This window comes from Thunnus maccoyii, chromosome 18, assembly GCF_910596095.1.
Source record: "Thunnus maccoyii chromosome 18, fThuMac1.1, whole genome shotgun sequence".
NCBI lineage: Eukaryota > Metazoa > Chordata > Actinopteri > Scombriformes > Scombridae > Thunnus > Thunnus maccoyii.
The window spans coordinates 3,312,025-3,456,203 of record NC_056550.1 but is presented as its reverse complement, the minus strand read 5'-3'; the positions used below and the strand labels follow the sequence as shown (position 1 = coordinate 3,456,203).

General features: G+C 38.5%; 5 protein-coding genes and 5 non-coding genes across 20 annotated transcripts; 6 read left to right on the top strand and 4 right to left on the bottom strand.

Annotated features, from left to right (window-relative positions):
• Positions 1-27,877: 27,877 nt before the first annotated feature.
• trnak-cuu lies at positions 27,878-27,950 on the bottom strand. Its single transcript has one exon. It is a non-coding gene; the product is annotated as a tRNA-Lys (tRNA).
• Positions 27,951-28,499: 549 nt separating this feature from the next.
• trnak-cuu lies at positions 28,500-28,572 on the bottom strand. Its single transcript has one exon. It is a non-coding gene; the product is annotated as a tRNA-Lys (tRNA).
• Positions 28,573-29,929: 1,357 nt separating this feature from the next.
• copz2 (COPI coat complex subunit zeta 2) lies at positions 29,930-50,608 on the bottom strand. Of its 4 annotated transcripts, XR_006092254.1 has the most exons (11): positions 50,530-50,608; positions 43,683-43,751; positions 42,142-42,226; positions 41,277-41,368; positions 40,016-40,071; positions 38,405-38,482; positions 38,067-38,118; positions 37,723-37,831; positions 35,390-35,428; positions 33,434-33,466; positions 31,266-31,284 (listed from the first exon to the last, which is right to left on the bottom strand). XR_006092254.1 is itself a non-coding variant. In XM_042392048.1 (10 exons), exons 1-10 carry the CDS (start codon positions 50,545-50,547, stop codon positions 31,237-31,239), a joined length of 570 nt encoding a protein of 189 aa, XP_042247982.1. In that variant the 5' UTR covers positions 50,548-50,608; the 3' UTR covers positions 29,930-31,236. The 4 variants fall into 4 exon arrangements, 2 of the variants coding, with proteins under 2 accessions (XP_042247982.1, XP_042247983.1); XM_042392048.1 differs by lacking the exon at positions 37,723-37,831 and having other exon boundaries at positions 29,930-31,284; XR_006092253.1 differs by lacking the exon at positions 33,434-33,466 and having other exon boundaries at positions 31,232-31,284.
• A 3,266-nt stretch (positions 50,609-53,874) lies between these two features.
• Positions 53,875-60,963, top strand: praf2 (PRA1 domain family, member 2). Its single transcript, XM_042392050.1, has 4 exons — positions 53,875-54,103; positions 55,415-55,632; positions 57,116-57,274; positions 60,261-60,963. Exons 1-3 carry the CDS (start codon positions 53,925-53,927, stop codon positions 57,253-57,255), a joined length of 537 nt encoding a protein of 178 aa, XP_042247984.1. The 5' UTR covers positions 53,875-53,924; the 3' UTR covers positions 57,256-57,274; positions 60,261-60,963.
• Positions 60,964-65,000: 4,037 nt separating this feature from the next.
• Positions 65,001-83,644, top strand: nfe2l1a (nuclear factor, erythroid 2-like 1a). Of its 2 annotated transcripts, none has more exons than XM_042392038.1 (10): positions 65,001-65,083; positions 66,846-66,897; positions 67,475-67,714; positions 67,818-67,982; positions 77,047-77,241; positions 79,443-79,511; positions 79,606-79,752; positions 79,907-80,078; positions 80,481-81,179; positions 81,331-83,644. In XM_042392038.1, the coding sequence occupies exons 3-10, from the start codon at positions 67,475-67,477 to the stop codon at positions 82,338-82,340; spliced, it is 2,697 nt and encodes an 898-aa protein (XP_042247972.1). In that variant the 5' UTR covers positions 65,001-65,083; positions 66,846-66,897; the 3' UTR covers positions 82,341-83,644. The 2 variants fall into 2 exon arrangements, with proteins under 2 accessions (XP_042247972.1, XP_042247971.1); XM_042392037.1 differs by having other exon boundaries at positions 67,322-67,714.
• Positions 74,321-74,393, top strand: trnav-uac. Its single transcript has one exon. It is a non-coding gene; the product is annotated as a tRNA-Val (tRNA).
• Positions 74,996-75,068, top strand: trnav-uac. Its single transcript has one exon. It is a non-coding gene; the product is annotated as a tRNA-Val (tRNA).
• On the top strand, positions 75,590-75,662 carry trnav-uac. Its single transcript has one exon. It is a non-coding gene; the product is annotated as a tRNA-Val (tRNA).
• Positions 83,645-87,662: 4,018 nt separating the features above from the next.
• Positions 87,663-124,364, bottom strand: cbx1a (chromobox homolog 1a (HP1 beta homolog Drosophila)). Of its 6 annotated transcripts, XM_042392044.1 has the most exons (8): positions 124,134-124,364; positions 122,636-122,804; positions 117,425-117,492; positions 116,705-117,122; positions 92,147-92,396; positions 91,681-91,852; positions 91,329-91,423; positions 87,663-89,382 (listed from the first exon to the last, which is right to left on the bottom strand). In XM_042392044.1, exons 4-8 carry the CDS (start codon positions 117,099-117,101, stop codon positions 89,232-89,234), a joined length of 1,065 nt encoding a protein of 354 aa, XP_042247978.1. In that variant the 5' UTR covers positions 117,102-117,122; positions 117,425-117,492; positions 122,636-122,804; positions 124,134-124,364; the 3' UTR covers positions 87,663-89,231. The 6 variants fall into 6 exon arrangements, with proteins under 6 accessions (XP_042247978.1, XP_042247976.1, XP_042247979.1 ...); XM_042392042.1 differs by lacking the exon at positions 122,636-122,804; XM_042392045.1 differs by lacking the exons at positions 122,636-122,804; positions 124,134-124,364 and adding an exon at positions 123,532-123,628.
• On the top strand, positions 110,736-115,709 carry LOC121883646 (ribonuclease inhibitor-like). Of its 2 annotated transcripts, XM_042392041.1 has the most exons (5): positions 110,736-111,376; positions 111,542-111,715; positions 111,827-112,000; positions 113,091-113,137; positions 114,910-115,709. In XM_042392041.1, the coding sequence occupies exons 1-5, from the start codon at positions 111,165-111,167 to the stop codon at positions 115,437-115,439; spliced, it is 1,137 nt and encodes a 378-aa protein (XP_042247975.1). In that variant the 5' UTR covers positions 110,736-111,164; the 3' UTR covers positions 115,440-115,709. The 2 variants fall into 2 exon arrangements, with proteins under 2 accessions (XP_042247975.1, XP_042247973.1); XM_042392039.1 differs by having other exon boundaries at positions 111,542-112,000.
• Positions 124,365-144,179: the final 19,815 nt, after the last annotated feature.

The window sequence follows — 144,179 nt, the reverse complement described above, 5'->3', positions numbered from 1 at the left end:
CAATATCAGGTAATAAAGCATCTCCCCATCCAAGTGTGTAGAATAATCTACGGTGGCTGCGAAACTTCCAAAAAACGTGAAAGACCCTCCTTAGAAGCAGTGTTTGGTTTGTTAATTCTGGGATACTATAAAAACATGGCAGTGCAACATGCGGCACAACCCACTCTCTATGTAGATATAAAGGGCTCATTCTAAGGTAACAAAAAGACAACAATTCTTATTTTCAGATGATAATACACTAATTAAAACATACTTATTAATACTGTATTCCATTTCTGCCAAGTCCATTCAGCTAGATGCCACTAAATTCTACACACTGCACCTTTAAGACACTTATCATGTCAGTGTATTAATGGTGTGTATTGTCACTCGTTCAAATATTTGTTTATGAGAGTTATTTAGTAGATTTATTGTGTTTTTTGATTTATTAAAAATATTTTTGAATAGTATGTGGCTTTTTAGTCTTAAATATACAGTTGCATTTTTCTCTCCTTAGAATAAAATTTTGACAAATAAAATTTTGCATATTTATATTTTGTCTTTACAGAATTTTGTCTATCTGGTTTATTTAATTTAGTATAGTCTTGCCTTGTTATGTGGTATCTCTTTCTCAATAATGTGTATTTTACAATAAACAATTTAACAAGATATTATTGAATAGATTTTGTGGGAAATGTGACAGGCACTGATTGATCTTGATTATGTATCAAGTCCTTCCATGAATTGTACATATAATGGCCTCAGCATGATGTAATAATTTGGTGGTGCATATATACCTTGCATTTTGTCATGTTGTCCATTTGCTTCATGAAAGCCTGTTAGGGTTATGGTCAAATAATTTTTTGGGAGCTAAAATCTAGTGTCCTTCACTGAATCTGTTGTCCTGAATATAGGATGCACACACACCTACCTCTTTGTTAGTGATGTATATTCCCATTTCTCCAAACAAAATTACAAAGTCCACTGATACTATTCTCACTTCTACTACCAGCCTACAGTTATGATTACTGCTGCTACAGCTACAGCTACTACTTTTATTACTATTGATACAACCGCTACTGCCACTACTACTGTCACCAGTGTCACTCATACATAAAATAATGAAAATGATTAAACCAAATAACAATAAAAATAACTGAAATAGAGTTGTAATTATATTAATTCAGCTTTCAGTGAAGAGAACATGGCATGGTTGCAGTTTTGGCTTCAGTCTCTCAGTCTGGTTTCCATCTAGCCTTCACTGCCTACAATATACAGTATGTGAGGTAATGTGATATTTCTCATTAAACCAGGCAAAATAAGTCAAACAGACAGCACTGAAACACAATGTAGGCTCTGTGTGAGTGTGTGTGTGTGTGAGAGTTGTATTTGTGCTGTGCTGGATGAGTGGGTGTGTTCCAACAAGACAGGATATTCATTAATTTAGGAATAATTGATTATCGGCTCGTAACTGTTATTACTTGGCCTAAGGAGGTGTGTGTGTGTGTGTGTGTGTGTGTGTGTGTGTGTGTGTGTGTGTGCGTGCGTGCGCACATCTGAGAGATTTACAAAAGTGAAAAAGTTTCTTGCTTTTACTCATTCCACCTATAAAACCCATGATATGTATTCCATTTTCTTTCATGTTTTTGTGTCCTATGACCTCTCATGATTGTTTACTTGTAATATTGGCGAATGACCTTTTTCCTGTGTTGACCTCAGTGGCAGTCTCTGTGGATGAGTGAGAAATTATGAAAATGTGAAGTGTGATTTTCCACCCAGAGGCCCTGCAGTGTGTGAAGGAAAAGAAAACACAGCAATGCAATAAAGAATGTGAGAAAGAGATCCTTTAGCACTCTGTCTGACGCCCCTAAAGAGTGAAATAACAGCTCTCCTAGTTTTTAAATATTTTTCATGACTCATTTAGAGGATGGATGCTGTTTTCAAAAGGTCAAACAGTCTCATAACAGTTTCCCAGTAAAACTGGGCACTGCCACACACATACTGGCTGTGCTTCAGGACACAAAAAACAGGTCACAAAGAGGCTTTTACTCGACTGTTCTGTACCTGACATGAAAACCAGCATCTTCTCCCATTTACACTTGTCATTTTATCAAGTATCACATATGCACATAAAGCCCAGATGTTATTTAATACTCCAGAGGGTGGTGGTAATGCACCTGAGGCTCTTCTATGACTGCCAAAAACACCAGAAGAAGAATAACTTCTTCACCACAGCTGATTAGTAACAACCGTTAACAGTTAGCAATAACATCGTGCTAGCTAACGACTATCCATGCACCAACACAAACACATGGATGCTTGGATCACATTTATCAACTACAAGCTAAACATTAATGTCTCAATAGTTCATTTCACAGCTTCTAATGCAGAAGCAAGGCTGGATTACCAACTGGGCAAAGTAGGCAACTGCCCAGGAGCCCCAGGTTGCCTCCATGTCAGTTGAGTCTACATAATCTGATTAATTGCAAATTTGTTAGAAATGTCTACCATCAAGTCTGACAGGTCCTCCATCCTCCATCTTGTAGTCCTGGTCTTGAAGAGGGGCTAGTTTTAAAACAGTCACTGTTTTAGTTTATATTGATCTCACTTTCTGTGAAGTTGTGTTTTATCAAGCTACACACAGTAAACTGTGGGCAATATAGGATTATTGGATCATAGGAGTACTGTAAGGCTGCAAAAACGATATACTACAATAACTATTTTAAGTCTGACAATGCTTTACTTTATTAGTCGATTAATTGCTCAGTGATGAAACTACTGAAAAATGCTGAAAATTATTCCCTAGAGCCCAAGTTAACATTAAAACTAGTTGTTTTGTCTGACTAATAGTCAAAAATACAAAGATGTTGAATTTACTATCATTGAAAACTGAGGAAACTAGAAAATATTCACATTTCAGAAGCTGCTACCGGAGAATTTTTGGAATGTCTTCTTCAAAAATGACAAAAGATTTTAAAAATGAAGTTAAGTAAAAAACAAAATCAGTCATAAAATAGATAAATACTCATCACCAAAACAAAAGCAACTGAAAAGATCTATTCCAACATGCCATTTTCCTCAAAAAATGTAATTCAAGTTTAATTTGAACATTTATATAAAAGTCTTATAATTTAGCCCGCCACTACCTGAGCTCCTAGCCACACAAAACACATGATTTCACTCACACACTTTATGGAGGCCAAAATAAACCATACAAAAGGCCAAAGACAGTCACTTTAATATTAATATTATTTAGTTTTTTATGTTGGGATTATGTATATAAAGAACATTATTAATTTTACAAAGAAAAAGAAATCTTTACTGAAGTTCCTCTTACTAGCTTTTTGCAGAACTGGTCCTCATTCTTCATCAAAAGATTTTAAAAATGATCAAAATTGTTGCCAATTACATTTCTGACAAATTGAATAATCAATAAATCATATAATCATTTCAGCTCTAGAATACTTTCTTGTATAGTGGGGGTCAATGGGGGGCCCAACAACCAATTTTTGCCCCAGAAATGGGACAAAGTCACAAGTAAGTCTCAAGTCTTGACTATGAAGTCCTGAATGAAATCAAGTCCAACTCATAAACTTTGAGTAAAGAATCCCAAACAAGTCCTTATTTGCCCTTTAGAGCACTAAAAAGCAAAAACACAACTTTCTTGTACAATTTCCTTGTACATTCATTTCTTGCCTTGTCACTGCCAAAACACAACACTGATGGGACAACTGGTTGCATTATTAAAATAAAGTATGGAACTGGCGCACACACTATGTTTTTGATGCTGTTTCTTTGTCTGCTTATGATTAGTGGAGTTTGCATCCAACTTCACGGTACAATACATCAACCTATCTGATACTACTAGTGTATTGTTTTCATGCAAATTTTATTGATGGAAGCACTGCAGAGCTTTTGGATCACTGGGAAAGTTTGCATACAGTTTGCTTGACGGTCGGTTGGAAACAGCTGCTGATGCTGTATAGATCAACGATCATCTCTCCTCCCACAACATGTGCACGTTTCTCCCTGAACGCCATCTCCTGGTGACTCCTAACACCTCTGAAGCTCTCCTAAATATCTGCAGAGATTAGAGTTATTTCCTCAGTTAAGCAAGTTGATAAAATGCTTTGAAAGGTAGGACCCAAAATGCCAGTTAAGATTGATTTCCTACTCTGAGATACTTGATAAATACAGCCCCAGGTTGTTTCTCTTCTACAAAAGCTGTTTGTTGAATGAACCAGGGCACTCAGACACCCCCCTCACCCTCCCCCCAGCTTAACCCCTGCTCTCCACACAGACCTGGTACTCCAAATCACATTTACTCACCAACGGCAACTCAATTTGCTCCAATGATTGGCCGGTGTGTAGCTGTATGTCTGCCCCTGTGTGTTTGTATGAATTTGTCTGTTTGTTGATGAGAATGTGTATGCTTGTGTGTTTTCATACATCTGCTTGAGAGTGTGTGTGTGTGTGTGTGTGTGTGTGTGTGTGTGTGTGTGTGTGTGTGTGTGTGAGAGAGAGAGAGAGAGAGAGAGAGAGAGAGAGAAAGAGAGGGAAGGGGTGGGGAGACAGGCAGCATGGCGCCACCGCTGCAACATCTCCCCAATCAACGAGGCCCCTTTGCATGTGTTCCTGCTCTCTAACTCAATAAGAACAGCACACTGGGAAGTGTGTGTGTTTGTGTGTGTGTGTGTGTGTGTGTGTGTGTGTGTGTGTATCTGACCTGTCACAGGTTATGATATGGGGGCATTGGTGAATTGGATCTGCTCTAAAACAAGTTAAGTGAAAAACAAAAAGCAGTCATGAAATAGATAAATACTTATCACCAAAACAAAAGCAACTGAAACGATCTATTCCAACATGCCAGACATAATTTTCCTCAAGAAATTTAATTCAAGTTTAACTTTAACATTTATATAAAAGTTTTATAATTTAGCCAAGCTCCTAGCCACACAAAACACATGATTTCACTCACACACTTTATGGAGGCCAAAATAAACCATACATAAAAGCAGTATGGAATTGTTTAAATGCACAATTTAAAAGGCCAAAGACAGTCACTTTAATATTAATATTATTTAGTTTTTTATGTGGGGATTATGTATATAAAGGACATCATTAATTTTACAAAGAAAAAGATATCTTTACTCAAGGTCCACTTACTAGCTTTTTGCAGAACTCGCAATTGGTCCTCATTCTTCATCAAAAGAAGCACCAGTAAAACCTGGGAAATTGATTTGAAGTAGTTAAAACCTGAACTTTCATGTTCATACAGTATACATATAATTAAATATAATCAAAACAGTTATAGAAAGTAAACAGTCATAAATGCTTTTAATTCAGCTAGTTATCATAGATCATAAAATGTTTTATGAGTTAATGTCAGTTGATTAGTATTACCTTAATAAGTAATAATTATACCTTAATGCAATATTAATATGTTACAACAAATTTTATTTGTTAAAACAAATTAAACAATACTTCAAAACATATCCACTGTAGTTATTTATAAATTACTTTTTTGTAATTTGATCCCAACTCCAATAATTAACTCCTTGCTATATCACTACTTGCTTCCATACAGTTAAATATATGCAATTAAGTGTTTATGAATAATGAATAGTATTAATATTGGTGTTCCCTTTAATTATTAATTATTAATTATTAATTTTACTTAGGATATCACAATTATTTCACAAGTAATTTTCTGTGAAAACACCAGACTTTTGAATTTTGATTAACTGGATTTCACTTGAAATCTATAAGTAATTAACTTATTTGTAAGCAATTCATTTTTAGGGTCCAGAGCATCGGGTGTTTCAGTTACGGGACGACTTTATAACTACAACAATTGGACACACTGCAACACAACTGAAGAGGAAACGGAAAGTGTGTGTATGTGTGTGTGTGTGTGTGTGTGTGTGTGTGTGTGTGCTGAGTTGAGACATATAATACAGACTCACTATTCAAATACCCACTCACTCTCTCTTTACTCCGTTATGACCACACACATACACACACATACAAACACGCACACTATCACACAATCAAAACACAGTGAGAAAGATTTACTGATGTTAGATTGACATATGCGACTAAAAAAAAAAACGACATGCTCAATAACAAAAGACTCTCTCACTCTCTCCCTCCATCTCTTTGTGCATTGGGGGGCAATCAAACTCCACCCAATCCTTTGCTCAACCATCCTCTCTTCCCCGCCATTGGTGAATCAACACCCTCTCTGCACCCTGATTGGTTCGCTGGATCTCTCTCTCTTTTTCCCCACCCCTTTCTCTCTCTTTCTCTCTCTCTGTCCACCCCTTTCCCTTGCTTGCTCGCTCTCTCTCTCTCTATAATTCTGTCCAATCATTGTCTTGGCTATCAATCAGCTCTGACAGGATGTGGGGCCCACATGAAAAGAAGAGAGAGAGAGAGAGAGGGAGAGAGAGAGAGAAGAGAAAGAGAGAGAGAGCAGTTATCCTCCTCTCTCCCTCTCTCGCTCTCTCTCTCTCTTTGTGTTTTGTTTTTTTCTGTTCAGAGTGAAGGTGGAGTGATGGCGGGGTGGGCATTAATCAAACTAACCCCCTGGAACGGCCACACACACGAACACACACACATAGAAGAACACAAGTACGCTCCTACACATAAAGGTGATCACACGCACGCACGCACACACACACACACACACACACACACATACACACATACAAACATAACGGACAGTGAGTTTGCCTGTTCATGGACAGATGCTCCCTCTCTCTCTCTGAGCTCAGCTGGTGGTAGAAGTGTATTCAATTCCCTGTAGAAGAAGGAGGGCAGCTGGCAGAGCTCTCTCTGTGTGTGTGTGTGTGTGTGTGTGTGTGTGTGTGTGTGTGTGTGTGTGTGTGTGTGTCAGGGGACATGGACCCATTGGGGTCTGGTCTGGCTAGGTACCACCTGACACACACTCATAGACACACACAGATAGATTGATAAATGTGACACTAAAATGACGCGTGGGGCCGTGAAAGTGATGCTCCGCGGGTGTTGCACTGCCCTGCTATGCTCAGCATTGTGGGAAGTTGGTGACATGAAGGGGGGGAGGTGTTAAAAACAGAAGAAGAGAGACGACATCCAAAACGACAAGAAAGGAGGCAGACGAAAAGAAAGATGGAGAGAGAAAATGACGAAAAGTGAAATAAAACAGCCTGATGGAAGGGACATAGTGAAGGATATAAAAATGTCTTCTGACTGTAGCTGGCTTTTACGTGACATTACACCATCTGGCGGACATTTTGGAAGTCTTCTGCTTTTGAGAAACAAAGGCTGCAAACAGTTGATTGTTCCTCAAATGGAACTAATTAGTGTGTCTTCTTTGACATGCAAATGTATAAAAACAGATATGGATTCACCACCACTGCATGTTTTGGAGTCTGTTTTTATGTGGCCAATGTACCAACCGCACACACATTAGCTGTAGCTAGCTAGCAACATAAACATCAACCTTGTGTGTGTGTCTCTATAGCTGTGTCTCAATTCAGGGGCCTAATTTGGAAGATCCAACAGATCGGATCCAACCCAAATAGGAAATCCTCCATAGACTAGACCGGCTCATTTTTAACGCTCATCTGGCTTTTGCAGTCTACGAAGGACACGCCTTTGGTTAGGAAAAAGACCATAGTTATGGGAAACATACTATGGTTAAGGTAGAATTAGGCAACTAAAAAGCTAGGGAAAGATCATGGTTACAATTAATAAAAAACGGGACATGAACTTCAGTCTCCTCCATGAAAGTCAGATGCACTACATAACCTTTCACCACTACAACCGATACATTTTGCACCTAACACAATGTCCTGCTTTGGCACTAAATATTGTCATTGGATGTAAATCATGAAGTGTGGAATAATCTAATATGGACGTAATTCCAAGAGATACTGGGTGCAACTACCATACCTTTTGTAAGAGCTAGCATTAACATAAGAACAATTAAAGTTTTTTTAAGTGTTTTTAGTATGTTAGTGTGCTGGCTAATGAGCAAGCCTAATTTTCTCTTTTTTTTTACTCCAAGTCAATGTGCACATTGACTAAAACCTTTAACTATGAATATGAAAATAAGAACCTGTATTATATATATATATATATATTGGTATTCCTGATATTATTCCACCGATTGTTTGGTAAATTGCTGTGTTCAGTAGCCTACCACTGCTCAACTACGTAACAACAGCTGCCATCCAGTCAGCGTGTGAATTTGGATGGAACAGGGACAAAGTGGATTGGACAGATGGTCACTTTTGATGATCTTGTGCACTGATGATGTGTCACTTCTGGGTTGCATTTCGGTGTAGGATATTTTGTTTTTATTTTTCTGATCACCAAATCATTGTTATGAATTCCATCTTTCTTCCCTCTCAGACAGTGCAACCACAAGCTGCTGGTGGGCACTGAAGAAAAACACTGTCCAAAGACAGAAAGAAAAGAAAACAGATATACTGGAACCATATCAGGCTGCAGGATGCGAGAAGATAATTATTGCCATATCTGGAGGTCACACACACACACCAACACACACACAGGCATGCACATACACAAACACAAACTTATCAGCCCTGGTAGTGACATGTTAATGGATTAGCTTCATGTAACGGTGACAATGATAGGGTGGCGTGGGTGTGTGTTTGACGGACTGACTTTGCGCGTGTGTATGTGTGATAAGCAGATTCAAAGGGCATATTGATTCTGTACCACTAACTGCCACAACATCCATTCGAGCTTTGTGTTTTTATGTGTGTGTGTGTGTGTGTGTGTGTGTGTGTGTGTGCGTGTTTTCTTGAAATGGCTCTATTTTCTAAAGAAACATGTTTGTCTTTTTAATTGAACAACTTCTTTAAGCCTTTAAATAAGAGATTTCACTTATTGTAGTAGTTTGAGTAAGTGGTAACAGCAATGAAATTATAAGGCAAAGAGTTGAGTTGAGTTTAACCTCATTCCAAACAGACTCTGCACCAAATGTTGCTCTATGTGAAAGTGTCAACACTGAGGAGGCGTGTGGTGCTGGGTTTGGGGTAAATATGTAAATTTCTCAATGAGAACCTTTAAAATCCACTCTTTTTTTGTGAATGTAATATTGTTTTAAGAGACATTACAAAATGAAAGAAAAACCTGGTAAGCCACATCTGGGCAGCCTGCACCATGGCCAAGGAAAAAAATGTAACAATTACTGAAGGAAGCCATTTCCAGTTGTTTTCTGTGGCTCAGCAGCAAGTTTCTGCAAATTTCCACTTTGGCAGTTCATCTGACAGGTCCCACGTTAATAACCAAACAGAGGAGAAAACCAACAGCAAACATAACTCAGCTTAAATGTAAAACATTTCACACAAACACAAACACACACATACACACATATAAATATATATATATAAGTTGTATATAACAGTTACACTCATACATCATGCTGTGGTTGGCTCAGGTATTTTGTTTTACAGTGTATAACAAATCATTAATTATTGACAGTCTTTGGGCATACACAGAAACAAAGTCCCTGTAGTCAATGACTAGAGCAGATCCTGGCTATGTGCACTGCAGCAGAGTGTGTTAAACTACCTGTTAAAGCTCTGTTCAGCAATAGTCTCAGTTTCCTGGTTGTCCTGAGTTGGAGTGCCTCTTGTTCTGAGTTGCATCTGGTGATTAGACCTTGGTATACCTGCTTGCAGATCTAGTTTGGCTTGGGATTTTTAAGAGAGAGAGCATTCCCAAAATCATCACATAAAATGGTGATTTATTTCTAAAAAGTGACTTAACTGGTAGTCTCGACCATACCTCAAAACTTCATTTGTAAAGTGTTCAAGTCTCAGTCTTTTTCTCAGAGCCCTCAGCTCTACAGGTTCTACTGTCCTAATCTGGCTGCAATCTCAGTCCCAAGAGTGGTTTTTATTCCTCTTAATAATTTTTCGCATTCCCTCCTTTTCCATTTTTATATTTCCAGCTGCTAGTTTGCATGTCATACTGCATTTTCCTGGCATTGAATGAGATAAACTCCATGCTCTTAGAAAACTGTGAAGCAGAAATATCTTTTTTAGTTATCCTGTCAATTATCATGTGACCCTTCAGATATATCATATATCTTGTGAGCTCTTTGGGGGGTCCCAACCCAAGGGTATAGAACCACTGGTTTATGCTATAGTTGGCCTGATAAATACTCACACACACAGACAAACTGACAGCATATGGTCTAAAACACACACAAACAAAGTGAGGGAGTACAGTCATTTATGTATGCACATACAAATACAAAATGATTGTATACACACACAGTACACACAGACAGAAGGCCGCCAGTTTAATTAGCTGTTGATTCCCAGAATGACGCCTGGACTGGAAGCGCCCTCTCAGGAAATCAGGCTGTGTCTGTGCTCCCTCATTGTGTGTTTGCTGTCTGATTTAATGAGACTGAGGCGGACTGTGACATCATCCTGTGGAATACTCTTCTGGTTTCAGGCTTTCCACCAGATGTTTGAACCTGGCTGCAGGGATTTGTTCCCATTCAGCCACGAGAGCATTAGTGATGTTCAACGCTGATGTTGGTTGGGCAAAGAGGCCTGGCTTGCAGTCTGTGTTCCAGTACATCCCAAAGGTGTTGGATGGGGTTGAGGTCAGGGCTCTGTGCAGGCCAGACACGTTCTTCCACACCAAACTGGGAAAAGCATTTCTTTATGGAGCTGGCTTGGTGCGCAGGGGCATTGTCATGTGGAAACAGACAACACACGAATACCAACTGTTGACACAAAGATGGAAGAACACTGTTGTCTCAAATGTCATCAGTGGTGGAAGGAGTGTTCAGATACTTTAAGTACCAATATTACAAGTGACCCAGATAACAAAATTGCTTTGGCCCAGATCCGGCCCACACCCGACACTTTCGGCACTTTCATCCAGCCCACATACTATGTGGAATTATGGCACTTGGGCGGTCTGCTCCTGTTTCCAAGATCTGGGCCATAAGCAAGCCGTATTCAAGACCAAAGCAGATAAACTAGAACTGGCCCACATCCAGAATACACATAGCTGAGAGCACCGCATCTTTACCAAAAAAGGCCCACATTTGATTTGGGATATATGGGCCATATTTGCTTTTTTACATGTGGGCCATTTCAGGCTCACATCCATTTTGTCTGGGCCAGAAGAAGGCCAGCAGTGCCAAATCATTATCTGAAGTGGCCTTTCTTATTCAATTTTTTTGTTCAATTTTATTTATAAAGCGCCAAATCACAACAAAAGTTATCTCAGGGCACATAGAGCAGGTCTTGACCATACTCTTTAATTTACAGAGAGAGAGACCCAACAATTCCCCCATAAGCAAGCACTTGACGACAGCGGGCTTTGTAGGTGAGGAGAAGGATTTTAAATTCTATTCTAGATTTTGCAGGAAGCCAATGCAAAGCTAAGATAGGAGAAATATGATCTCTTTTTCTAGTTTTTGTCAGTACACGTGTAGCTGCACTCTGGACCAGCTGGAGAATCTTGTTAGGGCAGCCTGATAATAATGAGTTGCAATAATACAGCCTAGAAGTAACAAATGTGTGGACTATTTTTTCTGCATCTTTTTAAGAAAGGACGTGCCTGATTCTTGCAATATTACGCAGGTGAAAAAAGGCAGTCCTTAAAATTAGTTTTATGTAGGAGTTGAAGGACATATCCTGATCAAAAATAACTCCTAGATTCCTTATGATGGTGCTGGAGGCAGGGGCAATGCCACCCAGAGTAGCTATATCATTAGATAATGTGTTTCTAAGCCAAGCACAATAACTTCAGTTTTGTCTGGGTTTAGTAGCAGAAAATTGCAGGTCACCCAGGTCTTTTTGTTCTTAAGGCTTCCGTATGCTGTCCGGCACTCAAATTCCTTCTTAAAGGATATGGCTTTGTGTCAAAAGTTGGAGGAAAGCTATTGTTGTATAACAATATATATTAAGATATTGTTAATACCAATGAATCAGTGCATAAGTATTATTTATATTAAGTATTACTATTTACTGTATAGCTATTTGGTGGAGCTCACTTTAACTACTTTATACTATGAACAGTTAGGCAGTTTAGTCCAGTGTTTCTCAACCTTAGCGATCAGGCCTTCAGAGTATGACAAGAAAACTACACAAGTTTGTATTGTGTTTTTTGGACTTTTCTCTAATCTTTGCCTTTTGTAAGACATTGGATAATTTTCCCTCTTTGGGCCTGGAACAGTTATTTCAATGAACCTTCCAAGAAGTTTAGAGAAATCATTTTTTGGTGAAACATCTAAATCAGATGCCCTGACTGTTTTTTATAGGGGTTCACATGCCAGAAAGATTGAAAATGACTGGTTCAAGCTTGAAACAATGCATTTATGAGCATACAATTAAGTACAATTTTGAGGTACTTGTACTATGTAGACATGATAAGTTTATCATATCTATGTAGTACAAGTACCTCAAGATTGTACTTAATTGTACAGTACTTGAGTAAACATACTTTGTTATTTTCCACCACTGAATATCATTGTATGCTAAAGCTGGTGGATAGAGCATACAGTATAGATCTCCCTTAATTGGAACTAAGGGTCCTAGCCTGAACCATGAAAAACAGTCCGAACCCAAAAGTACACAAAAGTATGGACATCCTTTTGTACATAGATGCTACACCAGGAAGACGCAAATAGGCAAAATAATTCAGAAAGTGAGAAAACACAATTTTGTGAGGAAACTACTGTAATAAGGTTAACATTATATAATTGGCATCAGCATGAACTTGACTGGATCCAGTCTGACAGGGCTGCTGTGTTGTCAGGATCTGGAAAGTAAGTGAAAACCAAGTCCATGTTTTATGCAACAGCTTTCAACACCCACTCATGATACATGACCGTTTGCACAACCTAACCACAGAAAATCAGTTCACAGATATGAAAGTATATTTTTACACTCATGAAAAAATGTCCCCTGATGCAAATGAAATTTACAAATCTATTTTCTATCAACAAAATAACTGTGTTCAATTGTATTTTACGCACATATGGAAACACTTGCTTGTGGGGATTTTAGGAAGTTTCTTACAGGAAAATGGGATAATCTATCAACAAATATGTGTTTTACCACTGAGTTTACTCTAGCCAACCACATTTTATGACTTCATTTTGCATATTTTACTCTGATTAATTATAGCAGATACTGTGTGTGCTTATTCAATACAAACAATTAACTAGTCAGAACTAATGGCAGAGAAAATGTTGGAAAAGTCTAGAAGTGTGACATTTTCTCACATCGCAGAGTTTTGTAGAGACAGAAAAGCATATGACTGAAAAACACAAAGTGGATTACTTGTCTGTGACTTTTGACCTACATTGTTTTCTGTTATTTTCAACAAATCCTCCACTTTAAACCACAAAATACATTGTTCGCTCATGCCATCTAGAACAATACATACAGTACAAATGTTTTCTTATCTGACACCCAGTGGTGGAAAGTAACTAAGTGCATTTACTCTAGTACTGTACTTAAGTATAATTTTGAGGTATTTGTACTTTATTTGAGTATATTTTTATTTGATGCTGCTTTATACTTCCACTTCACTACATTTATTTGACAGCTTTAGTTATTTATTTGACACAATGGATAATTTAACAAGCTTTTCAATACAACACATTGTTAAAGATGAAACCAGTGGTTTCCAACCTTTTTGGCTTTTGACATCTTACAAAAGGCAGTGTGTAGTTGGGGTCACATTTCAGATGTCTATGAGTTGTTCACAGGTCCACCAAATAGTGATTGTTCCCTCTAAACTTCTCACATGCTTTCATTTCAATAAATGTTCAAATCATCCAATATTTCACCAAAAATCACAGATTAGAGAAAAAGTCTGAAAACAGATTTGTGTATCAGAACTTTGTTTTTCCTTCTTTCCTCTGCCATTAATCATCTCACGACCTCTCAGATTTATCTGGTGACCATTTGGAGGGGCCCGACCTCTCGGTTGGGAACCACTGGACTAAACTAGCTAACTGTATATAAAGTAGTGTAAACTAGCTCCACCTCCAGCAGCTACAACAGTAACATGCTGCTCTAACACTGATGCTTCAGTATCAATAATCTAATGATGTCATATATAATAATACATCAGTCAGAGGGACCAAACCACTACTTTTACTGCAATACTTAAACTACATCAAGCTTATAATACTTATGTACTTTTACTGCAATACTTAAACTACATCAAGCTTATAATACTTATGTACTTTTACTTAAGTAGGATTTTTCATGCAGGACTTTCACTTATAATGAAGTATTTTTACATTTCTGTACTGGTACTTTACTTAAGTAAGGGATCTGAATACTTCTTTTACCACTGCTTACGCCACTATCGACAGTATGACGTTGTTTGCTGTGTCTTCCAAAACTGTAGGGGAACAACTGTGATCATGGTTAAAAGAAACCAAAATTGACTGTCGGTAGGGAATGGGAAATAACATCACACTACATCCTCCTTTGCCTATAATTCCTACAGCTGCTAGCAGGCACTTGAGCGTAAATATGTTGTTTTGGGGCCGCGTTGCCAGATGTACAATAATTATCATATTAATACGATAATTTTGCCCTCTGTACAATGTACGATCAGTAATGCCAAAAGTTCCATAATGTACGATAATTTGATCATTTTTTGACACTTAGTATTAGTAGTTGTAATCAGTCTAGGCTATCTCATTTTAATTCATTTCTCTCATAATACGTCTATGTTCCCCACACGTTCAGGATAGTAAAATATGGATTCTACATCTGTGTTTACGCATCTCTTCTCACATGACGTCTTTCCAGCCAATCATGCTTGTTGTGGTGATGAATGTGACTCACGAACACAACTGTTGCTCTCCTGTGAGAGTTTCACAAGACAGAGTTTACTGCTGCATCCATATGAAAAACAGTAAAGAAAATGATGAGTGTACAGGAGGGTGAGGACAGGGGAGAGGCGAAGAGGAGGGCAGAGTCAAAATGTTGGGACATTTTTATTTGAGTGAGACCCAAAAGACTACCCCCTTCCATGCATTATATAACTACGTCAGCAATTTTTTATTTATTTTTTTTAAACAGTTTGACTAGATTTGTAGGCAGTGTCAAAAAGTGTTTTCTGAAATTACACATTTACACCTAATTGTTCTCTTGGTTATGACTCACTCATAATATGATCATTTTAAGCCTCTGGTGCAATACGTTAACATTTCTCATCTGGCAACAGTGTTTTGGGGTATTTGGAATGACTGATGCTGTTGTTTTACTTGGGAGGGCAGTACTCAAGGTTTTACAGGCAGAACTAGTTCTGCTAAACTGGCTCAAGCATTTAGAGAGACCTGGCTCCACCAGGAAGAGCGTGTGCATCTGACATGCCAGTGCAGGTCATCCTGGTAATCAATTATTACAGCCTAATAACAGCAGTTTATAACTTAAAGTACTGACTAACAGTTTAAAGTACTGACTGTACCCTTCCTGCATTAAACAAGCCAAATAATCAAAAAATACAGACATCTACACACACACACACACACACACACACACACAGTGACTTTTAATAATGGTGTCAACAGAAGCTGTGGTGACAGTGATGGATGGGGGTGGGACCTACTGAGGCCAACAGAATGACCTCTCCACCAATGAGAAGCCAGCCGTGTGACCTTTGGACCAATCACAGCACTTCCAGGTCAAATGTGACCGCAGGGTGAATACCGAGACAATCTGTCCATCTGGGAATGAATGGATGGAGGAAAAAATGGAGAGAGAGAGAAAGAGAGAGCTCCTTCTCATTTACTTCCTAATTAATGATGCTGTAAAAAATAAAAAGGTTTGTAAAGTGTGTTCATCTTTATCATTACTTTTTTTCTTATAAAACATTCATATTATATGAAAAGTCAGTCTTACAATGCAAATATACCCTATTATAATAAAATGAATTGCCCATACCACTGCTGCCATTACTGAGGCTTTAAACCAAGTTTACCAAGTTTTGGCTTTAAAACACCAACCTCATTCCAACTGTCCTGGTACATAAGCAATTAATATGTAGATACTAAACTCTGGCTTTAAAAACAGGCTTCCTGTCTGTTCTTAGACTTTGAAAATTATGATTAAATTTAGCTATTTCAGTTCCATAAACTGACCTGTTCCAATAGACTTTAAAAAGACCAATTTTGCCCTACTATCGCAATTATTGCACTTTAAAAAAACAATTTGAGTTCATTTTGCTAATATTGAAGCTTTGATTCTGGCTAAAGGCTAATTTTAGATGTCTTTACAAACAAACTTTAACAAACCATCCCAGTACTGTGGTTTTAAAGATAAACATCCTCCTTTCTTGAAATGAATGCCTTAAAACACAAACATTAGTTACTACTCAAGCTTTAAACAGGCTAATTGTTCCAGGAACTAAGGAGCCTCAGGAACTAACCCCAGGAGCTAAAATGTCCCCTTTACACATTCTTCTCCTTGTCTTCTTGTGTTTCCACCACATCTGTGGAACCATGGAGATCAGAGAAAATTAGACCAATAAGCAGACACAACAGGGACAGCTTTGTCTGAGAAAAAGACAGAGTATTTTGCATTTGACACTTCAACCTGCTCGCGTGACTATCGTGTTTGAACATGTTTTGGAAAGGTGACGTGCAGTGGTTGCACTGTCTAGTAGAAGAAAACTACTGTTTATTACAACTTGGGTTGTATAGACTGTCCTCACAAGAAAAACAACACAATAGGTTTGTGATGTCAGTCAACCAAAAATTACCTATAGTTACGTTTGATTGACAGATTCCATCTAGTAATTAGATTCCATAGTAATTATGACCCAGAGACGTGATGCAGTTCAGATGACATACATGCTGTAAGTTAAAATTTCCTTATTTGGAGGTGGTGGCTTGAGTGGATGGCTAAACCCAACAGTGGATCCTGCAACAGGAGACTGCTGCTCGCCCCCCGCCCCCAACCTCAAGTGCCAGATCCCCAACCGCGAGCCTGGACAGCCCCTCAAGAACCAACACCATGATTGTCCCCCAATCTTAACCCTGTGGTTATCATTGTAACCATGACAATGAAGGTCACCTAACTTCAAGGACTCAGTAACCCTAACCCACACCACATGTTTCTCTAACCTTAACAAAGTGATCATTTTAACCCAAACCATGATCTTTCCCTAAACCTATCCACAACCTAATCATTATTTTTTAACAGTGATGTGTAATGATTTTGGAAAGCACAGACAAATTATGTTGTCCTGCCGATTACTGCTGATAGGAGCAACAGATTAGAAAACATAGGCCTATGTGTCATTCTGGAGTCACACGGTCAAACGACATATTTGGTTGTTTAATTTGGAGGACTTGCTGGTTTCCTTCAAGGCTTGTTAGCTGCAAACTAAAGCTTCTAAAATGTGTACCCCAGCAGATGGGACTTTTACAGAGGGCAGAATCAATAGGCCAGGAGTTAAAACACAGGCTAGGTTCCTGCAGTCAAAATGCAATTAAAGTCCCTTATTATGAAAGAGGTTGTAATTTTGTATGTATGTGCATGAGAGGGATTTGTGCACTGGAAAGTCACATGTTGAAATCCTCAGACTAGTTGTGACTGTCACTGGGTCAACTGTCAGCATTTGATGCCCCTGAGCAAGGCACTTCAATCCAAACTACTCAACAGTGACCAGTTGTAGACGATTCGTTGTGTGTGTGTTGGTGGGAAAGTGAGCTCCACTGTGACAGCCATGTGTTAAACATTACAACCAATCAGAGAGGGTAATATACACATGCACACAGACACACATACACATACATACAGATTGAGTAGGCAAATCACGGCACGTGGATTGCGGCACGGTCAAAGTGATGGATAGATGCCGAGACTACTTTCCTGCTTCCCATTCCATGCTAGCCATATGGAAATCACACACATACACACATGCACACACATACACACATACAGGTCTGTTTATTTACAGCTAGTGTCAAGTGCCTGAGATTGATTATAAATGAACACTGGCTCATGATTAGCTTGAACATGATGGTGTGTGTGCGTGTGTGGGTGTGTGTGTGTGATATATGCGTCTCAAAGAGTTGTAGGTTAATGATTACGTTCATGCCGGCAATAATGACTTACTGTGGTGCGTGTGTGTGTATGTGTGTGTGTGTGTGTAATATGACATAAGAAGAGATGCAGACCTCAGCCTTTAACAAGTGGTTGCAATTAGCTGTATTCTGCTCATGAATTACACACACACACACACACGCACACGGTTCATATAAGTTAAAGTGCACACATGTCAGAATAAATCAATTTGTTCCACACACATATGCGCAGATTTGTCAATCACACTATTGAGAGCCACCATCATCACTACCATCATCATCATCATCATTTGAACCAGCTCAGGTTACTATTTGTATTTCTATGAAGATAGTTTATAATAATTTATTAATTTGCACTTTGTAACTTTGTTTGGAAAAGTACTATTTAAATAAAGTTATTAATATCTTCATTGCACATCATCATCATCCTTTCAGATTACATTTTACATGGTGAATACAGATAGATAAAGTGAAGTTAAAGTAAATAAAAGTCAGAATTCATAGAATGTAGCTGGGAGGATTTACAGAATGATTTTTGGCCATGCATAATAAAGATGAAAGCAGTTGAAGCTTTGTACAGGCATCATCGCAGTGCTCTTTAGGAGTAGCAGTTTTAGAAGTAGGTTGGAGGTTTTTATCTGTTGTCACAACAAGCTCATAATGTTTCGGCCTTCCCTGAAACATAACTAAAGCTAACTAAACGTATTAGCTATGATGTGTCCTTTCCCGTTTCCCACTGGACAATTGGGCAGAGTCAAAGAGAGAGAATTTTCTTCTTCAGTTACATTTGAAAATAATACAACCTGAACCTGACCCAAACCCGAAGCTTTAGGCAAACTGCAGTTGAAATTTCAGTTGAAGTGGAGGCACTGACTACAACTCAAGTCTGCACCGTAAGCAGTTAAAGAAAAAAGTTGATTAGTTGAAGAAGAACAATCATTTAAAGTTTCGATTTTCATCAATTTGACACAGTTGGAAGTTTAAAATAAAATAAAATAAAATCAGTCTGCAGTTGTGAGATTGTCTAGTACATTTCTAACTGTGATGGAAAGTCTTAATATTGTCTTCAATCATAAACCTGATTTGTCAGATACATTCAGACAGTCTGTTTTGGAGAGTAATCACAACTTCTGACTTTGTTTCTTTGTTACCCCGTGTAGTCTGCGCTGCTCAGCAACATCAGCACAACACACACACACACACACACATTCACAAACACACACCAGACTCTGCTGTGAGGCAGCACGGCTCCCACACACTCCACCCAGCTGCCATCACATGTCAGTCAAAGTCTGCCATGACCAATCAGAGAGGCCTGTCACTCCCCCCTTTGTTCCGGACACCCTTTGGTCACGTCAGACAAGCAGAACTGACAGCCATTCAGATGACTTTGTGTGTGTGTGTGTGTGTGTGTGTGTGCGCGCGTGAGCCTGTAACAGTCAATGAGAAGCATTTGAAAGCCTGTGTGTGTGTGTGCGTGTGAAAATGAAAATGTGTGTGAAAGCCACTGTGACAATCACTGAGAATTGCTTGACAACACATTTGTGTGTCTGTGTGTGTGTTTGTGTGTGTGTGTGTGTGTGTGTGATAGAGTGGTCAACATGATCAAAGCCAACCAAGGCGCCAGGGTTGTCGCAACAACACATAGCAACGTCATGGTAACGACATTGCAATGATGAATTTGACCAATATTTCATAAACCACTCCCTCTCCTTTAACACACACACACACACACACACACACACACACACACTGTCCAAAGACAATATATCATATTGGCTTTTACATCCAATTTCACTCCTTTATTTACATCCATAGAGTTGAATCCAAGCTGGTCATGACATCACTGACAGTGGTTATGAACTGCATGCCATCATGTTGGAAGAATGAACAAACTTGAAGAAACTGAAAGTATCTCCTTGTGCCACTTTTAGTTTTTTGGTTTTGCAAAGAGAAGGTCTTTGCTTTTGAGGAAGAGATTAAAACTATCAAGTGGAAATGTGCACAAGCAGTTACCACTCCTCCAATATGGCAGCATGAGCTTACATGACTGTAACTGTGATGAGTTAATTTACACTGCTGTTGCTTTTGCATCCATGTTGTGTTGGTTTGATCATTTACTGCTGTTTAGTATATAGTCACACAATATAAAGTGGTACTCAAGTGATTTAGTGTCACACATCCATTAAGTGGGGTGACTCACAAGAGATATATAAAACAGAATGGTAAGAATAAAAGCATCAGAGGCAAAAGAGATGTTCTGAATTTCAGTACTAAGCATCAGGGGATCAAATTCCAAATTCACTGTATCCCACACTTCCCACATCGCAACCAATAACCCTGATGACATCATCAGGATTATCATTTCATATAGAGCCACAGAGGACACTATACAACTGTTCTGTAGTGAGTAGTACACTTCATGACTGGTAAACTGACCTGTATTTATTCTCTAAGTTTAATTGTCAAGCACAATGCATACTGATCACCAGAAAAATACTGCAAATGAGCCAGAGTTGACCTAGAGGGATCATTTTCATCTGTTAACCCTGGTCAAAGGTTTCCTAAAATAGAGTAAAACAGCATATTCTATGAGATTAATACAAGATAGCATAGTACACATTCCTCAATAAATAATGCCACAGTATAACACATGGCAGTTACATATAATCCAAATTTAACCATAAGGCAAGGTAAGATAGTGTTATTTATAAAGCACTTTTCAAATACAAAGGCAGTTGTTATATGTGTGTGTGTGTGTGTGTGTGTGTGTTGTGTTTGTGTGCGTGTGGTAAACAGTTAAGAATACAGAGAGAATAGTGATTGTTAGCCTAAATGACTTGTCTGTAAACAAGCTTTTTGCACCACCTTGTGGCCATAATAAGAAATTGCACAAATGACAAAAAAGTTAGTTGCTTCACTATTAATAATTCCCCTGTAAAATCATTCAATACAATGTAGCATTGTAGATCCACTGGAATAAAAATCAATTGTATTAATGAATCTGTGCATCAGGCTACATGCAGTAGAGATTACATTACTGGTGATGAAGTGATGAGGAACTGAAAATATGACTTTCAATAGTGAAATGTGACTTTAATTTGCAAGAAAACCAAAATATAAATTTCATTTGTGTTGTCTTTTGGTTACAGAGGAGGAACTAACAAAACAAAAGAATTTTCAGATAAACTCAAGTGGAGCTATAGGTTGTAGATTTTTTATGGCATTACTGAGAGACTTAAAAAGTCATAGTTTTTTGTATAGTTAATGTAAAGCACAACCCTGCTTTCTGGCTTTATCACCCACCCTCCCCACCGTCCCTCTCCTCTATTTTCACTAACTTGTCTCTATATGTTTACCTTCACACTGGGATAAATGGTTTTTCTGTTGCTAATTGCGGCTGCGTGTTTTTCTGTTGGCTGGTTTTGTGTTTCTCCAATCAGAGCTCTGAGATCCTTCATGGAACCCGTTTGTTTTTTCAAGCACAGGGGCATCATTTATAATGTGTGTGTGTATGTATCCTATACTAAATCTGCATTTTTGCTGTCTCATGGGTCTAAAATGTTCCACCAAGTATAGCAGATCCTAAAGAATCACGTGTATTTTCTAGACCTCATGCCTACGTTTTGAGGTTAGAATTACAATGAAATCTAGGCTTAAGGTAGAGGTTCAGGTTTAAGGGATAAAATAAAGTTTCAATTCTCAAACCCTAATTTTACCCCAAACTTTCTCAACTACTTTAAAGTGCAAACAGAAAAGAAAAAACAAAAAAACTAAATAATCCACTCTGTTTGACAATGACACCCACTCTTGATCATGCAACATAATTTTGGATTTTGTTAAATGTTATTTAATCTCAATATTATGGCACAAATTTAAGACTTAAAAAGAATTCTCCTGCTCTCACTGTGTTGGATTTACCTCTGAAGGGAGATTGGTAAAACTGACTAATGACAATACCAAACTGTTGTTTTGTTGGACTGGGAAATAAGTTTACAGTGTTATGTACAGCATGGTGAGTAGCTTTATGAAGTCAAGGAGTTATATGTGTGTGCACATGGGAGGGTAGGATGGCTTTTTAATATTGAGTGATTCATCTTGTGGAACACAGATGATCTTTGGCCAGATGGTGGCATAAGAGGCCCCTCGGTTTGCTCCAGCCAAGACTTAGGTTATATTTATTTAGTTTCTATTTATTTGAAAAGGAGGTGTGCAGCCCAGCACTATAAAGGCCATGTGTTGTGTTTCTCTCTTCGCTGCTGAATGAAGAATGATGGGAGTTCGGAGATGAGGCCCAATTTTGGCCCTCTTGGGCACAGGACAGGGCTGGGTCGTCTGTACAGATCATGTATTTAACTCTCTGTGGTGCTGATCAGACCTCAGCATGGCTGTTAGGATGAACAAACCAGGTAGAATCTGGTTCAAGTTCTTTAGACGGACCACACAAATCTGATCTGATACAGAAAGTGAGTGTCAAACCATTTCATCTATGGACGTCTGTGAAAGTGTCACGCAGTAGGATCCAGAGATTTCTAGAAATCTATGGACATGTTCGGAGTTTTCTGATTCTGTCATCTGGACAGGTTTCTGTAGATTGTCAGAGGTTTCTGAAGGTCTCTGGGTCTGTCAAAATCAAAGTTTTGTTGGCGTCTGTATATGAACCTCCAAAAAAGTCTTTGAGAAGCAGTTTTGGAAATATCCAGAGGTTCACAACTTTCTGAAGGTTTTCCGAGTTTTACAGATGTTTGAAAAAGTTTCTGGAAGTTTGTTTGAGGTTGTATTAAAGGAACAGTGTGATGTTTTGGTAAATATGCTTATTCACTTCACTTGCCAAGATAGATGAGAAGATTAAATCTACTCTCATGTGTACAGTATGTAGCTGGATCCAGTAGCTGGTTAGTTTATCTTAGCATAAAGATGGGTAAAAACCAAATTCAGACAAGTTGCCAGGCAACGAACGCAGACTCCAGGAAGTGACTGGTCCTGGCTAAGAAATAGTCCGGCCCATTTACCCCCATAAACAGCACACTGTCATTTTTAAAGGCTAGTCTTTGTACGGATTAAACATCGAGCTACAACGTGTTGATTAGTAGTATTTTGTTTCCTTTGGACAGATCCAGGCTATCTATTTCCCCCTGTTTTCAGTCTTTATGCTAAGCTAAGCTAACCGTCTGCTGCATTTACAATACAGACATGAGAGTGGTATTGATCCTCTAACTCTCAGGAAGAAAACGGGTGAGCATAATTGACAAAATGGCTAACTATTCCTTTAAAGTATTTTTTAGTGGGTCTTTCTGGGGGTCTCTGGAGGCCTCGGCTGCGGCTGTTGTTGGCAGTGACTCTTCTGCTGTCGCTTGTCTGCTTATGATGTTGGCGGTTTGACGTTTTGAAGGTGCTAATTAATTTTTACAGCCAGGCTTCCAGCTGGAGCCTGCTGTAGAAAAATAACATAATTGCATTTCCACATCACATTAAAGGTGACGGTTTGCAGACAGAACGTTTGGCCTAATGGAAAGCTGAAATGTCACCTAGGTTCTGTAATATTACACCGTTGCTTTAAGAATAAAGCTTAAGTCATGCTACAAGACATTACAATATCACAGCAACAGAGACAGAACAATCACTCACAACATTTCCTAAAGCATTTAATCAGCCTTGACATCCTACAGGCATGGTAGAATAATGTTGTCTAATGTTACACTGACTCATAGGCCCTTTAGCCAGAACATTTAGTCAGACAGAGAGGCCAAATGGAAAATGGAGTTATCTCAGTGTAGGGACAAACTATAGCTTAAAATACTTTAAACATTTATCTTCTTTATATCCCTTCTCTAACCTCCTATACAGGGCTTAAAGTCACATAAACCAGGCTAAGATAGATAGATAGACAAATTGATTGATTGATAGACAGATATGTCTTTAAGCATCACAATATCAGTGAGAGATTGATGGTTAAGTCTTGTCTCTAGAAAGACAAGTACTTTGTACTTTCTACTTTGTGTCCATCTATCTATCTATCAAAAGCTAACCCTATACTCTACTGTATGTATCCAGTAATACTGAAATATGGGGTAACATTACTACGGACATAAATGCAAAGATAAGGTTACAATAACACCTGGATATTATAATAATAAAGGCACCAGGGAGAAGTGGTAGTACATTTTTATTTTTAATTTTTACACAACAAGAGAAACTCAACAATGTAGAATAAAATAGCTGAAATGTTGTATGGCTTACAGGGAATCAAATAGATGCTGGATGAATGTTTTATTTAAAAATAGACTGATAGTTTGCAGATTTGAGCCTGTGGGGATATTTTCACTGCTTTTTTTCTTTGGCATTTTTGATCATTTTTCACTTAAAATCAAACCAACAGCAGCCTGCCAGTAAACACCACTGTTAATTCAATCACTTTATTTATGCTCCAGAGAAACAATGACGCTTTTTGTTGAAGAGCTAGATGATTGGCAATACTACCTCACACACACACACACACACACACACACACACACACACACACACACACACACACACACACACACGTCTCTTTCTCTCTCTCTCTCTCTCTCTCTCTCTCTCTCTCTCTCTCTCTCTCTCTCTCTCCCATGTTAGTGCTGGGTCTCTTTCTCATTTTCATCCCTCCTACTCTCTCTCACACACACAGACACTATGCCTCCCTACCTTTCATGTTCTCTCTCTCTCTCTCTCTCTCTCTCTCTCTCTCTCTCTCTCTCTCTCTATCTCTCTACCCTTCTCTCACCCAACCCACATTTGGTGACATCAGAGCTTAATTACCCAATCACCAGGAGGCCAATCTGTCACTGTCAAAACTCTGGCCAATCAGCTGCCGCATGCTAATTTCCTTCAGCCAATGGCAGTAAGTGTGGCTTTGTTAGTGCCATATATAAAGCAGGCAGGCAGTGAACAAGGCACATTCACACATTAGAACAGGAGAGAAAAAATGCCAGATAGCTTTATGTTATGGACCAACAGAGGGTCCAGTGACATGTTACAGTCCTGCCCATGCTGTTTGATTGACAAGTGGTGTCTTGGAAAAGCAGCCCAAGTGGGGGAATGATAGGAGAGAAAGCAAAAGTATACTTTTTATCTAATTATTTCCCACTCTTTGCCATGGTAATGACTCCTCACCGAAAGAACATAATCATGACCCCCACCAACATGCACACACACACACTCACACACACACACACACACACACACACACACACACACACACCTCAGCAACAAGTGCCAAATCAAACGGTCTGAATTCCCCCTCTGCCTCTTTTTTCATTCTTTCTTTCTGTGTATGTGTGTGTGTGCATGTGTGTTTACATACACCTGCTCTGATTAAAGCCAGACCATCTGAGACAGATGATGATGATGATGATGATGATGATGATGATGATGATGATGATGATGATGATGATGATCTATTTCTTTCTGTTGTGTCAGCACCAAGTCAAAGCCAGTCATTACACTGCAGTCTGTCCACCCCTAACCATTTTCTCTCTGTGCGTATGTTTTCCATCTTTCTGAATTTCTGCAGGACTCTGTCTCTCATCTCAGTGTTGGCTGTTACAAAACCTGCTCTATAGAGCAAGAAACATTTATATTTTCAGACAACTATACTTGCTACAGTCAAGGGTCTTTTATATTTTTCTCTGGGAATTTGGATTTTTCCATGTGTTGTCTTTAACACTAATCAATCCTTTATGTCAAAGTGAGAACAAATCTCTACAAAGTGATCTAAATTAATTACAAATATAAAAAACTAAATGCATGTTTGCATAAGTATTCATCCCCTTTAATAAGACACACCTCAATCATCACTGGTGCAGCTACTTGATTTTAGAAGTCATATAATTAGTGAAATGGAGATCACCTGCATGCTGTCAAGGGTTTTAATTGATTGCAGTATAAATACACCTTTATCTGTGAGTCAGTATTATGGCAAAAACTCCACCATGAGGACAAAGGAACACTTCAAGCAACACAGTGAAAAGGTGATTGAAGAGCACAAGTCAGGGGATGGATGTAAGAACATTTTCAAGTCAGTGAACATCCCTTGAAGTCCAGTTTAATCAGTCAGTAAGAAATGGAAAGAATATGATACAGCTGTAAACCTGCCGTCCTCAAAAACTGAGTGAGTGTGCCAGAGGGAGGCTATTGTGAGGGAGGACACCAAGAGACTTGTGACAACTCTGAAAGAGTTTCAAGCTTCAGAGACTCAGATTGGAGAGATGGGTCAGGTGTGACACCAGTCACAGCTTTATGTGAGAGAGGTGGGAGAGCGAGACTCACGTGACATCTTAATTACAGTTTTTCAGAAGCATATTTCTGGAGACTTTGGAGCTGGAAGAAGCGTCTATGGTCTGATTAGACCAAAGTTAGGAGAAAATGTGTTTTTTGCAAGCGTAAAGCAAAACGGGTTAAAAACAACAATGTTCATGTGTTGGAGCGTCTGAATCAGAGTCTACATCTCAATAGAGCTTTTTCAGAGCACACATTATGACTTGTCATGGAAGGAAAACACAGATGGAACTGAAAACATTAACAATGGCTCTGTTTCACTAAATAAAATATATTGTCATATAATTTAGTGATAATGATATATTGCTCAGAATATGATCATTTAAAGGCTGAACCTTTTAGTCGCTCATTTTGATAGTTCTTCTGGCTGATAATAATGTGTTTTTGTGGCAGATTAAATTTGGTGAGCATGGGGCAGAGGACGAAGTTTGTTTGACTCCACCGCAACCATTTTTGTTGTTGTTGTTGTAACAGTTTTTGTTGTTTTGTTTTGTTTTGGTTTTTTTTCTGGTTTGTCCATGTGGCCTGGTCTCATACATGCATGACACAATAAACAACCTAACATAACATATAGCTGAAGAAATAAAATAGAATGTATAAATAACACAGATCATGATGTTGATGGCTGCTCTCCTCATGTTATCTTATTAGTTGTTGCCATAACAGCTGTCGACCTCCAGAGGGCGACATCTATCTTTCTGTCTGAATGAAAATCTAACATCACTGGTTGAAAATCAAATCATGTTACAGGAAACACAGAGAAGCTCGTATTTTCTTTTTGCTCCCATCAAAACACCGTATTTCAAATAAGATGTCAACACATTAAAATGGTTCTATTTAATGTTTTGTATATGTATGGCCTTGATTTCACTGTTGGATGCAATAGTAATGTAACTACATTCTTTTCTGTATGTAGTGTCATTGAAAACTTTTAAATGCATTTTATTAGAAGACAATAAACAATATAATACTTTGACAGTATCCTCCTCTTATCTCTGAAATAGTTATGGATCATACATGAAATTAAAAATATTGTCAACAGACCAAAATTATAACCGATCTCCAGTACATTTACTCAATTACTGTATTGAAGTTCAATTGTGAGGTACTTTACTATGGAGTATTTGCATTTTCTGTTACTTTATACTTTTCTCACTTTACACTTTTCTTACTTTTATACTTTTATACATTTCAGAGGGAAATATTGTACTTTGTACCCCATTACATTTATTCGACAATTTTAGTTACTTCACAGGTCCATATTTTAGATACAAAACAGATGATCAATAAATTAAATATGATGCAGTGTTATAGATTAAACTCCCCAACAGCATACAAAGCAGTTAAAATGTTCTCCACGTCGACCAGTTATAATGACTGCCACATCATTAGCTCCAGCAACAGCAGATTTTCTTACGTCATTGGCATCTTTGTCACTGAAGACATGATTTAATCTGCCTGTTAATCAAAACTTTCCGCCCAACGTGGGGCTCGAACCCACGACCCTGAGATTAAGAGTCTCATGCTCTACCGACTGAGCTAGCCGGGCACTTACAATGCCATCTGGTGGTGGTCATCACTTACTGTCAAAAGATCTATTAAACCGGTCCAGTATATGCAGAGCTGTAATCCTGACCTGTGTGTAACCACACAGTTCATTCAGCACCTGTCTGCTCGCTGTATTTTCTGCTTCTTTTTAATACAGAAAGGGTCTGTGGACTTTTCCAACCTTAGCTTAAGCTTTTCCACAGGCATTAAATAGTCAACCCCTATTCTTTCTGATTGGTTGTGTCTTGAAAACTGGGTCATTCAATCATAGAAATCCACGATAATTAGCAGTATAACAATGGTAATCAACGTGTTTGTGCTGCAAGTTTGACATTTGCACTTGATTGCAGTAGCAGTCACATGTGCTTTAATTTAGGAAGATGCATTTAATGACGCTGTTGTATGGTTTAAGAGACATACACGTGCGGTGAGAACACTATTACTTGCACTTGATCCTGATATATATATATATATATATATATATATGGAGGTCTCTAAGACTTGGTCTTTTAATGATCCTAATCAAGCTTATATTGTACCCAAAAGCTAGCGCCCAACGTGGGGCTCGAACCCACGACCCTGAGATTAAGAGTCTCATGCTCTACCGACTGAGCTAGCCGGGCCACACTGTAGTGGGCATTATAAACAGACGTGACCACTGGGGGCGCTGTGGTCTCAGCTAATTTCATGACAGTTTTGCTATGAGACAGAGAACTGGACGGCAGACTAAAAGATATCCGCATAGGAAACAAACAGCGTCACTTATGAGATTCATATTTCACTTCCATTTTTTTCTTTACTTTTCACCTTATCATTCAGTTTGGTCTTTACACCTATACTGAAACCTGCAGGTTACATATTTAGATAAATGATCGTTTTTAGTTTTACTCATCAAACCATTCAGTGACCCTTTGTGCCCTGTGAATTGGGGCATTGACATCCTGGAAGAGACCACTCCCATCAGGATAGAAATGATTCATCATAGGATAAAGGTGATGACTCAGAACAACTTTGTATTGATTTGCAGTGACTCTTCCCTCTAAGGGGACAAGTGGACCCAAACCATGCCAGCAAAATGCCCCCCAAAGCATAACAGAGCCACCAGATCCCCTCACTGTAGAGGTAAAGCATTCAGGCCTGTACCAGTTTTTCCTTTAATTTGTCACTCGTCTGGTAAAAACCTTGAGGAAGATAGAAAATCTGTGGTATTATTATTGTCATTATTATTTTACTCTTAAAACATAATGAAAACATAATGGAAACGCCAAAAATCCTTTTTAAAACAATGAAAAGTAAAATCACGAGAGCCCAATTCGTTAGAAAATGATTATTTAGGCCTATTTCTAATTTTTTAACACAGTGACTAAATCATATTTACGTTTCCTCATAATTTGTCAAAATAATTGATAGCAATTATGTTTTAATGTAAATAATATAAAATATGTTATTAAAATGTAATAACAATTGTAGTAGTAATGCATATAAGAATGATTTGAAGGTTTTGATGATGAATAAATGAATCCTCTGTTCTTTCCTTTGCTGACATAAGTCTAGTTGCACCTTCAACTCAAACTTTCAAATAATCTTCATTTTTAATGTGATTTTATGTATTTCGGGTTGTTTGGGGATCAGTTGTAGGAGGATGAGGCAACTAACCAATCACATTACTGGGAAATAAAACCAGAACGAACCATTGGCTGAGGGAGTACACACATGTGTCTCCTGACGTCGCCTGGTTCCAACCAATAACATCCCTGATCACGCCCATTGGATGGGTTCGTCTTTATGGAGCTCATTCATATTCATTGAGGTCGTAGATGTTGAATTCTGATTGGACAAAAGACGCACGTGGGCAAATGAATTATACATCTGACACAATTACTGTTTTTCATCTTTTTAAAAGGACAAAACAAGGATTTCCGGTAGGAATAAATTGCAAATTAAACACAAAGGTATTAAGGAACAAGAAGACTGTTTGAACCAGGACAGTTTTATTATCAGTCTCACAAATGGCGCACAGACAAAATGCCCCAAATCAGACAAAAATGTTAGCTTCAACATCCAAATGTTAACAAAATAATCAAGTTTGTCTTTGGCTTATTTCTGTTTTTCAACTATGAAAATATTTATTTAATATCTATTAACATCTTTTACTCTCATTATACCAATAAAATAGACATTATTTTATAACCCTGGCCACAAAATCCCGTTTCCCTTTCATTGTAAAGATGTACAGATATCAATTTACCTTCATGAGGGAATTCCATACAGTGCAAAAGTAACATATTGCCTCTTCTGTGACACACATACTGCTAACATTTGTTTAGTGTCATAAAGCATCACTATTCCTTTACAGTCTTTAAATAAGCTTTACAAGCAGTGTTGTTTAAGGAGCCAACTGGCACAACCCAAAATGTATTCAACTGAGCATTTCAGTGCACAAGTGATGTCAGAGCGTGTGTGTTTTTAAATGACATTGTTCCAATCATAACTTCATTTTCTCATTTTGTAACATTTGTACAGCCAATTTGTTTCAACTTTCAGCTTGGATTTGCAGATATTTGCTGCAGTAGTGTTGTGTCAACTCTTACTTTTCAGAATGTCCACACAATGTGACATGATAAGTTCTGTGCATGCTGACACAGTCCACTGAAGATAACACACTTCTACACTGACTAACGAATAGGAACATTTTACAGCATGCAGCATTGTTGAGTTCTCAATTTTTGCAACAAGATTGTTCCAAAACTATTAGCAGATGAAATATTTTGGGGGAAAACAATTCTCTGTGTATAAAATTGTGTAAAATGCATTTACCTAATATGCAACACATATAGCCACTTCAGGTCTGAGTGAATGAGGGTGGAAGATCCAGCTCCACCAAAATAAAAGTAACAGAAACTGATCGCTACTCACTCTTCCAATATTCTTATTGATTAGTTTCAAAGTGGATAACTGTTATGCTGAAGCACAGCTGGACCATAAAACTATCTGAGCCTCCACTTTTCATTAGTGTCTGGTGTCAGCTGGCCTGTTAAATGACATTGCTACATGAGTGTGTCCTAACATCACTCTCAAACCACATAAATTAATTACATGTCACACACAATGTAACAAAATACCATCGCACAGAGAAACAAAATCCTATGACTGACTTGTTAATTGCAGCCTACAGGCCAGCAGCCGCGTAACGATCTTCCCTTTAGTCTGTTACTATAAAAAATAGCTTTGGGACTAGAAATGTTCTCTAGAACATTCTTAAGAATCCTAAATTTGTCTGGTCCGAGTCATTTCAATATGGACCATTTGATCTGCTCCTTGGCCGACTGCAGAACCTGGAAAACACAAAGAAAGAACAAAAATATATATGTGAGATAATGTAGCCTGATTAAATAAAATATATATAAAGTATATTCTAGTGAAGCAATTCCTAATGAAAATGCATGTGATTGACACATTGATTGCGGGTTACCTTATAATCATATGAAAACTGATTGACCTTAATGTGTTGGCTGAGTTGTAGATATAATGGGAGTGACACTTCAGCACAGGCTTTAATCCATTATGTTATGTAACTCATAAACTGCATTATATACAATAGGACTAAATGGGCCTCTATAGGATATAAAGCAATATACAGTATGAGTCATAAAGTGTACATGTCATCTATGAGATTATTTATAGTTAACTATTAAAGACCTGGTCCTTGGTTTTAAGCAATTTCATAATGAGCTCAAGTGAGAGACAAAAGAAATGTTTTTGTTTGCTTGTTTTTTTTATGTTGTCCATGGTGATGACAAAAATATATGTTTGGAGTCTTTTCTGTATGACTTGATTAGTGTTGGAGTATCACAGTTTAACCACTAGATGTCAGACTGAGCATATTTTCAGGCAACTGAGCGACCATGTGGGGTTTCATGCCGTCATATTGGAGCACAACAGGGATAAGAACTGAAATATTTACCACCTGTTGTTTCATTACGGACAAAGAAAACATATACTACTTGATCTGTAATTTATTACTATCAAAATACAGCCAATTTCCAACAACAGAATGCTTTAATCACTAATGCAATTGTCTAATTCATTAAATTAACTAGAGGAGAGAGTATGTAGGGTGAATTCAGTGTTAGCTGGACAACTTGGCAAATACTTTCTACAAGTTTTATAACATGTTAAAACATTTTTCAACATATTTCTGTGAAATATTGACAGGAAATAACATTATAAGTAAAAGCTTGCAATCAGTGTGGTTCATGTTTAATATAGCTGTAATTATCAGCAGCATTCAATCTCACAGCTGTTTGAATTATAAATATATTTTAATTATATTTCACACAATTTAATGATTATGAGAGTGTCTTTTAAACTTTAACGGTTGAATTTAAAAAGTGTAATGTAATGTAATTTTTCTTGTGTGTGTGTGTGTGTGTGTGTGTGTAAAAAAGTCAGTTATGGAAAAGTTAGTTGAATTAGTTTAGTTAGTTAGTTTCCCTGTATGTATGTGGGCTAGTAAATGGCTGATAAAAATAGTTTACACAGGGGACATGAGGGGGGAATACGCTATCAAAGAGGCCGAGGTGATCATCTCTCCTTTCAGTCTTTTCATGATCGACACAAGTTAAATCAAGACTTCAACAGTAAGGTTGTTGTTTTGCATTTTGACAGCAGGGGGCACATGGAGCTCAGGTAATATTCACTGCAGGGTTGCAGTCATGATCAAACAGAGCAATGCTCTCATCTGTACCTCAAAGTCTTTTCTCCATTATGAGTACTTTTACTTTTGATACTTTAAGTATATTTTTCTAGTAATACATACTTTTAATATGGTGACATTTTCACCGAAGGACTTATGGAGTAGGCTGTTTTTATATTGCAGTGTTACAGCATTTACTTTAGTGAGGGATCTGAATACTTCCTCCACCAATGATCAACACACCTCCCTGCAGTGCCATGGCCTCAGGTGCACAATACAAACCAAACAGGGAGCCACTTGTAAAAGCATTGCTCCATAGCACAACTAGGGGTCAAAAATGTCAAATGGCAGCAATATATATTTGTTACCTACATATGTTTTACTGTCACAGCTGTCTGTTTGTTATCACAGTCATACAAACAGTTTGTCACTGTGGGATTCCTGTTATGAGTGCACTGTGTGCCATGTTTGTGTGTTGCCACAGCAACCTACACCACAGATTTTATTTGCATCAATCATAACGCTTATACTATCCTGTTGTCTGGACTTTAGTGAGAAAAGTCAGAATAAACTCGTTATTTTTAGCTGTTATTTAATGTTTTCAGTACATCACATGTACACCTACATGTAGGTATGGAAGAAACAATTCAAAATCAGTTTCCCTGATCTCTAAATACTTCAAAATCTTTTGACAGTCAGTGTTGACTATATAATGTGGTGTGTAATATGACAGTAGTATAAGCTTTGTACGGCAGTGTAGGGCTGTTGTGAAGTTAGTAAAGACTTACGTTAGTGGTCAGAGCCAGTTTCTCTGTTATGTGCTGTCAGGGTTAAAGCAGCAGATAAAGAGAAGCTTAGAGCATGTGCATAAACACACAGAAACACAAAGACACACACACACACACACACATACACATACACACACACTCCTCTATAAGCAACACAGAAACATGTCCATGCACATATTCACTCCTGCACGCAAGCCGTAAGACATCACACAAGCTACAGAAGAAGAATATCAGTAAAGCTTTCAATATGCAATAATTCAAGCATGCAATGTACAGGAGCAGTTCGATTGTGGTGATGGAATGATATTACAGTAAAATAATACACTGACTTTATGGCAGAGGAGGTCTCTGATCAGCAAAGCAATTTTACATCTCAAGAATTTTCCAATTCTTCAGTTCATTTGTTCACAGTCGAGCCTGTTAGTGCTGTATGGTGCTTTGGAGATGAAGCCAAGCTAGCTGCTACCTTCCACTTAACATGCATGGTGAGCTAAAGTGTTAGCATACAGCCTGCTAAATATATGTAGCTGACAGACGTCAAACTGCTACTAATCACTCTGTCAGAAAACAGTGAGCTTGTCTGCCATGAAGTCTGTGTGCTTCTGTGACTTATCAGGGTGTGTGGGAGTTTATACTATAGGCTAATGGTAGCAGAGAGAAGCAGCTGTAAGGTTTACATATGAATAACAGTATAGAAATGAGGTACACATGTGTGTGCCTGCTGCAGGATTTATGTGTGGATCTACCAGTTTGTCTGTATGAATGTGTATGTACATACAGTAACAACATCTAAGTGTGTATGTGAGTTTATGTGTGTGTGTTTGCATGAAAAGTCTGTCATATCTGTTGACCTTATGGGGCCATTTTGTTCGTTTCATTTCTGTGTTTGTCTCTTAACTTCCAGTCCACAACGACGGCAACAGCAATTTAGTATAAAGACACAAGGTAATGATCTCAGGTTTGATCGGTTCATATAGCTTCCTCTAGATACAATTCCACGTCTACCGTTGATGCGTGATTAAAAGACAGTCCGATAAAATGGCCGTTACCTTAGACATTATTTTCAACTAGCTTACTTTGCGTTATAGCTGTAGCTAGTTGTTTCTACTGTGAAGCACTGATGCTTAACATATCAGACTGCGTATAAATGCATGCATGTTATTAACATATCGACATTATTTGCTTTGTTAATGCTCCCTCTGAAACTACATGTTAAATGCTGTGGTTTATCTGGCTGATTACAGCACAGATGGCTATTCGACCTTTATACTGACAGAGGAAATTTAAAATAAATCAGCTCCACAGTCAGCTAATTGTTGATTCACACAGCTAATTCTTTTTATATATATATAATTTGTGGGGGCATTTTATGCCTTTATTTGACTGCGCCAGCAGAGCCAGGAAACAAAGAAGAGAAAGATGCAACAAAGGTCCCCAGCTGGATTTGAACTGGGGACGTTTTGGCTCATGTTGGCCTCCAAACCCCCAAACCACAGGGGTGCCCCAAACACAGCTCATTCTTGATTTCTGAATCATGACTTTAACAGTATAACAAATGATTACCTGATCTGGCATTGCACAGAAGAACGGAACTAATTAGTAGCTGATGTTTGTCAGATTGCCACTGAGGAAAGTCTCATTCTCTTTTTTTTTAGAAATCCTAAACACTGGGTAAATATTAATATATATATATTAATATATAATAAATGTCCACCTGAAGTGGTCACAAGCAGCAGAATTCAATTAACACAACATGACATGTTCCCATTTCTGGCATAGACAGGAAGTTAAAGGACAAAATATTGTGCTTCCTTGGTGCATAAAGTATAACTATCCACAATACCATATGTGTGTCTCTGTATGTGTGTATAAGTGCAATTACTATATGTGTGTATGTGTTGGTGTCTATTTGTATGCATGTGTGTGCATCTCTGTGCGTGTGTGTGTGTGTGTTACCTGGGCCACGCTTTGTTCAGTTAGTGGGTTTTCATCCGCCTGTAAAAGAAAAAAAAACATTATTGTGTGAGAGAAAGATGCAAAAGTCATGCAAAACAATTGATGCACACACACACACACACACATAACATGGAAGCAGAGCACTGCAGCAAACTCCATTAGCATTACATACTGTAGATCAGTGACATTTAAAGCATGTTGGTTAGCAGCTTGGCCAATCCCAACTCATATTAGAATTTTTCCACAACAGAGAGTTTCATTCCAAAACATCACATACATACTCAGTATATTTAAAGGATTAATGCCTCAGTGATTACTCGGCCAGTTGGTGATATTTCTGTCTGTCAGTCCTTCTGGCACAGTTTTGGAACAAAATCACATTATCACCAGCTCAGTAATGGAGCATGGTGTTAATAAGAGAATGTTTGCCCTTGCAGCACTGTCAGATAGAAACGATGAGTATACTGCATGCCAAAGCAGTACATTCACCTGTTCACTGTATGTTTTTTTTTAATTTCTGCAGTAAAATTGTCTTTTGTCATTTGTGTCATTTGCAGACTGACTTTAAGCCATGTCAGATACTTTGCTGCTCCAGCTACGGTGGTCACCTAAATCTAGCAGTGGTGGAAGAAGTATTCAGATCCTTTACTCAAGTAAAAGTAGCAGCACAACAGTGTAAAAAATACTCCATTATAGGCAAATGTCCTGCTTTCATACTCTTACTGAAGTCAAAGTACTAGTACAAGTATTAGCAGTAAAATGTACATAAAGTATCAAGAGTAAAGGTGCTCATTGACCCCTGTGAGTGTTGCATTATCGTATAAATCATGTTATTGGATTATTACTGATGCATTCATGTATAGGGAGTATTCTACTATTAAGTGGAGCTGTTTTGAACTACTTTATATACTCCACATTTTGTAATCTCATCATATATTTTGCATGTAAAATCTTAATTAGCAGAGATGCTGGTAACTACGGTTGTGAAATAGATGTTGCGGAGTAAAGTGAAACATTTGCCTCTGAAATGCACTTAAGTAGAAGTATAGAGTACTATTGAACGGGAATACTAATAGTAAAGTGCAAGTACATAAAAGTTGAACTAAAGTACTGAGTTACTTTCCACCACTGAAAGCCAGCAGTACACTTCAAAATTCAAAATTGAATTTGCTGTGTTCATTGCATGCGTTCAGTTCTATTCTGCTGTTGGCTGCTCTTTTGGTGCCAGCTGATGTCACTCATCAGCCAGTGTCAGAGGACCAGTTCAGTATGCCTTTCACCAGTAGACACACACAGATTTTTTAAAGCATAACAAGTCGTGACTTTTTGGTTGACCATCTGTTGCAGATCAAACTAAACATGGTACTGATCATTTCCTGTGCAACTTCTGGTGAAACAGGAACATCCTGATGATCTTTAAAGAACAAGTTGAATCATAAATAAGTTTATGTGAAAAATGAAATAAATACTTTCAGAAACAGAGCAGTAATTCTAATAACAGGGAGGTCACAGGTCAGGATGATACAAAAAGAAGACTCAAAAAGGAAAGCTGAACCATTGAGGGTTCTTTAAAAGAACATGGGAATGACTGTGACTTCTGACCTTTGACCTCCTTCTGATCTCCTGTTGGGTTAATAGTAAACAAAGTGCTTCATCATGTTAGTTTGGTACAGGTGAATGTTGGTATGAGTCTGAGATTTAAAGGATAAGTCTGATGATATTCTACATTTTTCTTACTGTCACCAAATCTCATGAAAAGACCAAAACCAACAATGAATTGGTCTACTTACAAGTACTGTGTGTGAATCAAAGTGTGACATAGAGCTCCATTGTTGTTCAAAAACTATTAAAAACACATCAATGAGCCACCCTGTTGCACTGGGTGACATGTTCCTTCGTTACCATGAGCACACAAGCTGTAGTTTATTTTGATTCAATCCCACACATACCATCCTGCCGCAGGAATACTCACTAGAGCACCAAATGTGTATTAATCCACCACTGAAAATAGTCCCCAACAAATGCACTGTTTCCTCCTGCTTGAGTAATGTTTGTTAAAAACTACAGTGCCCAGCTGTTTTAGGACATTATTGAGCCTTTTTTAAAGTCACAGCAGGGTAGAGAAGTTTGAAAGTATTGTGAGATTTGTTGACAATAAGAAAATATCACAGGCCTTATCCTTAAAACCTGTTAGTCAGCGTGCTCTCTCACCATGCATATACCTCATCTGTCTGGCCCATTCCTCCTTCATCTCCTCCCTGTCTGTCTCACTCTCATTCATTCATCCTCTCTTTCCACTTGACTATCTCTCTCTTTAACTCTCTCTCTCTCACCCTCTGTCTGTCTGTCTGTCTACAGCAGCTGGCTCCTGTCTGTTTGGCCCTCTAGGTTACCGGTGATGTAATCAAACAGGACGAAGCCATAGGCTGGCTCTGACATTAGCTGACACCAATCAGAAGAAGAGAGACAGGGAGAAGGAGAGAAAGGTAAAGCAGGTAAGAGCAGGCAAGGGGCCAATGAGAAAAGCTGTGGGAAGCTACAGTATGGATCATTCTGAACAGGCCAAACATTTTTTTTTCAGAATATGACATTTGTTTTCTATTTGATTTTCCAATGATTCAAATCAGTAAATAAATTGATATGGTTGGTAGTCGTGAATGATTGACCATCATCTTACCCTGTAGTTGACCTTCTGTAACACCTGCTGGGGGTCACTCTCCAGGATCACCCTGGCAACAGGACAAAAGTAACCAATCAGAACTGAGTGCAGCACAATCTGTACACACTGTACTTTAATTACACAGACAGGCTTCACTATTTTGTCCATATGCAAAAGTGACTACCAGAGCAGAAAAATATCTTAGACTTCGCAACTATTTTACCAGCCAACAGGATAAAACACATAAGTCGATTTGTTTGAACGTGCCATAAAAAGAGTTGGAATTAAGTTAGTATATATTAGTCTTGGTCTCTAAATGGCTCTTAATAGTATATCTTTACCCCATTCATTCTTACCCTCCATCAATGATTTCATCCACAACAAGGAAAACTCCTTCCATGTTGTCTAGTAAACACCTGCGCTCCACATTTTTCCTGCAGGAAAAACACAACAATTAGCCACAGACCACGTTACTGTATAGCTCTTTGGATATAGCGTCACACATTTGAGGATAAGGTAATTCTTCCAAAATCGCCATTTCATATTCTCTGAAAGCTGCTTTCATCTCTTTTTGACCACATGGGAACAGTAAAACACGCTGCAAGCACAATGTTAACATTTTATTACAGAATAAAGCTGATCTGCTAACACATTAGCAAACAATTGCCTAATTACACAGACACAGAGCAACATTAGCATCCATTTGGAGTCATGTTTCTGGTGACCAGATAAATGTAAGTCCAATATTCACTCTGCTTTTAGTTCTGTTTTGGTTTGCACTACCTCTGCTATGTTCACCAACTAGTTGCTGGGTAGGTAGTGTACAGTGGGTTTAACAGAGCTTTCCTGCTGAAAACAGTTGCCTGCTGCAGATTGCAACAAGGTTGATGACAACAGTGAGACTTAATAAAAAAACAGTAAAGCTGCAAACCATAAAACCAAAACAATGGCCTGAAAGACACTAAAATATTGCATAGAGCTGAGAGGAACTGCAGAGTCAGGCCATAATTCTCCATGGATTCATCACTATGAGCGAGCCCTTTCACATGACACAAAGTCATTTGACCTATTGCTCAGATAATGTGAGGATGCATGAAATGAGCAGTTTAAATGTGTAAATATGCCCTCGTTCCACATCTCTATTGGATTCAAATTCAAACTAAAATTCAAATTAATATTTAAATCAAAATGAACCAGGTCTAATTGGCAGGACAAACCAATTTGTATTGTAGTATTTGAAAAGAATACACTATGCTGGCATAGAGAACAATTACTATTCAAGTTTAAAATTGATTTTATACTGTACTCTAAAATCTGGATATTTACATATTGAACAATGGAACTTAGAATAGCCTATAATCTTTCATACTGTATTATAATATAATCTCTTCATGCCTCTATCGCTCACACTCTGCATCACTACTGCATCGGTTCCCATAGCAACTATATCAGCCGCTGATTGGCTGGTAATATTGCAGTCAACAGTGAGGGATCCTGGTGTGCAACATGCACACACAAACACACACAGACTGAAACACACACAGACAGCTTTGCAAACTAATCTTGGTTGAATAAATATCTAAAAATGAGGACTGGGTGTCATTTTGTCATCATTCAGCTCCCTTGTTTGTCAAATATCATTTTGTAAATGGAATCAGGTCAAAAAATACACACTTCTGTTGAATTTTACATTTAATTCAGCACAGGGACTTATTATCTCCCTGAGAGGCTCTGTTGGAAGGATGGCAGTGTTAGACTGGAGAAGTGTGTGAATCACCACATGACAAAAAAAGCTCTAACATCACAATGATGGATGTGGATGGAGAAAAGTCTGAAATTTTTTTCATCTTGCAACATAACTGAAGCTGCAGACACAGCAGAGAATTGTTTTCATTTAGAACATGAATAATCATTTAATTAATCCACAATCATTTATGCTTTCACATTTCTTAAGGCTTGATACGTACCTGAGAATCTGACTGAGGGAGTCAAACAGGCAGTTCAGTACGGACATCAGCATCAGCTAAAGAGGAAAGGAAGAAAAAGAAAAAAGGACAATTTTAAGATAAGAACACTTGTTTTTAAAGTTGCATTAATTAGACTTTTATGGCCACTTGGAAACTCTACAACAAGCTAAGAATCACACATGTTTATTATGGCCTAAATCAATGCAGCGTTAATAATTTTTTAACAATTGACGCTGCTAAGTAGTGTTTTTGCACTACCACATTTCTCTTTTAGCTATATTTAGCATCAGTGTCAGGCTACTTAAAGTCACATTTTCAATCCCACTAATCTCATGTAGTGAGGAATATCTTCAGGCTCACAGATGTCTGGGGAAAATCTCTCCAAAAAATACTGGGATAACAGCACCTTCAAAATCCTCAAGCAGCCTTTTGACTGCCTGAGGCCACCTGCAGTTGTTTTTTGGATGGGTAAAAACAAGAATATCTCCAGACCTTCACAATATGAAACAACAATCCCTGAAAATGCCCTTAATTAAGCATTAATTTACCTCTGAAGACACACAAAGGAGTTTGGTATGGTAAAGAGACATCAGTTTGCCCATTTATTTGAAAAGTTGAAACCTTAATACCTTAAAAACACCTTTATTTCAAAGGCACTTAACAAAGTCAATTTAAATGGGTACATTACTATCTGAAACACATCAATGTTCCTTCATTACCATGAACATGGGCACTGTAGTTTATTTTGAGTCAATCCCACATGCACCATCCTGCTTCACCAAATGTGCATTAATCCACCACTAAAATAGTCCCCTACAAATGGAGTGTTTACTCCTGTTTGAAAAACGAATACTAAAAACGACAGTGTCCAACTGTGTTAGGAAATTACTGACCTTTTTTAAAAAAGAAACTATATATTTGTGATCTGTTTTCTGAAGATTTACGTCATCAGTACCAATGGGCTTGAGGCTGAGTAAGGAAATCAGAAAGTATTGAGAGACGAACTAATGCATTGTTGGTTTTGGTCTTTTCATGGGATTTGTTGACAATAAGCCTTATCCTTTAAGTCTAAAACCTTGCTAAAGGGTTGGTGAGCAAATCTCTGTCAGCTCTAGGGGGTCCTATTCTGGATATGAACACGACATATGACCTTCCTGCAAAGCTTTAGAGGGTGTCTCAAATCATTTTAATCTTCCTTTTATTATTTTCTGTAAACAGAAAAAATATATTGTTTTGGCAGAGACAACTGAATGCACCCTACCTCATTCTCCTGAGCACTTCCCACCACATAGAAGAAGAGATCTATACTGCTCTTATAGACGATGGTCATCCCCTCCAGGAAAGCTATCTCATCTACAGAGAGAAGGAGAGAGGGATGGGTGACAGATGAAAACTAGGACAGGAAAACAGATTTAATAGAACAGCCAATAAAAATACAGAGATGCATGAATAGCAGGCTTTTTTTGTTCATTCAGGTAGGCTACGGGAGGAGAAAAGAGAAAAAGATTAAGAAAGAGATCGTAAAATGATGAAGGAGGGAGGGAAGGAGAAAAGAGAGGGTGAGAAACAGAGGGAGCAATAGGATACATTAAGGAAGGGAAGAGCAGGATAAAGGGATGATGAGGTGGGAGGGAAGGTGAGGGGATATAGCATGACAGGGGAGAAGAAAGAGAAGAAAGAGAGGAATGAAGGAGGAGTTTAGAACAAAAGGAGGAATATACTGGGTTGGCGATAAGGAGGCCAGGGGCAGAGACTCAGGTATCAGCTGGGTAAAACTGTTCGACTTAAAACCCTTCTGCCCTGAAAATGAAACTTCTGCAGGGCCACAAAAGGCAGCAGACAGTGTGTAATGTATTAGTAGTTTAAAAGTCAATAGAAAACACAATTTTCTAGATTTTCAAGGCTCACACTAACACTGTATTATCATGGTTTGGCTCCAGAGTTGAAACCAAGATAATGTAAAAACTGCTTCAGGCTGGTATCATGGACAAGTGTTGGGCTACTAGACAGACGAATAAGTAACAGATGACATTGGAGACGTGTGTGAGCGTGAGTGTTCAGTAGAATACACAGGGAGGGCCACATGCAGCATACACCAGAACAGACACACACAGAGTGGAGCTTACTGTCTGCTTTGTGAGTCTTGTTGAAAACGTTCCTCTCAAAGTTCTTCTGCTCCTTCATGGAGGGGTAAAGCTCAGAGTCATAGTACTGAAACAGACAGGATGGATGGACATAGAGCTAAGTCAGAGAACATGGACATGAAGGGGTGGATGAGCTTTGGCGCTAAAAATGCTAGGTTGAAGGAATAGCTCAGAAATATGGTTATTCTGGCTCAGAGTTAGATGAGAAATCCCACATCTGTCCTATAAATATAAATCTACACCCAGCAACTGGTTAGCATAGCTTAGCACAAAGACTGTTAACAAGGGGAAAAAGGCTAGCCTGGCTCTGTCCAATGATAACAAAATCCACTTGCAGCACCTGTAAATTGTTGCCAGGCAACTAGCGGAGTCTCCAGGAAGTAACCGGTCCCGACCGAAAAATAGTCATGCACAAAACCCCCTTTAAAGCACAAATTTGTTGTTTTTGCGCTTCAGTTTTAGATTAAATAAACTAAATGTGATAATTTGTGAGCCTTAGAGGTTTTGGAAGGGGGACTTTTTTGCTGGTGCGATTTTATTTATGCACAATTATGAGGTATTGTGCAGAAAAAATGAAAAAAGGAAAAAATGCTACATATAAACTGCTGTAGGCAACAAACAGAGAAAAATCTGTTTCTGCAAAATCCTTGATTACATTCAATGACATGAACAACATTATTTATAAAACTCATTAATCTAACAGGTAATCCCATAATCCCATTAAAAGTTGAATTTTATTGGACATTTCAATCTGTAATGTGAAACTGTAGAAAGTACAAAAGCAAAGATTAATATACACGAAGGTTTTATGATTTCGGAGAGGTTTGTATGTGTGCGTCTTTATCAACAAAAGCCACAAAAATTTGCATTCTCTGTTGTTTATGGAACATTTACAAAAGTGCTGAAAGGTGAAATAAAGCCTGATGTTCAGACGTCGTTCTGTGTGCAAAGGAAGCCTAAATAACCTACTTTATACAGCATTAGTTTTCATCAAGGAGTGGCTTTGTGGCTTCTTGTTATTTGGCGTGAGATTTGTCTGGACAGCGTGAGACAGTGCCTGAAAGCGGCTGTCTCACAACAAAAGTGTCAGAGTTGGAAAAGTGCTGTTTCCAGTGTTTGTGCTCAACTAAGCTGGCATTAGCTTCATATTTACCATGAGAGTGGTATAAATCTTCTCATCTAAATCTCAGCAAGACAGCAAATATCTGTATTTCCAAAAATGTCGAAATATTCCCCTATGAAGAAATGTAAAACCTGTCATATGAGTTTTACAATTATAAACCCAATGGGAAAAAAAACACTGAAGTCTGCCAAGGGAATGCACTTTTGGGTAAATGTGACTTTGACAAAATAAATAAAGACAACAATGTGTTCCTTGTGATGGATTACCTAACTTTTTTCCACAGTGTATTAAATGAATTGAAACTTGTGTTTTATATGCTTTGGATCATGTGATATATATGAGATTTGTTGTTAATGGGTTAAAAAAATGAAAAATCACTGGTATAATCCTTTAAACTTACCTTTGACAGAAGTCTGTTGCCATCATTGTCAAGAATGAAAACAGCTTTCACTGTGTAGAGAGAAGGTTCCTGCAACAAAAAACAGAAAGAAAATCATAAATATTTAAGCTTTGCTGAGTCACCTCAGAAAAACATCTAGGACGGGCAAAGTCTACTTCATAATACCAGCTACAGTCACAGTCATTCCTCCCACACCTGGTCAACATGTTGTATCAACATTTATCATCCAGATAAAGTCTCCTTTTCCAGCAACACCCTGCTTTACATTCCCTCTCATGCCCAGTCCAACCAGTTTCTACACATGACCCCAGAATGCATTCACAGGTTGTTAAGTTATTTCTCTGAAAAGTTTGTGCTTTAGTTCTGGTCAGTCACACAGGTTTGTTTTACACTTTTCCAGAAGAAATGACCAAAGAAATTTCTAGGGATGCATGATAATATCAGCACGTCATTGGTATCAGCCAATAAAGGCTTTACAATGAAATATCGGCATCGGCCCAAAATGAACGTTTCTGCCAATATGACAGGCCGATTCGTCGCCTTCTCCTCTGCCACCTGGCTGTGCTTCCACCGCAGGCTCCATTTAAGTCAGCTACCCTCCCAGCGAGCCCTGGCTCTCCATGTGGATCCAACCAGAGCACCGAACCCTGGCTTGTTATTCAGGTTAGAAGAAGCAGCTGGTCTGTTGGGCAGCTGAGTGAAGTGGAGCCTGTGGAGGAGGTATCGGGACCATCAGGGTGAAACAGTCCATGGAGGAGCTGCTGTGTTCGGCTGCACAGATAGAAAACACCTCAGCTGACAGGACGTACCACTCTGTTTAAAAAAAAACCCAAACTTCTTCATTTTTTTGGTTTATAACGGCAGTTGGCAACCAGCTTATTATGTGCATTACCGCCACCCTCTGCTTCTGCATGTGGACCAGAGATTAAATCCTACACATTAATCCTGTCTGTCTAATTAACTCAAAGAAAACTCTACTGCTCCACCCACTCAGCAGGTTCATTTAAGTTTTAACCAGAGCTCTTGAACTCCAGTCTTCCTAAGTTCATCCTTCATATATTGCCTTTCTTGATCATACTTAGTACAATCTATGATTGCATGTGTAATAGTCTCCTCAGCCAGGTGGAAAAAATGTGTGCGTATATCGGTATCGGCATCTGCAATTGGCCACAATGACTTGGAAAATATCTCATATCTCACTCATCCATCCGTTGGTCTCTGCGAAGAGGTTTCAGATCCGGGACAAAGTTCTGTTATGCACTGACTAGCATAGATTCACAGTCAGAGTGTATCACAGAACTTAGACCAGGAACTAACAACTTCCACTGTCCTTGTATCGCCATTGTTACAGTGAGGGGAAGGATGAAGATGATAAGGAGGAGGAAGATAGATAGATTGATCCACCAGCATGCTAGCACAAAGTATAGCTTAACCTGACGATGGTGATAGATCAAAAGTTGGGAAATCACTTAAATTATTGGGATTCATCCCTTAGAAACCATGAGAGTCTGAACCAAATGTTGCGCCAATCCATTTAATAGCTGCTCAGATATTTTACTGCGAAACTGAAACTTTCAGCTGCTGGTGGCGCTAAATGCAGGATCAACAAAGATACCCTCTGTGGAACTCAAATATCTGTACCATATTTCATGATAATCCATCCAATATTTGTGGTGATATTTCAGTCTGGACCAAAGTGGTCAGTTCTTAGAGCCACACTGCTTGGTGGCTAAAAATATTGATCCTCCTGATATGTGCAATATATTTAAAGGTCAAAATATCAGCCAGTCCACTTTGAAACCTGAAAATCATTTCTCTTTTCACTGACTGGCCCAACAGTCTTCTTCATCATCCTCTCAGCACAGCAAGGGTTACTTGTTTTTTGCGAGACTGGAGCATTGCCTGTGCATCAGAGGATCCCAACCAACTGACTGACTGACCCCTAATTTTCATAATCAAAGTTGTCAATATGGTTGTATTTATTTTGCATTAATAGTTGGCATCACTGCTGGTAGGCCCACTGTACACAGTGATGTACAGACTTGGATTGGGCTGCACCAGCTATTTGTAAATCCATCACTAAGTTTGTGTGTAAAGTCATTCATTAATTCTTTGTAGCTGCAAGTAACATACTAACTTTGAATCTCAAATTTAAAGCCAATATGGACGAGAATCCACAGTCCATGACATCTGGGAAACCTGATGCTCCAGAATAGATACAAAATTGACCTTGTTGTGAGATAACTTTATCAAGTACTAGCTAGATTTGTAAATCACTTGCTAGAAAACATCAAAAGTGTAATCAGGAAGTTACTGTATCATCACAAACTATAACACAACTTCCAAATGTAACAGTTTAAGGGGGCCAAGTGATGCATTAAACTTACAACAGACAATGTGTGTTTCAGAGTTATTGGCATAATGTTTTTGCAATTTGAGGCATATTGTGCTATTATGTGAAATGTATGTTAATGGTGCTTTACTAATTCTAACATTTTAGCATTATCTTGCTAAAATCTGTTATGACGTTGGTTAATTAACGGTACCCTGTACAGTTTTTGACCATCAGTAGTGCTATGGAGCAAAGATTTTATGAGTGGATGCCTGTTTTGTGTTTTGTGCACATGCACAAGGACGTATCTGCACACATGAGGGAATGCAGACGACATTATACAGATATCTGCTACCGGTTTCACACGTTAGCTAATAGCTAATTGACAGTGATAACGTGCCAAGAAAGGCAGTGAAGAAGACTGCAAGCTAGCAAGCATTGATGTAAACAATGCACGACGTACATATCTCAATACTTGGTTTTGCCAGTGGTTCATGGGGAAGGAAAAGCATTCAACCCATTTGTCAGGACTCATGGATACACACGATATGGTTTGGTGAGTGACACTTAATACAAATATAACTTTTGTTTGCTTATAAAGAAACTCAACAAAGCACCTTTAAGGTTAGTGTTGACAGTCATTGTCACAGTTTGAGAGTGAAGCCTGCGCACTATAACTCCTCTACTAACATATTCTTATCGATGAGTTGTCAGATCAAACATGTCGCTCATCTTCCATACTGTCTGTTTTACTCTTCACTCTAAATGATTTGCATATTAGAGAGCTAGTTTTGTCGGTTTCTTCATTCAGCTATGTGTCAGTATGTCTGGCAGTGTAGTAAGTATAAATATGTAAGAACTAGTTTGTCTGGTGCAACCTGTTTTAATTTAGTAATGCGTAAATCCCCACATAGGAAACCCTCATGTAATAACTAGAGTAAGTTTGAAGTTACAAACAGCTGCTGATTCTTGGTCCTGCCCTGTCCTCAGGGGAACAGCTCTTTACAGGACATGATGGATTAAAAACACCTGATCACTCAATTATTTACTTTAGTTTAACAGCTTAATGGCTAATATATAAATGTAACAGTATATTGCAAATGTCAGAAAATTAGGGATAACTCTAGAAAATCAGAGTCTTTCTTGTCTATGAAAAGCCGACCACTGTTTGTTCCCTGCAAAATGACAATAATAAGAATCCTTTATTCAAATGTAACACCATCAACATCAACACCGTCCATCAACAGCCTTAGTCTCAGTTTAAGCCTAGAATGTCAAATGTAAATGTTAAAGGGGAAAACTTGTGTGACTGCTGCACTCACTGTACAGTAAGTCTCTGGATCAAGATGACAGCTAAATGCCTGAAGTGCAAAAGTTGGCTGTTTGGTCTGAACATAATGAAAGATTTTCACTGGTGTGCATGTTTATAAGTAGGTCATGGATGCAGACAAAACCAGAGGACCAATTTAGATGTCTGGAAAGTTTTCCTCTAACTAAAAACACATAAAAGATTGTAGCTTCTTACAATTTGGACTCGGCATTTGTCTTAACAGCAATTTTGATTTACTTTTCAACTTTTAACACATTATGGGACCAGATATGCAAACAGGACATTCTATGCATTTAGTTGATGCTGCAATACTGAATAACTGCCAGTGGTTGAGACCTGTTTCAGGTCAGTTTCTTTAACAATGACCTTCATAAAAGAATATTAAATGATACAAAAAAGACTTTCAAACTATAATTTTTACTGGCATCTGCTTTTCTGAACAGAACCAGACCACAAACAGTCATTCTATTGTTTAAAACCCCTGTAAACTAGAGGAGAACCTTACTTTTCAATTGAAGAAACCAGCATTAGAACGCTTAATGAGCTGAAAGTCTAAATTTGGCACAGGCTTTGATGCAACAAAATACAACCAAAAGATTAACAGCACAAAACAGGGAGAGGGAGTTATTCTACCAGAGCAAATGTAGCAAGATGTCTTAACTACGGCAAACACTAGCACAAATTACATTTCCATCCAATGGTTTTTATGAGCATTTTTGCGCATAAAAATACCCTGAGTGGAAACACCAGAAATTTTAAAAAGTTTTTACACTTTACACTTTAAGAATTAGCGCCACAAACTCTTTATCTCAGTATTCGCAAAACAGCAGTGAATGGAAACGCGCCTTAATTCACATTTTCTTTTGCCGATGTTGTGTAAATTCTATTAAAATTTGCACTACATTTGGATGGAAACTTGGCTTATGCTACTTGTTAAATTCCTACTTGAATATTAGGTGATCCATTTTATAACTTACAGCCTCTTTAATAGCGATAACTTTAATAGTTTTTCTTTGTTTGACATTTGTCAGACAAAATTGGAAGACACATGCTTTCCCAACAGTGCCATCAGTTTTAAATGTGTTTTTCTCTGGAAGTTAACTTATTTTTGATAGCTGTATTTGTTTGCATGATGATTACCAACCTATTTATAACACCACAGATCCAAAAGCTGCAGACTGTCAAGTTGAAAAAATAGCCCCTGATGATGTCATTTGGGTTATCTCAGCTTGGATACTACAAATTAATATCAGAAAGCCTGCATTGCAAGACGTTAACCTTTATTTATTCAGGGACGTTTCACTGAGAGGAAGTCTCTCTTTTGCAGGAACACCCAGATCACATTCACACTGTTACACACACACCTGGAAGGTGAGCCCGGTCCACTGAGCAGCTCCACTGGAGCAGTTGGGGTTAAGGGCCTTGCTCAAGGGCACCTCAGTGGTGGTAATGAGGGAGGGGCAAGCGCTGCTTTTTCACTTTCCCCACCCAGATTTATCCTGTTGGTCTGGAGATTGAACCAAAGACCTTCCGGTCACAGCTCCCTTCTCTAACCTTTAGGCCACCACTGCTACTGAACTGCATTATGGGAAATGTAGGATCCAGGGTTTTTGGAGATTGACCCATACTAGAGAGTTAAGGACAGGATATATTTTGGCCTCTGCTGCAGCACAGATTCTGATCATTCTTTTTTTGTCTCTAACAAACTCCCCAACTTTACTGAAGTGCATTACTAAATAGCTTGAGTTGTGCTTTAAGCAACATTTTGAATGTAGGTCTTTTACTTGAAATTGATTAATGTTACAGGATGGGAAAGCAGGACAAGTTTCACTCATTATATCGATTGGCTCCTTTTAGGGGATTAAATTATTATCTATAATTGGGTTATTACTATTCATGCATTAACATGTACACATTTTATTGTTGTGGGTGGTCAAGATGATCAAGATCAATTTTGACTGCTTTATATCAGTGCAAGTACTTGTTAACTCCTATAGTGTCCTATTGTGTCAAACAATGGTATTGTTACTGACGCAGTAATGTCTAAGTAGAATTTTAATGTTGTAGTTGGTCAGGTGGAGCTACTAACTACTGTTGGTTAGTTTAACATTTATAAGATTATCACAGGTTTTGTATGTAAACTATTTACTTGTGAAGTAACTCACTAAAGCTGTCAGATAAACACAGTGGAGTAGAAGGAGCATCAAATGGAAATACTAAGTAAGCTACAACTAGAGTAATTGTACTTCGTTACTTTTCCACCACTGAGAAAAAGTGAAAAAAGACAAAATGAAACAAAGACATTTGAACAGCTAACTGACATAATGACTTACACATTTTAAAGTCGGGAAAATTGGAGATTAAAGACTGACTGACTGAGAATGAGGCTGAATAAATGGTGCGCAAGGCAAACGAGGAGAGAGCGAGAGAGAACGGTGGACGTGGCACCTACTCTGCTCTACACGTCAACCGATCTGTGCACACATGCTGAACACAAGCGCACATTTAAAAACCCCGGACGTGCTTTAACCAAACACCACACACTCCTCTATTTATCCTAATGTGTGTTAAAGATAGGATTGTGTCTCTTCACTGGTTTTGTAGCGGTGATCCATGCAGTAACTGAAGCTTTGGCTTATAGTGGGCTACTGTCCTGTTGCGCTCTGCACTGGACTCTGTGTGGATAAGTGGATAACAGCTGTGGCTCAACCGGTGTATTGTAATAGAGTTAACTTAACACCCTAATAAGTTGCTCGCACTGTAACCAGAACAGACCATCTGTACTATTTTTACACGCACAGAATGAAAAAAGTGTGTCTTTTGAACGCGCTGTCTGGCTGCATGTGAAACACTGTCAGGTCAGGCCTGCGCGTCCACAATCGCACAACATGACGCCCGCTGTCAAGAGTCAAACTCACAGACAGTATAAGCATTAAAGAATAAATAAAACCTGTTACTGATTTATGAACAATCTGCAGCAAGCCCCCCCTCCCTCCCTCCCTCCCCCTCTCCCTCCCCTTCTCTCCCGTATTGCCCACCACAGAAACTGCCATAATGCAACAAATGTCCCGCACGCTAATAAAAACATTTTTAAAAATTCTATAAACTGCCGTGCACATTACCAGCCCTGCTCCTCTAAACCAAAACGCGTTTCCCGAGTCCGATAAAACGGCGAAGAGGCTCACCAGAGACGTGGAGTCCATCGCTGCCGCCTGCCGCCGTGCTCGCTCGGTGTGTTGACGTGGACAGCTCTGAGCTGTCACACCGAGCTCACTGCTTCTTTTTTTTTTTTTTTTTTTTTTTTTTTTTTTTTACGGAGCCGCCCGGGCGCGCTCCCCTCCCGCAGCAGCCAACCGGATAGAACCACAGGAGCGCAGAGCCCACAGCAGAGCGCGCTCCCGACACTTCTCCGCCTCTAGCTCTCACAATACAAGTCACTGTGCTTCCTCAGAGGCTTGTACATTTACAGTTTACTGAGATTACAAATGTTATGGATAACTGTAAAATATTATACATACAGCATATAGGCAATATTATATTGCCTATATGTCTGTATTTTATATGTTTACAGGGTTAAGGATAAGTCATGAATATAAATCCTGATATTGGGTAGCTATTTATCATTAATCTATAATTGAAACACAAAGGCCTAAATCAGACCCCTTGTTGTACTGGGTGACATGTTCCTTCGTTATGGTGAACAGGGGCATTGTAGTTTATTTTTGGTTCAATCCCACATAAATGCTAACTAGCATGTATTAATCCACAACTGAAAATAGTCCCTAACAAATGCACTATTTTTTCTTGTTTGGGGGATGTTTGCTAAGAACTACAATGCCCTGCTTGTACTGAGCTTTTTTTATTTTTTTTATTTTTTAAAAGAAACTGTATATTTGTTATCTACATCTTCAATAGGAGACATTGGGCTTGGGCCTGAGGGTCCCAGAGAGGGAAGGGAAGTAAGATAGTATTAAGAGCTAACACATTATATATTTTGGTGAAAATAAGGCAGCCTTATCCTTCATATAAAAGATATGTTCAGTATTGTGCAAAGACTGTCTAGGGAAGGAGAGCACCTCTAACAAGATTTTGGGTTTTGTTTAGGTTTAAGGAAATGCTTGAACTGAAATACAAAAGGTTCCAGTACTCTCAGCAGCCTGTAAGATGCATACAGAGGATTTGGTGGCATGAACTATATGAAAGAATCATTACTTTGAGGGTAGAAATGACAAATTCCTCATACAAAATACTAGTAGTGCCATATTATTTGCCTCCTCTCACAGCTTGTTTTTAGCAGGAAGCAGGTCTGTGTTGCCCAACATATATTGAGTATGCACTACTACTTATCACTGAGTAATAAGTAATAGTATTCAGTAATCAGAAATCGAACATTCATGTTCACATTCACATTCATTCTTTTCCCATAGTGCTGCCTCTATGGCTGGCGTTAGCTTTTTGGTTATGCAAGACATTGCAAAGATAACTAGTGTGCATTGGGCCAAGGCTGGGTTCAGGTTGAGGTAAGGCAAAAAGATGTTGGCATAATCCCAGCACTCTGTAACAGTGAGTAGTGACCTAATTCAAGCATCAGTTTGTAGGGTTCATTTTGCCTCAGGGACACAACAGAGTGGCATTTGAGCAAACCAGCCAGCACTTGGATTAAACAGAGGTGTACTCTTGACCATTTGGTCACTTGGACTGACCAAAAACTATTTTCAGGGCACTTGGCTGTGACATTAGGGCAAAATATGAAGCATATAAGTATCCTGTGTGAAGGAGCACTCCATAAAGTTGGGGACTAGCAACAGAGTTGGTTGAAATCAAAGCAGTAGAAGCACATATGTCTATGTCAAGATGCAAAAACAATTTCTCATAATGCAATTTTATAGTATTTTTCATTAGGCCCTGGCTACCTGATAAAGACCCACATTTTTCAAACTTCACGCCTCCAGTTTGTAACACAAGATTTCTGTTCAAACATTTTAAGTCTCAAGCCTGAGCTGAGATAACCCTGATGACAACATCTGGGGTTATTTTTTCAGCCATGATGCTATGCAACTGTTTTACAGGTTGAGTAGTACTCCCCAATACTAGTAAACTCACCTGTAAGTAAATCAGTGGAGTGCCCCTTTAAATCTAATCTAACCCTAATCATGTAGCCTAATGGAATTTAGGATTTTGCAAAAAAAAGGTGAAATTATTGACATATAATATTATTTCAATAAACTTCTAGGAATGTTATATATTTAATCAAATTATTAAAGCTCCCTCCACTAAACAATGTATTTGGCTGTTGTTCTCTTCTCTGTGTAGAATGATGTGTGTGCAAAGTTTGTTTTTACATTCATCTGCTAAAGGAGGAAAGTTTCTCTGTGCTCACCTCAAATCTCAGTTTAACAAGTGTTCATACGAGCATGATTTTGTGACATCACAATTAGTTTGGAGCCAATCGTGGTCCAGTATGCAACTAACACAAGTGTGATGTAGAAACTTGAAGCCTCCGGTGCACAAACACTAAAAATGGACTTTACAGTGAAGAAGTATACATCTTGTGTCCAGCAGTTCAACTTCTGAAATGAAAAAAAAAAAATCATTCCAGATCAGATTCTGGATCTTTCAACAAGGGGAAAGAAATATTTAATTATAAGATTTTTTTTTCACAAAGTAATTGAGCCATTTTGTTGAGAAACCAAATCAGTCAAATTATTATCCAAAGTAAATTGTCCTTTTATATCTTAAACCATGTCTGGATGGGATATTTAAATTTTCAGTCATAATGACTATAATGAGACTATAATGACTTAAAATTAAGTGTATGCCACCCAAACATGCTATTCAAGCTTGTCTTAAAACAGCAGTCAGGTGTCCATGTGAAAAGTAAAATAGGTTTTCCTCGCTGTAATCATTCCTCCTGTTCATACTGGGCCAAAAGCCAGAGTGTGTCCACCAATTTGGGCAAAAATGCATTTAAAAGTTGATGTGAAGCTTATATGAGTCTTCAGCAGTCTGAGTTGATCACATCAAGTGAATATCTGCAACATTTACAGTCTTTTCAACATCAAATTCCCTCAGTGTTTCCCTGTTGAGCTGCGGTGGAAGTAGCTATAGTAACAAAAAGAGGAACTTTGGAAATAACAAGACTATAATGTTGAAAGATTGACTCATTTGGATGCTAAAGCTTCATATTAGCTTCAGATAAACTTTTAAATACATTTTTGCACAGAAGGAGGTCTGTGGATTTTGTCCTCCATCACTTACATTGTAGTGCATTATTAAGGGATCTTCTAATGGTCAGTATGAACAGGAGGAATGATTACAGCAAGAAAAACCTGTTTCAGTGTTCATTTGGGCTCCTGACTGTTGTTTTAAGACACACTTGAAAAAAAAAAAACTGTGAACCCGTCCTTTAATATGTAATAGCTAAGCCACAGCCAAGTGGTACAAGTATTTCAATAATACTCTTTTCTCGACGGCCGGGCACGCGCCTCGTCAGAAACTGAACGAGCACACTTACCCTTGCGCCCACCCCTTCCCCCCGCGCTGCATTCTGGGAAACTAAGTTTACTGTCGTTTGGAAAAGATGGCAGGCGTGCAGCCGCCACCCCTACGGACCCTCGATGATTTCCTCCTGAGCTCGGCCCGGTTCGCCGTGCCCGACCTGCGCGACCTGGACCGCTGGAACAACCGTATCATCAACAACCTGCTGTACTACCAGAGCAATTATTTCCTGTCCGCACTGGGCTTCCTGCTCGTAGTGGCGTAAGTTTCTTTATTCTGACGTGGTCACCCCCCTCCCTCCCCATCCTCTGTGTCTCTTATAGCGAACATACTGGAAGTCTGTAGTTAACACTGTGAAGTTATGTGACATTATTCAGTGCATTCAATGACTCTGCATTTCCAACCGCAGCGCTGAGAGCCATCAAAACATGACACAGACTTGTGTCCATTCAGTTTATGAAAGAGAGTGTGTTTATAATGCGAGGTTCGAATTAACTGATGAAGATAAGAGTGAAAGCTTCCTCCCTCTTGTCTTTCTTTTCACTTAACTCTCTATCTATGTGAATCAAAGAAAACAGCTGATCTCCATCATCTGTTATGGAGGGTGGAGGAGAGGATGCCATTCAATTAAAGGGAATGCCACCCATTTTGAGAATTGACATCATTTCTATTTCTGTTACAGGCCCATCCTTAAACTCTGGTGGGATTAGGATGTAAAATCAGAGATCTGAGGTAGTGGAGACAGAAGATGCTAATGAAGTTGTCAAAATAAAACTTAAAATCACTATGAAGACATTCCAACCAGAATTTAAATCCCATTTGGGAAAAACAACACACACAGAAGTGTTGACAGACACTTGGGACCCTTATTATCAGACTTTTAAAAATGACACTGCAGAATATTCTAAAGAGTCAATTAAAGAGCAAAAAGTTCCTTCCTTTTTTGAGCTTCAGTGAGGAGCTGCATCATCTTTCAATAAGGCTGGTGTTATTCTAGATTCGTCTTACATATCTCATGAGAGGACCAGCGTTGTGTCTGAAATCACTCCCTATTTACTACATATTGCACTAGGTTTACAGTTTGCCGGGGTTTTTTTGTTTGTCTGTTTGGTTTTTGGTTTTTCTGGGTTTTTTTAAGTACTTGAATTGAAATGTGAGTGTGAAATGTAAGCTGTATAAAGTGCCCACAAAAATTCCCACAAAAATTCCCACAATGCAGTGAAAAAAAGTGTTCATTGCATGTACACTGCATTTGTTGGGGACTATTTCCAGCAGTGGATTGATGGTGTGTGTGGGATTGAGTCAAAATAAACTATGGTGTGTGTGTTCATGGAAATGAAGGAACATGTCACCCAGTGCAACAGTGTGGCTCATTGGTGTGTTTTTAATCGTTTTTGGACAACAATGGAGCTCTATGGGACTGAGGAATAATATCAGACAATGGATCATTCATTGTTGATTTGGTCTTTTCATGGGATTTGATAACAGTAAGAAAAATGTAGAATAACACCAGCTGTCATTGGTCTTTTTCCATCATCTGAAGTGTGTGGGTGAATGTCTCTCTGCTCGCAGGTATTTCCAGCCCTTCGAGTTGTTGGTGGGGGCGATGGTGGTCACCTTGTTGTTCGTGGGCTTTGTCTGGGCTGCTGAGAACCAAGCTCCCATTCGACGTTTCCGTAGAAACCACCCATCAGTCGCTGTGTTGGCTATTCTTTTGGTCAGTTATCTGTTCCTATCAGTGTTGGGAGGCGTGGCCGTGTTCCTGTTTGGGATAGCCTTCCCTATACTGAGTAAGACAGTAACACACACACACGCACACACACACACTTGTATATTCCAGCAGAGCATGAAATGAAGCTCATCCACTTGCCTGAGGGCACTGGTTTTGGGCACCAGAACAGCTAGTGGGTAATACTGGGCAGCAAATAGTCAAATCCACACATGAATTTATACCAACCTTTATGGTGTATGTTAATGGATTTTGAACTTTATACTATATATTATTACATTTAGTTAAAGGGTCAATTTAAACAGAGAAAAAACATACTTTCTGATTTCCCTTTTAGTTGTTTCTAACCGTGCAGATAGTTCTGGTTTTAATTGCCCATGCTGAGATTTCTGCTGGCACCCCAATACCATATCTATTGTGAGCAATTTTTGGAAAGTGTTGTATTAACATTGTGCAATACAAAAAGTCTGCAACTGCTGCTGCTTTTTATGGCATAAAATTAAGAAAATAGAGTAGCATTCATATTAATTTGTTACACCGCATTCATTTGTTTGTTGGTAAAATACACTTTTGTGACACTTAAACAATCAACGCATCAGATGTGACACTTGGTAATCATTTTCTGCATGAGATGCAAATTAGGAACATGTGGGCAAGATGTCATTTCATTTTGTGAGGAAAAGGCAATTTTCTGACACCTGGCTGTAGTTTGGGATGCTGCAAAATGCATGCCAAGCCATTTTACAGCACGAAATGCATTTTGTGCCATAAAATTTATTTTCCTCTGATGTTAAAAGGGACTATGGTAATTAAGTTGTAGTTATGAATATTACAAATTTAGTTTTTTTCCTTTTAATGGCAAAAAAAAAGTATACAGTGGTATGAAAAGGGACAGCGTCCAATGGTGCAGTTTACATTTACATTTATTCATTTGGCAGAGGCTTCTTTCCAAAGCAACATACATATGAAGTATAATCCAAGGTCAAGTCTTATTATGTGAAACGAGGAGCAAAAAGCACAGTAAGGCTACATTTATGTGTATACACAGTAAATTCTCACACAGTAGCCGGGTGAAAAATGTCGAGGTGGAATTACCTTTACAGTAATTGCTCACAGGGTAAATTCAGCATAATTTCCACAGCACTGATTCCAGCGGAACAACAACAGTGTAGCTTTTATTCACTAATTATTTACGGTTGATTTTACTTTGCAGTTTTTTTTAATCGCTGCTAAAGTATTTTGAACTGGGAGATTTTTCACATTAAAAGTCTACCTGGAACCAGGAAGATTTATATATACATATGGAGCCATTAGAGGGCTTTTAATGTGAAACGCCTGCGCAGGAAGTGTCTTGTGTTTTGTTGAAAGTAGCTTAATGGCGATTCAAAAAATGGCAAAGTTGAAGCACTTGGAGTTAATTAGTGAACGAAAACGGTGTTTTGTTAAAAAAACAAACTCAGGTCAGCATAATGGTGATCTTGTTGTACTGTCAGCTATCAAGCGTATGATCCCTTCGTCCCTCTGTCACTCTTCCTCCCTCACAGTGGTTCTTGTCCACGCTTCGGTGAGACTGCGCAGCCTGAAGAACAAGCTGGAGAACAAATTGGAGAGCATCGGTCTGAAGAGGACACCCATGGGACTCCTGTTAGAGGCCCTGGGACAGGAACAGGAGGCTGGATCCTAGAGAGGAAGAGGAGGAGGAGGTGGGCAGAAATGGTGAAGTTGAACAAATGGATGGGGAGATTCATAAAACAGAATGAGAGCATTACTGCAGGGAAAGAAGAAGAATAAACAGAGTCATGGAACATAGTCGTTTGGGTTGTCAAAAAGAAGTATTCAGAAGTCAGAAGTGAAGGAAAAGAGACATTCTGTGGTCCAGTAGGAAACAGACAGATGACAAACGCATAGAAATCATCATAACAAAATATGATCAAATCATCCCTGTTCTGTTTTTGCCAAACTTGCACTTTAACCGCACATTGTTTTGTTTCATTTATTTGACATGATACATTTATGTTTTTGCGCTGCATAAGTGTGCAGTGTAGTAGCCATACAGGTGTGGAGTGTTTTCTGCTTTCTGTTGAGCATGTTCACATTTAGTCTTTATATGATTACACGCTCTGCACCTTTTGAATTATTGTGTATCTACATATTAACTTGCAGTCTGCCTGTGTAAGTGATTCATACTGTACCCACAAACTCTTTATCTAAATATTGATCTGTGCTCCATCTGCATAAAGCTGAAATTATGTGAGAAAAAAGTTGAAACATAAAAAATTGAGTAATAATTTAATGTGAAAAGGTTCAATATTTTTAGCATAAAGTTGTAAGTTTACATGAAAAAGTAGTAATATTATAACATAAAGCTGTAATATTTATAATATTTATCTTGAAATATTACAGATTATTCTAGAAATATTACATGTAAAATTAAAATTGTATTTGAAAAATATTTTTCACTTTTGCTCATTGAATTACAACTTAATTTTATAATGTTAGGACTTTTTCTTGTAAAATTACAACTTAACTCTTCCAATGTCACAGTTTTTTGCCTCAAAATGACAACTTTATTCTCGTAATGTTGCAACTTTTTTTTCAAAACATCTTAGATTTTTTTTCTTGAAATCAGAACCAGTTGCCCTATAGTAAAAGTTGTGTGGAGCCCCCAATTTCCACATCAATATTTTCTACCATCTATGTACCCCATGGGTCTCAGTGGAAAGTATTGATACTGTGCTATAGATGAGTAGTAGTAGTGCTAATAGTGCAAAGTGAAACAAAATATTATCCATGTGGAACCATATTGAAAATACAGAACACTAGACAACAGATACGCTACAACAAAGTACTTATCAAATGATCCAACAGGTCCATTATGGCTAAAGAGCACTATGTTATGGAAATGTATAGCACATTCAATATTTAAGCTTGTATGTGTTCTAGCCCTTAAGTTCAGTGTAAAGTTCAGTGACCAAATGATTTAGGATGGACACGCCTACATATTACTTTTTAACAAAATACATGATTTGTGAATACTGTGTTGCATTTAAAAGCGAATTAAATGCTTAAATGAGGTGAGATTAAAGGAAATCAGAGGTTTCATATGAAGAGTTAAGAACAAATATAATCCGCTCCTTCAATTAAAGACTCTTTGTTGAGCATAGAAGAGTCGATACAGGATGAACAGGAGCAGAAGTGATGTGAAGAAAACAAATGAACTGGTGTAAAGCCCCTGTTTTTAAATTAATCCTTTAAGTTACCACATTCCTCAGCCTGTATTTATTTAGAATAAATGCCTTCACCCACAGAGCTGCCCATTACAGTCCTCCACTGCTGGTCAGAGGCTCAGTCTTCAGGCAGTTGGCTGCTGAAAGAAGCACCACTGGAGCAAATGAGTAACTTTGAACTTACCCTTAATTCCTTTATAACTTAAATCCTTGTTACCACGAATAACCACTTACCACTAGGGTTTGTTGGTTGCTGTGCCAACACTTGTGGTAACTGTATTTTGCAAATTTCTCCATGTAATTTTCTGTTTTTAGCCGTGCTAGTGGTGTAGTTCTAGGGATAGCAGTGTTGGCGTTTGGTTTGGTGATCTCCGGACTTTTCATCTAGCGCCACACGGTCAAAATTTCGTTTTGTCCAATACTTTGGTTTATGACCGAATACCTCCAAAACTGACATTCCCATCAGCCTCAGCTGTACTTTGTGTTTAGTGCTAATTAGCAAAGGTTAGCTTGCTAACACACAAACTAAGAGGGTGAATATGGAATACATTATAAGCATCAGCATATTAACGTTGTCAATGTGAGCATGTTGATGTTAGCATTTAGCTCAAATAATGTGTAATAGTAATAGTGACGTATGTTTAGCACCATCATAGGTAAAAAAAAAAAAAAAGTCAGTACTTTGGTTTATGACAAAATACTTTTTAAATATTTTTTAAACTAATGACATTCCCATCAGCCTCAGCTATACCTTGTGTTTAGTGCTAATTAGCATGCTAAACTAAGATGGTGAACATGGTTTCCATTAGCCTACCATAACATCAGCATGTTGCCATTGTTATTGTGAACATGTTAGCATGCTGATATTAGCATTTAGCACGCACTGTTCTAATTATAGCTTCACAGAGCTGCTAGCACGGCTGTAGATTCTTAGTTATTTAATGATTATTATTTATCTATAATACAGAGTATCTAAGTCCAGACTTAACACCAAACAAACCAGTATCATAGATGGGATTTAAGCCCACACTTCCATTCCATAAATCTTAACTCAGAAGACTTCTTCAAACCCTGCAGTGCATGAAACAGCTAGCCCAGCATTGTAACATAGTATTACAGATGGTTCCCTGCTTTGTAGAAATGATTTAGGACTGCTGTTCTTTGAAGAAAAATAAATTAAAGGCACTCCTGTCTCCTGTGGAACATTTTAGAAAGCAACTAACTATGAAGGAAGGGTGTCTCATCAGTTTTATAGCAAATAATTTTGTATAAGAAAAGCTGACTGAACTCACACAGTGAAGGTATTTGAATTATGTGTTGTATTGATTTGTTTAAACTTAGTATAAAGACATGGGAAAACGGTTCTCAACATCTGTAGGTGGTAAATGTTGAAATTCCCAGCCTGTAGTTAAGAAGCTGGTTTTCCTTCTGTATTATTTTCATTCCCTGGATGTTTTTACAGATTCCTCCTGACCGCCGTTTTAATCCAAGTTTGTGAAACTTGGCTGCAAGAATGTTTCCTCCACTGTAACGTGCCATTCTGTTCAAAGCATTTCAAGATGCAGAGAATGCCAGCTTTTGTGTTTGTGTGTGAATTTTTGATAATTAATCATATTGTTTACAAATAAAAGCTTTGTTAGAATCGGTGCCCTGAAGAAACAAATAATCCTCTAAATGGTTGATCATGTATGTGCCATTGTAGTTTTGATATTTGCCTTGTACAATTATGTTTTAGACAATTAGCTGACATACTTATTCAAAGCCACATGACAGTTGTCCAAGGACACTTCAGCAGGAAACATGAACATGTGACTCTTCTGTTGCATGTCTCTCTAACCACTAGAGCAGTCTGTCCTACCACTGGTGGTTTGTCTTGACCTCTTGATCCTGCATCAACACAAGTCAGAAAGAAATGCCTTATGGTATAATCTGTAACTCGTAAGAATTTGCTGAATTACTAGAATGTAAAACATTTTAGCATGACAGTGCACAATTAACTTATTTTACAAGTGATCATTCTGAATGTTCAGTGTTGCCTTCCATTCAGCCAAGTGTTTGAATTTTGATTCACCAACACAGTGTCTTGGGGTTTTTGCCAAAAGCTGGTGAATACATTTATTTAAAACACCATTTTTAAATAAAAAAGATTGCTGTCCTGCAGTGTTTATGGTCTTTCTATCCATTTATCCATCCATCTGTCCTGCCCTACAAAGCCAGAATTGGCTAAAATTAAGTGGTCTATTTTACTATATATGGTATATATACTATATATACAGTATATGTAGGCCTACTGTATATAAACAGCTAAAACCCAAAGTGCAGTAACAGCTACACTGTCACTGCATTCTGGCTTTGTGTACATTCAGTTTTGGTCATGTGTGGCCTCTACTCCTCGCAGTCAGACTTTCTTCACTGTCTGCCATGTACAAACAGCCAAATAAACAGTTATGGCAGGGGAGCTACATGAATTGAAAGCTAGCTGGTCAGACAGCCTCTGCTAGCCTGCTGCTAGCTAAAGCTAAAACTAAATTTCCGTACTGATTTTTCCTTGTTTGTACTGTTTTCTGTTTTTTTTTAAAGAATTTTTTTATGAACCATCAGTTTCAGTTTCAGTTTGTTGTAGCTAAATTCAGTCACAATGGAGAAAAACAAACCCAGCTAAATTGCTAAAGGTAGCTCGCTTATCAGCAGAGCTGTGGCCACATTTTTAGTTTTTAACTCAAGCAGTTTGTTTAAATTGTAGCTCTATTATACCAAATTCAATATAACCTTTTGCTAAATGAAGATATATGACATGATGGGAATTGTTCTGGACAAGGAAATGACCAGGTTTGTCTCAACTGAAAACAAGCAGCTACTTGCTGCTTCAGTACAAACATATCAGAATGAATGATTGATCTCTAAGATTGGCTGCAAGAATGTTTCCTCCACTGTAACGTGCCATTCTGTTCAAAGCATTTCAAGATGCAGAGAATGCCAGCTTTTGTGTTTGTGTGTGAATTTTTGATAATTAATCATATTGTTTACAAATAAAAGCTTTGTTAGAATCGGTGCCCTGAAGAAACAAATAATCCTCTAAATGGTTGATCATGTATGTGCCATTGTAGTTTTGATATTTGCCTTGTACAATTATGTTTTAGACAATTAGCTGACATACTTATTCAAAGCCACATGACAGTTGTCCAAGGACACTTCAGCAGGAAACATGAACATGTGACTCTTCTGTTGCATGTCTCTCTAACCACTAGAGCAGTCTGTCCTACCACTGGTGGTTTGTCTTGACCTCTTGATCCTGCATCAACACAAGTCAGAAAGAAATGCCTTATGGTATAATCTGTAACTCGTAAGAATTTGCTGAATTACTAGAATGTAAAACATTTTAGCATGACAGTGCATAATTAACTTATTTTACAAGTGATCATTCTGAATGTTCAGTGTTGCCTTCCATTCAGCCAAGTGTTTGAATTTTGATTCACCAACACAGTGTCTTGGGGTTTTTGCCAAAAGCTGGTGAATACATTTATTTAAAACACCATTTTTAAATGAAAAAGATTGCTGTCCTGCAGTGTTTATGGTCTTTCTATCCATTTATCCATCCATCTGTCCTGCCCTACAAAGCCAGAATTGGCTAAAATTAAGTGGTCTATTTTACTGTATATGGTAACAGCTACACTGTCACTGCATTCTGGCTTTGTGTACATTCAGTTTTGGTCATGTGTGGCCTCCACTCCTCGCAGTCAGACTTTCTTCACTGTCTGCCATGTACAAACAGCCAAATAAACAGTTATGGCAGGGGAGCTACATGAATTGAAAGCTAGCTGGTCAGACAGCCTCTGCTAGCCTGCTGCTAGCTAAAGCTAAAACCAAATTTCCGTACTGATTTTTCCTTGTTTGTACTGTTTTCTGTTTTTTTAAAGAATTTTTTATGAACCATCATGTTTCAGTTTGTTGTAGCTAAATTCAGTCACAATGGAGAAAAACAAACCCAGCTAAATTGTTAAAGGTAGCTAGCTTATCAGCAGAGCTGTGGCCACATTTTTAGCTTTTAACTCAAGCAGTTTGTTTAAATTGTAGGTCTATTATACCAAATTCAATATAACCTTTTGCTAAATGAAGATATATGACATGATGGGAATTGTTCTGGACAAGGAAATGATCAGATTTGTCTCAACTGAATACAAGCAGCTACTTGCTGCTTCAGTACAAACATATCAGAATGAATGATTGATCTCTAAGATGTCTATGGGAGACAGTTTCTGCACACTGAAGGGTTTGCTACCTTAACAGCAGGTGGTGCTCTCTCTCATTCACACAAACATCAACAGACTACATGCACAGTCCTCTCTCTTGCTCTCTGTCTCTCTCTCTCTCTTTCTCTCCTGAAATTAAAATGATGAGATAGCAAGTCAGACATTTGAATTTATAAGTCAAAATCACGACATACCAAGCCATAAAAGTTGTGATTGTGGGATAATTAGTTCAAATTTGGACTTACTAAGCCAAATTTATTAATTATTTAAAATGTAATGATTTTGAAAAACATTGTTTTTTCCAAATATGTCAAAATTGTGACTAAATATTATTTTAACTTAAAATCCCCCCAGACATGTTTTAAGCCATTTAAAGTACTCTGCTTGGTATGATAATTTGTGTCTGGTGCGGTATCCCACAAAAAAGTTCAGTTAAAAATCCTTAACATGACATCAACTTATTTTCCTCGTTGAAAAATCCGGAATCTATGAACATGCAAGTGATTTTAGTTTCAAAATTTTTTACCCCCCCCCACCCCACCACTCAACAATATGTTATAAATATCTTCAGCAGATGATTATGAAAACAAACTCTCCACATACATCATTCTGCACAGAAGAGAACAACATCGCAGTCATGTAACTATAAGGTAACACTTTTTTAATAGTTGTACTTTAACAGTAACAATTCTGACTGGATAACTTATAATTCTGACTTATTATTAAATACACTATTTAAAAAAAATCCCTTTCCCAGCATTTAGTCTATGTCTGCACTTTTCCTGGTTTCCATATTTTTGCTTCCATTTTTCAGTTGAGTCAAGTACTCTGATGTTGTTGGAAGAATAATGTTCATACTTCTGTACATGTATCGAGAGTGACTTAGCTGGCTGCAGGGATACACAGGAAAAACAATGTGGGTTGTGGGGACCCTGAACAGTGACTGAAGGTGTAGTTGCAGCTCCCCTCAGTGTGTAGAATGTTTACCATCAAGCACTGAAGGACTTCAGCCTTCTATGTGAGAAGCTATTTGTACACTGCAAGATGATGGACATCTGATTCTGGTGATTGAAAGTCAACTTTTTTTTTCTTTCATACCTACTTTTCTGACATATTTATTTATTTACAATAACAACAAAGCCACTTTTATGGTAATCAGCAAATATCTATCCATAATTCATGATTACTTTCTCACTCCCCCATACATCAGAAAATAGAAGACTAGCTTAGAGTAATGATACTGGAGAAAAAATACTGAAGGCAGAGTGGAAACATTTGTTTACAGTCTGTTAGTTTTAACAAATACTACCAGGTTCATTTTGCTTTACAGCGTAAGTGGTTAATGAGAACTTTATTACTCCATGTATGTTAGACCTATATAAGTTCGTCAGAGGGATAGAGTGATACAATATTTTATTGAAATGTCCTGTTATTTTAAAGATTTTTAGAATAAAGTTGCATTTTGTGTTTTCTGTTGTGCCCCAAGTTTTGTTTACTTGATATATTTCCTACTGTAACTTAGGAAGTGAGAAGCAAAAAATGGTAGCCTATGTTTTTTTTTTTTTTTTTTGGTTTGTTTGTTTTTTTCTGTATGTCAAACATTTTGTAACCATCTCTTAGCCAATGGTTAAAACGTCTTTCAAGTTTGCTCTCTATGGAAAAAAATCCAAGGACTTTGAAAAGATGTGGGGATCATTCATAAACATCATGAAAAAATAATGCTGGTTTGGTATTTCACTCTCAGTAGTTCAATAAAGTACATCTCAGCACACACATCAATAAATATAGCCTCACACAGATTACCATCTCCAAACACACTTACACAGTGCCCCCCTAACACACAAACACACATACACAGCTGGTGTATTTTTTTCCAGGGAGGAGTTGGTCATACGTCATCAGGGATTCAGCTTTTAAAAAGCCCCACCCTCCAGATCAGCCAAGAACAGAAACTGAAGTTGGGGCAGTCTGACTGTCAAACAGCGACTGAAACATACTGACACACTGCGCTGTGAACACTCAACAACCACTTCTGGTAAGACACATATGATCCTATATCCTTATAATATGCTTTAAAACTCCCATAAGCTCAGAAGTGACTTAAACTTAACTCTTAATAGTGATTTGTTAGATTAAGATACCATCGATTTGTAATAGCCAGTGGAATCAGTACAGCCTATTATTCCTCTGATTTCCCTGTAGGCTAATGTTTCTGTGTTTTCCAGTGAGTTTGCGCTTTCAGTAGTGAGCAGCTGTGTTTTCTGTGCGTGTTATAAAACTGTTTGGTCAAAACGTTACAGCAGTTGCGTGATATCTCCAATAGTCTCCCTGTCATAAATGTAGTGTTATCAGTTCAGCATCAGCGAGTGATCAAACATTGTTCAACCTGTTGCGCTGACTATAACTAGATTTCCTTCATTTTAACACGCAACCCGAGGATTTAAAAACAACAGGAAACATGACAATCACCGCAGAATGACAATGACATGGAAAATTCAGCTGGACAATTGGATTAAAATAGCCTAACGTTAGTGCAAAGCATGGTATTGCATTTTAGTGTAGTAACACTCGACCAGATGCTATAACAGACTACTAAACAATACAATAGGCGGTTCGACAAGTTTATTATAATGTAAAACAGCATCCTACTAGTGTATATGGCGTAATGTTTTACACAAATAGAATAGGCTACAACTTTATTGTCCACCATACTGGAAATAGTTTTTGCCCATCTTAATGTTTGTTAAAACATACATTCATCACATAACAACACCAACAGGAGTTAGAATTAAGTCTTTATGAATTGAGCAAGCCAATTGCCTTTGGGATAAATTATTTCTTATATCTCATATGTTCTTTGTTGACAGATGCATCCTGTGTCACTTTCCTACCCTAATGTTACATCAGACTGTGTTACCATGCAGCAATATTAAGACCCATTGGCACAGTACAGGATAATATCACAAGACCATGTGTTAGGCAAGATGATAGAATACACTACACTGAACTATATTAAAAGAAAATATTCTGTGTATTTTTTGCTGAGAAGTTTGTGGTCCTCAAGCTCCTGTAACAGTCAGCTGTTCCACTGCAGCTTCTGTAAACAATAGCAAAAAAAGAAAAGTATATCCAGTGACTAGTGGGAGGGAGGAGACAGGGAGAGGGTTTTTCCAGGCAAACAGTGGCAATTACATCATGTGGCTGCAGTGAGTAACCCAGGCACTGAGGGATGGGCAGGTGGTTACCAAGCCCTTTCTAGAAGTAGGTCGAAGTTTCTTAGAGTGTAGATACAGGCTGACTCTATCTCTCCTGTCTGCCTTATCTCCTGACACAAACCTCCCAACCTCTACCTCTCTGTAGGTCAGGCTGCAGTGACAATGGAAGATTATTGTTGATAACTGAAATGTCGTTATTATCTTTAGTACAGCTGTGGCAGTGTTATCAGGCTGTAGTAAAAGTAGTGATATTAGCAATAAATACTGGACTGGTTGTGGACTGGACTGTTGGTTGTTCAAAACAAGACATTTGAATGTGTCATCTTGCACTATGGAAAATTGTGAGGCACATTTTCAGTATTCTTTTTATATTTTATGAACCAAAAAATTAATCAATTAATTGAGAAGACTAGTCAGATTAATTGATAATGAACATAATTGTTAATTGCAGCCTTAAGCAAAGGTATAATTAGTGCAAAACATTAAAGAACATTAACATCATGAATTGCTTGCACTAATTTGCGTTGTTTTCGTGCACCTTTAGTCCTCTGCTCTGAAGTAAGCTGATCTCTTTATTCACAGGAGGAAGGATTTGTGGAGTCTCTGTGAGGATCAACATGTTGTAGACGAGACTGTAAGAACAGTCACACTCTTCTCTTTGTTTCAATATTTTTTTTATCAGAATCAACCCTGATAATAATTCCTTTTAAAAACCAGCATCTTCTACTCTTGGACACTGAGTAGCTCATTAGAGCAGTTGGGTAGAACTGTATGGTGACTTATTTAGGGGCACATTATCTGCTGAGAGGAGTGAGGTTATTCTACAAAAACATTTTTATAATTAAGATAAAAAGTCCCAACTCTCTACTAGTGCAATTGTGCATTATAATTTAATATAAAAAGAAAAAGAATTTAAAGTATAGTATTTAAAACTAAGTAATTTCCAAACTGAGTTATTTTCATAATACCAAGGACATTTTTGAGAATTTTTGCATTGGACCTGAAGGGAGGGGGAATTTTTGCTTTTTTTTTTGTTGCCCCTCTCCTTCATTATACAGGTTAGTGCCCGACAGACTTTCTAGTGACCAAGGACACTTCAGCAAAAGAGACTGTGGTGGTGACCAAGCTGAAACCTGAACACTGCTGACTTCTTTGTATGCTGTCCGAACATGCTGTACCTAAAGAAATACTTCACTGAGGGTCTTATCCAGATGGCCATCCTTCTCAGCCTGTGTGGAGTGAGGGTTGATGTGGGACTGGAGCCCTACCTGCCTCCATCCTTGCACGAGATGATCCTGGGTCCGACCTGGGCACTCACCCAAACGCAGTTCCACAACCTCCGTAATCGCCTGGAGGACGGCCATGACCTGCACCCAAAGAGTGTGGATCTGGATGGGTTCTTCACGACACGAAGGCTGCTGGGCTGGGTCCACTCTCTGGACAGACTACAGGTATGGAAACATGTCTATCTCCAGCTGAAGAGCATGGCTAAAAGACCTGTAGTTTGTAAGAGAAACATGTTGAATTTTGAACTGTTTAATACCCTTCTCTCAGGTTCCTCATGCAGAGCTGGAGACGTGGCTGGTCCAGCGGGAGCCAGATCCTCTGCCAGTGGAGAGAGCTCCTGCTGTGGTAGAGAGAAACCAAACTGCCCCGCCTGCAGAGACCAGAGCTGGACTTGGTATGCTTGAAGAAGAAGAGGATGATGATAATAAAGAGGTACAGCTGTTTCATTCACACAGAGTGTTTTAGAACATTTAGAGTTTTTGTTTTAGCATGTTCTTGTCTACCTGAGACCCTAGCTTCTTATTTAGCTTACAGATATGTGAGTGGTAACAATCTTCTCATGCAACTCTTGGCAAGAAAGCGAATAAGTGTATTTCCCAAAACATCAAACTATTCTTCTTAGTTTAACTATTCTAATTTCTTGGACTTGTAGATTCTACGACCCAAAGAAAGCCTTCATACACTAACAGGACAAAAAGCTCTGCCATATTGATAATATAGAAACCTTGTGAAATGTTCAGAATGTATAATATTTTTTAGGAAACAAAGCTGAAGTCTGAATGTCAAAACCTACACGTCTTAGCTTGGTTGAGTACTATTGTAAAAGGATTGCAACATACCAAGCAAACTGCTATGGGTTATACTGTATGTTAAAATTACAATATAGTTTTGGTTTTCACTTAAAAAATATGTATGTTTATGCAGAAGTGGTTAGCTTATGTTTTTAGGTCAGAGATGACATGGTTATGTTAGGTCAGATCAGCAGTCTCTGTTGACCTTTGTCCATGCCATAGCCCTGTCGGATCTAGAGCAAAAGCCCTTGTTCATGTAAAGGGTTTTACTACTGCTGCAGAGTCAAACTTTCCCTCACACTCTCTTTGACAATCACTTCATTTCAAGTATACTGACACCTTTTAGTTGTGGCTCCCTGGGTCTCAAATCCAGGACCTTCTGTGTGTTAAGCCAATAACCACTACACTGTGAAACCATCCCATCAACCTTGTTTCCAGCAGCAGCAGGGAGATGTTTTAAGCAAAAAAGCTCTGATAAACCCTCTGTAGACTCTGTTAACTGGATGTGGAAAAAATGTTTGCCATCAATTTTGTCATATGTGAAAAAGGTGATATGTCAGATGTTGTCTTGTTTCTGCTGACTCCAAGTGGCAAAAAAATCAGTTATTGCAGGTTTAAGTTACAGTAACTTCATTTCTGAATGTCACAAAAAACAAAAAACCCAACAAGATTACTGTTGCAGAAACCCGATTTCAATGTGTGTGTTTTTTATTTTATTTTATTTATTTTTACAAGAGCTCATGTACAGTCCAAAACCGGAAACTTGTTAACAAAGTTTGTTTGTAGACTATTGACCCACCCAAAATACCACCAAAGTAGCAGTAGATGCAGGAATGAACAGACACATAAGTTATTTCTTAATGTTAATTATAGTCATCAGTGGTGTTTTTGTTTTTGACTTACCACTAAACTGAGTGTAATGCCATGTGAGATATGAGTCATAGTTACATGAGTCACCACTGAAACTAGATGACTTCACAAGGAAAATTAGGGAATACAGTCGGTACAGTTGAAATGGTAGAAACACCCTGCGGAAGAGAATACACCTTTTAAATAAACAACCTTCAGTATCCTGGTTATTGCAGGTTGATTTCATATACTTACAGGATAGATTTAGTGTTAAGTCTGTCTGGAGTTTCTTGTTAGTGCAAAATTACCTCTTTGCATTTCCACAGTTTTTTCTTGCTGAGGGATAGTAACACAAAGAGGGAATTTTGAACTAAAAAGAGTGTGACTTTGCAAGATACCCTCTTGATTTGTCTAACTCAGTCTGCTGAAGCCTCATAGTAGCTTCTTACATTGGAATCCCCTTAGGAGGGGATTTCATCACAGCCAGCATTGACAAGAGAAACCATTCAGCGACCAATAATTGTTTATATGCATATGGACATGTGAGTATTGCTTTAAGACAGACTTGAAAAACTGTGAGAATATCCTGAAAGCAGCATTAATCTTTTTTTCTGGTCACTTGGGGACATCAGAAAAAGCTAAAAACACTAACACATATCACCTTATAAAATTCTTATGGTGAACTTCTTAGCAGTCATTTGCCTTTTTACACATTCAGCAGATGCACAGCAACATTATCATTCATTTAGAGTCACGTTTCTATCCACCTGACGAATCAAAGTCCAATATTTCCTCTCCTTTTAGCTCTGTTTTGGTCGCCACACCTGAGAAAAATATCTGTCACTTTAGTGCTAAATCCTCCACTCTGTTCACCAGCTAGTCACTAACTTTCATCAGGCAGCTACTGCAGATAGTGGGTTAATCAAAGCTTTTTTGCTGAAAGCAGCTGACTGCCAGCTGCTGCTGGAAATGTAAGTTATGGGCAGTAAAACCAAAACAATGAGCTGAAAGATACTAAAACAGTCCATAGAGCCTAGGGGAACTGCAGAGTTTGGTGATAATTCTGTATTGGTTCATCTCTATGAGTGACCAGTTTCACATTACAGGTAGTCAATTAATACATTGTTAATATTGAAATATTGATTAGTGCAGCTTTAAGTCTGTTTCCATGGCTGGCCTTTTAAATTTAGGCACATCTGCACACTTATAGGCAATATACACAGTTCTCTTAATACTAGGATGTCTGTGTACATGGAATGTTCACACACGTTTGTTGGTATGTACATTCTGTATGTACGGTGCAAACCTCCCTAGCGAACATAGGCAGATGACCAAATTTACATCACGCAGACCTTTGCAGATGCTTGAGTTAAGAAAAAACTGTGCTCTCTCACCGCAGTACAGCCCTGTTTTTGTAAAGGTGTGTTAGAACAGTGGGTAAGGTAGAGACAGGTCTGGCAATGTGAGACTAAGCTAAGTGACTTTGGCATTTTGGTCCAACAGATTTGCTTCTGAGTCAGAAAGCATAGTGAGCAGGGCAAAAACTAGTATGACTGGTACAAATGCGGATAAGTTCAACCAACAGTGCATGAATTAGTGTAAGTAAAATAACATATGGAAGGGATATTAGCTGATGATCAGCTGATCTGGGTGGCACCACTGACTGCATGTTCCTGCCTGAACCTACATGTATGCTGTGAGCTCCATTTAACAATGTCAACACCTCAGACATGTCTGGTCAAGCTCTGGCCTATAAGACAGATTGAAGCACATACATTACCTGACTGACTGGCTGACTGCTGTCCTAATTATGGAAGACTGACAGATCTTTCACTTCAGATACAGACATGTTAAAACTAAAAATACTGTAATCTGTAGAGCTCATCAAGCATGAAGGCATGTCTAAAATAGCTATAGAAGAGGCCACTCCTGACCCTGAGGCACAGTTCAAACTGGAGCAGAAATCATTTCTACAGACTGAGGCAGGATTTATACAGCAGCGTTAAGGTGTTACACTGGAACTATGTACATGTAAACCTCTCTGCCGGTCTATGCAAAGAAGATGGCAGAGCTGAAAAAATATTCCATTACAGTTTCACGTTTACCAGCAACCAATAAAACAAATTCAATCGTTTAAATGTAGGGTCACACAAACTGAATTGTGTCCTAAAATAAAACGCCCAAAGACTCCACAACACACACTCAGACACAACACAGCAGCCGGTGCTAACAAACAAACTGTACAATGTATAAATAGCCCTCACACTGGCCTACACGTCCAGTCAGGATATGCACACACTGTGTGTGTGTGTGTGTCTGACAGAGTCATGTGTGGCAGTTTATTAGGGTTCTAGTGTCAAGCAGAGCAACAGAAGAAGCAGAAGAGAACAACTCTGTATGTGTGTGTGTGTGTCTATATGAGAGGTGGATGCTTAAAAATACTAAAATTACTAATAAGATTTAAATGAGCACGGGCATTGAATCACAACAGAAAATCACAATCAGGGTTGTTGGAAGTTTTTTGTATATGTCAACAATATCATACATGTCAGTAAAGCAGGTAGTGACATGTACATGTGGGTCAATACATATTTTTATTACTCAGAGGTGGTGTTCAGATGTTATAACTAAGTCAGATTGGTGGGAGGCGTGTCATGTGCAGTCACCTTATCATAGCTGGAAGTTTATTGGTTATTCTGACAATGAATATACTAAAGATGAGCTTCATGCCAAGTTTATAATCCTATATGTGTGTTTATTTTCTTCCTGAACACAAATATGTGGATATTTTGGATACATATGTGGACTTTTTTGTTACAAAATCATCATTTCAGTTTTTTTTCAAAAAAGCTGTCTTCTGTCACCATGTTTTTAAAAGTTTTTTTTTTTTTTTACTTTTGGTATCCCTTTTAATGTGATTCTAACAATACATAGACACACTCTGATTTAACAAATTTTCAAATGTGTATTCATATTGGCTAGTTGTCACACTCTCCTTCACTCCCATTCACCTCCAATTTGCCACTTTGAATAGGAAGCTAAACAATTAGTTAATTCATTGAAAATTATGCAGCTTTGTAATTGTAATTGGCATTTTCCACTATTTTGTGACATCTTATAGACAGTACAAGTACTCGATTCAATATACTCAAATACACTACAGTGGAAAGTGGAAAGGAAAGAGTGAGTACAGGAAATGAGAACATGAAATGATCATGCTGGGATTGAGGTATTTCAGTGTGTTATCAGGAGCTACAGCTGAAGCTCAGTGTCATTTTACAGCAGGTCTATATATCTGTCTGCATGCCAGCCACACACACACACACACACACACACACACACACACACACACACACACACACACACACACACTACAAACTTGACCTAAGTACATGCCATCTGCTACCTTCTCTTCTTCAAACTGAAAGTGAATATAACTGTGTTTTTGAATTCCCCTTGTGTATCAAATGGCACGCTTACACACACACACACACACACACACATATAGTCACATACACACAAAACACTTTATTAGCTTCCTCCTGGCCTTGTGACTGACTGGCTTGTTTTGAAACCTGATCACTGGTCCATTGCGTCCTGACACACATTTACATCTTTCAGTTTTGCAATCCCTCTTGTTTACTGCATCAACACACACACACACACACACACACACACACGCACACACACACTCAAATGCAAAGAGGCAGAGGCATGCATGTAAACAAACTTACATAAATGCATGAGGCGCTAACTTATGCTTCCTTATTCAGCAGTGTTGCAGGAAGAAAGCAACAAAACTTGCTTGTGTCAAATGGTAGATTAAATGACGTAACAAGAAAGTGAGAATGTACAGAGTGTAATAATCAACCAAAGCATAATAACATTATTATGTAAAAGTTATATTTTTGGTAAGTAATCCTAGGTAGACTGATTCCTCACCATCAGCTGCATAACACATTGGACATTTATCATTGCAAAACATTTTGTTACAAGCAGAGGTCATTTCACAGGGTTCCGTCAAAAATAAATTGGTAGAGGTTGAACTGTAGAAAATGATGTACTCTAGCTTGCAACCATACAAAAAACCCATCTGTATTTAGAATTATCATTCCATGAGCTTGTTGACTGTTACCTGATAGGTCAGAGGATGTGCGTTAAAACCATTGAATGCACCCATAGCTTGGCTCATATGCTGGCCATGTAGTAGTAGGATTGTATCTCAGAATTTTGTCAGATTTCAAAAGCCACCTTGGTGTGGATTGTCCTTTCTGTAACAAAGTGCTTAAGGGAATTTGTACTAAATGATGCAGTCCATTTTTATACCGTGAGTGACAGTTGATTAGCTGCCTTTGAGTATATTTTTTTCCTTAATGGCATTTTCTTAGTTTCACAAGTAATTTTTATTTTTGTTGATATTTATAAAGCTGTGTTCTCATAGAGTACCAAGTGGTTCCATAGTGTAGAGGATTTTCATGTCTGCTTTACACGTAGAAGGTCCATCCTTAAAAAAATGTTATCAGACAGAAACCATTCAAAATAATATTGTGTTATGTCTCTTTTATGTACAGTAAACCTTCATGCTTCAGTATAGCCTAACTCTTTAACTGCTTTGTATTTCCCCTCTCAGCTCTTGAATGTGATTTTTTTACTGTCATCTGACTGTGTAATATGGTTGATCCTACCCCTACTTCAACAAATCATCTGAGCTTGATTGTGCCATATACAGTATTTTGTATTTGTGTGAGTGATGGGATGTCCTTTTTACAAGCGTGTCCCAATGAGTTCCCATAAACCTCCAAACTCTTGCAGTATTAATGGGCCCTTGGGCACTGTGGCAGTTACCGGAAGTACGTCACACAAGTATCTAACTTGACTACTTGCAAATACCGCAGGTGTATGTATTGGGACGGACCCAAAGTTCCGCTGGGAGGAAAGTTATCATAACTCCCCACACCCTGCTGTGCTGAGCTGGGTGTTTTCTTGTGGGGAGTGATGGCGTCAGAGCCTAGACACCAAATATCAAAGCTTTACATATTCTACATTCACATATAATCTATTCCATGTGATTTGGCAGACTCAGCTTTTTTCTTTGAATTTTTGAAAAGTGATATTAGCAGTTGCATATAAGGTTCCATAGTGTAGAGGTTATCACGTCTGCTTTACACGCAGAAGGTCCTGGGTTCAAAACCCAGTGGAACCAGCACTTTATGTCTACGGGGTGCAGAACCTGTATCAAGTTTGATCCTTTGAGGAAATGTGTTCAGTCACATTTGCCTTAGGCCATATCTTTATACCATGTACACCCACTGAAGAAAATTGTCATTGGAAAGGATGTTTAATATCATGTTCCAAGATAAGGGTTAAATGAAGCGAAGCCAGCAAGCTAGTTCAGACAGCCAACTTGAGTCTACTGCTACACTCACATGGCATACTCCTCTCACTGAAACATAAATCCAAAGCGCACTTTTAATCATGGCGGTGTACTTAAACAGTCAGTGGTTCACTCACTATCTTGCTGCATGCCTGCTGCCACCCCACTCACCTGAAGGCTATGCTGTGGCTTGTGGCTATGCTGCAGCCTATGTACCACTACGGGAAAAGTTATTACCATCACTCCCCACTCTCTGCTGTGCAGAGCTTGGTGTTTCCTTGTGCGGAGTGATGGGGTCAGATCTTAGACGCACTGATGCCAAATATCAATGATTTACATATTCTACACTCACATATAATCTATTCCATGTCATTTGGCTGACTGAACTTTTTTCTGCATTTTTGTACAGCATCATTAATAGCTAAATATAAGGTTCCATAGTGTAGAGGTTATCACATCTGCTTTACACGCAGAAGGTCCTGGGTTCAAAACCCAGTGGAACCACAACTTTTACTTTACGTCTTCAAGGTGTAGAGCTTATCTTAAGTTTAATCCTTTGAGGAAGTCTGCTGGGTCACATTTGCCTTAAGCCATACCATTTTACCATGTAAAACCATTCAAGAAAACTATAATTGTAAAGGTATTTCATAGAATGCCCCAAGAATAGGGTTTAATGAAGCAAAGCCTGCGTGGTAATTCAGACAGCCAACTAGAGTCTACCGCTATGGCATACTCCTCTCACTGCAACATAAATCCTCATAGTATTTCAAAAGCTCCTGCCCTACTCCAGCATCAACCTATAGGCTCTTTGCCTAGGAGGAAAGTTATTATTGTCACTCCCCACACCCTGCTGAGTTTGGTGTTTCTTTATGGGGAGTATTGGAGTCGGAGCCAAATATTAAGGTTGTACATATTATACATGCATACATATCAATCATATCATATTAATCTATTTAATATGATTTTGCTTGCTGAAAATTTTGCTTTGCATTTTGGAAAACACCATCATTACTGGCTGCATACAAGGTTCCATAGTGTAGAGGTTATCACGTCTGCTTTACACGCAGAAGGTCCTGGGTTCAAAACCCAGTGGAACCAATCCTTTAAGTCCTCAGGGTCCATAGCCTATCTCAAATTAGACTAAAGTCTGTTGGGTCACATTTGCCTTAAGCCATATCACTATACCATGTAAAACCATTAAAGAGAATTGTCATGGAAAGCAAGACGTAAGTTCCTCTCTGAGAGGTTGATTAGCTATCATCTATCCTGAGTCTGAGGTTACAGCCTTAGTCGTGTTCACAGACTATTGCAGATAGAAAAAAATTGGGCTCTTAGTTGCACTCATATAGTGAAGACAGGGATATGTGTACGCGTTAGGCCCATGTATGTTCAAAGCCACATACATGTCTTCGCTGGCCAGCTGCTGAGGGTCTCTGGGTTTGTCTGTAAGCCCCTAGCCAGGTCAGGAGAAGGTTAAAGCTATTCTGAGTCTGGCTGTCTGTCTCTGGGTAAAATAGGAGCCTTTACATACTGTACATACAGCCTGGTAATATGGAAGTACTACACTGTACTACTCCAGTAGTTAGTGATATATTACCTCTTCACTAGCTGTGTTGTAACCTTGTGTTTCTTGGCATATCATTGTACTTACTATCAGCATATATTTCCAAAAGATGCATTTGACATATTTTTATATGAAAAACCCATTTTCTCCTTTCTTAAAGTGTAACGTGTTGTACAATCAAGTCTCAATCAAATCCAACACAGCACGCCTCTTGGGAGCAGTAGTTGTTGAATACTAATAAAATAATTGATCCTTTAGCATATGTTATAGCTTGATATTTATGACAAAATATTGTGACCATCAAACACATTGGAGTTTTTGTTGTGAGGTTCCATAGTGTAGAGGTAATCATGTCTGCTTTATATGCAGAAGGTCCTGCGTTTGAAACCCAGTGGAACTATGACTTCATGTATTATGGGTGCAGGGCGTATCCCAGGTATGATGTTTAAACAAAGCATGGTGGGCCACAGGATGCCTTGACTGTCACAATTTTAAAAGTAGATATCCAGATCTTATTCACTGGAACCATATTTATTGAGAAAAAAAGTTTAACTTTTTGGGAAATATGCTTATGTTTAGCTTAGCTTAGCATAAAGACTGGAAAAAGGGGGAGACATCTTGCATCTTGTTTGTTTCCACAAAGAAGCCAAAAAAAGATATTGCTTTAAATTTATGAAACAAATTAGAATCAAACACAAGGTTCTATAGTGTAGTGGTTATCACTTCTGCTTTACACTGAGAAGGTCCTAGGTTCAAAACACATTAGAACCAGTGTTTTAAGTCAATGGGATGGCCTTTCCAGAGAGACTGTCCAGTACTGAACATGATATGTTGAACCAATGTCTGAGTGTTTGGGCAGTTTGAGAGCCTGCAGCGTATAGGCTGTACTAAGTTATTCATTATTGTCTGTGCAACCAGGAAGGAACACATAATGTACTTCATCACATTGCTGCTATGGATGACAGAGAAGAGGAAGAGGAGGAGGAGGAAGAGGAGGAGGAAGACCTGGCCAGGATGCACAGACGTCACTGGAGGGGAGAGGGCGGAGAAAGACCACAAGGTTCTGACCAACATGCTAACAACAGAGAGCTGACTCAAAATGAAGTAGACCAGGTAAGACATAGCAAGAATATGATAGAATAATACATTTTTTTAGCATGTATTTATTATAAAAGGCTATTTCATGAATTTTAGCTTCTGAAGACAATGAAAAAACTGGAAGACACACTGATTACTTGAAGTTTGAGCCATACAAGCCGCATGACTCTAAGGAGGTTGATGTTGGTCCGGATTACAATATTATAAAACTATTGGATGATATGCCGTTAACTTTGGTATGATTTGTGATGAGCCTCACAGGGCTATAGCCTTGTAGTAGTTTGGTGAAACAAGTCAATCCCAGAAAGCATGATTAATATATCACAAATTTTGCATGTTATTCACCTGTAAAATGAACTTGGTTGTTTAATGTGTCATCCTAACACATCTAAAGGCATGCTGTCATAGCCTCTGCATCTCACCACTTCCCCAATGTCTCTCCAAGAATTCTGTGTCTTTTGTGTGTCTCAACACAATTCATTGTTCAAATGGTGATAACATGCACAATTTCAGACAGATTCTTTAAAACTCTGCTTTCACACTTCCGCACATCTGGCCAACAGCTACATAAAGTTGGACGTGATTGTCTGTTTCAGAAAGTTACAAAAATTGTTGACACCACCCCCACCAAATTAAGCGTTGGAAAGGGGGAATCAGATGCTTTTAGACAATTTGACAAGCACTTTGTTTTAAGCATACTGAAGCCTTGAGTGATGTAGACAAGAATATTGTGCAAAAGCAAGAATCAAAAAATGCCACCTGTTTATCATATGAAGCTATCTAATGATTACGTTTATCCAAATTTGTTTAAGGCTAGGTTGTGAGGGACCATTAGCCTACTGCAAAGAGTGACAGTCTGAAAAAGTTGAGATATTTTGATTCAGCAGTAAATAGCGACTGACTGCAGCTATAGTCCAAAGTTCCCATCAGCCTTAAAAAATCCTGTATCAGTAGAACCTGCCTAACATACATACTGTATGTAAACTTGTGTGAGTGTTAGGCAAGGTGATCAGAGCATCTGTCATGCTTGGAATCAGAGCTGGACGCTTCATCTTTAAATGCTTGACTGCTGCCAGCTCAGCAGAAATCATGAGTTACACACTTGAGCAGCTGCACTCTAAGGTACCTGTTACACTCAAGGGTATGCTAAATGCATGTGTGTGTGACACATTAAAGATGAAATAAAACTGTAAGTGTGGATACTTATTGAAGTTCACCCTCTGACGTTTGTCATAGTAGCATTTAAAAATATCAAATATGGGTCGAGTATGTCATAGTGGGCTCCTTGTTTTTCGGGCAGATCTAAAGAGAAGCCTGCTTACCACCTTTCCCACATAGCACTACAGGTCAGAGGTCAGAAGTGTCTAATTTGTGAACAGGATCCAGTAAAGATGGAAAGACTAGACAGATATTTCTTAAAATGAAACTGGAGAAACTCCATAGATGTGAGAGAGAGGGAAAGAAGAGAGAGGCACAGGTTAATTTTGACAAATGAAAACCAAGTATGCTTTCTAAGAAGTTGTCACTCTCATGGTGCCACATGTGGTCAGACTGTCTCTTGGTAAAAGGTCATTCCATAGAGGACTGATGTGCCGTCAGTGTGCTGGCTCCTGGACAACCACTAATAATCACAACTGGTTTTAATCTGATTGTGATGCTAAAATCAAATAGTAAAGACTCTAGAGCCATCATCACTGAACCTTTACACCAGCAGGGACAAGAAATAGACCAGGTTGCCAAGTAGCCCCTCTTTTAATCCACAACATTTTAGCCACACTGAAATTTGACATTCGTGAATAGCCAAAACTTTGGTGACCCTCTGATCTTTAAGTCAGCGCCATTAACAGGCCAACATTTTGATTTATCCAATACATTGGTTTATGACCAAATACTGGCAAAACCCATCAGCCTCAGCTGTACTTTGCGTTCCGTGATAATTAGCAAATGCTAAACTAAGATGGTGACACCTTGTTCTTAACTGAAAAAGTCATTTTATCAGCAATCATTATTGCTCTCATCACTTACACCTAGTATACAGCACAAAAAACACACTTGGGGGTTATTGAAGAAATGTAGGAAATCACACATTGGTAAATCTAAAAACACATGGATATCATTGGGTAAGGCAGCCAGCGCATCAAAACTGTAAAGTGAAAGTTCTTTTCTCTATAAACCCCTGTTCGTCATTCTTGCTCTTTCTCCCTTTCTGTTTTCAGACCTCTTTCTCCCTCCAGGAGTGTTTGAGGCTATTGGATGAAACATTTCCCTTCTCAGAGGAACAACAGGTACTGCCCTCACCATGACCTTGATCAGTACTGTAATGTCATTTGTAATGTATTTCACTGTAATCAGCGCTTCCTCTGCTTTCTTGTCCCTCAGTTATGTGATGTTGGTGGTAGAAGGGGAGACCTAGAGCATCAGCTCCCAGGCAGGGAGCCCCAGTTGTCCCCCATCATCCCAACCGATAACCCTTCCTTGGACCTGCAGCTCCATTGGCTGGATCTTTTGGCTGTCATGGAGCCTGAGGTGATTTGTAGAAGAAACAACATTCAATTAAATTTGGCAAAACAGAACTAGATGAGTCAATGAGTTTAGAAACAGGATCAGAAAATTACTTGATGTGAAATGACTAAGCTAAGATACTATAGATTGAAATGAATTGTGCACCCTTCCTTTCTAGAACACAGATGTTGACATGATGACATCATTTGACCATGCCCTGGATTCAAGACCATATAGGATCTTTAACGGTGTTAGGCCTGAATCTCTGCAACAAAACTCTAACAACCATGACAACGGCTTAACAGAGACTGATCAGGAAGTCCCTCTTATGGTGGCTCCCCTGCAGCATGGTAATTCAATTCAGAAACTGACATTTGGTGTACGAATTCATGGAGAGCAGTTTCATTCTTGACCTTAGAAACAGCCGCTTGACAAAAAATTCTCAACACAAGGTCCTACTTAGCTGTTGTTTCCTAATCTTTTAAACACATCTTGTGGGCTTCCTCAGCAAATGCAATTGCTTATGGACATGGTTAGGTTGTTATCACCTTACCAAATTTCCATATAAGGGTCATGTTAATTTATTAATTAAGTAGGACCTTGTGTTGAGAATATTTTTGTCAAGTGGCTGTTTCCAAGGTCAAGAATAGGAAGGGTCCGTGACTTATCATAGCAAAAGCTTTGGTAAATCCCACAATTCTTGACGTTTCGCATAATACCTGCTCTTTCTCTTTATTTGTTGGGGTCACCAGGCCATTCAGAGGTAGAGCCAGCCCTGCTTCCCCTCACCCCCAGTGCAGAGCTGGATGACCACAGTTCAGCGTTGAGCACAAGAGACACAAACTCCCATGTAAATCCCACGCACAGTCTTCCAGACCACATGCGTCTGTTTGCAGAGGATCCATCAGAAGACTTCTCCATGGGACTAAATGAAGACAAGAACTCGAGTACCTTCAACATGAATCTGCTAACAGAAGATCCTGTGGATAACATGGAAAGCAGCCTGTGTTCACGGTATGCTCCCTGCCCTGAAAACCTTGCTAGTTTTGATGTTAACTTTCAGTCGAGTGACTTAACACCTTCCAGCTCTTCCCCATCTCTGGAGGAGAAAGATATGGCCCAAAACCTTTCAAAATCTCCTTCTGGCATCTTTCTGGTTGACGAGGAGGAGGATGTTGAGGATGAAGATGGTCTCCCTAGCCCACTTAGTGACCTCTTAGAGGATGCTGCCATCCTGGACGAGATCAGATTGTTGGACCTGGCCCTGGAAGAGGGATTCAGTCCTGAGATGGCGGCCAGGCTGGAAGAAGAGGGCTATCTTGATCGTGAAATAACCCATCAGGAACCTAGCCAGTTCAACCACAAAATCACCAGCAACGAAGAGAGAGAAGATAACCACTCTGGCATGGCGGTGACAGAAGCACAGGGTCAACCAAGGAGACATCAGCAAGGTAACTGACAAGAGCAATAGACTTATTTCTATAGTTACTAAAAGCAAATACTGAATATACCTTTCCTCATTAGAGCACACCAATGCTAAATTCAAGTCCTTATTAAAATCAGTAAAACTTACCATTACCTTTCCTTGTTCCCTTCTCCTAGACGGTGAGGATGAGGCAGACTCAGACTCTGGTCTCTCTCTGGACTTCAGCCACAGCCCTGCTTCTCCATGCACTTCTGAGGCCTCCTCGTATTCCTCTTCCTCCTCCTCTTCCTCAACCTCTTCTTCATCTTGTGTGTCAGCTGTGGGAAGTCCCTTCTCTGAAGACGAGGACGAAGATGCTGAGGACATGTTAGTTGGTTCAGATATGGAATTGGAGGTAACAATAAAGCAGGAGGAGCAGGAAGAGGAGGAAATGGGGGCAGTAGGGGGAGGCTACTCTGAAGATATGAACAAACTCTTCCCTTCCAACTATGGGGATCACAAGCTGTTCAATGCCTTTCCGTGGCTGGAGCATATCGACCACGATCACACCTACAACCAGCCCTTGTCGTCTGCCTCCTCTGTACACCTGGGCAAGATGACCACCAAACACACCAAATCCTCCCTGCGACATGATAACAACAACCCTTACCACCGCTCCTCTTCCAGACACATCACTGAGAGCAAAATGTGGAGCCGGGATGAATGGCGTGCACAAGCCCTGAAGATTCCCTTCTCCAATGAGATGATTGTTAATCTGCCAGTGGAGGAGTTCAATGAGCTACTGGCCAATTACCAGCTCAATGAGGAGCAGCTTACCCTGGTCAGGGACATACGACGCCGCGGAAAGAACAAGATAGCTGCTCAGAACTGCAGGCAGAGGAAACTGGGCATGCTTCTGGGACTGGAGGAGGATGTATCAGGTTTGAGGCGCCACCGTTCACGGCTGCTCCGAGAGAAACAGGAGGCCCTGAGGAATCTGCAGGAAATGAAACGTAGACTGAGTATGTTGTACAGGGAAGTCTTTTCCAGGCTGAGGGACGAGGAGGGGAGGCCACTGGACACTGCAGAGCACATGCTTCATTTTGGGCCAAATGGTAGTGTCATGGTGGCTCCTCGCCAACAAGGGGCAGAGCTGCCACTGACAGGTGAAAAAAGCAGCAAGAAACAGAGGGGCAAGAAAAAGTGAGGATGAGGAGATGCCAGGAATATTTTCACAAAATGTTTTAGACATTTGGAAACGTAGGGAGGATAAAGAGATCCCTTAACAGATAGTGTTATTCCAACACAGGTGTGTGATCAAAACCACAAAAAAAAAAGCAGAAAATAGTGATGCAGTGGTGAATGACGGAACACAGAAATTGTGCATCTGGTGTCAATGGCAGGTGCAGAGTCTCCAAAGAACTACAAAATCCTCAAACTCCAAAACAGATTTCGTGGGCAGGGATTTTTCTATTTAAGGAATTGATAGATTAATGGATTGATGGAAGGATGTCTGGACAGAGGAAATCAGGACAGAAGAAAGAGGAATTATTTGAAAGAGGATGTGATTATCATGTTGAAGATAAGAAAACTTCAACTCCGGGATGTGGTGCTCTCCATTCTTCATTGTAAGCATTTTCTACACTGAAAAAGGACTTGAATACAACACTTGTTAAGCCCAAACATCTCAGAGGTCATTCTAGACTGTTAGTACGTAGTGGAATTAAAACAACAGATAGATGAAGTGGGACCACAGTCTAAAATGCTAGTTCAGTGCCTATGTAAAAACCTGCTTTCTCTTACATCAGCCACCTCAGAGACTGGGCAACAAACTGACAGCAGGCTGGATCCTTGCTGTTAGCTAAGCCAAACAGACACTACAATGACTCTGAGCCAGCAAGGAATGGTTGCTGGTACACAGGAAGGGAAGTTGTGATAATGGCAGTTTGGAGATCATCTGGTAGGAGTGGGGTGTCTCACTCAAAGACACCTCAGCAGGATAAAGACTTGAGTTCATGGGGATCACACCTGGGTATGTTCAGTTTCCATTTGGTGCAGTAACCACATGCCACCCTCTTGCCAAAATGAACATTGCTATTCACCAAAACTCCAAGACATTAGGCACCATCTCCAGCAGAACCTTTTCAGATCATAGCAAGAGAGGAAATTTGCCACCTTGGCCACTTCCTTGGACATCTTGGAATAACATGAAGTATGTAGACTGGCAGTTGTCCTGGAAATGGACCCTTCTTTTCAGAGTGCCCCTCCTACCACTAAACCAACTTAGAAGGTGTCAGGGACAGTATATAAGCTAAGCTTTTTGTCTCTTTAAAGGAAAAGTTGATAAGAATAAAATAAGAACAAATAGATAATATAATATGCTTGATTTGCTGGAAAGGGAACTTGTTGCTTAGGGATTTTTAAGGCTTCATGGATGTTTAAATAACACTGAGCAGACTGCAACAAACTGATTGTGGAATAGCTCTTTTTATCCATAAGTGGTGCATGTATTTTTTTTTATTGAAAAGTGTAATTTTCAATAGTTTTATGTGTCTGTGAAGCTGTGAAAATGTTGTCCATTTAAAACATCAAAAAGATGTTAGAAATGTGTGTTCCAAATGTAGCTAAAGGGTAAAGGTCAGCCAAATTTCAATACACAGTATTGGAACCTGCTGTCAATCTTAAATTGATTAGCAGATCTTTAATAAATGGGCAAAAAATAAGACAACTAAGTCAAGTTGTTAAGCTTTTAATGTTTTAAGATTGATGGGACAAAATTATACAGTAAGACATGTTCTTTTAAAACAGGTAAATCTGGATTCTTACAAATGTCCAAACTCCTGACTGATTTGTGAATTGTTTGAAGTTAGCATGTCACCCTCTGGTGGCTGTGCACATAGCTGAGTAAGACAGAACTCCACAGAGATTCTGATTAAATCATTATTAAAAGAAATTAAACACAGTAGCAGTTTGAACTCTTGATGCCAAGAACAACATACACCTATACAAATTTTACCCCAATTTGCAGTATTCCAGATTTTAGTGTAGAATGTCTTATGTTTAGGTAAAGTCATGCAACTGGTGTGGTATTCACAAATTTCTCAGGAATAAACACAATCAGAGGGAAACGCTCCCCATGTGTAGTCAAATCACTGAAAAATACAACTTGTAATGTTAGATAACTTTTAGGCAAGAAATTGTTGCATGTTTTCAGTGCGTATTTTACAGTCAAGTTTATGTATATGCCTGTGTGTTTTCCAGATATCATTGGAATGAAAATGTCTCCACCTGTCTTTCTCATTTATGAAGACAAAGTGTGAACTTTTTATGTTAAATAACCTGCATGTCTGTCATTACCACTGATGGAACAAGCTCTTATTGGTTGTTAAGTTTTTACATTTTGTGGATTCCCAATGTGCTTGCTGGTATTCAAGGACTTGGGACCTTGCTTTTTGTAAATGAAAAGATTTTTGTAAATGAAAAGATCTTAAATCAAATAGACCAATAAAAACAGAGGTCAAGAACCACTCAGTTAAATTATGGTGTTAAGTGCATCAATTGTCTAAGAATTAATAATTGTGCTCTTATTAAAATTAATAATACACTCATTCCTACAATTAAGAATACGTGTATTGCATAAACATTCAGACTTGGTCTCAGCTCCCAAATTATTTCAGAGATTATTTCCAAAGTTCTCCTCAGTCAGTTGGGAGTGAAAAGCAGCAACAGCTACACACTTTCCATACTTTGGAGAGAGAAAGTCAATAAACAGTACAAGGTCCATCCTAAAACCTACACTATACATGATTCAGCATGAATACAATCAAATGCTCATGTTTGCATGATGCAAGAATTATAGCAAGACTGTGAAGTACAGGAATTATGATGAGTTTGAAAGACTGACAATAAATCATAGAAATTACAAATTTAAAGAATACAGGTTACATGTTTCTTTAACATTTCATTTTCTAGGATCCCCGAGTTCTCTGAAACAGTTAAATATACATTTGATTCGCATACAAACACTTGATGATGGTTATTGAACATTTCTAGTTACTGATATGCAATAATACGAATAGGATTTCTCAATATTGTGGCATACTTGTTGTGAAAACATGTTTTGAGAGTTGGTACAGACATAAGGACTCAATGGCGGAACAAAATAAAGGCCAACATTAATTTTAGCTCATGCAGCTGTGGAAGTTGAACCTTTCCTATTGTGTGCCATTAAAAAAGGAGATTGAGACACCAAAAGACAATTATTTACGAAAACGAAACAACTTTATTGTCCAAAACAGACAATTAAAAGTAGAACAGCCATGACAGTGACTTTGCAAGGTAAACCAATAAACATGCAACAGGACAACACAAGCTAATCCGCTAAATACAGAGAAAAGCTTCAGAGATGAGATAGAAAAGCTAACTAGCAGACCCAGGTGCAGCTAATTCAACCCCCTCCTTTCAATGGTGAATAGTGTAACAGAAGCTTGTCAGTATATCTCACACTTAATACTGATGGACATGGTGAAGAAATAAGAACGCCCCAAATGCCAGAAGTTAAAAAAAAAAAAATTCTTTAGGAAGTTTACTTAATCTGAATACATTTAATTGTATGAACCTGTTAAATCAAAACACAAGCAAAAACAAGCAGTTATCTTAAGGGTCACTGATTAGGGTCAGTGTGAGGTTTGACTTCAAACGCTATAAACGGTATTTTCCACTGTGTTGATTTAAATTATTTCCCACATTGACTCAACAGTTGGGTCAAAATTTTCACCGAGGTCATCTCAGCTTACGTCTTTCCAGCTCATTGTCTGGCCTTTCTGTATGGATTACCTGGCTGGGATTTTGATATGCACACACAATCTGTGGTTTAAAAACCAGCCTGTGTTTTATATAGCTTGCTGCTTTAAGCTTGTACTGCGTCTTCCATAACACGTCACTGAGGGTTGAGACTCATTAAAATAATCATTCTGTAAGAACGAGTAAATATGTCACAGCTGCTGCGTTGGGGGTTATCATCAGCTGAGGCTTATATTTTCTCTGTAAGGTCAGTTCTCTAATAAACTTTTCAACAGCAAAAGTAAACAGTTCAGAGACATGGATTTGAACTAGCTAACCTGGGTCTGGTAACAGGAAGCTATTATGCTAGCTTGAATACAGTATACACAGAAATAAGCACAGCCGAGCTACATTCAACACATTACATAATAGGAAACATTAGACATCAGAGAAATACCCCTCATATGAATTGTTCACATTAATCATGCTGAATTCAAAACTTCTATCCTGTTCTATTTACTATTAAAAACTGCAAATATCAAAACATTGTTTTAACCGTGTGTCAGTCTGTAACCAGGAGGAATCATGAAATACTCCAAATGTGCTGAATCATCATGTCTTGAGTGTAGCCCGGCCGGTGCAAGCTAAAAATAATACAGCCTACAAAATGCACAAGTGGTTGAGGGTGTGCATGAAGGTTTAAAAACAAGGGAGTGGAAATGAAGATCATTTTCAACACACTTTCAATCACCTCCTCCATTAGCAGTAAAACCCAGTTGTGTTAACAGGGCATGTACCTACTGAGTGACAAAGCCACAGTCTCATCGGGAAACCCCCCCACCCCCCCACCCCGCCTACCAGCCAAAGTAGCAGGAGTATAAGAATTAACAAGCCACTTTCACCATTTCATCAGCCAGTCAAGCTTGCTGGATGGTCTCGTGCCAACATGGCGGCAGAGCAGGCAAATGTACAAATTACAGCCAAAAATTTACACACAATGGCCGGTCAATTCCCACACTGATTTTAGCTACAGTACACTTTTGTCAAGGAATCATATCAGTCCCACATTTATAACAATATGTGAATGTAGCTAAATTGGGGCACGTTTACACTGAAATGAACATAATCTTTTATTTCCCAGAGAAACATATCTGTCATAGCAGCAAAATTGTGAGAGATTCCATCTGTTGGTTGACAATAAATTTAGGTTTCTTTAAAAAAAACAAATGCTGCCTAAATAATTACCTCCTGTATCAGATTCCCAGAAGGATTCCATAAAAAATTTACATGGCCCCTCTCATCTACAGGTTAGAGGGCATCTCAGCTGTTTCGGGCAGGAGCTGAACTTCCACTCTTTAGCACTCGATATAGCAGTGTGGAAAAATTACAATCAGGCAAATGCTGATTTTAGTGTAGCTGTGAAGTGTGAACACTCTGCAAGCCACTTGGTAACCAACCAGCCTCAGTTCCACCGAAAATATTAATAAAACTGAAAACTGACATGAGAACTTTAGGAGTCTTCCCGGCCACAGCTGCCAGGGAATCACCTGTTGTGTGTGCATATGGTTCATAGTTATGGCTCTAGCCCTGTTGGCAGGTGACTAGAGCTGCAGCAATTAGTCTATGAATCAATTGGCAGAAAATAAGCAGCCATTTTGATAATTGATCTATCAGTTTTAAGCAAAAAAAAAAATAAAAAATCTCTGGTTCCAGCTTCTCTAACGTGAGGATTTACTGCTTTTCTTTGTTTTATATCAGTGTAAACTGCATATCTTTTGAGTTTTGGACTGTTTGTCAGACAAAAAAAAGAAAAGACATTTAATGTCATCAACTTGGACATGGGGAAAATGTGATGGACATTTTGCCTTTTTTTTAACACCTTATAGACAAAACTATTAATTGAAAAAAAAAAAAAAAAAAGACATTACTTGATAATGAGAATAATCATTATTTGCAACCCTACAGGTGACTATTTGGCTTCCTGCTAAACAGATACTGTGGGCTAGTCAAGTAGTCAAAATGGTCCTGACTTGTTTTGTTTCTTTCAAGAAAATACCAAGACTAAGTCAGGTGAGTACAACGTCCATATATAGAGAACATATGATTGTGTCACACCTCATAAGTATAAGGAAGTGTGTTGGGAAGGAAATACGGCAGATTGTTTCACATTCACAGAAAAGCTACAGGTGATCAAATACAGCACTTAGAGAGCTAGAGCTACAGAGAGATTAAATTTTTAAAAAAAATTAAAAAAGGAAGCCTCAGGCAGCATCATCATCCATGACTGAAATTATGGAAAACTGCAGGACATGTCAACACTGGCTGGTTGGCCGCCACACTGGCTGGTAAGACATAAGGCCAAAGCCAACAACTGGAGGTCTTTTCTTGCAGTCTGTAACCCCTCCCTGTCAGTCTATCCATGTCAGAGAGAAATGCACAGTCATTTGGTGTTTGAGAGTTTCAAATGAAGAACAGCGTCACGTCAGCAATAATGAGAACTCAGGTGGCACAAAGAGAACAGATACTGAAAGAGATGAATGGTTTCTGTCCATTCTTTCATTAATACCCAACCTAACTGCGTTCCCTTCCAAAAGAAGTTCCCTCCAATGAATCTTGACAAAGCAGGAAGGGAAGTTTGTCCTCTCCGATCCGCCAGAATTCAGTGGCCACTTTCACCGTCTTCTCAGCCAGCTACATTTTTTAAAACGGGACTTTTGGGAGGAGAGACAAACTTGCCAGCCACAGCCAAACATTCAGCTTGCTTCACACATGAATGAAGGGCTCCGACTCTCTGCACATGTTAAAGAGGTAGCTTGACAGCTTGATTTGTATTCCTCTATTTCCAACACCAGGCACTTGTCACCAAATGTAGAAGACAAACACTTCAATCATTTCACTGTATTCAGTTCAATATTCAGCTTGTGACGACAAAGAGGAATACAAGCAGAACAAAAAGGCACCAGTTCCCATCAAGTGACACGTTCTTGGTGAGGGAAACAAAATTAAATCAAAGACACAAAGTGTCAACCTACCTCTTTAAAAACATTACATTTTCAGTCGAGATACAGGTGGGAGCATCTTTTGAGGAAAGGATGCGTGTCTCCTTCCAGGGCAGGAAAACAAACATCTTTTTTTCTTCCGTCAGCAAGATTGGCAGTTAACTCCCAACGTTCTGGGATTTTCTCCGCTTTCGCTGCCAAAGTGGCTGCTAGAGTCAACTAAATAGGACAACAGCGTGTAGTTGATTTCCCGCCCTGCACCTCCACACCTCCTTTCTTTTCCCCTTAGCACCTCCTCCTCCTCCACCTCCACTCATCTAGTCTTTTTTCTCCTCCTCCTTCTTCTCCTCCTCCTCCGTGGGGTAAGAGTGCCAGGTGAGGCGCTCCTCATAGAAAGAGATGACCACCTGGGGACATTTGACGTTGGCCTCTTTGGCCGGCACAAGGTCGGCCTCGTCTGAGTTCTTCCTGTTAATTGGAGAGAGGAGTATGGAGGGAAAAGAAAGAAAAGGGAGAAAGGAAGAAACTTGACAGAGAGAGAAGAGAGCGGGGAGAGGATTAATGAAAAGGGGGAGAGAGAAAGGAGGAAGAGAGAAACAAGTCAGAGGGAGGTCAAGGGATAAAGAGCAAAGAGAGAGAACAGTGTGAATCTATGGGCTCTTTGCCACTTCTTTCCTCCTACAATAAACAGGAACTGAAGGTTTCAGCCAGTAAATTAGCAAGGATAACCATCCTAAGTTGTTCTGTGGGAATTCTTAAATGACAAGAATGAATTAACAAGCCACTTTCACCATTTCATCAGCCTGTCAAGCTTGTCGTTTGGTTTTGTGCCAACATAGCAGGCAGAGTAAATGAATGTACTACAGCCAAAAATTCAACAACAGTGGCTGAACAATTCCCACACTGATTCACTTTTTTAGCTACAGTACACACTTTTTATTCTGACACTCATGGCCAACATGTTATTATAATGTGCCAGAGAGAGAGAGAGAGACTGTTTAGCTCAAAGTTCTTCAAAACTCTTATATGACTTAAAAAGAAATTAAAGAGTAATGTGTCCTGACAAAAAACCATATACGCATACATTAAATTAACCTTCTATTGGAAATCTTCTTTGTATAACTTGTAGGGGTGTAACAATTCTGAAACCGAGACCGAAACTCTGACACAAACGTTCATGGTCTCTCATGCAGTTCCATCTTCCGAGATGCAGTCTCCCCCTCCACTAACAGTGCCATCGCTGCAGGCGCAGCCTGATGAGCTCTCATTACCTTACTACTGTAACAAAACTCACACAACCCCAGAAATGACTGAATTTGATCAATTCAGTCCAGTGACATTTGGAAAGAACCGTATGATTTAATCATTTTATCTCCATTCATGTTAGCAGAGAGCTAACCGAAAGTCTCAGGCGCAGATTATTGTCATTACCAGTAATGCAGTAGCAAAAAAATGAACAGAGCAAACAGAAGCAGATCAGCAAACAAGGAGGCTTTGTACTAATATGTGCAAATATACTTATCAAACAGAGAAAATTATGAATTAAGTCATCTCTCTAATATAAACCTGCTTCAGATAAAGGCCTGGTACCTTCAGCAGTTGAGGTAAAAGGCCCCAGCCACTATTAGAGGAAATAGTTCATATGTAGACTGGTCTTAAATGTTGTTAACTGTCTATTTATTTAGTTTACTCAGTTAATTTATAAAGTTCATTTACCTTCATAGTGTGCTTTAGTGTTTTTAATACCGTGGATTTGGAGAATTGTTACACCCCTAATGACTTGGTGAGAGGATAAGAGCTTGAATTAGCAAATTTAGCATCAAACCACAACGAAATGTGGGATAGCAAACCATCAAACAATAACTGCAGCCCCAAATTATTATCATTTCTAAAATATGACAGAGACCTACGATGTGAAATGCAAAAAAAGGTGATTTGCATCAAAATCTCAGTTTCCATGTGACTGTGTTGCCTGTCTTTTGGTTGCATTCCTAATTTTTGGTTAGACATTCTTAGTTTTTCTTTGCATTTGTCAGGTTTTCTTTACAATTCTGAGCTTGGTCTTTATAGTAATCGCACAAACTTTCTTTGGGGGGGTGCAGGGATTCTGTGTGGTGTGGCTCTGCTGCTATTCTATTGCTCTGATAAAGTGTAAGCCTAGAATAAATGAGAATGTACAGAAAAGAGGCTCTGAGCAAGAGATCTTCACGGGTCCAATCAGCTCTTAGCAGTGGAGACCTGTCCCAGGGCTGAAGACAGGCAGAGTCCACATTAGACTCCATTAGCATAGGTCCACTTTGCAGTGTTTGTTGAGGTTACTGTTCAACTCTGGAATCACCCCAAAGCAGGGGACATTTAATCTAAAACAATCTCATTGGACCTTAATAAAATGAGAGTGAAGTGAGAAGACCCACCACTTCATGAGGAACATGAGCTCTCCACTGGAGTCCGTCGCACCAATGATTCTCTCTGGCTGCAGACCTCTGCCAAAACCTCTGGCCTTCTCACCCTGGAGACAGGAAGTACAAGAAAACACATGAACAGAGACGAAAGGTAGGAGGTGGTGCTGCCATAAACAGGCATTAAAGCACCTGTGAGCAGACTTAATATATGATTAATTAAAAATAATTAGAAGATGCATGAATAGCGAAAATAATTGGTAGTTGCAGCCCTTTGAGACACCCGGCATTTTTGTGGTCTGGCTGACTGATGGTGTTCTCCAGAGAGCCTGGAGAAACGTCACTACTTCCTCTCTTCTTCTCTTACCTCTTCCTTCTTCCTCTTGCTCCCCCTCTCTTCAGGTTCCTTTGTGGCCTCACTCGTGGCTTTCCTTTTGCCCTCCTTCTTTTTCTCCTCCTTCTCTTTGTATTTCGACATAAACTCAGCGATAAGGTCGGGGCAGTCCAGGTTCTCCTCTGGCTCCCATGTATTGTCCTCACTGGACAGGCACACATGAATGGTAGATGTTTTAGTTCAATTTCAGTCAGTCTTTTCTTACTCTTAAAACATCATATTTTCCTTGTTTTTAAATGTCATTTTGTAGGGTTATTTACAGGGCTGTAACACATAATTTCAAACTCTTAATTTTGAGGGCAGGATTCAATACTTTGTAGTCTATGCTCCACATTCATCTTTAGAAACACTAAAAACAGAGCACTAAATTATCAAGACAAAAATGTCTCAGCCAACCAGACTTGTCAACTGAGTGTTACCACAGTGAACACAGACTCACTCTGAGAACCCCTTCCATTTCAGCAGAAACTCCGCTTTGCCCTTCACCACTCGGCGGTCCAAAACCTTCTCCACCACATACTCCTCTTCTTCCTCCTCCTCTGCTGGTTCTGCAGCTGCTGGTGCTGTTGTTGCTGCTGCTTCAGGCACCGCCTCAGGTGCTGCAGGCTGCTCCTCCTCCTCAGCCTTCTTGCCCTTCTTTCCTGCTACGGTCGCCAGCTTGACGTCTACTGAGGGCGGCTCTAGTGGACCTGACAGGAAATGCACAGAGGTAATGATAACTGTTCAGATGTTGTGTTTGATTGGAAAAGATGCAAGCGCTAATGACATTGAGGTGGCCAAAATCCCTTCAGAGTCTGAAATATCCCCTGCATTAAGAACTTATTACTCATAAAATATAGGTGCTAAAAGTCACTAACTGGTGTCTGACCAGCAGCCAGCTGTACAGATACATGCAGCTGTGTTTGGTCTTTAACTACAGTGATTGGCTACATTCATGAAGACACTGAAAAGACAACAAGGATGCAGCAAAACACACTTATCAAAGAAAAATTCTTTGTCATGCTCTGAAATTTAAAAAAAAACCTTCTAAATGAGTTAAGTTCAACACTAAGGAATGTATCTATGTATTTGTTACATTTTGTTTTACAATGTTAGGAAATACACATACACATAAGAGAACAGTGAGGCATACAGCTCATTAATAAAACACTGGTTTTGGATCAGATACCAAAAGCCAGGTATCGGGACTGAAAAAGAAAGATCAGTGAATTCCTATTTATCTATGAACACCAAAATCCCCAAACACATTAACACCGGATGTACATGTTGTACCAGTGACTGAGTGACAGTAACAAACCACTCATTCCTCTGAAGCAGGGTTGTGACACTTGGTTGTGAAACAAACAGTGCTACACTACTAGGTATTTTACTTAGGAACCATTATTAACTATTTTGCCTTCTTCATTTGTTAACGTTTGCAGCTGCAACCCCGCTGTGCCAAGACAGTGGTTGACTTGGTGTATTAGATTCCCTCTGTCTTCTGTAGTAATATTAAAAACTAATGTCTTCTCATAACAATATGCGAGGTAGGGATGCACCAGGACATACACTGATACAGCACTGATGTGATACCTAGCATATAAGTGGCTATGTCATATTACACACCAGGGAGGGATGGTGTGGTACTACACACTGAGACAATGGCTGGTCATGACAGAATGAATGGAACTGCTGGAGAAAAAACATTTTTTGACACCGATGAAGAAACTGCGTTTAATGTGGACAGATCACATCTGGCTGATGCCCAGTGAGCCAATAGCAAACTGGCCATTCAGATCATCTCTAATGTAAAGGTAACAACTATACTATTAAACTGCTAATTACATCTGTGATTGGACAGAACACACTGATACTGAACAAGTTGAATCAGTATGTGACAAGGGCCCCATGGGCTGTCATCAAATTGTGTTTCTATGATGATGGAACCCAAAAGGCAAATCTTCACTGTTCTCAAAACCAGCTTTTTTTTAATATATGACCTGAGAGAAGTAATGACTCCTCTTGAATTTGCTGTCCGACCCAGATCACAAGCCATGTTAGGCTGGGTGAGAGAGAAAAGAAGCTGAAACCTGAGTACACAGGGGACGAGAGGAGGAGGGGCTGCACCATTCAAAGGACTGCCTCTGACGAACACTGTGAGGTCCTTCAAAAATCAGGAGTGTGTCCGCTGAATGGTTCCACTCTAGCAGCCATTTTGGCAAGTAACCAGTTACACAACGTTTTTTAAAGAAACAGGTGGTTGGTGAAATGAAGAAGCAGAGCATGGAATTGTTGGGATTTTCCAGCAATGACATGAACCTTGCTCATAACTGATTGATGAAGCCAACACACAAGTCCTGGAAGTGCTTTCAAGGTCTTTCATTCAGAGTGGATTTTCATTTGCATTTCAAAAAGGACCACTGGGTTTGTATGTTTTCACCCCATATCCACAAACTAAACTTTCACAACATCAAGCCACTTCCCAAACAATTTTTACAAGAAAGGACATTTACTATCCTCAATCACTGGTTTCAGTTCACTTTGAAACTGAACCAGCAGACATGAAACTTGCTCTGGATGGGTAATCCATCCCACAGAACATTTTGCCAAACTATTATCCACCATTTATAGGGCTGCAGGTAATTACTATATTCATTGTTGATTATTCATTTGTCTATGAAATGTGAGGAAATGGTGAAAAATGCCCAATTTAATTTTGTAGAGCTCATGGTGATATCTTTAAATATCATTCTGACCCATCAACAGTCCAGCATGTTATGCTGCTCTTTTTCCAATGTTTTAATGCAATATGTAAAATGCAAACTGTTTATACACCACTAAGAATTGGTTGATGAACCCGTTGATAAAAAGCATTAAACTGGTGAGCTTTGATTTTTAGGAAGATAGCCACTAAACAAACAACTCTCATATCTGGAGTTGCAGAGTGTCCCTTAACTGATTTTAAAGGATATGTGTGGTGATATTATAAATGTATAAAATGTTGTAATATCAACAAATCCTTAAAGAGACAATGAATTGATCTAACTATTGTTTGTCTATTAAAGTCTGATACATCTTATTCCTGTGCCATAGAGCTCCATTGTTGCCCAAAAACTACGAAAAACCCATCAACGGACCACACTCTAGTTTATTTTGACTTGATCCCTCACACACCATCCTGCTGCCAGAAATACTCATTAGAGCATCAAATGTGGATTAATCCGCTGCAGAAAATAGTCCTGCCCAAATGCACTATTTTTTCCTGTTAAGTAAATAACGTTTGCTAAACACTACCATGTCCAGCTGTTTTAGTTAATAAGCCTTTAAAAAAATGAAACCTCATACAGTGTATATACACACACACACACACACACACACACACACACATATATATATATAAAATATGACCCATTTTAAAAGATTCATGTTCTCAGCAGGAACCAATGGGCTTGGGGCCGAGTGTCACAGACAGGGTAGAGAGGTCAAACTATTGGACTAACTGTCAGTTTTCTTGCAACGAAAAAAACATACATATACATAGAATATCACCAGCCTTTAGCAGCAGACCTCAATGTGTACATATTACAACACTGAAAACAAGGAAGCAGCTGAACATTTAATTTTCCATTAAATGGAAATTAAAGGACCAGTGTGTAAATTTTAGTGATATCTAGTGGTGAGGTTGCAGATTGCTACCAACTGAATACATCTCCCCTCCCCTCCCAAGCATGTAGGAGAACCTACAGCGGCTGTGAAACTCAAGAAAAATGCGAAAGGTCCACTCTAGAGCCAGTGTTTGGTTTGTCTGTTCTGGGCTACTGTAGAAACATGACGGTGCAACATTGCAGCCTCTGTGGAGGGGGACCCGCTTCCTATGAAGATATAAAAGGGCTCATTCTAACAAAATCACGATTCTTATTTTCATGGGATTATACACTAATTAAAACATACTTTAAATATTATATTTCACATCCGCCAAGTCCGTTCTGCTAGATACCACTAAATTCTAAACACTGCACCTTTAAGCTTACTTGCACCACATGTAAACACTAGAGTTGGGCGATTAATTGAATTTTATTTTCAATTACGATTTTGGCTTCCAACGATTATGAAAACATGATAATTGAGATAAAACGATTATTGTGCTGTATGTGCTGTTTCGCAGTGATGCTCTGGTTTTGTCTTGTGTTATAAATCTAGCACATCGTGTGTCGGAGCAGCCGGACAGCGCAGTGAGAGACAGACAGTGGAGTTGTATCTGAATCAGTCAAATGTTCAGCAGTGAAATTGACTTATTTAGACATCTACAGGCTACGTTCTATAAGTTTCAGTCAGACTTTGGATTCTATTATTTTAGATATGAGGATGCTTCACTCCAGCCACTCGGTCCGCAGTCTGTTACTGTGCACATTAGTGGTGTAACGGATTTATTTAAACATCAGACATCTTGAATGTTGTTTTCATTTAAGATCATGAACAAAAGTTCCTTACTGTAAGTGTTTTACAGAATATATCGAAAGCAAAGTTTTATTTGTCCCTCCCCCACCTTTTTTTTGTGGCTGATCCAAAAAATGATCCGATCCGTTACTCAAATCCGTGATACGATCCGAACCGTGAGTTTAGTGATCCGTTGCACCCCTAGTACACATGCTTACTTGTAAAAGCTGATTAGAAAAGAATTAGATTGGTTATGCATATACATGGCAGATAAATCAGTGTCCTCTGGAGTAAAATCTACCTGTGGAAACCAATCTTCTCTAATCCCATTCTCTGATTACAGAAAGCAAGTTTCTCATTCACATGACAGTTAAGAAATCAGTTTTCTGGAGAAAAGCGACTGTAACCTGCATGTAAACACACTGCATGATAATACAAGTCAATGATTTCTGTCAAAAGTACCATGATGAATGATCATTTTAGTATTGATCACTTTCCACACAACATGCATCTTAACCACTATAATAATATGATCTGGTTTATTTTATTTTGTTGTTGTTTTTTTCAGTAGGTTGTAGAAGTGCACTACAACACAGTGGATCTTATTTATTTTTGATCTATTTTTATTTCCCATTCAAATGAATGAGAGAGCGTGTGTATACACACACACAAACACAGGCTACTTCATTAGGGACACCTGTGCAATATAATGCAATCCAATACAACAGCTCTGCCATAAATTCTACCTTTACAAAGTTTATACATTTTCAGTTTTTGTTGACATTGTCAGAAAGGTGATAATTCTACCTTATTTATTATTGAGGTTGTAGTGGTGTACTGAAGTGCATTATATTGAAAAGTGTTCCTCATATTTTGCCCCCCTCATGTATGTTAATGGAGTGGACAAAATATTAGAAACACCATTCAATACAACACACTCCAGTATACCACCACCATTATTGACCTCAATAATAAACAAAGCGGAATTATCATCTTTCTGAATATGTCATCAAAAGCTGAAAATGTATAAGCTTAAGAAATGTAGAATTTATGGCAGAGCTGTTGTATTGGATTGCATTAGATTGCACAGAAGTACCTAATGAAGTGGCTGGTGAGTGCACGTGTATGTATATGTATATATATGTACAGGCACTTCCACCTACTTTAAGTCCCACAGTAGAGGACTGGGTACCGAGCACATGTGAGAAACTAACTTTGCGTGCATGTTCAACCAAATTTTAACATCACAGAAAAGGCTGGCTACACATGGTGGAACCATGTGTAGCCAGCCTTTTCTAGGCTGCATTCAAACACAATCCGGCAATCAGGCACTAAACTGCTGGGGGTAGTGGTGGTGGGGGCCATGTTGTTTGAGGTACAGGTGAGACAATGAAATATAATCCAGGAAATCGAGTTGGAGCTACAGATTAATACATTTAGAGGCTTATCAGAAGCCAAAACACCACACAGCAGTTTGTAATACTCACAGAACAGATTTTACAACTTGGGAAAGTTTTCACGGCTGCAACTGTTTATCTTTCCTCCTGATGATCACAAGGTAAACAGTCAAATATGGTGTTCACGTTACAAAGTAACCTACCAGGAATGTGCAGTTGCATGTATGTGATTGGCCAACGCAGCATGACGTCGGGTTGCTTTCGGGCAAAAGGTTCAATTTCTCACTGGACGGCCGCCACGGTTTTTTGCTTAGCCCTGTGCGGTCCCCGCTCCCGCAGCGTAAAAGCGCTGCCCCCATTCAAATGAACGGGAGGGCTGCCGTTTTTCACGGATCTAAACGCGGCCTAAATTCCAGTGTGCATCTTTTTTGGCTTCAACAACCAACATGCTCACCCTGTTATCAAGACAGAGTCTGACGAATGCTAGTCATTTGAAAACCCATAGAGGTGCTGATGGTGTGATGAACAGAGCACCTCATCTAATAAAATGCACCCATGCCGGGTGTGAAACAATGAATGACTAACGTTATGAGGTCGGCTAAACTTTATTCAGCAACTAAGGCCGCAAGCCTCTGTTTGAGCCGAAGCGGCAAAACCCCACTGGCTGTACATATTTCAAATGCCGAACCAACAAAAGGCCAATAATTCACCGAGTCCACTCCAAAACTCTAACAGTACAAAACTATGTAAATCTCCAGGCTAACACTTAATCAAGTGATACACGTGTGCCGCGTTTAGTAACAGTTAACGGTAATGTTTGCTAGCAAGGAAGAAAACGCCCCCTCCATGTCTCTCGTATCACTCACTGATATGCAGACTGCAACCACAGATGTGGTTAACGTTAAATTAAACTAATTTACATGCAACCATAGAATTAACAGGTTTCTAAGTCTATGCAAGTCTATAATTGTTTAATAACAAGCGTTTGACTACCGTGGTGAGCACTCCTCTAACGTTAATTTGCGCCTAGCAAAGATCGGACAATTAACGTTGGATAGGCTACTTATTTGTTTTGACCCTCATTGTACTGCAATTAAACATCTGATCAAAGAGACGAGCCAGGCAGTCTGTACCCTGCAGCCAGAGGGCAACATGGCTGGCGTGTTTTCCCTGAACAGCTCCTGCTAACACGAGCCTTACCTTTACAGAGAAAGCTTCGGAGCGCTTGTATGGGCTTACGGCAGGCCCGAGTGAAAACACTGTGATTTCAGCGGCTGTTATAGACGAATAACAGGCCGGAGACACTCCACTGGTGACACAAAACTACCCAAGGGCTTAGTGGCGTGGTTTGAGTCCACTTTCCTTCAATGTGGTTAGCTACTGAATAACACAATAGCCTCAGCGTCGCTACAACATCACCGATCCCGTTCTGCCCGCCAACAGCACCACCGGAAGTTACCTAAGCGCTGGGGGCAAAGCATTGTGGGAGGTGAAGTCTTTGCCCGTTTCAACCGCAACATCAAATACTACTAGCGACACTGCACACTGCTACAGGGGCCAGACTGGGACCAGAGGGGCCAGTTAAATTAACCCTGAAACTATAAATGCTCATTTTAGCAGGAGAGAGGTTCAGAAGCCAAGTCATCATGTAAATAAATAAAGCAAAGTAATGTGTCATTTTACCAACAAAGGCAATGCCTTCAAATCTGTACATTCTACTGTGGTGTAGCTACTACAAAAACCCCCAAACATTTTAGAATACATCTATGTTTACACAAACAAGAAACAATGCACATATCAGAGATACATACAGAAACTTAGATATGTTTTACTGTGTTTCTTAGCATACAAAAATATATAACCTACAGTAGCCTACAAAGCTTAGCCTATACTCTGATACATATATGCTATAGGTACAGATTAGTGCTGGAAACTGAGAAAAGAACAATAAAAAAATTCACAAATCTTAAGGTTTTATGTGTATGTATCAATACATGTCTCAAATACATAACTTAAACACTCTTATCTATATGCATGACATACAAAAACAAAGGCCCACAGTATTCTAGTTACGTTAAGGTCATTACTCATACAGCACAGCTTAAAAATAAAAAATAAAAAAAGTCAGGGGTGATATCATTAGCAACCCTATTGTTTCATTTAATTTGTTTACTTTCTATTATCTGCTATGAAGTCAGAGTGTGCAACCTGTCCAGTCAAAGTTTTACAGCAACATGAAAATGATTGCTTGATACTTAACTATTTTTTAATCAAAGGATGCCTGCTTCACCTTTCTTATCTCGGTAAGGCTGCAACACCATGTTTGACCACACAGACTGTATGACATTTACCAGCAGCACAACCCAGAGGGACACTGCTTGCTCATTTGAGAAAAACACTAAGTAAATAATGGGGAAGACATGGCCACAAACACAAAATACAAAGTGCCTGTTGACAAAAGAAATTATGAAATCTTTTTATTAAAATGTTTTTTTGTACAGTGAGGGAGTCCTGGCTGGCCTTGGCTCCTGAGATATAAGCCCACTGCATTTTAGGGAGGGCATAAAGGGGTCCAGGCTTGTTGCCATAGAGGCACTTCCCCCCCAAACACATTTTGATATATTGTTTCAAAGTTGAAAATATTTCTTTCTTAAATTTATTGGAGTCAAAGTTTACAGTCATACAAAAGTGAACCAGTTAAAGAGGCTTTTAAACTGATTTTTCAAGTTTATCTTCTTTATCTTATCTATATATCAGTATCTATATCTTATTATATTTATATCATGGTGACAAATTTATAATAGCTTGCATTACAAACAGGAGTTGGGGAGTTTAAAATATGGTTTCATGAACTGGAACAAACAGTCACAACAGCCTACTAAACAACAGCCTGCTGTGATTACAAGTTAAGTCAGTTTCCTCAGTGAAAGAGGAAGACAAGAGATGATGTTAAAACTACGCAAGGAATTGGACTCAGTTCCCCATTCTTGGCTTCTACTTGTAACAGTCAACAGTGTTTAAACATGTTATATCTAATAATGTCACAGTGGATTGTCAGGTCAGTGAAAATATATTTATATTGAAATGTATAATACTAATAATATTAATAATGATAACCTTAAAAGAACATCTGGCTTATTTGTTTTGATTTTAGTACATTATTAAGTATTATTTCTACCTTTGTCACTTTTGGTTAAGTGATGAGAGAAAGAGTCTTAGGATGGATTGGTATCTCATTAAAAAAATATAAAACTTTTGTATGTAATCTTGTGTTCAGTCAGTGTTAAAATCTCCTAAAAAGCCAGAGTTGTTACAGTTACAGTTAAAGGCAAGCATTCTGTCCAGAAATGATATAAATCACACCCAGTACAGCAAGACAAACCCACTTTATTTAAAGAAAAAACCTGAAAGGGTTAATTTGCAGTTCACCAGGAAATTGTTTTACTTCAAATTCTTTAATAGCCTACATAATTTGGCTACCATTTAGTAGACTAAATATAATATAGATTTTCTGACTGTGACAGTTTTCATCATACAATGAAAATGTTAAGTAAATTTTATGGGATCAAAGGCTCTGTTTGATCCCATGAAATGCTCTATTCTGAAAATCTGGTATTGGCTTGAGTCCAAAGTGAACTTGATGCTGAGTAAACCTATGAACTAAAACCACACTACATATTCATTTAAACTACACATTTCTTCATTTGAGACGAGGCTGCCCCTTCCTTAGGTGTGCAGGGTGGGAGCAGAGTAAGACAGTCTAACATTAGGACTTGGGTAAGAAGTTAACCCGAGCTTTTCTTCCTGCATTGCAACACACCTGAGATACTGCAGCTGAGGCCAGCCTTTGTTGCCTTTTGTGTAACTTGGTGCTTTGTTTCAGTAGGGTCCTTTAACTATGTTGAAGAGTATTAATTTCTTAGACCTGTGTAGAACAAAGCAATATTGTGCTCAGCTAATGGTAAATAAGCCAAAAGTGACATTGAGCGTCTAGGCTCCACAAGTTGTTGGGGCGCATGGTTGTGCACCTCCCAGTCTGCAGAGGCCTGTGCCACAGTGTCTCAAGTGAGTACAAACAAAACATAACATGTCCAGGGGTCTCATTTATAACAGTTATGTACACGCAAAATGGGGCCTGAAAGAGGCGTACACCACTTCCCAAACAAATGTTGTGACCTATAAAAACAAACTTGATGGGATAATGTGCGCACCTGTACATAAACTCTGAGCCAGGCATACGATCATTTTGGAGACAGGGAAAATTGGCGACGCAGATAGTGAGGTGGTGAATTGAAGCCAGATTGTATAATAATCCTGTCACACATTTAGTTTCACTTAATATCAAAGGTTAATTATAGATCCACGTTATCATAAACATTCAAACCAGCAGTGTTATCTGTACTTGTACTTGTATGCTTGAGCCATAACTATTCCATAAACATCTTTCAATTTTAAAAGATAGAAGCCAACTCAAATATTAAATCAAAGTCCACTCAACATTTCATCAGTGCTGCCTCACCTGGAGCGCAAAGGAGAGGGTCAGTTGTGGAGGGCACAGCAGCTGCTGAAATGAATAATGTCAGGATGTGGCAGGATTCAGCAAAGTCTGGCTTGTCTTTCCCCGATATTAAGCATGAATATACTGATTCCTTTTCACCTCAACCACTTTAAGTAACTGGTGAAATTATCATCAGCTGTAGAAATCCAAGATGGCATCAAATAACTTAACTTAAACAAACATATCTTACAAATAATTGCAGAACAGAACGCTAATAGATTTTTAATATCTTCTAATACTGTGCATATAATCACCAGGTATGATTTTAGTTTCTATATAGTTTATGTGTGTAAAATTGCTGCAGTGCTGTCAGGCGCATTGCAGACACCACAGTATGGAGGACCACAAGGGTCACGGAAATAGTAATAAAGCATTTCATTATTAATAACTAATTGTACAATTAAGAAGAGGAATTAAAAAAGGATTTACAAATGAAATAATTATCCATCAATACATTGTTCAAATTAAAGAATGATTTGCAAAAGCAACTTGGAAATAGTCAATAAAAACATCATTTGAAAATAAATTAACGAATTCCTAAATAAAAAATTTAATTTCAAAATCTATTTGAAAATGCAGTTTTAAAAAGAGAAATAAATATCTGAATTTGTAAACTGAATTAAGAATGCAGCTTATAATCAGGCATTTAAAAGGGCGATTCCCTTTTCCCAATTGCATTTCCATTGCTGCTTTTCCTTTTCCTATTCGCTATTGGCAAATCCAATAGCGAATTTAAATCACTTGTCCTGTTTTCTCCTTTGACAAAATATCAGAAAGCAATAACATGGGCAGAGCAGACAATCACACTGAGCCTGATAGCATCCTGCTACACAACACAAGAGCCACAGATTCTGAACAACAACCCACATTAGCTTTCCTGCTAAAGTCTCCTTCTTATCTAACTTACAGACAAGAACACGTCTTGTCCTGAACTTTAGCTTGTTGACTGAGCCACCAATCAAACATACACCAGGGAAACGTGCATTGCTAATGTCAGTTAGCAATGCACATTAGTCTGGTTAGAATCTGGTTTGGTTGTTGTCTTAAGAATCCCTGTGGCCCAATACATTTGACATAGTAGCCAAATCATGTAATTACAACTTCCAGGACAATCGCATTATGCACATTAGCCCAAAAATCAGTTTTCCCCACACACAATCATTGGAAAAGAAGTGGCTGTAAAATGGTGAATACATTTTTTTTTGAGCCAAACAACTTCCGCAAAATGATTTATTTTATTATCAGAATTTGATCCATCCAGTCCATAAACATTTGGAAAGTCTAGAAGAGCCACACAATAAAAATATTTTATCCCCATTCAAGTGAGCAAGGAGCCAACAGGAAGTTAGCTGGGTTGGTCAGCAGAAGTCTCTAGTGTGCATGGTCCATGGCCATGTTCCTTTCTTTCCTACACTGAATGTCCACACTCCCCAAATCTTGAATCAGTATGAAAACTCATTGGGCCCTATTTTTGTGGAGGCGCAGTGACCAGTACAAACAAAGCTCCGACTGTTTGGTATTTTCCTGACCTTGAAACTCACTTTGCCTGTCTGTGTGGTACATTGGCACAGAGCACAGAGTGCACAGTGCACAAGTGGAAGAAGGTAGAAGAAGGCAAACAGGTAGGAGGCTCAAGCAGCAAATAAGAACCACATCTGTTTCTGGTGCAATGTCAATCAGCTGACAAAATTTTATCAACAAGAGCAAACTAAATACTTGCTGCAATTGTTTGGCAATAACCAATCAATGTTTGAAATATAAAAAAGTTATTTCAGTTAAATACTCTCTAACCAAAATCGGCATAGAAAATAGCATTTAATGTGGTTAAGGCAGGAAAGTCAGTAAATCAGTTAGCATTGCTCTGTAAATGAATTTGGGTGATTCTTGCTATATCTGTTGTCCACAGCTGCTTTATACTGTATGAGAAGCCTCTCCATTGTTGATACATCTGCAGCATGTGATTAGAGAAGTGCCAGAGCATAGTGCCATTACGCATGGCCATTCACCATGTTTACCTCAATAAAACCACCTGATGACATCAGGTTGCTAGAGACATCAGGTTACCAGGGCTCATCATAGTCGCTTTTCTAGCTTTCTTTTTAGCAAAAAGTTGTGATAACAACTATTTCGGTCACTTTTCATGTGAAGAAATGAGTGCAACACTATGAACCCCTTGCAGGAGAGGCAGTCTGAAAATGTGCTCCATTATCCCCATAGTTAAACAATACTGTATCTTTCCCCCTCTCTATGATGGCGGGCTTCTCACTCTGCCTTTGATTGTGGCTATTTGCAAAAACTACAACAAACACATTTGATTTATGTCAGACAGTACAATGTACAAACCACTTCTTTTGAGCTCATCAACATCTGGTCATAACAATGGGGGATAATTGCTTTTGCCTCAAATAGAAATACCATTGTCAAGAGCATGTCCAGACAGCAAGAAAGATTCATCCAAGCCATTCACATTATCTGCTGGCTCAAATTGTTCTACCTAATGAGAACGGTAACGGCAGATTTTACTTTCTCAAATAATCAAGCTGGAAAGCCAACCTATAAACAAACACTAACTTTTGTGAGGGCTGAAGAGTTGCAACTATTTGGCATCGTCAGATGGTTCTGAGGGATTTAAAGTTAGTAAAAAGTAACTGATACTCTAACTCTCTTCACATGTGACCAGGGATTAGTGATGGCGTCACATGTGGAGCTCCTCTTAGGAGTTCTGCAGGACTTGGGGAATGAGGAGCTCAAGCATTTCCAGTGGCTCTTGAAGCAGACTGGCATTGTAGAAGGCTTCCCAGGCATCCCAAAGAGCTGGCTGGAGGAAGCCGACAGGCAGGACACTGTGGATCAGATGGTGCAAACCTACAGCCTTCCTGGAGCTCTGCGAATCACAGTGGAAGTTCTTAAGAAGATCGGCAGGAATGATTTAGTGGAGCATTTTCCAGAAAGTGATTCTACACCCAATGGTAAGTCCTTGAAAGATCTCCCCTGCCAAGTTAATTTCACATTAGCCATCTGCTAATGTGAAATTAACTATAGGATAGAATTTTTACAACTTAGATTTACATTATAGGACATTAGCTGGAACAAAGCCAAAACCCTAACCCCTAACAGCAATTGCCTGAACAGTTTAGCAACTGGCATGGTGGGCCTAAGCTTTGGATTTCTCCACATGCTGCAGTGGTGTATCTAAAGAGTTTGAAGGGTGGTGCCTTTTATTCTAGCGGTCAAAAAACAAAAAATGCAAGAGCAAAGTAGGAATGTAGTGAACTGTGTGTTTATCTGCACTAATGAAAGCTGCAAATGTTAGCATGCCCAGCTAAGTAGTTTACCACCTAGACTAGTAACCTAAAGTTATTTCCAAAGACAAGGGGCATAACATTGGATAACTACATTATTTTGTAGGGGTACAGGTTACAAAATAGGTTACTTGTAGTAAGTATACATTCTGGTTCAGGACTGGAACATCCAAACTGTAGGAGCCAAGATGCTAGTGTATCAGCGTTTAGAGTAACAGTAACAATATAGCTCTGTCCTGCTCTTCAGTCGTTTTGGAGAAGTCCACCCAAACTTGTGGTAGATAGTATTAAGTTTGAAATAACTGCAATTATTTTACAGGGTTCTCATTTTAAATGAACTTAGAGTTTAGCAGCTGATAAAACCTGCTAGAGACAGTCATTATTTCAGCCAACAAAATCCATGGTTGCTGGCTAGAAATGTGGAATTTAACATCCATTGTCTCAAAAGTGACTGCAAATTTCAAGTGATAAATCTGCCACCGTCAGGAACTAAGGAGGGCGGATCATAGTGATTGGTCAACTGAATAATTTCAGTACCTGGTTTACCATCATTATGAGCAAAAAGGAAGGCCTCTCTAAACTTCCTCTCTCTCTCTCTTTTCTATCTCTGCCTTTCTCTCTCAGAGGATGCCACTGACATTAAAGACACTTCAGAGAACACAGAAGCTTCTTCCATTCAACAGGCACAGGCAGTTCTTCCTCACCCTCCTGCCCCTGGTGCTCAGGCCGAAGGTAAAGTTATTTCAGTTTAGAGTTTGGCCATTTAGCAGCTGTTTTAATGATTTCATCTATGCGAAAAAACAAAGCTCTTGTGTGCCGCTTTGTTTAGCACTGGATTCCTGGGGGGGAGCAGGACAGTCTGTGGCGGATAACTTTTTGGCAACAAGAAATTTGCAAATACTTGCAAATACTTACATTATCTGCTCAGATGTAATTTATGCCAGCACGGACTGTTCACACCTACAAACTTGCCTACTACATGTGTAGAACATGTCCATGAATGCAGACACCCAGTGTAGTATGTACAGAATCACATGTTATTGCACTGTCTGCCCTGCTGTCCATGTCTTTTTTTGCGTACAGTCAGATCTTTATGATATCATGTTTCTCCAGAGTCATCAATTTTCCATAATGTGCAAAAGCTGAAATCCACTACCTTAACAGACAGATGAAACCAGCAATGGTAGAATCACTGGTCCTTAGTTTCACCACAATAAACTGTTGGAAACATAAGTATCATGGATGCATTCATGTTTTTTGCTGGAATCTCCAGTTTGCTCTAGTCCACACCACCGCTCTGGGTGTTTTATGAATTTTTACTGTTCCCCTCAGATTTTTGTCCTAAACTAGTAGGTTAACATTTGTTACAATTTGTTGGCTGATCTGATTGGATCTCAGTGATGAACTGAAATTTTGCAGATCTCAAAGTTCTGTCAAACAGTGATGAAGTTCATAATACAAGTATCTGACATGACTGGTGCAGGGACAACCAATGCATCACATTATTTTGAATTAGCCCTATAATATTAGTGTTTTTATTCCCGGCTATGCACAGAATTATTTTAGTTGTTAGTTCTTTTTTTTTTTTTTTTAAATAATAGTGTAACAGATTTGTAGCACCTATAACAAGATATGTTTTCTATAGTGTTATAAGCATTTGTTCAGTTGGTAGCTAGAAAAGTGGGGGCTAGTCAAACCTCATTCCTATAAAATGAAATAGATATAATAAATTTGCATATCGAAAATGCTATGTAGAAAATGTAAAACCACCTGGACTATACATTATTTTTTCATTGTTTTTTTAAATAAACATAACATAAAACTTTTATATTGAACAAATCAGTAACTGTTCACTGGCAAGGCAAAATGTCCATTCTGAACATATATGCTTAATGGGAACATTCTTCATTTGTTTACCTACAATATCCACTCTTGTCATTAAAGCAAAACAAATGTTGTTTTGGTTATGTTTAGGTCATTCAAAGAACTTGGGTAAGGTTAGGAAAAACTGTGGTTTTGGTTAAATATAGAGAAAGATGGCTCGATTTTAACTAACTTGAAGTGAAAAAAAATCAGTATATTGCCAAACCACAATCTTTCCCTAACCTTATCCAAGTGTTTTGGTATCCTTAAGTATAAAAACATGGACACAGTACATCAACCCCGGTCCTGTGTTTTGTACACCCAATCACCCACCCTGACCTCCTCCCTATGACTTCACTGCAGCATAAGGATGTCACACTGCCATGACTGTTTTGGACATATGATGCCAGTGAGCGTAATGTAGGCAGCAAACATATTTTCTCCATCTCCATCAAATTAATAGTGTGTAAATGTATTTTATAGGACCAAGGAAATGTGAATCCCTAAGAATTTCTGCTAGATTGAAGAATGTGACTTCTAACACCAACAAATCTGATACAGATTTGTTGGTGCAAAGACCAAAGCCTCCACGACCCATCACATCATACCAATGCATGCTCCAGTCAAACCTCCAGAACAAGTTCATGTGTATACCAGAGGGGTTGTCAAAGCAAAAGGATAAGAAACTCCTGGACGCTATCTACACAGAGCTATACATCATAGATGGGAATGATATGGATGTCAACAGGCAGCATGAAGTCAGGCACATTGAGATGACATCAAGAAAGCCAGAAAGAACTGAGAGATCAATTCAGCACAATGACATTTTCAAACACCCCTCTGGAGAAAACATACCAGTAAGAACAGTCCTGACCAGTGGGATTGCAGGAATCGGCAAAACATTCCTGGTGCACAAGTTCATCCTGGACTGGGCTGAAGGAGGAGCCAATCAAGATGTGCATCTCACATTCCCCTTCACCTTCCGCCAGCTGAATTTACTGAAGGGGAGATGGTTTCGTTTTGCAGAGTTCATTCACAAATGTATTAGGGAAACTAGAGATATCACAGAGGAAGCTCTTAATTACATCTTCACAAAACTACAGGCTTCAGGAAACACCAACTATGACAAAAGTAAATTCAAACTTCTGTTTGTCCTTGATGGGCTGGATGAAAGCCGCCTTCAGCTCAACTTCAGTGACAAGGAAGAATGTTCTGTTGATGAGCCACTGTTGGTGAATGAATTGCTGGCATACCTCATCAAGGGGGAACTGCTTCCTTCTGCTCGCCTCTGGATAACCACTCGACCGGCAGCGGCCAGTCAGATCCCTCTTGACTTTATTGACATTATGACAGAGGTCAGAGGGTTCACTGACCTACAGAAGGAGGAGTACTTCAGGAAGAGATTCAGAGATGAGCAAATCGTCAACAGAATCATCTCCCAAATCAAGACATCACAAAGCCTCTACATCATGTGTCACATCCCGGTCTTCTGCTGGATCACTGCTTCAGTTCTGGAGCAAATGTTAGAGGAGGATGAGAGAAAGGAAATTCCTCAAACTCTGACTGAGATGTATACGAAATTCCTGGTGTTTCAGATCAAACAGACTGCACTAAAGTATGACACAAATGAACACATCAAGATCATCAAGTCACTTGCAAAGCTGGCTTTCCACCAGTTGGAGAAAGGCAATCTAATCTTTTATGAGACAGACTTGAAGAACAGTGGCATTCATTTAAGCAAAGCATCTGTGTACTCAGGGGTGTTCACACAGCTCTTTAAAGAAGAGGATGGGCTGAATGAGAACAAGGTGTTTTGCTTTGTACATCTGAGCATTCATGAGTTTTTGGCAGCTGTTTTTGTGGTCCTGTCACTCTTTAATGACAGCAAGAATGTGATGGCTGCACCGCAAACACTTCTCCAACATCTGCAGATGGTTCTCAGAAAGGCATCTGCAACAGAGATCTGTATGAAAGCTGTGGATGAAGCCTTGCAGAGTCCGAATGGACACCTAGACCTGTTCCTTCGCTTCCTCCTGGGCCTTTCATTGAAGTCAAATCAGGATCTCTTACAAGGCCTGCTGAAACAGACAAGAGGCAGCACAGAGACCAACCAGAAAATAGTGCAGTACATCAAAAAGAAGATCAGGGAGAATCCCTCACCAGACAGATGCATCAATCTATTCCACTGTCTGAATGAACTGAAGGACTATTCTCTAGTAGCGGAGATCCAACATTACCTGAGAACAGGAAGCGTCTCCACAGCCCATCTCTCTCCTGCTCAGTGGTCAGCCCTGGTCTATGTGTTACTGTCCTCTGAAAAAGACTTGGATGTGTTTGACTTGAAAAAATACTCCAAATCAGAGGAGGTTCTTATGAGAATGCTGCCATTGGTCAAAATCTCAACAACTGCACTGTAAGAACTTGTTTTAAATTATTTAAACACATGCATGAATTATATTTGTAATACTTTATGCACCAACATTATTTTGTGGAATTTCCTATCCCACTCTCTCTAATTCTAAAAACAGACTCAACCATTGTGAGCTCTCACACCTGTCTTGTGAAGCTCTGGCCGTGGTTCTCAGCTCGCAGTCCTCAAGTCTGAGAGAGCTGAATCTAAGTAACAACAACCTTCAGGATTCAGGAGTGAAGCTGCTCTGTGCTGGATTGGAGAGTCCAAACTGTAGACTGGAAACTCTCAGGTCAGTATTCCTGAATCTAGTCAAAAGATGTGCAGGATTATATCAACTTACAGAACGTCAAGCCTTGTTCTGTTTACCACAGTATTTTATCCACTCCCCTGAAGTGCTTTACATGACTGTTGTTTTTTGATACTACCAATAAGAGGCATCAAAGTCAGAAATAATTCAAATCCTACACACAATGGCTTTATGTAATTGAAATTTTGCATTCAGTTGTTTCTCTAACTTACATGTGGACAATAAATTCACTACTGCAAATACTGCAATTAAAGCACTCTGTTTAGGCCAATACATGATTGCCTAAATTGATTGCTCCCCATAATAATTCAACTTACACAAAAAGAAAGTGTTACTTTTGCTATCCAGAGAAAATTATGTTGTATGTATGTTATGCAGTTTTGCCTCTGGAAAAAAATCTCATGAGATCTCCTAATGATGGCTTCTGTACTCTCATCAATTTTATACAGTACATCCAGTTTTGTATATGTATTTTGTAAGATTACAGTGCAATGTCATTTAATTAACAAAGTAATGTGACCTTGCTCTTTGGTGTAAAATTACAAATTTGAAACATGTTCTTGATAAACAATGGACATCAAAGCAAAAGAGTCAGAAAAAAATTAGGGGTATCATCCAACTTCAGAGCTAAGAAGAAAATAGACAAGCATTAATGATACACTGCCACCTGCAGGTTGTCAAGCTGTCTGGTCACAGAGGAAGGGTGTATTTCTCTGGCCTCAGCCCTAAGCTTCAACTCCTGCCATCTGAGAGAGCTGGACCTGAGTGACAACCCAAAACAAAAGATGCCATATATAAAAAAGGGACCAAGGCCTCTCCAACAAAGTTCTCCACAATTCTATACATCGTACAGTATATTATTATTATTTATTAATTAATAATTTACACTTAGTTGGCTTTATAAATGCGTGCATTATCAGGATTTAACGAAAATGCTAAAATGTAGGAGGGTTATAATTTGATTAGCAATGTAGATGTACCAGGCATTCAATGCCAATGCAGCACTATGATTAATAATATTGTGTTTTTGTTTTTAATTGATTTTAACCTGCAGGATGTACTTACTTTTGTAGAAATGGTGTATATAGTTATGAAACCACATGCCTGAATCAAACCATTGTAGTTTCATAACAATGTTACATGCTATATAATAGAACAGTTATTGCTCTACAGTACATTTGCTATACTTTTTCTATGTAGTATGCATATAGCATTTCTATTAGGTGTTTTTTTAATTGCCAATTTTTCTCTTAGACCAAGATACTGTGAGCTAACAGAGGCATGCTGTCACAATGGGTGCCACTCCTCCAGTCTGAGACAGCTGGAGCTCAGTAACAACAACCTGCAAGATTCAGGAGTGAAATTGCTCTGTGCTGGACTGGAGAGTCCTCACTGTAGACTGGAAACTCTAAGGTCACTTCACTTTATTTAATACAGTTTTTGTTACTATGTTTCTGTTTCCATTACATCTCTGAAGATGAATAATAATCTTGTTAAAATGTCATAACTCAAGCCAAATGCTATCAGGTTGAGGAAAACCAATTTCAAGCAAAAGAATTCTTACTAATTATTCTTCAGGCTCAGTTTGTGTAACCTGTCGCAGAGAGGCTGTGAAGCTCTGGCCAAGGTTCTCATTTTCAAGTCCTCCAGTCTGAGAGAGCTGGACCTGAGTAACAATGACCTGCAAGATTCAGGAGTTAAGCTGCTCTCTGCTGGGTTGCAAAGTCCACACTGTAGACTGGAAACACTTGGGTCAGTATTCCTGAACCTTTGCTTCTACATAGCAATAATCTTATCAGAATTCCAGCATGCCAGCATGAAAGTGATGAAGTCCATGGACTTTTTTTCATGTGCTCTCTGCAGGTTATCAGGCTGTCTGGTCAAAGAGGAAGGCTGTGCTTCTCTGGCCTCAGCTTTGAGCTCCAACCCCTCCCATCTGAGAGAGCTGGACCTGAGCTACAATCATCCAGGAAACCTGGGGGTGAGCCTGCTCTCTGCTGGTCAGGAGGATCCGCAGTCGAGACTGGATACTCTCAGGTATAAACAGTTCTTTCGCTGATTCCCTCTACAGAGCTTCCTGGTAACACAATAAGTTGCTCAGTTTTGGAGATCCTCAGTTCATGGTCAACAGTGGTTGATTTCTAGTGGAAGCTAATGTTAGCTGTGATTGTGTTAGTCTCATTTATTGTTAACATTCATTGCTTTACTCTTCTCAGAGTTGAAGCACTTCCTGTGTGCTTCAAAGAATGATTGTGCTTGAAATGAACTAGTTTGTACATAGTATCATTTGACCATGCCTAAAGGATAAAGTTTTGCCTACCTGTTCTGAATGGCCACATGAGGTGGGGCAAAAAGCTTGCTATCATGTATAATGTATGATTTTACATAGCATGCCAGCATTCTGGATTCAGAGGTGCGACGTGTAACACAACAGCTTCAGCTCCTTTTCCCACCAAGTCAGCTGTACCTTTTATACACACAGTCGATGTGGCTCTGTGACTACCCAGCTTACTGGCGGAGCAACTCTGCCCCCCCATTCTGTGTCCATAACCTTTATACAGAACAGTGAGGCGGAATAAAGGTACAGCATTCCTGCCTTGAACAGGCTGTAAAAAAGGGGCTCTTGTCTGAAGTTGCAATTTGAGAATTATATTCAGAACCATCTTTTCCCTGGCTTTGAACCAATAGCAAATACATGAGCAAGCTTGTGTTTAAAGGAGAGCTGGTTCAAGTTGCTGTTTTTTTGCAGTGTAGGCACTGTAATTAATGTTATAAATTGTAATGTTAGTTCTAGCAACGCAGGTTGAGCAGCAGCAGGGTAAAGACCATCAGACCATCTGGACTGACCCTACAAGGCTTGGATTTGTACCCAACCACACCAGATTGAGATGAAGAGGGCTGAAACACAAGCAAAAATGTGGGATCTCCTAGTTTACTTAGGTGCCAACACCAACCAAAACAACCAACAGAACACCATTTGGAAAAATTGCTATTTCAGAATTGTTGACAGCTACCACACTCTTCCACTCATGCTAATGAACAACTGAAGGCTGAGTAGTTTGGAACTAACTGTCTATTGAGTAGAATGTTCAGAATCAATCATAATATTCCCTTTTTTTTGCTTCAGTGTTGATCATGCTGGAGAATTCAGGATCTTGCCTGGGCCAAGGAAATGTGAGTACTTCTCCCCCCTCACCTATTCTACTATCCTCACTCTACCCTTCCCATCCTCTACCCATTTGTTCCATCTGTTGTGTGGCCTTTCTATGCACAGTCCTGATGTCCTCACTACTGGTTGCATATAATGTATCATCAGCCATCTATAACTTGAAGATTTACATTTGTTTTATGTTGATCCTAGAACATTTAAGGCCTTTGGCTTACATCTTGTTGATTAAGAATCTTAATATCTTAAGAATATTCAGAGACATGCTCACAATATAATGCTAACAAGCTGATGTTTAGAAGGTATAACATTTCAGGGTATAACCATTTCCCCCATCTTAACATTTGCTAATAAGCACTGACTACAAAGGGCTGATGGGAACCTCATTAGTGTTGCAGTTATTTAAACCAAATATTGTTTCAGTTCATCCTGAGGGGCATTCTATCCAATTTCACTCAAAACCACAAATGTCAGCATGGTGGAAAAAAGTCAAAAGTTACCAAAGCCATCAAGATACATCATCTGGAAACCATGAATGCCTGTTTAAAATGTTGTGCCACTTGGTAGCAAATTTCATGGCAACCAATCCAATACTACTGAGACTGCTTTGTGTGGGGTAGGAACTCATTCCCAAATTGATAGGAACAATCTAGCTTTTTGTAGCACGGATCTATTGCCTCATACTTAGAAGATGACTCCTCAAACTCATTAGCACACGTTATATCCTGTTAAAGCCAGGAGAGCAAAACAAAGATACAAGCCTGAGGATTTTTCAAAACCTTAGCTGCACTTTATTTGTTACCTAATCTATTTTCAGATTTTCAGGATTAGAATTTCAGTGATGACCACACCACCAGGCCTGTGTTCAAACCAAAGAATAATTCCATTTTTATATATGGGTATGAAACATGGGTATGAGCAATTTAGCCACTGAGCACTGGTTGAGATTGTAGTTTGATGTAGAGTTCAGCGGCCGAAGGCATGCAGCATAGGCCTCTCACCTCTGTACCCCTGCAGCATCCATATTAGGTATACAGTGTAGTGCCTTTTATATATAGTGCCCCCATTTTATGATGATGCAAGCAATACATAATGATTTAGTGAATTATTTGGGCAACTTTTGGACAGATTGCCATGAAATGTGATACATATATCCATGGAGTCCAGGGGTGAATCTCATTGGCTTTGGTCATTAATGAGTTAATGACTTCTCATCTACCACCACCAACAGGTCAAATATTTCACTCATCCAGTCAAATATCTCAGCATCTACGTAGCAGATGGACTGGCACAAATGATGCCTATGGTAAACATCATACCAGCTATATATCAGTGTGAGAATGTTAGAATGCTGACGTTAGCATTTATCAGTGTGCTTCAGCGCACAGAGCCACTAGCATGGCTGCAAGTTTTTGGCTTGTTAAGAAATGGCAGCCACCACATATGCCTGCCAGCCATAGACACTGCTGTCCCTGATTTCCATGCAGCTTTTAAGAAGTATGTTGGCTTTGACAGCCTGAAAAAGAGCTTTCAGCATCTTACAGTGAATCTTATCCATCCCTTACCTCTTGGCACAAATTAGTTTTTAACTCTATTGTCACCTCGGGCGGGGAGAAAATCAAATGTTCAAAATCCAAGGAAAACGTGATCCTGAAAATAATCCTCCTTAGCCCCAATAAAATCTCTTGTCATTTCAAATGGAACAACTAAAATAATTAGTCTCTAATTTCCAGTTTAAGGTCCACTTAAACTTGAGACAGTGTCTTTTTTCTCCTGCCAGATGCCTGTGAACTCACACTGGACCCAAACACAGCACACAAGATGTTCCTCCTGTCTCAAGACAACAAACAGATGACAGTAGCAACAAAGGAGCAGCCATATCCTGATCACCCAGAGAGGTTTGAAAATAGACGTCAGGTTCTATGTACAAATGGCCTGACGGGGCGCTGTTACTGGGAGGTGGAGTGGAGAGGACCAGCTTTTGTTGGAGTGACATATAGAGGGATCTGCAGGAAAGGACGGGAGGATGGCTCTCTGCTTGGTTGGAATGACAAGTCCTGGTGTTTAGCCTGCAACAAGAGCACTGCTTGGCACAACGGGAAGGGCACAGTCGCATCTACAACTTCCTTCCATGGTCCCAACAGAGTAGCAGTGTATCTGGACTGGCCTGCTGGCACTCTGTCCTTCTACAGAGTCTCCTCTGACACACTGATCCACCTCCACACCTTCCAATCCACTTTCACTGAACCACTCTACCCTGCATTCAGGGTTTGGGGGACTTCTTCCTTTGCATTATTGTGCACTCATTAGTGACTAGAAACTGGTGCAGACAAAAGCTATGAAAACTAGTTGTAAAAATTGAAAAATGACTAAATGAAATGAGTAAAACTTCATTATAGCTACTTGAGATAGTGAATTTTTAGATCGTCTTTTGGTTTCAGTCATTGACAGTGTCTCCCCTTAAGCCTCCATAACATGTTGAGTGCCTCTGGGTTCTCTCAATCACACCATACGCAGACCAAGGATGTGCAGAGAGCCCAGTATTTGTATTTGTATCTATTTTTGTTGTGGCAGGAAAATTATTTATATTTGTATTTGTATTCAAATAAAATGGAAATAGGTGTAAAAATCCATTTTTTGTTTTTATTACACTTTTAATTTTAGGATATTAAAGTGCTGAAATAAGTGTTCGTGAATAAATTATCTTATGAAGGAGGTCCCCACAGCCGATCTCGAACTCAAGTCTCCCAGATCATAGATGACTGCGCTGAGTACTGAGCTAATACCAAATGCACTGCAAATGTACAGACAGACCTCTACTTATTTATACACCCATAACTCAGAGACAGCACAGCATATAACGTGTAGAGAAGAACTTCAAAGGTGATTAATGCTTTGCACCTTTCATTTATTGCCTATTTTTTTACAACCTAACTTTGTGGAAAGGAGAATGGGAACAACAGGTTACGGAGAGTCCCTTGAAAGCACCTTGCTTGTGTCAGTGGTTCAGCTTTATCTCTGGGGAACACCCCCAACTCTGGGGGTGATGTCCAAATAAGGAAATGTGTGTCATGTCGCAGGTGGATGTGACTCCCCTCCTTGAGACATGCTGATAGATGTAACAGCGGAGCAGAGGGGAGAGACTGAGATAGTGGTGTAACCAACCCAAAAACTGGTATTTGACATGTTTTTTTTTCTTCCCGAAAACAAATAATTTTAAAAATATTTGTATGAAATAAATGTTTGTGAAAAAACAACTATTTGTGCTTTGCTGAATAACATATTTGTATTCGGGCACACCCCCAATGCACACAGTGTTGCATTTCATTGTTACAAGGACAGTATTCTCCTCATAAAACCCAGTAACCTCTCTCATCTGTCCTGTCTGGTTGGGCCTAGATGTCAAGAAAATGTGAGAGACTTTCATAAATTTCCTTTAATCCAGTTCTGAGGGGGTTCTTATTGGCCCAGAAAACTTGCATGCACAGATCAAGCCATATCTTGTTGCCATTGCTAACAACATCAAGCCTAAGAGGTACTAAACCAATCAGGCCTCAATTTTGAGATGTAATTACCTTGAAGCTCCTCTTGGAAGAAGTTAGGATCATCATATCGTGCGAGGTTGCGATTGTAATGGTGCACTTGGTCCAGTCGTGCCAGCACTTGCTGATAGCGTACGGCATCCCTTGCCCGGCGCTCTGCTAGCTGCGCAAGGTAGTACTCCTCTTGCATGCGTGTGTGATGTTGAAGGTCACGCTCCCAGCGCTCCTCTGCCCTCTTTTTAGCAATGCGCGTAGCATTGCTTGCCAGGCGCTCCGCTCGTATCTCTGGTGGTTCCTCTGCTCTCCTTTTAGCATTGCGTGCAGCATTGCTTGCCAGGCGTGCAGCTCGTGCTTCGTCTGACTCAGCTGCACGTGCACGGCGCTTTGCCTCCCGCATCCGCTTCCGCTTGGCACGACTATCTTTAGGCATATTAGCATCAGTAAAGGTTGTCTGCAACAAAAATTAGATGTCACAGTCAGTGGTTAAACTCTGACTCTGAAAGCACACTAGGCTTGGGTGGTATCACAGCATATTTATCTTATTTATTTCTTTTTTTTTTTTTTAAACAGAAAATACCGTCATATACCATATACTCCAGTGAAATGTCAGGAAGGTATTAAAAAATAGATACCACCCAAGCCTTATGCACACTACTGTCCATGTTCCACAGTGGAAGATGAAACTGATGGTTATAATCACACTTCAAATTGCTTACATACGGTCAGTTGAAAATTTTATGTGTTAACACTTACCAGACAGCCATACTAATTATTCAGAATTTCAACTTCATACAGAGCCCTCTAGAATCAGCAAAGGTGGTCTGCAACAAAGATTAGATGTGTAAATTTAAGTGCATTGAGCTGATAAAACCTGTAACTCTTCACTTTAAGTAAAATAACAAATGCAGGACTTTTACATTTACTTACTTTTACAGCGTTAATAGTTTGATTATTAATAGTTATATTTTACTTAGAAAAAGGTTGACAAAACCAACATTCCCAGGCAGAGAAAGTGGGCCTTCGTTATAAACAGATGATAAACAGTGCAGATTATGCTTCAAAACACTGGGGAAATACACTTTTTCAGTTGCGTCGACTCATCATGCAGGCTGAAGTGTTTGAATTAGGCTAACTGGTGAAATCCACTGCAAGGCTGGGATCCTCCCAGTGACACTGGCAAGTAATGGCACCTCAGTGGCAGTTAGTTGCACCTCACTGGCAGCCCTTGACAGTCTGTCGGCAGTTGAAAGACTTGCTGTAAATTAGGATGGGGACAAATTTTATGCCTTTATTACATGGACCACGTAGATATGACAAGAAAACAGAGGGAGATGCAACAAGACTCCATTGATGGATTCGAACTGCTGACATTTGGGCAGCAAGTGTCTTAACCAGTAGGCTACCGGAAAACACAGTACTCTTTCATGTAATGCTTTAATATTCATTTTATACCACTTCACCATGTCAATGTCAGTTGTCACGCTACTGCTGTCACAGTCAAATAAAATTGTGAGAACAACGTGAAGTCAACTTTTTTTCTGAATTTTATTTTTTTATGTATAAAGTAACCTACATGTTACTAACCTTATGTTTGCTCAATTATGCTTAAACCTTTGTTTATGCAATTAAGTGTACATAACAATTTCACTCTTACAATAATAAAACTGAGGATTAGTAAAGAGTGTATTTTTGTACCTTTTTATTTCAAAGCAGGCAAATCATAACCTCCTGGGCAGAAGAAATAGCATAAATAAGTACAATACTTATTGTCATTGTTGGGAATTGTTGGGTCTCTGTAAATTAAAGAGTACGGTCTTGGACTGCTCTATGTGAAAAGTGCCTTGAGATGACTTCTGTTGTGATATGGCGCTATATAAAAAAAAATTGATTGATTGATTGATTGATTGAATACAAAAAAGTAAAACAGGGGACGGGAGGAGCCAAGATGGTGCCAGTGTGAGACGCTTTCTGCACTGGCAAATCTTTTTTCGTTCAAAGCTTGAATTTGTTTGCCCAAGAACAAGAACTATGTAAGTAGTTTTTCTTTTCGTTAAGAACAATGCGTTGAGGTTGGTTTCTGAATCTTTGACCCATCTTGACCTTTTTTTTCCTCGATTTTTTTCTATCAGACTTTGCCTACAACAAGCTGAAGTCTAAAACTCTCATAGCAATATCCCACTGAAAAAGGCACAACGCCATGAGGATCCCTCCAATGCTGCTTGCTGAAATTAATGAGATTTCTGAGTCGCAGCGCTGATTTATGGAGAAACTGGAATCCATAGAGGAGACCGTTTTCCAAAACTTGAAGAATATCCAAACTCTTTCTGTGCAAGCTGCAGAGAAGAAGGTAGGGGGTTGTCATAAGGAGTGGATCCTTTGGAGCTGCAAATTAATACTTTGTCTACTGAAAATAAGAAGTTAATGGAAAAAATGAATGACATGGATGCGTATTCCAGGCCCTGGAACTTGAAGATCTCCAGGGTTCCCAAGTGTGAGGGTGAAAATGTTAAATGACTGTAACTGATCTTTTCTCCCATGTTTCTCCTGGGCTGATGTTAAAAACTCTGAGATTCTCAAGCAGAAAAAAATAAAGATGTTGGAGGACTTAACTCAGCAGGTGAAGGATGAGCCAAGCTGTGGCCACTGGTGGTGGAAACAAAACAAAAGAGCAGTGGTCTATTTGCTATCATTGCTGGTAAGAAGGTCTCTGTAGAGGACTTGACATGAAGTGACTGTATGATTAAGCAGAAGCAGTTGTTTGGGGAAAGTTAACTTTAAAGCATGTAGGCTGTCTAATAAGCTACATATTTTCTTTCTTTTTCTGAAAACGAAAGATGGCATGAGGATAATTTTTGGTCTTTACTTTTTATGGAGGGATAGCTTTAAATCTTAACTTTGTTCATACATTCCTGGGAGTATTTGCATTATCATTTACTGATAAAAAATATCTATGTAAAGTATCGATCTATGGAGATATATTTTCTTTTTACCTTCTTCTAATGTGATTCAGTTTCCTCTAATTCTCTCTGGTCAGTTTCTTTACTGATTGCTTAATGTAAAAGTTGGGCTTTTGAATTCAAGTTTTGCGCATTTCTCTCAACCTTTTTCACAACAAAACCTACTGTTTGAGTAGCACTGTTTGTCTTGTCTTGTCTTGTTTTTCTCTTAATGTACAGGGAGTATGAGATCTAAATAAAAGAAAAGCTTTATTTTTATTTTGTAGTGATCAAAATAAGGATAAGGATGTCATGAAATGCATTCTTCTTCAAAAGATTAAGCATTTTGGTGTAATCAGTGGGGAGGAAAAACTATGTTTTCTCATGGTTCTATATTTTCAAGGGGTGTTTTAATTTTGTTTCACCTTTTTTTAATTTAATGGGAGGTTTTGTATACAGATGTTTCATATGCTGGCAGGTGGATTTTAGTGGCAATTAAATATGGTGAATGTATGGTTTTAATGCAAGAAACTCTAAGGTTACACTCCTTCAATTTTTGTCTTATAAAATTTTGCAATAAAGAAACAGATGTCCTTCAGCATCCATCATTACTGGCAGTGATTTTAATGAGGCTCCAGATAATTTTAACCCTGTTATATATGATTTTTGTGGTAGGCTATCCTTAATAGATACTCTAATAATTTTACACCCTCATGATCCACCTCTTTACGTGGTACGAAGCAGATTTAACAAAAAATCCTTTTTAGAATTGTGGCTTATTTCTGATAATTTGACCTCTTTTATTCAAACATGTAATATTACTGCTACTCCTTTGACAGACCTTGCTAGAATAGATATTTCTTTCTCAAATTCAAATTCTACTCTTTGCAACAAACATGGATATTGGAAATTAAATTCTTCCTTTCTACCACAATCAGCTTATTGCTCAGGTATTAGGCAAATTATTATTAAATTCCAGCCAATGTCTGAAGTTACAACAATGTTAAAATGGGAGTTATTTAAATATGAATGTCAAATTCTCTCAATATGATTTGGGAAGCAGTATTTGAAACGATCAAAACAAGGCTTATGTTGACGATATAAAAGATTTGAATGATATATTAAATATACCAACAAGTAATGAAGAAAAAGAAAGAAGACACTCATTAAGGGAAAATTTAGATCCTTTTTTCCATACAAAAGCAAAAGGAGCTTTCATAAGTTAGAACATGGGGAAAGACATTCTTCTTTCTTTTTTAATCTGGAGAAAAAAATGTGGTGAGGCAAAGAACATTTCTGCATTATATATTGATAACAGTCTTTCTAAGAATGAAAAGGCCATTTCCTCGTTTATCTATAACTTTTTTCACAAGTTATACACTTCCTCCTTTGACCCTCATGCTTATCATGTTTTTTTTTTTTTAAAGTAAAGTCATTTATCCCAAAAATCTCCAGAGAAAATTGTGAAATCTGTTAAAGTCCAACTACACTAGAAGAACTACAATCTATTATTACAAAAATGCCACAGAATAAAAGTCCCAGTCCAGATGGATTACCTTACAAATTTTATATAACCTCTTGGGAGGATTTAAAACACATTATTGGAAGTCCGTTGATTGTGCCAAAAATAATAAGTTAGCAAGTATAACCTTGCTTAACTTGGACTACAATTTACTTGCTACACTGCATGGTAAAAGATTAAAATTACGTTTAGAGGAAATTATTTCTACAACGCACTCAGGTTTTATGAAAGGTCGGCACATTTCAAATAATAGGCTATCTGTCTTGTCTTGGACATTGTAGATTACCCAGAATTAATTGGTAACTTTTTGGACTTTTACAAAGCTTTTGATACCGTTGAACACTATTTTATTTTTGAGGCTTTACAATAATTTGGGTTTGAAGGGAACTTCAGGAATATCATAAGTACAATCTATACTAACATTAATAGTTGTGTATCATTAGCACACGGCACTTCTCCTCATTTTGATGTCAAACATGGGATTAGACAAGAGTTCCCTATCTCGCTGTTTTTGTTTTTAATTGTTGCTGAATTTCTTAATTTGTTTACTGTCAATTGCATGAACATAGAGGGTATTAACATAGGTAACGATACTCTAACCATTAGCTAGCTGGCTGATGATACCTGTTTGTTCCTTCAAAATGAGCTTCAAGTACCCATTTTTACAGGTGCCTTAAAAATGTTTTCAATTGCATCTGGCCTCACTATTAACAAAGATCAGCCTAAAATAATGACTATACACGATTCTGATATCCTTTCAGTAAATGGTATAAAGGTAAAAAAAAGTTGTCAAATGCTTGGGAATCACTATAAACAAATCTCCAGATGAAAGAATCTCTCAGAATTTTTCACCAAAAGTTGAAAGGTCAAAATTCATTTTTAACTGTAGATTACAAAGAGACCTCTCCGTTATGGGTCGTGTTTTACTTTCTAAGGCGGAAGGTTTATCTAGATTGGTGTATCAAGTTTTGACTTTATATGTTTATCGGAATACATGTGCAGCTAATTACTCACTCTTATTCAAATTTATTTGGAAACATAAGACAGAATATGTAAGGAGGAAAACCCTTATTAGACAATATTCAGAAAACGGTTTTAATGTTTTATATTTTCAAACTATTAACAGTATATTTAAGATTAATTTGCTAAAATACTGTTTAGTCCATAATAATTCCCCTTAGTTTTTTATTCCCAATCATGTGTTTGATCAATGTGGTGGACTAAGGTTCTTGCTCTCCTGTAATATTATTTCAGGTAGGTACCTGTTAAACATGCCAACTTCCATAGACTTCCTTGCCACTTGACACATGGTATGGTCTTCTTTTTGAATGTAGAGTCTAACAACAATGAGGTTGATAATTTGATGAAATTGCTGTCTTTTGGGCAAACATTATATTCATAACATTGCTTTTGTTGTTAATAAAGTTATTAAAAAAACAAAACAAAAAAAACCCAAAATAGAACATAGTTTCGAAACAACCATCCCAAAACAGACGTGCTGCTGACCTGTCGTGAAAACAAACCAGGAAATTTGTCCCCTCAGTTGACAGCAAGTCTTTCAACTGCCGACAGACTGCCACAGGCTGCCAGCGCCACTAGGAGGATCCTGGCTTCTCTCGAAATCCACGTGCGTGAGGTTGTGGTTGCGATGGCGACAGGACGCTAGAGGAGAGGACTGACAAAGTGTGGGACTGTGTCGATGCCTGTTCAAAACACTGCAAACGTCAATAAGCCGTTCTTATTGTGAGTATCATATGTCGTGATTAATATGATTACAAGCGGATTTGAGAACTATTTAATACAGCGTACAAGAGAAACATAACGTTACATGTATCTCATACACTCGGCTCGAACACAGTCGAGTGACTGTGTCGATGCCTGTTCAAAACACCGCAAATATCAATAAATAGTTTACAAATTGTTATTATTGTCAGCCTTAATGTTTGTCTCATATACCGTTATTACTCTGATGTCAAGTCGATTTATGAAATGTTCAGCCTACAGGTAAAGCATCAGGTTTCATGTTAAAGGCCAGAAACATATACAGTGTTTGTATACATCTATGTACTGTATCTCTCATCACAACGAATTTCTGTACTATCAAGCAAACTCAATCATCGATATTAGACATGAAAGTTGTAGGGACCGATAATTGTAAACGCACAGACGGAGAAAACGATCGTGTGGGCGTGGAATGGTCTATACAAGTTTGGTCAATTTGTCACAACTTTGTGGGTTTGTGAGGAGATAAGACAGCGATTAGACAGCGATATGAGAGATAGCGACTGATAGCTTGATAGAGTGATAATACACGCTAGTTTGCCAATGCGTGGAATAAACGTACGAACACCACAAGCACTGGTCTTAAGGATTTTAGAAGCATTAAGGTTTTATTATCGTACAGCGTTTCTTCATGTTGTCACAACAAGATGGACACGCGGTTTGTCATCTCCTCTTGCATCAAAAGTCATCACATGTGAAAAGTTGTAACGATCAAAGCTCCAGCTGTCGAATCCCGCACGAGTGCTCCTTTTTTTAATCCACGAGTCCAGACTCCGATTTCCCCAATGAGGACCAAAGACGAAGTAATGGGATTGTTTATTTCCTGGTTAGTCCACAATGGGTCCTAACAAGCCACGCCCAGGACACATCTTTGTCAGGCACGCGGACGTCACCAGTTAATTTAAAGACCAGTCAAACTGTTACACCGGTGAGCACGTCGGGACAAATTTCCAAATAGGCGTTGTGTGCATAAACTGACTATATATTAGGAATGTATATAGTTACTTTGTCGCCTGAAAAAGTATTAAAACTTAATAAAATTAGCGTTTGTATTGTGTTTGAGTTTAATGAAACAAAATTGCAAGTGAGGAGCAGAGCTAATGCTAATAGAGCCAGCCACAGCAAAATAATCAAACGAATCACCGCGGTAAGGAAATAGAGAACGGATTTAATTAGCGGAGGTATTTTGCCCGCGATAAGTAAATTAGTATGGTAAACTTACCATACGCTGGGGTGCTGTTCCTGTATCCGGTCGTGGTCATTGACTTCAGTGAAGTGAAGAAGAGTTTGGTTGTAATTTGATTGTATCCACCTGCATCCAGCAGGAAAAGTGAACCGCAGTCAACTGAAACGCTGCACCTTAAGGGCTGCTGCATACGTAAATGAAAACACCGTAGAGTCAGTCCGCAGAGGTCCCCAGCCGTACACCCGCCAAGTGTGGAGTCGATTGGATGAACGGTTCAAGAGATACGCGAAGGACATTCATACATAGCCTACATACATACAAAGTCCTTCCTTGAGTAGAGAGATGTTAAAAATCGATCATGATATTCTATTTTTTGCTTCAGTGTTCATCATGCTAGAGAATTCAGGATCTTGCCTGGGCCAAGGAAATATGAGTATTTCTCTCCCCTCACCCATTCTACTATTCTCACTCTACCCCTCCTATCCCCTACCCATTTGTGTCATCTGTCTATACGTGGTCCTGTCTCACTCCTGATGTCCTCACTCCTGGTTGCATATAATGTAGTGTCAGCAATCTAGAACTAGAATCTAGATTAATATTTGTTTTATGTTGATCCTAGAACATATTTTTTAAGGCCTTTGGCTTTCAAAACATCTTGTTGTGAAGAGTCTTATTCAGAGACATGCTCACAATAATACTGCTAACATGCTGATGTTTATAAGGTATAATGTCTCAGGGCATAACCATTTCCCCCATCTTAACATTTGCTTATTAGCACTAAATACAAAGGGCTAATAGGATTTCCATTAGCACTGCAGTAACATAAGCAAAATATTGTTTCAGTTCATCCCAAGGGACATTCCATCCAATAGTTGTTGGGTTGATTCACTCAAACCACAAATGTCATATCATCATAGTGGAAAAAAGTCAAAAGTTACCAAAGCCATCAAGATACATCATCTGGAAATCATGAATGCCTGTTTAAAATTTTGTGCCAATTGGTAGCACATTTCATGGCAACCAATCCAATACTTCTGAGACTGCTTTACTTGGGGTAGGAACTCTTCCCAAATTGGTAGGAACAATCTTTTTGTGGCACGGATCTATTGCCTCATACTTAGACAAGCTGACTTCTCACACTCATTAGCATACGTTATAGCCTGTTAAAGCCAGGAGAGCAAAACAGAGATGCAAGCCTGAGGACTTTTCAGAACCTTTGCTGCACTTAGAAATTCTAACCTTAAAAATAGATTAGGTAACAAACAGTGACAACCACACCACCAGGCCTGTGTCCAAACCATACAATAATTCCATTTTTATAGATGGGTACTTCATGGCCTGTGCACACAATAAATTTCCAAATACAAAAATACAAATGCCTCTTACTCAGTATAGCTTTAGTATAATTAATCAGAAAAGAACTCAGTACTTGCACAAAAGTTAAAGGGCTATTGATTCCGCACTGGGTGCAACATGCAAATACATAAATCATGGATAGTATGGTCACTCAGCCTGTCCTGTACCATTGCACTCCTCGGGTAGTTTTTAAGTTTTAGCATGGAAAATGAGTGCTTGGCAGTCACAACAGTGACAGGATTATCATAAAGATAGGCAGTGCAGCTCTCACTGTAGGTTGATGACAGCGCAGCACAAACCAAAAAATAATGAATTTTTTTCAATTTGGAAATGGTGTACTCAAAACCCTGTGTGTTTATAAAGCTGCAGCACTTAAGATGAATGGACTGGGTGCTTATCTGTTCAGCTTTACATTTGTGATTGCAACTGTAGTCTGCTATGTGGGTGGGTGTGTTTGATTTGGGTCAGATAGCATACATGGTGCATTAAATTAGTGAAAATTAAATTAAGGTACTGTATATGCAACCATTGTTAATGCTGAGGTATAATAACAATCCAATCCGGGTGTGGCTGCACACTTTGCACCCTGGGCAGAGTGAGACCCACTGAGCACCTGCATGCAGCATTGGCCTCTCATCTCTGTATTCCTGCAGCATCCATATTAGGTATACAGTGTAGTGCCTTTTATATGTAGTGCCTCAATTTTATGATGATGCAGGCAATACATAATGATTTAGTGAATTAATTGGGCCACTTTTGGACAGATATTCATGAAATGTGATACAGATAACCATGGAGTCCAAAGGGTGAATCTCATTGACTTTGGTCATTAATGAGTTAATGACTTCTCATCTACCACCACCAACAGGTCAAATATTTCACTCATTCAGTCAAATATCTCAGCATCTACGTAGCAGATGGACTGGCACAAATGATTCCCAGGCAATGAATTGTAATACATTTAGTGATTACCTGATAACGTTTTAGCGAGTGCCACCAGAAATTCTTGCAAAACTAATGACACTTCCATCAGCCTCAGGCGTATTTTGTTTTCAGCTCTAATATGCAAATGTTAGCACGCAAACACATTTAACTGGTGAACATGGTAAACATACCTGCTATATATCAGCACGTTATTACTGTCATTGTGAGAATGTTAGCAGCTGACGTTAGCATTTATCAGTGTGCCTCAGTGCACAGAGCCACTAGCATGACTGCAAGTTTTTGGCTTGTTAATAAATGACAGCCACCACCTATGCCTGCCAGCCATAGACACTGCTGTCCCTTATTTCCATGCAGCTTTAAAGAAGCATGTTGATTTTGACAGCCTGAAAAAGAGCTTTCAGCATCTTACGGTGAATCTTATCCATCCCTTACCTCATGGCACAGATATATTTTTTTATCTGTGTTTGTGACCTCCAGCAGGGAGAAAAGAAATCAAATGTTCAAAATCCAAGGGAAATGTGATCCTGAAAATAATCTTCCTTAGCCTCAATAAAATCTCTTGTCATTTGAAATAACTAGTCTCTAATTTCCAGTTTAAGATTCCATTTAAACTTGAGTCTTTTTTTCTCCTGCCAGATGCCTGTGAACTCACACTAGACCCAAACACAGCACACAAGATGTTCCTCCTGTCTCATGACAACAAACAGATGACAGTAGCAACAAAGGAGCAGCCATATCCTGATCACCCAGAGAGGTTTGAAAATATACGTCAGGTTCTATGTACAATGTTACTGGGAGGTGGAGTGGAAAGGACCAGCCTTTGTTGGATTGACATATAGAGGGATCTGCAGGCAAGGACGGGAGGATGGCTCTCTGCTTGGTTGGAATGACAAGTCCTGGTCTTTAGCCTGCAACATGAACACTGCTTGTCACAACAGGAAGGGCACAATCACGTGTACAAAAATGACTAAATGAAATTAATAAAACTTCATTAGTGAATTTTTAGAATATTTTTTGGTTTCAGTCATTGACAGTGTCTTCTCTTAAGCCTCCATAACGTTGAGCAGCTCTGGGTACAATTCTAGGACCAATGTTAACTTCCTTGTCTATAATTTTCTTTCAGTCACATCATACACAGACACAGTGTTGCATTTAATTGTTATGTGGACAATATTCTCCCCATAAAGCCCAATAACCTCTCTCATCTGTCCTGTCTGGTTAGATGTCAAGAAGATGTGAAAGACTTTTATATCCGCAAATTTCCTTTTAATCCAGTTATGAGGGAGTTCTTATTGGACTGCATGCACAGCTCAAACCATATCTTGGTGCCATGGCTAATAACATTAAGCCTGAGTGGTGTTAAACCAATCCAGCCTCAATTTTGACAATAATATCAGCAAGCTCATCCAGTCCTGTTGTTACCATCTAAAACTATACTCAGAATCTGACTAGTTTTGAGTGTAAAGATGCAGAAGTTGTTACACAATCATTTTTTTTCCTCAAGACTGAACTACAGCAGTGGTCTTTCAGCAGGTGTAAACCAGAAGTCACTTGACAGACTCCTACTAGTACAAAATGCGGCCTCTAGGCTTTTAACTAAAGCCAAGAAATGTACGTTATGCCACTTCTAGAATCTATGCGTATACTGGTTACCCATTTGTTTTAGAATTGATTTTAAGAAGAATTGAGTTCCTCCAACAAGAACCTGCTGGCTGTTCATTTAAGACTAGAGGGGACCTGGTCTTTGCCATGAGGACACTCCGGCTCCAGAATGACCTGCCTGAGGAGTTTAGGCTGCTAAATCATAATCTCCCTTTAAATGACCTCTTAAAACTTTAAAAAAAAAAATGTTTTACCGTGACCAGTAACTACTCTTACCACTATCACCTCTACTAGCAATAGTATCATCACTCAGCAGCCACTTCTACTGCTGTCCAGTGAGGCTTTGCTTTGATAGGACACTGATGAATTGTACTGGGTGAGTATGTTTGTGTTAATGCTGAACACTACAGTAAATAACATGTCTTCAAGGCATACTGATGTGCAGAAGTGAATGTGTGTGGGAAGCTCTGCACTGAGGAAATAAAGTCAGTGAGAATACTGAACACTAAATAGCTGCATATCAGACTGGTGGTACATAACAGCATCAGCAGGGGATTTCAACAACACTATAAAAGAACCTGAATCAAGCGTTAACACTGTGATATAATGCCTCTTTAATGGTATTGTAATACCATCAATTTGATTTGCTTTAGGAAATACAATATGATAACTGAAAAATAAGATGTATATTTGATTCCACACGAAGTTATTTTGACTAGCCAATAAATATATTTTATGGCCTTTATACTTAGCATTTTATTATGGTGCACATTTCAGATTTTTACCTTATGTCTGTTTTAATAGTTTCTGCCTCGTTGATTTTATTCCTGTGTCTTTGTTTTTATTGTTTGTTTTGTAAAGTTGGTTTAAATGCTATAAAAATAAACTACCATTCTGATTATTATCATTCTGTAATCTTTTAATCACATTGTCATAAAAAAACGAGTCACCTGTCTGATCTTTTCCATGAGTCATTTCAGTACCACTAGTGGTAATAATCCTAATATCAATTGTAATGATGACAATAAATGTCAACTAAGGAATTCCAAAAAAGAGTAAGTGCAGACTTGCGGATGCTGTCTTTGGCTACAGACAAGTTATACAATCCTGCCATCTAGTGGCTAAACAGAAAAGGTGCATATTTTAAATCAAAGAATACACAAACCTAACAAACATAAGTACAAAACTTCAAAGACAAACTCTTAAATTGGTGCTAAATCCTGATTTATGAGTAAAAAGACTCTTAGCAAAGAGTGGGACTTAGGTGTTTTTAATTGAGAATGAAAAAGTATCTTTTTGCAAAGTGTAAGTGTGTTTTCTCAGATTGGACAGCAGTTTTGTGAAATATGGACTACTGTTATGTCTACCCAGAATGCCCTCGCTCAAGCACTGAATGAGCAAATAGCAGGCCTCCAAAGGTGATATGTCAGGGCTGCATCACAGCTTCATGCACACCTTGTCATGACTGAGATTACCCATCATTCATTCTTCCAAACATATTTCAATATATTGAAGCATGCAAGGATTCTCCATGATGATATATCATGATAGTGGTGTTGACAGTATTACATATGCTATTTTTATTCTTGAAAATCTCTTTCAAGAACAATTGGAAAAAGTTTAAGTCCTATAAAATATCTGTGTGATATTTATTGGCATCCTCGATTGTTCCCGGTTTTCTAAAACTGAACACCCAGTGGTCAACCAACGATTGAAACATAAATCAAATTGAATCCATCATGTCATGATTTGGATAATTTCTCTTTTTAATGCAGTGTGAGTATTGTGGGAACTGGGAAGGATCTTGTATTTTTTTTTAAATAAGTTTTTGTCATCACCAAAATATCTTTGTTTTGTTGGACAGTGTGTGTGTCCTTTGCCTCTGTTCATGTAACACTGCCATCTGCTGCTAACTTCTAAACTCAAGACCTCTTTTAAAAGCAATAATTTAGAAGCTGAAACCAAGTACTAACACTTAACATTATTTCATGCCATTACTTCATTCTTACATGTATATGTACAAGTATAAAACCACCAGTCTGCTGCTGCTGCAAAAAGGCAAAGTTTTACTTATGAAAGCCAAATATTTTTCTCTCAGGTGCTGTGGTGGGCAGATCTCATCAGCGGATCAGTTTGCCAGCATTCAGAATAAATATTATCTTATACAAAAAGAGATCTGCACCAGCATCATTTAATACAGTTTTACAAACTATTTACTGTAAAGATGGGCAGGTACGTATAAAGCCGATCAAAGTAAAATTAGGGTTTTAATGCATCAAACTACATTAATTTTGCTTTTATTCTAATGCATGGCACTTGACTTGATCTCAGCTCTGATCACTCCTAACTGACCAGCAGAGACAGAACCTACACACTCTCCATATTTTACAAATGTATATACAACATGAAATCATTCATTACATGATAGATTCAGCATGAATACAATAGTGTGATTCTTCCATATGTATATCAATTTTAAAATATGCAATAATTATTACATTATAGCTAGACTTTGAAACACAAATAAAAGAATTCAAGTGAATTTGAAAAACTAACATAATATAGAAATGACAAAAGGATCCTAAATACATACATTTGCATTACAAACTAGAGGCGTGGGGTTTGAAAGAAGAGGGCAGCTGTGAGCGTCTAATTGAAAGATGCTATACATCCAGTGTCATTGTGAAAAAAGGTAGGATTGTTTTTGGATCTTGACACAGGTTATAAAACTCAGGATATCACTGCCTCTGCTGCTTTGATTTTGACAACTCCTTTTAAAATCTGTCTCTTGTGAATCCCTTAACTTCACTGAAGTGCAACACAAATCCACAGGAGTGACCTTTTAAGTACGGTTTCTACCATATCAGTAATTAAACCAAAGAACACATTTTGTGTGAAATTGTTATATAATAGTAAAACAATAGCAAAACATATCAATGCTATATTTCACCTAATGGTGTGTCCAGACCAAAAACATATTGGTTTGTATTAGTGGAACTATACCGATGTAACCCCAGGGATAGGTTGATTTTTATATTGATATTGGTCTCATTCTGTGCAGCAGAAACTCAGCCTTTTCTTTTTCTTCTTCTAGCAATTTGCTTGTACTAACAGGTAATGTTCACCTCATTTAATCCTGTGACTGCAGTGCTGCTACTAACCACCAGATGGGGGTTGGGAGTCAGTTTAGCCTTTGACAATGGCATGCAGTCATGTAGCATCACACTTAATATTCACATGTAGAGTGAATACTATTATATACACTGTACTGTGACCAGCAACTAATCTTACCACCATCACCACTACTAGCAAGAATAACACCACTCAGCAGCCACTTCTACTGCTGTCCAGTGAGGCTTTCCTTTGTTAGGACACTGATGAATGGTACTGGGTGAGCATTTTTGTGTTTTGTGTCTTCAAGGCATACTCATGTGCAGAAGTGGATGTGTGTGAGAAGCTCTGCTCTGAGGAAATAAAGTCAGTGAGAATGCTGAGCACTAAATAACTGCCGCACATCACAAACTGGTGGTACGGAACTGCACCAGCAGAAGATTTCAACAATACTATAAATGAATCTGAATCAAATACTGTGGAAATACTGTCATTTTAATTTGGTTTAAGAAATACATTATTATAACTGTGAAAAATAAGAGGTATATTTGATTCCAGAGGAAGTTATTTCCATCATAATCCTCGGTGGCATTTGAATTGACTCTAACCTGACATAAAGGAGTGATATCCCACAGTCTGCAGGTGACAAGATAAATTGTGCATCTGTTCTGTCAGTGTAATCAGTCGCCAGATTACATAATAACTTTTTCAGACTATGTTTGACAAACAATGATGAAAAATCTGGCAACTATTCCAGCTTAAATAATGTCACTTTGTTTCTTTAATTACACCAATTATACTATTCAAACAAATATTTTAAGTATTTTATTTAAAAAAAAACACAAGATTTAAAAAAAAGTATCTACAAATAATTGTAAAAATCTAAGAGTAATTCATAGTTTTATTTTTAGTAATATCATGCGGTATATTAAAAAAAAAGTTTTATATTACAAGCCTGACTATAAAACTAGGCCTTCAGTTTTATCTTATTTTAACAAATTGAAAATAATAATAATAATAATATATATATATATATATATAACAAGTTTTATTTCATATATTTGGAATTTAGAATGCATGTATTTAATATACAACAAAATATAATATATAAATCTAAATTTAAAAAAACGATCAATATTTTTTATTTTTACAGAAAATGGATGAATAATAAAATATTTATATCTATGTCCATGACATTGTAAATGTAATGTATATGTAAAATGGGTTTAAATTTTATAAATATAACTATATGTTTATAATTTAAAAATACATATATTTGCATATACAAATATAATAAAATATATCTAGCTACAGTATGTTACATAAAGTGACAGCAAATTGGTGTAATGACATTTTACGACAGCAGAGGGTGCAGTGGTGCAGCGCTCCATCCTGTCCTCTGTTAAAAAAAAAAACTCTCCATAGATTTGTCTTAACAAAAGGCAATACACTTCAAATAGCTGCCATTATATCCTTTATTTAAGTCAAGGTAGCAATAACACAATGGAAATTACTCCATTACAAATAAAAGTTCTCAAATAAAAATTTTACTTCAGTAAAATTACAGAGTTACTGTATCAGCAAAATGAAATTTAAGCATCAAAAGTAAAACTACTCATTATGCAGCATGTTCCCTTTCAGAATATTACATTATTATATATGACATTAGTGGATTTTAGTAACTGATGTATATATGTGTAAGCAGCATTTTAAAGGTCAACATGGTCAATGTGTTTAACTAGAGACAAAGTACTACCATGAAGTGTGCTCATTTATGCTAAGAATTATAGGTGCAAACACTGTAAACAGCTTAAAATGTCTTCAAATGTTAACTGTTTGCATGTGAGATATTGAATGGGAGTTGCAGTTGACAGTGAAGTGTGTCAAGGGTTTGAAGTATTTGCTGAAGTGCAAGTGCAAGATATCATACACTGTAGGTTTGAATATGTATGTAAAACATGAAATTTAATGTAAATGTAATGAAAAGAGCATAAAACATGACCAAACCATTACAGAAAAACTGCGACAAAGCTGAATTAACATGTGAGAATCCTGTATGTGGTAAACACTTTACTGTTTCTATGTGAACATATGAATGAATATGAAAGGGCTGAAGAGGACTGGGTTTCAAGACTCTTTCCATTCACTTCCTTTAGAAATTATGAGTACCAAAAAGTTGAATACACTCAGTAAAGTGTGAAAGATGCTGAAAATTTTTTAAGTTTGTTTTTTTGAATAAGTTTCCAGCTTAAAGGACGGGTTCACAATATTTCAAGTCTGTCTTAAAACAACAGTTAGGAGCCCAATAAATATTTAAATAGGTCTTTCTTGCTGTAATCATTCCTCCTGTTCATACTGACCATTAAAAGATCCCTTCATAAAGGGCTTACAATGTAAGTGATGGGGGACAAAATCCACAGTCCTCCTTCTGTGCAAAAATATATTTAAAAGTTTATCTGAAGCTAATATGAAGCTTCAGCGTCCAAATGAGACAAATCAGTAGATATCTTTCAACGTTACAGTCTTTTTAGTGCCAAAGTTCCTCTTTTTGTTACTATACTTCCACCACAGCTCAACAGGGAAAGACTGTCTGAGGAAACACAAAGAGGGAATTTGATGCTAAAAAGACTGTAAATGTGGCACTTGATATGACTAACTCAGACTGCTGAAGCCTCATATAAACTTCACATCAACTTGCATTTTTGCACAAAATGACTGTGTGGACACACTGTGGATTTTGGCCCCCATCACTTACTTACTTAGTCAGTATGAACAGGAAGAATGATTACAGTGAGGAAAACCTCTTCCAGTGTTCATATGGGCACTTGACTGTTGTTTTAAGACAGACTTGAAAAATTGTGAACCTATCCTTTAAAGTATGAATGAGTAGAAAGGGTAAGAAAAAATGTCACATTGTTCCATGTTTGAGTCCATTCATTTAAAATGCAAAATAATGCTGATTTTTTTTTAAAGGAAGAATACCATTCCTAAAGAAGCTGCACATCTGAATCTGAATCATGAATACAGTTTTACATGAATGTATGTTAGTTGAAGGACAAAATAAATACATTATATTTCACAGTGAAATGTAGTGAAGTAATATAAAGTAGCATAAAATGAGAATATTCAAGGACCTCAAAGTAAATGAACACATACATACAGAATCACAATCATTCTCACTCAACTGAACATAAGTGACCTCTAACAGTGTGATCAATTTTAATGATCAGTTTGACCATCAAAAAAACATCAAAACATCATCTGCACCATGAGCTCATCACAACACGTACGACGCTAACTGTGTGTGTGTGAGAGAGACATGCTATGAATATTGACATGTGTAATGGTGTGCATTATTTGTTTGAAGTAAATCTATATAAGTAGCACACACACACACACACACACACACACACACACACACACACACACACACACACACACACACACACACACACACACACATTATTTCTTATGGAACACAGTGGAATTGTGGAATTCTTGACTTGAACCTTGACCCTGCAGCTGAAAGCAGTGAATTATGAGGGGTATGCTTTGAGAGGGGAACTGAAGAAAGCGTTTGTTTTGTCACTCCACTCTTCCTCGTCCCTTCCCCTCTTTCCTACTATCCATAAGAATAATGTAGTATATAACAGCAGTTTTAACTGAAGCTTACCTTTAGTTCATATTAGCATTACTAACATACAGCTAACACATTTTTGTTGAGACCTATGTGTTGACAGGTCCAAATGGATATATCACAGCTGCTGTTTTGACAAAGCTTTAACTAACAATTGTCTCCTAACTGACCTCATCAAGTTTGATATTTTAGGAAATACATGTTGCTTTCTTGCTAAGAGTGAGATGTCAGTTAGCCTAGCTTAGTAGACAGACTTCACACATAATCACATAACTGTCCTGTAAAGCCAAAATACACTTTGTTTTTTACACAGTTTTAAAAAATGGGACATAATGTGAATTTGTGAGCTTGAGGAGGTGCTGGCAGATGGATTTTGTTTACTCCTGACAGAAACAGGTTAGCTGTTTCCCCCTGTTTCCAGTCTTTATTATAAGCTAAGCTAACTGGCTGCTGGCTCTAGCTTCATATTTACAGTACAAACATGAGCGTGGTATTTATTCATCTAACTCTCAGCACTAAGGCAAATAAGTGGATTTCCCTACATGTTGAATTCCTTCATGGGTATGGAAAGGACAGAGAGAAAGTTGTTCCTGTTCCTGTTCCATACCGTGTATGGTAATCAGACGTCCTGGTTTGTCTTGTCCCGGTTTCAAGCTGGGTGTCCTGAGTCCCAACAAATATCTGTAAAACACTGAAATGTCCCAGTTTTCAACATTCACTACCAAATTGACCCAGTTTTCACCACAATTAGTGTTTTCAGCACTTACATAGATGTTTATCATGTTCTGCCCCACTCATTATTACCTAACCCAATATAAAAACATAAACAATGCACCACGTGTCTGAATTCAACACTGATTTGTCTGTATGTGTGTCAATCAATAAATCAATGTGTCGTTGTCAAGGCTATTGCTAGCCTATGATGCTTGTGGCTCTTTCTGGCTAAACCTGCCAATATGCTAACAGTTAGCTATCATGCTGAAGAGAGAGTCGGCCTTTTCTTAAGAGCTCCAGGAGGCTTACTCCTTCTTTCATAAGGTACCTGGCAGTGAAAATGCTGTGTTCCGCACACAGTGCAAGAGTACATTTTTTGTCACGCATGGTGGAAAAGATCATATTAAGACAGCCAAACATAGCGGTGACAGAAGTGGTTTCCCTGAGAGCAGAGAGCTCCAGAAAAGAAACTCTAACTAAGAAGAGAGACTGCAAAGCATAATGTACCCGCCAATCTTCTCAAAGGTAACTTATTTCAAAAGCTCTTTCTCAGTTTTTGTTATTAACAAGGTGCAACTGTGATTTAATGTTTTGATGTTTTAATCTTGTAAACTTGCAATCAGCTTGTGGCATAGCATTGTGAAGATGTTATTTTCATATTACAGCCTATAAAGTTATTTATAGGCCACAAAGAGATTTGTACGTCGTTTTGTTTAAAAAAAAAAAGCTGGCAGACAATGTGTCACAGTCGGCCATTTAGTAGCCTGTAGTTGTGCACACTGACGGATACCTTGTTGGGTTTTTGGAAGACAAAACATAATTTTTCATCTGCTGAGACGTTGTCCATGGTGTTAAAAGGTGTGCTCGGTAGGTGTGCTAAGCGCTCACCCTATCCTTGTGTGAATCAAAGTCCTGCTACAGTGGCAAACATGTAGCCTACATTTACAAGTTAAGTCCCGTTTCCACCAAAAGTTCCAGGTATTTTGGACTCAGAGAAAGTAATCTAAGGGACTAAACTTGCAACTTTAAAATTCCTGTCGTGCAGTCCTGTTTGCATTTCCACTGCATCTGACAAACAAGGTAGATCATGCAAATTAGACCCATGAGGAACTTTAAAATGATGGCAGCATTTGGAGACACAGTATTAACACATGAAGAAACAACAACACAGATTTGTCCTGTTCTTTGTATTTGCATGGCTTAGATGTAATGAATGAGTTAAAAGGAGAAATGCAGAGGAGGAAAAGGAAGCTAATAGCGTCTGTTTCCAGAGTAAATCATCTGTTGAGTGTTTGATGGTTAATTATTTCTGCTTTAGAACCTAACTGCTGTGAAACAATCAGAAAATAACGTTTTATTTCTATCATTCACGGGCTTTGTTCTTGCTGCCACCGCTCCCTCTCCTCACTTGATCATCGCTGTTCCCTCTCTCTCTCTCGCTCATGCTCTCAGCTCGATCTTTTTCTGTGGCAAATTATTAACAAACAAAGGGAAATGTCTTCCTCTCATCCTAAACTATACTAGAGTACTTCCTTGTTTTGTGAATGAAACGGTACAGAAGTTGAAGCAGCCGCGCTGTGTGTGTTTGACCAATCAGCAACGGTCATCATGGCAAACTGCCCTCAAAGTTCCTGTACTTTTGTTTTTTTTTTTTACTTAAGATAAATACTTGCAGTAAGTTGCTTAAAGTTTCTTTTACATAACCTCTAACAATGTACCAGCAACATTACAATAGACACTTAACTAACACATTTTACATGGCTTGTGGTGGCTCAATCCAAATGGAACATTTTCTGTACTTTCTCTGCCAACACTTAAAAAAAGCTGGGAAAAGATTAAATCATCATCTTTTGTTTCATTATCAGCTGATAGAGATCTACTGTCATACTTCCTGTCTTCTATGCTGCCTGAACTTAATTTAAACAGGTTTTCCCACCTTTGCCACTACATAATGAGCAGCATTGTTTGAAAGAACCTTAATGTCACACTACTTCCACCTATGCTTCTGACAGAAAATTATTATGATTAGTATAATTCACGTGGCTGTAAAGGCCCGTTTTTTATACTCAAACATTTTAGATTTTTATCTAATGTCTGTTTTATGGTTTACAGCATCTTTGTGTTATTTTTTGTTTTGTGTAAGTCACTTGTAATGTTGGTTTTGAGAAGTGCCATGAAAGTAGTATTATTAATATAATTACTACTTTTTGTCTAGTGATACCTGCAGGTCAGGGTTGTCATTTATCCAGTGGAATATCTCAGCATCTACTGGATGGATTGGCACAAACTTTGGTCCAGACATTCATGGTTCCCACATGTCTGCTATGACTTTGGTGATCCTGTGATTTCCCTGAAGTGCCACCATGAGGTCCACATGTGGATATCATCTACTGGCTGTCATGAAATTTGATTATCAGATCAAAATTTCAGTGGTCTGTCCAATACTTTGGTTTATGGTTTATACCTGCAAAAATAATGACATTCCCATTGGCCTGAGCTGTACTTACTACAATTACTTTACTGCTACTCAGCAAATTCTAAAATGCTAAATAAGATGGTAAACACTGTACCAGCATGTTAGCATGCAAAAGTAAGCATTTAGTTGAAAGCATTGTTGTGAATCTGTAAGTAAAGCCTCACAGAGCTGCTAGCATACCTGTAGACTCTTAGTCTTGTTCTGGAGAAGATAGTCTCCAAGAACCTCACTGATTATTACTTATCTGAGATAAGTATTCAACAAACATTTTGACACCTTTACAGTTCTAATGAATGCATTATGCATGCAGGTGTACCTGGATTTCTCAAGGCCAACCAGCAATCTATATGAATTTAAAACCCCCCAAAAAAGATTAAAGTCTTATTCACATCAATGAATCTCCATTTTCAAATACTTCTAGTGATCCCAAACAGAAAAGATGCAATATATCTAAATGACTTTAAGCAGCAGATGAACAGAAGTCGCACAATAATGTCAGTAGAATGGGAGAGGTACAAGAATGAGAGATATAAGAAAAAGAGATCAGAGAGAGGTGGGGAGAGGAAAAACGGGAGATGAGAACACAGAGAGAGAGAGTGATGGAGGGATGAGAGAGAGTAAGGGAGAGTAAGAGAGAGATTTTCATCACTGGCAGAGAGGCACCTCATTTTTCCTCCTGACCTCACGATGACCTGAAGATGCATGGAGAGAGAAAGAGAGAGATAAGGGAAGAGGACAGACGGGTAGAGAGAGAGATAGACAGGGTTGAGATCAAAAATGAAAACACACACACACACACACACACACACACACACACACACACACACACACACACACACACACACACACATACAGGTAGTTACTGTTTGTAATTTTTTCCTCCAATTTCCAACCTAATGAAGATGCACACACACACACACACACACACACACACACACACACACACACATACAGGTAGTTACTGTTTGTATTTTTTTCCTCCAATTTCCAACCTAATGAAGATGCTCATGTTGAAGAAAAAGAAAGAGAGAGAGAGAGTGAGAGAATGCTAGGGGGTGTGTCAGTCTTTCCCAAGTTACCATGACAACATGTGATGTCATGTGTTTAGCCTTGGGGAGAGGGTAACTCTTGTGTGTTCATGTGTGTAAGTTCAGACTGCACATCTGAACTTTTTAGTGCATGCAAATTTGTGTGTGTGTGTAGTTTCTGTGTGTCATATTCTCAGTTACATTTAAAATGTCAAAACTTTTCTTTTTCTACTCCTCTCCTTCACTCTCTTCTTTCCTCATCTGATCATTTTTCTTCTTTCTTTCTTTCCTTTTTTCTGTATCCTTTTCTTCTTTTGTTCTCTCTTCTCTTCCCACTTGTCCTTTTTCTTGATTCTGCATGTTTTTCTATTAGGAAACTTTTCTAAACACATTCTTTCTCATAGCAGTCCAGCTGTTTGGCCTGCTTTGGACAGCAGGGGTGTACTTATGTCCTCTCCATGTGAGCGGCATGGTTACTAAGAAATCGGGGAGAAACAGGAAATACCAGAGGTCTGTTTTGGCACATTTCTTACCTGCTGACTGTAATACAGCTTTTAAATGTAAACTGTAAAATACTATGACATTTGGTTGCTTATTATTTTTTGCTATGGCCAGACATCCAAATTTTTAATTATCAGGTTTATAAGACTGCCATTGCTAATGGAAAGAAAATATTCCATGTGGGCCATGAGAGCCTGTTACCCTTGAAATTTGGGTGGAAACTGATGATTTTTATTACCTTGATGTATTCAGCAGTAAGACATTTTGTTGTCTCGGGTATATTATCAGATGCTGTATGATGATTCTGTTGCCCTCCATACTTCTTCTCTCTGTCTGTTTCTGCTCACTTTTAACTCTAAAGCCCTTTATGCCACATTTATGTTTATATATAGACAAGCAGTAGTGACTGCTGTTTCCTGAGTTTGATAAAACCTGCATAAATTTGAATGATTAATGATGCATCTCTTTTTACTCTTCTTACAATTTTAATGCTTAGAAGACTGATGTGTCAAATCATGTGTGAAATGATCTTTCTATAACGGTCCTGCTTCTTTTTTTATTAATAACTGTTTACTTACTACTTTACTACTGTAATTTTTGAGGTATTGAGTTTAAAGACAGCCTCATACTTAATCAGCCAGTGTATACAGTTCACACTCAAACTCAACTGTATCATCAGCTGTAAACTCATAAACATTAACAATACTGTAATAGATGACTACCAAATTAAAAAGTCTCCTTTCACTTCCACTGTATCTATTACTCAGTTAATACACTAATGTCAATGAGCTTTAAAATTATTATAAAGTCATCCAAGAATCATGCCAGTCAACATCGATGTGCACAGCAATCACAGCATTTTTGTCAGGATATGTTTTTCTTGTTTTTTTCCTTTCATTCTTCTCTGCTGTACGGGTGCCACCCATATATTTTGCTCTTACTTCTGCTGTATTTTTGCTGTATTTGTATCACGTTTTTACCATAATTTTGCCTTATTTGACAAATCTGGGGACTTATTTGGAATATTATTTTACACTTATCATTTAATTGAATTACATTTAGTTTATTCTATATGTATTATACTGTAATATACACACACACTTTAAAAAAAGAAGCAGGACCGTTATAGAAAGATCATTTCATACATGATTTGACACATCAGTCTTCTAAGCATTAAAATACTGTAATATACAGTACATACTGTATATTACAGTATAATACAATATACAGTACATACTGTATATTACAGTACTACTGCTATATAATACACTATATAAATCTCACTATGTACTATACTTAGAAATAAAAAAACTTCATATAATGAAGTTTGACTTGAACAAAGAAAACATCTTTCATAAAAAAGGTGCAAATTCCTGTATACTTTTATTTATATTGTATGTTTTTAGATCAGTAGGACTCTAACAAGTCCCTGTACTACTGTATCTCAATAAGGAATCTGAATCTGTTATTTTTGCACTTATGTATTTGCCCAAATATTTGTTTTATAGAATTTTCATAATTGTATTTTATTTATTTAATTTAAATAGTCAATCTGTTCCTTTTAGTTCATCTCTTGTGCTGCTGTAAAACATGAAGTCTTATCTTTATTTAGTTATTTATTGTTGATAACACAAATTAATTAACATTAATATGATGCAAATGCGTCAGATTTAGTCAAAAGGCTCATTTTCATCTGTCTATCTTTTCTCAGGACTGAATGTGAAAGCCATGTTGACATGAAAGAACTGGATGTATTGTATCACTGTGTATTGTGGAGTGGAGGGACTGGTCTTTACGAATGCTTTATCATTTTTAACAGTGTTGTGTGCAGTTAATTTAGTAAATTTTCATTGGTGGACATGTTTTTGTCTCTGCTCCTCTTTTTCTCTCCTCCTCCTCAGCTCTCATGGGTTTCTCTTCTTCGTATGTCTCCATCGTGTTCCCTTTTCTCTTTGAGGCAGAGTGACCAGAAGGTGCTCATTTGGTATATCTGCACACAAACACACACATCCACACACACCTTAATGCATGGCGGCATGCTGTGCTGCATGCCCCCAGGGTGTGTGTGTGTGTGTGATGGAGAATAGGAACAGAGTCATTGCCCTGCTGCTGAACCCACTACATTTCTGTCCTCCCCTTCCATCTCTCTCTCATGTCTGATGTATGCTGCTCAGTGATCGCAGCCCTGAAACCTTTTCTACATGTCCTCATTTACAAAACATCCAAATAAACAAAAGGAATTTATGGAAGGAATGTAAAGATAAGCCCTGTGGGTGTGTGTGTTCGACTCCTGCTTTCTCTCTTTCTCTCAATAACAATGTAAAGCCTTCCTCATACATTTGAAAATGTTAATATATATCCATCTGTGCGCAGGAGTATCATAAAACACACAAACCAGCACATTTACTGTGGTTGGAGCGTCTCTCCTGAGAGATGGTGATCAGCATGTTGTTTTACACCTGTCCTGGTCCACGCTGCCAATAAAGTCTGTTGAAAGCACTGATGCATTTCACACTGCATTTGCATTTTAATACACTAAAATCAACCATAAACCCTGTATGTGTATGGATATTCTCATCCAAACAGGTGAGAAGATATCTACATTTACTGAGTTGAAGGCAACTGCACCTCCTGTTCTATATAATCTGTCCTCAATAGTTTCCAACTGGACAGGATCATAAAAAAGTAAACTTAATGAAACCTTGAATTCTGCTGCGTACTGTAAATAAAGCTGCATCGTTAGATTTTTGGCCACTTGGGGGCATCAAATCAAGCTGTAAATACAACTAACAAATTATTGCCTTAGGAAGTTGATATTGCTAACATTTTAACAAACAGTTGCTCATTTACACATCTAGCAGACAGGAGGCAAGATTAAGATTTATTTGGAGGCATGTCTCAGGTCACCAGGTCGTCTTTTAGCTCTGTTTTGGTCTCTACCAACTCCTGAGAAAAATATCGGACTCTTTAGCTGCTAAATGCTGCTAAGTGTTGACCAGTTAGTCGCTAACTGTGTCTGTGTGCTGTTTGATGCTGGGCAGGTAGTGTACAGTGGGTTTATCAGAGCTTTTTTAACTGAAAACAGCTGCCTCCTGCTACGGGACACGACACTGATGAGAACAGTGAGACGGAACCAAAACAGTAAAGCTGCATGCTGGAAAAACAAAACAATGAGCCGAAAAATGCTAAAGTGAGGGGAAAACTGCAGTTTTGGTGAAGCTTTCTCTGCGGGTTTGTCAATATGAGCAACACATTCACATTACACATTATTTAATACACTCGTAATATAAAACTAGCTTAGTGCAGTATGGAAGTGCAGTATTCTCACCAATGTAAAAAAAAACCCTGTATCTCATAATTATGAGACCTGTCCTATGTTACGCCATCATCTGTGCCTATCTTATCAGTGTAGCTGATTGATATTGTAGCTTATTGGGGTAGTTGGGTCAGTCATGAAGGATGAAGTGGAGATTTAACTAAACACTAGTGGCTTCATTTCAGTGTTTATTGAGCGTACAATAAGCAGTTCAAAAGAGAAATATCCATCCTCAAGTTTTGTTTGTTGTTGGACAAACTGTCTAACAGCATCTCCAGCTGTAAGTGCTCTAGAGGAGTCACCAGCACAGAGCCAACCTTTCACTTTGTTCAGTTTGTTTATGTCACTTTGCAACATCTTGCTGGACACACATGAACTTGGACTTTATCTTTAGAAAGTAAAGACCTCCATGGTGGACCTCAAAGTATTTATATCCCTCCCTCACCTCCACCTCCAAGAATGGAAATGATGTTTATTGGAGTTGGTTTTCTCCTGAAATCTACCACTGCCATCTATTATAAGTTAAAAAAAGAAGGTTACAGCAGGAGAATATAGAGAAAAGAGAATACAATAACAGAATGGATGGAAGTATGTTGATAATTATAAAATACTGTAAATAAGTATAAAAATGTTGTACAGTACATTTAAGTGTAATTATTTTGTATGAATTAGCAGTCACTCCACATATGTTTGATATATTTTGGAAGTTTTTCCACCTTGAGAACAATAAAAAATCTGTAGGAAACAATGAAAACTTAAAATAGTCAAATCTAAAGTTACTGGACGTCAATAATCAGTGAAAACCAATGATGATTTAATCCTATTACACATAAAAGAGCAAAAACAAAAATAGAAAAGGCAAACGATTAATCACAGCCAGCTATAATTTGCTGGTATTTGAGTCTTTGACTAAGCAGATGGCCTGACAGAAAACAGTCATTGTGCAAAACCAATTCAACTTGAATTGTAGTGGCAGTGTTGATCAAATATAAGACAATATGAACTCTGGCTCTCTCTGTGTTCTGACCTGGATTTGAACTCAGACTGAACCTTCACTGACCCTCCAAACAGGACACAATGAGAGTCACTTAGTCAGCGTACATATTTGAGGAGAAACATGCCTTCCCCAGTCGTTGCTTGCATTTCATTGTTCTGAACCTTCATATTGTGAAAGTGTCACATCTCCTTCAACTCTGTCACTTAAAAATGATGTTATATCCTACTAATTCCTTCCTGGTGGAAATGTAATTGTTGCCAGGATTATGTGGGCAACATTTTTGCATCTTGCATGTGGTTTTGTGTTAAATTTTGGAAGCAAAAACGTGATGAAATATATTCACCTTTTTTTCCCTAACTACAGATGACACGTTGACCAGTCACAACTCACTTAATAGAA

Coding starts and splice junctions, on each gene's coding strand:
- cbx1a (XM_042392044.1), bottom strand. CDS start 117,101: ATGCCTAAAGATAGTCGTGCCAAGCGGAAGCGGATGCGGGAGGCAAAG. Junction 92,397..116,704: donor CTTCCAAGAGGAGCTTCAAG/GTAATTACATCT, acceptor ATTTCCTGTCAG/GTCCACTAGAGCCGCCCTCA. Junction 91,853..92,146: donor AAATGGAAGGGGTTCTCAGA/GTGAGTCTGTGT, acceptor GTGCCTGTCCAG/TGAGGACAATACATGGGAGC.
- LOC121883646 (XM_042392039.1), top strand. CDS start 111,165: ATGCATATAGCATTTCTATTAGGTGTTTTTTTAATTGCCAATTTTTCT. Junction 112,001..113,090: donor TCGAGACTGGATACTCTCAG/GTATAAACAGTT, acceptor TTTTTGCTTCAG/TGTTGATCATGCTGGAGAAT. Junction 113,138..114,909: donor CTTGCCTGGGCCAAGGAAAT/GTGAGTACTTCT, acceptor TTCTCCTGCCAG/ATGCCTGTGAACTCACACTG.
- praf2 (XM_042392050.1), top strand. CDS start 53,925: ATGGCAGGCGTGCAGCCGCCACCCCTACGGACCCTCGATGATTTCCTC. Junction 54,104..55,414: donor GGCTTCCTGCTCGTAGTGGC/GTAAGTTTCTTT, acceptor CTCTGCTCGCAG/GTATTTCCAGCCCTTCGAGT. Junction 55,633..57,115: donor GATAGCCTTCCCTATACTGA/GTAAGACAGTAA, acceptor CCTCCCTCACAG/TGGTTCTTGTCCACGCTTCG.
- nfe2l1a (XM_042392037.1), top strand. CDS start 67,433: ATGCTGTACCTAAAGAAATACTTCACTGAGGGTCTTATCCAGATGGCC. Junction 77,242..79,442: donor CTCAAAATGAAGTAGACCAG/GTAAGACATAGC, acceptor TTCTGTTTTCAG/ACCTCTTTCTCCCTCCAGGA. Junction 79,512..79,605: donor CCTTCTCAGAGGAACAACAG/GTACTGCCCTCA, acceptor CTTGTCCCTCAG/TTATGTGATGTTGGTGGTAG.
- copz2 (XM_042392048.1), bottom strand. Junction 42,227..43,682: donor GCAACAGACTTCTGTCAAAG/GTAAGTTTAAAG, acceptor TGTCTGTTTCAG/TACTATGACTCTGAGCTTTA. Junction 33,467..35,389: donor CTGAACAAAGCGTGGCCCAG/GTAACACACACA, acceptor TAACCCTGACAG/CACATAACAGAGAAACTGGC.